Genomic DNA, 143,414 nt, shown 5'->3' on the forward strand with positions numbered 1-143,414 from the left:
GATCCACCACAGGCCCCTGCAGGGATCTTCAAAAAAAATGCAGAATTTGCCGTTAACGTTTAAAAATTGGGAGAGTTCATACAAAAACCCAACTTCAAGCTTCTTTGAAAAACTGGAGTATTTGGACACACGGGCCCCTCATTCCAATGAGGCATCGATTGGCAGCCTTCTTTACTTTATGTCTCGTTTAGGATGTTTCGGATAAACAAATAACTTGATTTACAAAAATTTTTCTTTTAATGGGTATCGATTCTTGAGAGAGAGTGTGTGTGAGTAGGGGAAGGGCAGAGTGAGAGAGGGACACAGAATCTGAAGCAGGATCCAGGCTCTGAACTGTCAGCATAGAGCCCCATGCAGGACTCGAACCCACAAACGGTGAGATCATGACCCGAGCTGAAGTGGGACGCTTGACCGACTGAGCCACCCAGGCCACCCTGGATAAGCAAATAACTGAAAAAAAATTTTTTTATCATGAGAAATTTCAAACACAGTAAGAAGTAGTGATGAGAATAATGTAGGGGCTCCTCCTGTATTATCACCCAGCCTCGACAGTTAAGAACAGTCTGCTTTGCCTGTTTCTTCAGGCTTCATCCCCAACAGCTTCTTTTTCGTGAGGGACGGCCTGGAATATTTTAAGTCAAACTCAAGACATCACATGATTTCCCCCACAAATACAATAAAACGATTTCCTAAGAGACAGACTTTTGAAAATCATAATCGCAATGCTATTATCATACTCAACAAAATTCATGCTAATTCCTTAATATCATCTTACCGAAACTGTGTTTGATAAGACGCACGCGTTACATTCGGTTGTTGTGTCTCTTAAATTTCTTCTCATCTGTAACAGTTCCTTCCCCCTCTCCTTTCCCCACCCCCTTCATTTGTTGAGGAAAGTGCGTCCTTTGTCCGCCAGAACGTCGTGTATTCTGGGTTTCACTGCTTGTTTCTTCCGGCTGTATAGACATGCCTGCCTACCCCGCTTCGAAACTGATGTGAGGTCACATTCAGATTCATCCGCTTTTTTTTTTTTTTTTTTTTTTTGCAAGTATTACTCAATGCAGCTGTTTCCTTCGTATCGCTTTATATTAAGAGACTCACAGCGTCGGTCCACATTTTTCGGAATGATGAGCAGGTTCAGGTGGTGTCAACAGATCTCACCACAATCAAGTTCACCCTCAGATCACCAATGACCATTGCCTAAATCATGCATTCTCGGGGCGCCTGGGTGGCGCAGTCGGTTAAGCGTCCGACTTCAGCCAGGTCACGATCTCGCGGTCCGGGAGTTCGAGCCCCGCGTCGGGCTCTGGGCTGATGGCTCGGAGCCTGGAGCCTGTTTCCGATTCTGTGTCTCCCTCTCTCTCTGCCCCTCCCCCGTTCATGCTCTGTCTCTCTGTCCCAAAAATAAAAACAAACGCTGAAAAAAAAATTTTTTTTAATCATGCATTCTCAAAGGGGTTGATAAAGCCACCAAAGAGGCCAACATTAGTTTGAGAGGAGTTTAGAGAGGAAAAAGTCGTATTCTTTTAATGCATAAAGCAAAGGTATATATATATATCTATATATATACACACTGTATATATATACACACTATATATATATAGTATATATATATACTATATATATATAGTATATATATACACATATATACATATACATATATACATATATACATATATATACACTATATATATATATATATATATATATACATAGTATAAACGGGTATGCAGTATATCTGTGGCGTTAAAATTCCATGGTGTGGAAGGGGGCACCTGGGTGGCTCAGTCAGTTAAGCAACCGACTCTTGATTTCAACTCAGGTCATGATCTCCCGGTTCGTGAGATCAAGCCCTCCGTCAGGCTCTGGGCGGACAGCACAGAACCTGCTTGGGATTCTCTGTCTCCTTATCTCTCTCTGCCCCTCACCCCCTCTCAACCTCTCTCTCAAAATAAATAAATAGACATTTAAAAAAAATCCATGGAGGTTGTGATTAGGAAGAAAAAAGTGCCTAAAATGTCCCTAGGGGGATGATGATGAAAAGAAGTTTGGGAAACACTGGCATGGATGTATTCTTTCATTAGGGAAGGCAAACTGGTCATTTCCCAATGCTATCATTTTTTTTGCCTGTGAGTCTTCTATAAAGAAGAACTTCTTATCAACAATTTGGCTTTTCTGCAATCCAATCTGTACAGGAAATGCAAGATAAATGCTTGTCCTTTGTTTATCAATTTTCAGCATAATGAGTTGGTGCCTAGCAACTTGCAAAGGAACCAAGGAGGTTTTTTTGTATCATTTTGAACTTACACATTTCATATGCTTTGCATGATTTTTCCATTCATTTTAGTGAGTTTTTTTCTCGATGCTCAAATTAATCTTGCTTTGACCAATGGAGTCCCTTCAAATAGGCTTCTGTGTCCCTTGCTGTGTTCCCAATAGTCTGTATTTCTTTTTTTTTGAATGTTTATTTATTTTTGAGAGAGAGAGAGAAAGAGAGAGAGAGAGAGAGAGAGAGAGAGAGAGAGAGAGAGAGAGAATCTGAAGCAGGCTCCAGGCTCTGGGCTGTCAGCACAGAGTCCCATGCGGGGCTTGAACCCATGAACTACAAGCTCGTGACCCAAGCTGAAGTCGGACACTTAACCGACTGAGCCACCCAAGCGCCCCAAAATAGTCTGTCAGTTATGACAAGATGTCCCAGGTTTATTTTGGACATTTCTTCCCCGGATCTTCAAATCCCTGTTTCTCTGAAGAGCACTGATTCCTTCTAGAAGGGTAGGGGAATGGTGTGCAGACAGCACAGCGTGAGTGCTAAGGGTGCTTCTAGTTATATTGGGCGGAAATAGGAAATAAATACTTTTAGAAAGAGAAAAAAAAAATAAGTTCATATAGCTGTTTCCAATTCAAATGAAAAATTACCTTTCGTACTGAACAGTTCTGATATACGTATCTTCATTTTTGAAATTATGCTAATTATCTTGGTTTCTGATGGAATTAATATAATTATTTATTTGCTTTATTCTCCATATTCTACATATCCTGCATTCTATATATACATATATAAGATATAAATATGTATGTTTATATATATAAATTATATACACATATAGGCTTAACAGAACACTTTTACTAAACATAACTAAACCTAACCCTTTTACATTTTTTTACTAAATAGTTGACTACCAATTGCAGTTTAAAATATCTTCTTATGTTTTTTCCTTACTTTTAATTTTTTGTAATGTTTTATTTTATTTTTGAGAGAGAGAGCGAGAGAGCAGGCAAGTGAGCGAGCAGGGGAGAGGCAGAGAGAGAGGGAGAGAATCTGAAGGAGGCTCCAGCCTCTGAGCTGTCAGCACAGAACCCGACGTGGGGCTCGAACCCACAGACGGCGAGATCACGACCTAAGCTGAAGTTGGACACTTAACCAACTGAGGCACCCACGCGCCCCTAGTTACTTTTAAAAAGTAACTTGAAATAATTCTTCTGTGAACAGTTCTGCCACTCTCTTCCTATGCAGCGAGGTTTTGTTTTTTCCTTTTTGCTTTGCTTTTTAAAAATTATCTAAAACACTACATCGTTACAAAATAAAACTGTAAAACGTGGTATATTCTGAGAGACCTACCATCAGTCCCTGTCTATTTCTTTTGGTAGGATATCCCCCCTTACCCGCAGGGAACAGGTTTCAAGACCCTGGTGGATGTCTAAAATCACAGAACTGAACACCGTATACTGTTTTTTCCTATACATACGTACCTCTGATAAAGTTTAATTTATAAATTAGGCACAGTGAGAGATCAACAACAGTAACTACTAATAGAATGAAGACTTATGACAACGTCCTGTAGTAAAAGTTATGTGAATGTGGGCTCTCTCTCTCTCAACATACCTCATTACCCTGTGCTCACCCTTCCTGTGAGAATATATTATAAAATGCCTATGTGATAAAGTGAGGCGAATGACCCAGGTGTTGTGACGGAGCGTTAATTTACTATTGATCATCTGACCATAAATCAGAAGAAAGATCATCAGCACCTCTGGATCGTGGCCGACCACAAGTAACCTAAAACCACAGAAGGCAAAACTGTAGGAAGTTGTTGGGGGGGGGGGTGCTATTGTACATACGAAGTTTTGTATTTTCATTCTAATGGTTACCTTTAGATTAAGAGCTTTGTGTGATATCCATAGCCCTTTCTTTTTTTAAAAAAAATTTTTTTAATGTTTATTTATTTTTGAGACAGAGAGAGACAGAGCATGAACAGGGGAGGGGCAGAGAGAGAGAGGGAGACACAGAATCGGGAACAGGTTCCAGGCTCTGAGCCATCAGCCCAGAGCCGACGCGGGGCTCGAACTCACGGACCGCGAGATCGTGACCTGAGCTGAAGTCGGACGCTTAACCGACCGAGCCACCCAGGCGCCCTCCGTAGCCCTTTCTTTATCAGTGTGTCTGTATTGGTTTCCTACCAGGACAAATACTGAAATTAATGAGGACCTTTTTTCATCCTTCAGCATCTATTTTAAAGGAACAGCGTATATATTTTAAAGTAACATCGGTTTACTTCCAATGAATACCAATGAGGCCATCAATGAGATTATTCTACTTTTCATACACTCCCTTCTCTCCCCATGTTTTGAAAATTGTATCATATCTAGTTGTCAGAACATGTGACAATTAGATACTAGCCTGTCACTCCTGGCCCCAACACTTAGTGTTTCTTTTATTGTTAAACACGCCCAGTGCTCCCCACCAGCCCTTGTGCTCAATCTTCTTCCTTTGTTTTCTGATTGTCTGAAGTTTATTCTTTAGTAGATTTCTCGGGAAAGGATTATGGGAATAATATTCTCTGCGTTCTTCGAAGTTCATGGCATTTTGTGCTATGCCTTTTTTACTTGGTCTACTTGACTGGATATGAAACCCTTGACTCTCATTTTCTTTCTTTGAACTTCTTAAATATGTCACTCTTTAGAATTCTGATGTTTCTGATGGCAAACTCGATATTAAACTGATTTTCCTTCCCGCTCAAAGAATTTGTGCGTTTTGTCCAGATATCCGGCGTAATGCTTCTTCTCCAGTCCAAAAATTTTACTGAAATATATCTTGGTGTTGGCCATTTGGGATTGTTTTTCTTGGGTTGGATAATTCAAGCGATTGCTTTTTCCAGAAAAGTTTCTCAGATTATAGTTTTGGCTATTTACTTTCTTGTGGTTGCAAGTTCCCCCTTTGGGAACTATCACATGCACGTTGGGCATTTCACTCTTTTGTAACTATCACCCTCTGCCAGATCTTTTCTTAGGGGCCTCTTCATTTCTGTTCTACATCTTTTTTTTTTTTCAGTTTATTTATTTATTTTTGAGAGAGAGAGAGAGAGAGAGAGAGAGAAAGAGAGAGGGAGAGAGAGAATCACAAACAGGTTCCATGTGGTCAGTGCAGAGCCTGATGTGGGGCTCGAACTCACCAACCATGAGATCATGACCTGAGCTGAAATCAAGAGTCAGATGCTTAACCCACTGAGCCACCCAAGTGCCCCTCTGCTCCATTTTTTCCCCCTTCCCACCCCACCCCGCCCCTGTCATTCTCTCACTATGATTTTTTTTTTTAATTTTTTTTTTCAACGTTTATTTATTTTTGGGACAGAAAGAGACAGAGCATGAACGGGAGAGGGGCAGAGAGAGAGGGAGACCCAGAATCGGAAACAGGCTCCAGGCTCTGAGCCATCAGCCCAGAGCCTGACGCGGGGCTCGAACTCACGGACCGCGAGATCGTGACCTGGCTGAAGTCGGACGCTTAACCGACTGCGCCACCCAGGCGCCCCTCACTGTGATTTTCTATGGCATCTCTCTATTTTATCTCTAATTCGTTCCTGACCTTTTCTAATTCTGTTTTAGGTTTTTCTTTCTTGATTGCCATCCATAATCTTTTTATCCTTTTCTTCTCCTAGGTCAGTTTGGAATATTAGGTGATAGTTTTCCTCTGCTCGGAGCTATATGTTTCTAATGGGTTTTTATTTTTCATAGATGTATTACTCTGATAAGTATCCTGTTTTTGGAACACTCTTTCATCACAATCTTCTTTCTGTTTATTTATATTTAAGTGAGATGGGTCTCCCCATACTTTTTGGAGGAAGTTCCTGCTGCTAAGAGATAATTTTCAGAAACAGATAAAATCGCACGTCTCATCCAGATGTAAATATGAACACATGTTAAAAATTGCATTCTGTTAATCCACAGGGGAACCGGGCAGATGTTGTGACTAGTTCAAAGACAGGGCCAGAAATGTACCAATGTAGGTGGAGCAAAAGCGTGTCCAAATGAGTTGTAAATGAAGGCAAACTGTGTGTGTGCACAGAAGGGGTGACACGGGACAGAACCTACCTGTGTGTCAGTTACACACTATTTACGGGGCTGTAAAAGAGCCCCCACGAATCAGAATCTAATAAGGCGTAGGGTGAGCTGTAGACGATGCAGTTTTCCAGGGAAGAACTAGACGTCGTCGTCCCTGTGCAGAAGGTGGGGGTGGGTGGGCCAGCTCCCCCGCGACTCCCACCCAGCACAGAGGACTTGCCCACGCTGTGCTAAGAGACCTGACCCACCTGTAGCCGGGCTTGCACCCACACTAGGCCACGTCTGCAAAGGGGACCCCAGGCCCCGCGCTGAGTCTCCACTCAAGAAAACACAGGGTGGCCGAACTACAAAACGTACGTTGTCCCAACCCACGCTGCCAAACCGGTGAGTAATTCTCTACTTACCTTCCTCCTGTAATTTCCCATTTCCTCCTGGCCCCTTTTAACTCCCCCTCCGTTCTCCCTTTAAGAACCTCAGTCGCCTTTGTTCTGAGTCAGAGTTGGGCTCAGTTTATACCCGAGCCTACGTGCCCCGCGCCCTGGTCTGAATAAAATCTGTCCTGGCACCTCCGACCCGTGTCCAGGGCTGTTCCAGGGCTCTGGTCTGTTGTTCCCACAACAGTCTCTCAGTGCAGCCAGCTGGCTGTACTCACAGAGCTGTCTCTTCAGGCCCCCTCCCCCAGAAGCCTCTACACCTTTTTCCACCTTTGCCCACAGACTTCCTGTGCACGAGGTCCTTCTGCGTACTGTTCTCAGCGTTTTTCCCCTTCTGAGGGCGTTTCCCCTGCGTTTTGGAGAGCCCCGAGGGCCCAGGCTGTCCCAGCCCCCAGACCCCCTCCAGCCCCTTGTACTTACCTGCAAGCCGCAGCCTGTATGGGCCCCTGCCGGTCCTGCATTCACGTTTACTCCCCAGTCCTCCGGACCACCTTCGCCAGGTGACTAACTTTCAGCAGTCTGTGCAGGCCCAGCTCTCCGGACTTCTGGAAGCCCTCGCCTTCCCCTCCGCCTGCTCTCACACAGCTGCAACCCAGACGTCTCTGCCCCCATCAGCGGCTTTGCTCCAGCCTCCCGCATTCTGGGATACTTGGTCACCAGGCTGTGTTAAATATGTCATCTGTGGATTCTTTTCTTTTGCTCCCCTACTTTTTCTGTGCATGGTTTTAAGAGGAGTTGGGGATGCTAAGAAATGACACTGTCACTGTCTCCACGGGCTTTGGCTGCACCTTTTAGACGGGACATGTACCGTCCACAGAGCCAGGCAGGGTCCCCACCAGGCGGCTTCCCTTCCTTACTCATGACATATCACCTCTGGCCCCAGAAGTCTATTTCCACACAGCCTGTATTTGTTCTGGCTTTATTTCTAATACTCCGCTTCTGTCTCAGTGCGTTGTCTCAGAACCTTTCCACTTAAAGTTTTCTTTATTTTTTTAATATTTTCGATTTTTTTCTTTATAATACCTAAGGAATCTTTCCTCTCTCTGTGTCTTTCTTTCTTTCTTTCTTTCTTTTTCTTTCTTTCTTTCTCTCCTTCTTTCTTTTCTTTCCTTCTTCCTTTCTTTCTTTCTTTGCTTCTTTCTTTCTTTCTTCCTTTTTCTTTCTTTTTCCTTTCTTTCTCATATCTCATTTTGTCTTTTTCTATACTATTTGCTTTGCTTTGTATTAAAAAAGGTGAGATTCAATCTCTCCCTCAGGCACTTTCCAGGTACCTTCTTGAATTCGCTAAACCTTGGTTTCCTCATCTGTGAAGTGGAAATGATATAAACACATCAAAGACTTTGAGAAGACTAAGCCTATGGTAGGTCCTCATCAGTGCCCAGCAGCCTCTCTGACTGGACTGAGCACTGACAGTCAAGGACATTTCCAAGTGACCTATCGCATTTATCAAACAACTTTATGGTTTTTTTTTATTTTTTTTTAATTTTTTTAACGTTTTATTTATTTTTAAGACAGAGAGAGACAGAGCATGAACGGGGGAGGGGCAGAGAGAGAGGGAGACACAGAATCGGAAGCAGGCTCCAGGCTCTGAGCCATCAGCCCAGAGCCTGACGCGGGGCTCGAACTCACGGACCGCGAGATCGTGACCTGAGCTGAAGTCGGACGTCCAACCGACTGAGCCACCCAGGCGCCCCTTTTTTTTAATTTTTTAATGTCTTTTTATTTATTTTTGAGACAGAGAGAGACAGACAATGAGCGGGGAAGGGGAAGAGAGAGAAGGAGACACAAAATCTGAAGCAGGACCTAGCCTCCGCACGGTCAGCAACAGAGCCCGATGCGGGGCTCGAACTCACAAACCACGAGATCATGACCTGAGCTGATGTCAGCTGCTTAACCGACTGAGCCACCCAGGCGCCCCTTGTTTTGTTTTTAAAAACAGATGTGTATTCAGAGTGTTTTAAAATTCCTCTTTGAAGAAAGATCCCCTGTTGGGAAGAAAAAGAAGAAGAAAGGAAAAGGAATCCAGGAATCCAGATGGTTTTTCTTCTGCCTCCCCGGCCCCGTCAGTCACTGCTTTTTCCCTGGGTCAGGGCTCCTCAGAGGAAAAGAAAAGGAAGAAGGCTTTCTGCCCACGATTCACATTAACCCCTCTTATGACCATATTTTTTCCTTCTGAACTGATATCTCCCTGTGCCACATTTTTTAGTCTTCTAAAAAACTGCCAGAAATGCTTACACAGGAGAACAAAAGGACTGGGGACTCTGAAAGGTAAAGACTCCACACGTTTGAATTCAATCACCTCTTTTATTATGCAAATACGCCCCCCTTTGATTCTGCCTCCCGTGTGTGGTTCAGTGGAGACTCCCAGGATAAATGGGGCACAGATGCAGAAATGAAGGTTCCACATTTCGCAAGCCCCCTTTCCTTAGAAATCGCCTCCCCACAGCCCCAACTGTTTCCTTAAAATGTGGTCCATAATCCCTGGGGAGTGGGGTGGGGGGTATAAATTTTGAACCATTGTCCCTGGCTAAGAACAAAACCCAAACCCCCATTCGCTGGTGGCCTAGAGCTGCTGCCTCCGCCGTCCAGGTGCAGATCCGGGTGGTGTTTCCTGCCTGGGACAGGACATCATGGCTTTTACACTTCTGCTGAGCGCGTCCTGTTTGCCAGGCAGGGCGCCAAGTACTTTCCGTCTGCCCCGTTGTCTCCGTTCACCCCCCACAGCTGCCTGAGGTGAGAGCTCGCTCCGATGATCTCCTGTCGCGGATGAAGAACCCAGGACTGACTCAGGTGGAGTCACTCTGGGATGGAAGCCCAGAAGCAGGTTCAAAGATCTGGCACTGCGACACAAGGTGCACAGGGACCGGGTGCCCAAGCCTGGGGTTCTGTGTCGTTCTGGACACGGAGTTTGTAGAAACACAGCCAAACGAGAAAACTGGCACCATGTGCTCAGAAGGAACGAACGAATGAATGAATAAGTGAGCGAATGAATGGACACCGATCTAAGAACACTGCGGGACGGAACTGCAGAAAGAACAGGGACCGTGGAGCCCGGCCTTTGGGTTTCAGTCCCAGCCGTGCCGGTCGGTGGTTTGCAGGGTGGTTTTGTGCAATTATCTACCTGTCTGGGTCTCATTTTGCTCATCCGTCAAATGGTGCCAGAAACAGCTTTATCTCAAGGCCGTGGGGAGGATAAAAAATTTTAAATCCACAGGGAAGCTCCTTGTTAACAGCATCCTATAGAGGGAGACCTACAATTTATTGTCAAAACCAGATGTTACGTGTTGATTTGTTATGATTCCAGATCCACTTGTTCATGGCTTAAGTGGAGTTGTTTTGTTCAGGGGGTGAATTTGTTTACCCTGGGGAAGCGGCGTCAGGATAATGTCATCAAAACGGTTGTGCCACTGAGCGTTTATCCGTAGGAACATTCGGGGTTGACATTAGGGCTAACGGACAGTGAAACCTTAAGTACCGGGAATCTGTGAGGACGTACCGAGAGCCATCAAGTCTGGGCAAAGCTACTCTTCGCTGATCTAAATAGCTCTTCGAAGACCTTGGGACATCAGTTCCTGCCGTGGCAAGGCCACTCTTTGCCGGTGGTGGTGAAAACCATACAGTGGCCCCCGTGAAGGCGATCATCTTGCCTGCCAACACTGGGGTCTTTGTTCCACTAATGCCTTGTGCCCCAGCAACAGCCGGCTTTCAATTCACGCTGGCAGCTGGACGTCAGCTGTTGGTTGGCTAAGCCAGCTCTTCCAAGAACTACGTCTTAGAAAGCTATACCTCGACCACACCTGGGCTTTCTTTCTTTCATCTCCCCTTTGCCTGGGAAAATGGTGTAATTAACCTATCAGGGGAGTATGGTATTTCTCCATTGGTTTATTAAGAGACATCATCCTGCATGCTATTGATTGTGAAATATTATCACACATTATAATTCCCACAGTGAACCCGTGTTAAGTAAATTATTGGCAAAGACGCTCTCAGTCTCTGAGCGTGATTTGGACAAAATACCAGGGAGACTGGGACCGGGAGGGGGTGTTATGCAAAATGACACCTCGTCAACGCAAATGAGGGGTCACTCTCCTTCCCAGTGTGCGAACTGTGACTTCGGCTTCCCCAAGAACAGAAGAGCAATGCTTCAGGAGAAGGAGCCTGGACGTGTTTCATCAGGTCACTAACCTAGCCTTCTTGGCACCTGACTTTGAGTACCCGGCTCTGTCTCATCCACTCACCGGTCTCAGGGGGCACTTCATAAAATCATACTGTTTTAGGTATGTGGTTTTGTGGTTTTTTTTTTTTTTTTTTTTTTTTTTGCATGCTGTTTCAGTTTAATTGAGCAGAGATCGAGATGATGGACGCCAGGAGTCTTATTGTGTGTTGGAGTCCCATTTCTGCCTCTTACAGGCTGTGTGGTCTTGGGTACGATACGTAACCTCTCTATGCCTCAGTTTTGTTCCCTGCAAAATGGGGATGTTAATCCCCACGCTTATGAGTTGTGTGAGGATTGGGTGCTGAGCACAGCCCCCTAGCACCCAGAAGCCCTTGATAACTGGCAGTTCCCCTCCTTCCCTTTGCGTGAACCGGGGGGCCGGTGTGAGTACTGGAAATTGACAGTGAAATTGGATTGCGTGGCTGTGTGAGAATATATGACCAGGACAGAAGCAACGGGCACTCCGCTCCACGTGCCCATGGCCCCCCCAGCGGGAGCCCACGCAGAACAATACCTTGCCCTGGCCTTTCTGCCTTCACTTTCCCCAGTCTCCACTGTACCTCCTGGCCTCACCTATAAATAAACCACCACCCCAAGACCTGTTCTTTAAAGAACCCAAAGCGAGAAGGTAGCTGGTACCTGTTATAGTCTGCATGCTTATGGGCCCTCCAAATTCATACGTTGAAATCCTAACTCCCAAGGTGATGGTACTAGGAGGCGGGGCCTTTGGGAAGTGATTCTGTCCTAAGAGTGCAGCCCTCATGATCGGGATAATGTCCCTCATGAAGGAGACTTCAGAGAGAGAGTCCCTTGCCCCTTCCACTGTGTGTGGATACGATGTGAGGATGGCTACGAAGGACAAAGCACGCTCTCTCTAGACGCCAAAGCTACCGGCACCTTGATCTTGGGGTCCAGAACAATGAGAAATAAATTTCTATTGTTTATAAGCCACCCCGTCGATAGTATTGTTATAACGCCTCCAACAGACTGAGACGATAGCTGACATGCACGAAGTGCTGGCTGTGTGCCCAGCGCTGTGCTGAGCACTTTGCAAGCACCCTTTTGTGCAATCCTTGTAAAAATGTTACGAGATAAGTATTATTATTACGCCCCTTTTACAGATGAGAAAACTGAGGCGCAAAGAGGTGAGTGATTTCCCCAGGTTCTTACAGTGACTTAGTAATTTTCCAAGACAACGTACCTGGGCCAGAAGCCAGGTTTGCACTGGTTGATTTAGAGGGGTGGAAAAAATGTTTCCCTCTTCCCTTCTAGGTTCTTTGGCTGATCTAATAATTAAATTGACATAAGACAGATTAACGGGAGAAAAACAAATTTAATGTGTACATACAGGAGCCCCATAAAAATGTGAGACCCAGAGGCAATCAGGCAACGGAGGCTTATATACCTTGTGTGTGTGTGTGTGTGTGTGTGTGTGTGTGTGTGTGACAGGGCGGGAGGATTTGCTGGCAGCAGAGGAAGGACAAGGAGGTCGACAGAAGTGTACAAGGTACCAAGGGCAGCAGAGAGGGCATTCCTGTGGCTCAGGCCTCCCCACCCATCTGGGGGTGCTTCTGCCACAGCTGGTTGTCCAAGGTGGCACCCGGGCCAAAAGACATGCCGCGGTGGCGACACGCAGAGCGGGAGCTGCCCGGCCCCAGACTGCGCACGCGGTGGTGGTTTAGAGCTCACTGCTCTGGGCGCAGGCGTAGGATCAGAGCTCGCGTGTGCGAGCACCAGCGCACTGTCAGGTTGCTGCTGTTGGTAAAATGCTTCCCGTACAACTCACAGACGCCCCCAGGCCCGCGGCTCTTGCCCCCTGGCTCTGGCATCTTCTTGGGGGACATCTGGCTCTTTGCAGGTTCATTTCTCTGTTCCACGGTGGTAGCTCCCCAGTTGGTCCCCCTGGGGCCTACCTGAGCCCCACCATCAGGAGGAGCCCCAGGTTCCTGGACCCCCGCTGTGATCGCGGCTCCAGTGCCTGTCCACCCCCCCCACCCCCCTCCACCACCTGCGGCATGGGAGCGTGCTGGCTTCAGAGGGGCAGTGGCAGAGGCCTGTTCCAAGGTGGCCCTGCAGGGCTCTGAGGCTGCAGCTGCCCGTGGGTCTTGGGCAGTTGAGCTTGGTGCTTCTTGGTACAAATATGGGGACACGGGTCACAGGCGTAGGGCCACTCGTAAGGCCTGTATACAAGCACACGTGCACTTGGAGATTAATGAGGGAGCCGAAGGTCTTTGCATAGACGGGGCAGGTGGGGTTCTGCTCACTCGGGGGCCTGTGGCCTCAGCTTCTGACTTCACCTTTGCCGAGACAGCGGCGGCCACCTCTGCCAGGCCCGGCAGCCGGGCCTCGGGGGCCTCAGGTCCTGTCTGGTGGAAGGACAATCCTTGGTCCCACAGGGCACGTGCAGCAGCTTCCAGGCCCCTGTGAACGGTCTCTGGCAGCTGATGCAGCTCAAGGCTTTGGGGTTCTTGCATTCTAAGTCCTGGCAGGGGTCGGACGTCTACGAAGCTGCCAGTCAGGCTTCTTGTGTTCCGTGAAAGCAGTGATGGTCTCCAAAGGAAAGGCCAACAGGTGGCGGCCGAGGTCAACAGATCTAGGTGTTTGTCAGTCCAGGGCTGGTGGTGGCGAGGGCGGTGGATCAGTGGCATCGACAGCACCCGCTCACTCTGCGCGCTGAGGTCGCCTGTGCGTTGGGGGCACCCAATGGAGTGGCAGGGTTCGCTCCGGGACCGCCCTGGTGCAGGCACTTCCTTTCCGGGAGAAGGCTCCAGCCCTGGCGCCAGTAGGGGAGGCGCATCTGGCCTGGGCTTCACTGGATGACAAGGCCCGGCCTTTGCATCTCAACATCTGTGCTGGAGGCTGGCGGCTGGGGCCCGGTCTTCTTGGCAGGGCGTGCAACTGGCCTTGTGGCGGGAGGGACATAGGGAGAGGGCCAGGCTGGCTGGCCGCTGGAGGTGGCCTGGGCCAGGTGCCCTCAGACCGAGGGGTTCAGGTGAGTTAGCAGCTTGGGGCTTCCAAGGGGAGAAGAGCAGATAAGCACAGATGTACGGTAATCAAACGTTTGCCCTGCCATGCAGATAAGTCTTTCAGATAAAAAGGTTTCTTTGGCAATAACTCTCCTTCTGACACAGGACCTTTATCTAAATTCTTTCAGGCGCATTAGGGAGAGGTAAAAGTTTCCCTGAGTCGGGTGGGTCTTGATTGCCTTCAGCTCAAAATAATCCCCGCGTCAAAGTGGCACATTTCAGGGCGGCCTGCTCTGCTCCCTTTCGATTCTGTTCCGCTATGTCTGTTTCATTCGTTTGATGTGAGCAATCCCTGCAGGGAGTTTGAAGGATTCCTCCTCGCGGGCGGTAGCGGGCGGATATCTAGGAGGATATCTAGGCGACACAGATGTATGGGTCAGGCGTTACGGATGGAATGAGGATTCTGACCAGTGGAAGAGTTTAGCGGAGGCTTAGCGGGAGGCTGTCAATGTGCTCTGATGGCACTGCTCGAGGGGTACAGGAGTTGCTTCCCCACCAGAGGCGTTCTCGGTCCTCTTGACTCATGGTGAGGGGCTGGTCCTCCCTGGGGCAGGGAACTCTGTGCTTCTGTGGTGAGGCGGGCGCCGTGCGGGGAACCCCCCCATGTCATTCACTGGGGCGCATTTCTGGTGCGAGGGGTCAACAGACCTCGCCCTTCCTCGAACCTGCAGCATCCACCCAGCTCGGGTCTTTTGGCTTGTGCGTCCCTGCCAAAGCTGGGGAAACTGAGCCTCGCTCATGCTCCACGCGCACGGGGTGCCTTCCTTCTGACTCAAGTCAGACTCAAGTCTCCGTGGGGGCCATTCCGACACAGGCACGCTGAGGAGAAGCCTTTAATTTTAGCTCTTGCTGATGAATGTCTGACCCGAGTCCCAGGAAACTTCATTCCAAAATTAGATTCCAAGAACTGAAGTGTGTTGTTTTCAGTTTGGAGGAAATGAAAGTCTAGAAAACCTGAGGCTGGGAGGCCATAGAAATGAGGCTGCCCAGTCGCGGCCCAGGGACCTGCCCTCCGGAGGCGCAGACTCAAACACCCGGCCTGGCCTCGTACTGGCCGAAGGCCTCTGGGCCAGCCGTATAATCTCTCTGCTCCTCACCCAGAGAATGGGGATGATATCAGCCTCTGCTTCATACATTGCCGTGGGGACTAAACAGCAACGCGCACAGATCACTTAGCACGGTGCCTGGGGCATAATAAATGCTCAATAATCATAGCAGAGCAGAGGGCTCAGGGGGTATAAGGCCCATGAAAGATGAGGGCAAGGGGACGACTCAGGGAGACCCTCAGACGGTGGTACAGCTCTGACATTTGGCCAGGGCAGCATGCAGTTGTAGAGCAAAGATTGTTCTTAGAAGACTCGCACTGGACAGAAATGGCCGGGCCCGAGTGCCCCTGCCACGCCCAGCCACCGGCGGGTACTTCCCAGGAAGAGCGTGGCCTCAGCTAGAGCTGGTCCTGAGCGCTGTCTCCCAGCAAGAGGCTGGCGGCCAGACGCACGTCTTGGAACTAAGAAACTGTCAGACCTCTCTCCAGCTTTTGGAAACCATCCCCCCTTCCACAGGGACTGGCTTCTCCTCAGGACCCACCTTCCTTCCCCACCGCAGTGGCTTTCCTCAAGTCCTATCCTGTTTAGCACTGAGGCTCAGAGAGCCTGGGGACTAGGGGACACCCAGGGGTGGTCTTGGGGCTCCAGCTCCCCTAGTGCAGGCCCAGGCGCGGGTGTCATCCACATCTGCTCCCTTTTCTTTTTTTAATTTTTTTTTAATGTTTATTTATTTTTGAGACAGAGAGAGACAGAGCATGAACAGGGGAGGGTCAGAGAGAGAGGGAGACACAGAATCCGAAGCAGGCTCCAGGCTCCGAGATGTCAGCACAGAGCCCGATGCGGGGCTCAAACTCACGGACCGTGAGATCATGACCTGAGCCGAAGTCGGACTCTTACCCGACTGAGCCACCCAGGCACCCCCACATCTGCTCCCTTTGACATCTCCCACCTATGGGTGGACACACCCATCTATAATCTCGCTGGTCCGGCAGCTAAGTGGGGATCCAGCTTTGTCCCCTCTGCCACTGCTCCCATCGAGGGGCAGGGGCCAAGCCTCCTCCCCAGCTGACGCTACTCTTGGCCAGGTGACCTGCTTTGGTCAATGGGATACCAGTAAACACTGGGTAAACAGAGGCTTCGTAAGTGCTTGGGGGACTGGGACCTTTTCCTCTTGGAACACCGTCCTGAGGCCCATGCAAGGAAGCCGGTCTAGCCTATTGGAAGATGAGAGGCCGTAAGGAGGGGCACCAAGGTGTCCCAGCCAACAGCCAGCCTAAACTACCAGGCAGGGGCCATCTTAGACCTTCTGGCAACCAACGCAGCTGCATGAGGGAGGCCAGGTGAACCAGCCGAAGATCACCCAGCCAACCCACAGAATCAGGCAAAGTAACGAACCCTCACTGTTTTAAGACACTGCTTGGAATGTTTATTACGTAGCAATAGATAGCTGATACACAGGTACCCATATAAACACCGCCCGAGGAGAAAAGCGAGTTCTCTGAAACCTTACAAGTCCCCAGGAAGGAGACACGTGGTCCCTAGCCGCCTAATTTGTAGAGGTTGCCCCTCACACCTAGGGTCACGCGAGGGATCAGAGGGGGCAGAATTTGCTCCCAGACTGTGCCTTCCACATTTGGGAATGGGACACGGGCCCTGAGTCACATAGATGATGTCTGCTCTCTTAGACAGCAAAGACTCAGAGGAGCCCTGAAATTGACATACATCAGGGCTTGCTGGAGGGTCACGCCCATCTCTAGTTTCTGTGGCAGGGGAGCCGAGGGGGGAGACTTCTTTTGAATGCATGAGGGGCTTATGCTTTAGAAGTCAGCCAAGGTGTGTGTGAGGGTGTGCTTGACTTGTTAATTAATCAGTGCATTCAGCAGCCACTTATTGAGGTCCAACTATACGCCATCCACTCTGGAAACTTTCTCAGAAGGAAAGGACACCTACTTTGACCCCGATATAAACCAAAAAGCACAGACTAAAACGTTTCGGCTGAGACGTGTTCGAAAATTAAAGTTATTTTATTTTTCCTACTTATGAAAGTAATGGTTACTCGTTGCAAAACATTTAGAAAAAAAAAAGCATATAACAGGGGCTCCTGGGTGGCGCAGTCGGTTAAGCGTCCGACTTCAGCCAGGTCACGATCTCGCGGTCCGGGAGTTCGAGCCCCGCGTCGGGCTCTGGGCTGATGGCTCGGAGCCTGGAGCCTGTTTCCGATTCTGTGTCTCCCTCTCTCTCTGCCCCTCGCCCGTTCATGCTCTGTCTCTCTCTGTCCCAAAAATAAATAAAAACGTTGAAAAGAAAAAATAGAAAAAAGGCATATAACAGAAATAAATATCACTTGTGAGTCTCTGTCACAGGTAACATTTTGGTATTCTTGGTTTCACCTGGATTTTAAGAGGGGCCATTTTGGTTGGGCTCTGAAGGATGAGTAGGAGTTTTCTGGGCCTATCAAAGATGGAAAGGCCATTCCAGAGATAATGGCATGTCCATGTGGAAGTACGTGGACGTGGTTTGTGAAAGCTGATGGGAAAGGGACAGGAAGGCCAGAGGGAAAATGCCGACTTGGACAGGCTGGCAGGGCCTCAACGGTCAGATCCAGGAACCAGAACTTTGTCAAAGGGCTTCAGGAGAGGGTGAGCCTGTTCAGACAGAGTGAGCCTGGAAGGGGGAACCCCGGCAGCAGGTGCCCATCAAGGCTCTGGTCCAAGTGGAACAGACGATGGTCTGAAACAGGGTTGTAGTGACGGGGACCGCAGAAGATACGCAACCTCAAGGAGTAAGAAGCAAACCCAAAGACAGGTACCTTTTGATTGTTACTTCGCACAGAGACCATTACATCCTCTGTTGGGGAAGATGTGAAGAAAGGGGTCCTGTTGCTACAGTGGAAATTGGCATCACCTTTTTGGAGGACGGTCTGTTTACTGGCCATGTGATTTGGGGCAAGGGAGCCAACCTCTGTAGGCCTCAAGGTCACTGCATGAGAAATGAGGACAATAAGAGGATGTATCTTATAGACTTGATAAAAGACTTCAATGAAATAGTGAGCAAAATGTGCTTCTAATGCCTGGCACTTCAAAGTCAATGCTAAATGTAGTCAGCTTCTATCCTTATCGTCACCGCCATCACCATCAAAATTTGAAAAGGTCACAGCCTACGACCCAGCTAATCTCACTTCTAGGAATTTCTCTTAAAGAAACAACAGTGTCAGGGGAATAGAAAACTACATACAGGGATATTCACCACAGCATTTTTTTTTTTTTAAATAGAAAAACCACAGAAATAATGGCACTGTCGATTGATTGGGGAAGGGTAAGTAAATTCTAGGAATTATTATTTCGAACTTCTGTAAAACTCCTAACAAGAATGAGGAAGACCTACCTTTGTCACCTTGAAAAATGTCCACAGTGGGGGCACCTGGCTGGCTCAGTCAGAAGCCCAGGTGATTCTTTTTGGTCTTTGGGTTGTGAGTTTGAGCCCCATATTGGGTGTAGAGATTACTTAAAGAAAGAGAAAATTTTTTTAAAGTAAGAAAAATACCCACGGTATATTTTTAAGGGGAAAGAATGAGGTTGCATGTAATTTAATATGTATCCTAAGATTTCTTTGATTTTTATTTTTAAGTTTTGAGAGAAGAGAGAGCACGACCAGAGGAGGGGCAGAGGGAGAGAGGGAGGATCCCAAGCAGTCTCCACGCTCAGCGCAAAGCCCGACCCAGGGCTCAATCCCGTGACCCTGGGATCGTGACCTGAGCCAACCAGGCGCCCCCTAAAATTTCATTTTTATAGACAAAGCCAAACCACACCCATTACAGGTGAGCATGCATGTTTGCATCCGCACATACGCGGTCTGGATACACACAGACCACATGATTCTGCAGGTTTCCCTCGGAGATGCAGTGTTGGGAGCTGGGACTGGGAAACGCGAAGAGGGAAGCTATCACTTGATCCATTTCCGTGTTCTCTTAGTCTATTCTTCTAAGCATGTATTATTTTTGCAGTGCAACTTAAAGAGCTCTTTAGGCCGGAGAGGTTGAGGCTAGACGGAAGGCAGGGGGAGGGGGAGGAGAGCAACGCGGAGCCAGGGCGGTTGCTGGGATGGGAATGAACAGAGAAGCAGGTGCGTGCCCAGAACTGAGCACCTGCAGGGCTCCAGAAGCTTCATTCCTACTAGAGTCTCTACAGAGACATCCTGTCCACAACCCACACGTTGCCGTCTTGGGGCCATCTACTGTTTGCATGCAACGCTCTTCCGGGGTCCTTTGCGCAGGCTGCTCCGAACGGAGTCTTAGTGGTGGGGTTTGGGGTCAGAGGCTGGCTCCGTCCCCTCCTTCGGGTGGCAGCCAGGCTGAGGGGAGGGCGGGCCCGGGCAGGACACGAGGCGCAGCTGCTGTACTGGCTCAGTTCTGCCTCTGCCACGTATTAGCTGGAAGCTCTCGGGCCGGGGCCTGAAATGTCACACTTGCATCTGTGAAGCGGTTATTTCACAGCGTGTCGTGAGATTCAGTGAGGTGGTGAAAAGGCAAAATAATTGCGCGGTGAACGTTAGCCATCTCCGTAAATGGGGGCTCACTGGTGTTTGGGTGGATTTAAAGGATGACACACGTCCGTCCGCAGCGTTAGCTCAGCGGAGGACATTTATACACTGCGGTGCCTTAAAAGCCCCCCTGAGCACCCCCAAAGTCATTAAATTATTTGCAAGTAGTGGGGTGCCTGGGTGACTCAGTCAGTTAAGCATCTGACCTCGGCTCAGGTCACGATCTCACGATTTGTGAGTTAGAGTCCCGCATCGGGCTCTGCACTGACAGTGTGGAGCCTGCTTGGGATTCTCTCTCTCTCTCTCTCTCTCTCTCTCTCTGCCTCTCCTCAACTGTCTCTCTCTCAAAATAAGTAAACTTAAAAAAATATATATTTGAAAGTACCCTCGATCTCCAGAACAGTGGTTCTCAACCCTGGCATGACCTGGGGAGCCTAAAATGCCAGTCCCCAGGCCACCGCCAGATACTGATGCAATTGGTTTGGATAACACCTGAGGCATGGGAACTGGGGAATGTTCCTCAGGTGGTTTTGGAAACCGGGCGTGAGAAACCCTACTCAGATGGGGCGCCCTCTTAATACCCAGCTGACTTTTACGGATGCATCTCCCCATGGCTGCCTCTCTCTGTGCCCAAACCCTCTCTTTCCTACTCTCAACTCGCCGACTTCGAGCTGTGGTCCACGTTTCTCTGTCCTCTGCCTCTCCTTCCTCCCTCCACTTGACATTGTCAGGCTCTACCTGCAGCTTGGGATTCCTTCGTGTTTTTCCTCCACTGTCCAGATTTTGCCCTTGCAAAATGGGCACTCATTCTTCTGGCCAGAGGGAAACATCTGCTGTGTTCCTGTGCTTCCTGCATCTGTCCCCACCTGCACCCACCCCAGAAAGCGCCAGCTGATGGGACTCTGCCCGGGAATGGGGTCCCGGTACCACCCCACCCCTTGCATTCTGAGCCAACATTGTTATTCGATCCGTGCCAGGAGGTTGCATCCTTTAGCATTTCAATACGGTGGCTGGTTTAGTCTCTATTTTTAGCTTTTTATTATGTTTTTCTTTTTTTTTTTTTTAAAGAAAAACTGCTCTCTGTGTTACCATCTTTCCTGGAGATTGCACATGATTAAAATACATTTCATTATAAACGGGAATAAGAGGGCAGAACGTGTTCTTGATTGCAATCGCACACGATGAAATGATTTCCTGGCCACTGGAAGCGAGCTGGGATGACCCCCCTGGACTACTAATGTTTGCCAAGCTGACACCGTGACCATACTGGCAATGGCGTTTGTCTGGTTTTTCCATTCGAATGCTATTGCAGAAAAAATAAAAAGACCAGGGAAGGAAAGTCATGATTTGGGGTTCTCCGTTTACCTCTTTAAAAAAAATTTTTTTTAACATTTATTTATTTTTGAGAGAGAGAGAGAGAGACAGGAGTATGAGCGGGAGAGGGGCAGAGAGAGAGAGAGAGAGAGAGAGAGACACAGAATGGGAAGCAGGATCCAGGCTCTGAGCTGTCAGCACAGAGCCCAACATGGGGCTCTAACCCATGAACTCTGAGATCATGACCTGAGCCGAAGTCAGAGGCTTATCCAACTTAGCCACCCAGGCGCCCCAAGCGTTTACCTCTTTTAAGCTTCGCAAGACCAAAGAGTGGGTTTTACTGTCTCCATTTTACAGATGAGAAAACTAAGGCTCCGAGAGGGGAACTGGCTTTTCCCATATCGTGAAAATAGCAAGTGGCAGAGCTAGGATTTGACTACTGTTTCTCCCCTGCACAAAACCCTTCAGAATGAGCCCAGGCTTTCAGGATGAACATGATGCTCCTTCTCTGGGCACTGAAGGGATCTCACTACTCTACCCCACCTCCCCCATCCCCCACCCAGGAGCTGGCATCTTCCTGAGAGCGCTGGCCTTTGCACAGCGTATTTAGCCACCCTTTCTCCGCTCTCCAGGTCCTCCCATTGACTGTTCCCTCCAACCAGAAGCCCCCATTTTCTTCATCGCCCCTTTCTCTTCCCCATCAGTAATTCCTCCTCATCCTTCTGATGTCAGATGATGTACCATTCCCTAAAGTCCCGCCCCCCATTCCCAGCTCCCCTCCCGGAGCTCCATCCTCCTGGTGTCACTGGCCTGTGTCACAGCGCTGATGGCCCTGAGGGTACGCCCTGGGTCCGTCTACCATTGTTCTGTGTTCTGCCCCACCCCCACCCGCATCAGGTGCTTCCACGGATAGATCCTTCCCTGCCTGTCCTCCACCAAACCTGGCCATCTTTCCAGCTTGCCGCAGCTGGAGACATCGTCTTTCTCAAAGCGTCCTCTCCTCTCTTCCCGAGTTGGCCTCGGAAATTCAGAGATGCAAGTTCTCCTGCCACCACCGTCCCTTGCCTTGGGACACCTGCGGTCAGCTGCGGGGAGTGTGGGGGGCTCAGCCGCGCGATCTCGCAGGCAATGCTGCGCCCTAGTGGCGCCTCTTAGCGCTGCAGCTCCCTCCCACCGGAGCTCGGAGGAAACCAGGGGAGCCCGCTTGGGACTGGCAATGATCCTATGAGGCAGATAAAGCCAAGGCATTATTCAGCAGCCTGGACTTGACGTTCTTCTGCTTATAAAAGGAATACAGATGCATTCCGGAAAGTATGTGACACGGAAAACTATAAAGAAAACAAGGATTGCCTGTAAACCCAGAGACACCAACTGTTCACCATTTTGGTGTAGATGCTTCTAATACGTCTTTTATACAGATCCGTGCATTTATTATTAGAAAATTGGGGTTGTCCTACACAGAGGTTTTAAAAAATAGTATTTAATGTGTCCTGAATTCCGGAGCAGAAGTCTGAAAGAAGAGCATAAAGGAGAAAATTTAAAAATCACTTATAATCCCATCATCCAGAGATTGACTTTCTTCTCGACTTATTTATATTGGCGACAATGGACTGTTATTAATCCATTTATCTATGTATCTTGCAAGAATCCCAATCAGAAAAATTTTTTTTTAAAGTTCCCAAGGGAGGGGCACCTGGGTGGCTCAGGCAGTTCAACGTCGGACTTCGGCTCTGGTCATGATCTGAGTTCGAGCCTCACATCACATTGGGCTGGCTGCTGTCAGCGAGGAGCGGGTTTCAGATCTTCTGTCCCCTTCTCTCTGCCCCTCCCGTACTTGTGGTCTCTCAAAAATAAATGAAACCTTAAAAAAAACTTAAAAGTTCCCAAGGGAAAACGTATTGTTATATTTTAGATTACCCTACAGTAACTTTTTTTCCTGCCTAGTAATTTCTCTGGAAATACCCCTCAACCTCCCCCTTCCTCCAACCTCCGCCTGACCCTGCATCCATATGGCTCCCGTGGGAGTAGGCGGGCCTTCCAAGAACCTGAGTGTACTCATCTGTGGGATTAATTCTTAGAAGAGGAATTGCTTAAAACAGGGCATGTGCTTTTGTAAGTTTTCATAGATACCGCGGACTGTCTTGCAGGGAAATCATAGCAGGTTGCACACCCACCGGCGGTCATGGGAGTGCCTGTTTCTCAGCAGGATCCCCCACAGACTGTTGTCAAACTTTCAGCCGCTGGGATCTGCACTTGAAGCTTAGCCACAAAGTGCTGAGGGCGTGTGCCCCGCGCCAGGCACCCGGCTAGTGTTGTCTCTTTATGGACACTCCCCGAATTCTCACAAGTAGCCCGTGAGGGAAGCGGTGTTATTTTCTTGCTACAGAGGAGGACACTGAGGTTCAGACTGCTTAGCCTGCCTCAAATCACGGAACGGAGCTGAATTCGACCTCAGCCTTTCATCCTAACAACACTGCGGTGGTTCATTAACGTTGGATGCATCAGAATCGCCCGGGGGGAGGCTTGTTCAAAGCTGGCTGTGCCCCACCTTCAGACTTTCTGATTCAGTACTTACGGAAAGGGCCTGAGAACATGCATTTCTAGTTCCCAGTGTCGCCGCTGCTGGTCCAGGGAATGCATTTTAAGAACCGTCGCTCCTGATTCTTATTTTAATCTGGGACTTTATCTGGAAATGACCTCGCAGACCTACATGTTCCACAAACCTTGTGTGTGTGTGTGTGTGTGTGTGTGTCTGTCTGTCTGTCTGTCTATGGGAATGTGAATAATCTTTCATAGTTCTTTGAATGAACCAAGTTAGGTTTGTGGCCAGTCATCCCACTTCTCCAAGTCTGTTTTCCCACCTTTGAATGGAGATGAAACCTTTGGGCGAAATTATAAGGAGTGATATACGCAAAAAAAAAAAAAAAAAAAAAGCGTGCAACCACTTGGAATATCATAAAATGCTATTCCAAAGTCCGTTATAATTATTCCTATTAATGGAGAAGCTGTGAAATACAGTGGGAACTACTTGAGATTGACAGGCCTGGATTGAGATGGTGGCTGGGCCACTGTGTGACACTAGACAAGTTAGTGCACTTTGAGCCTCAAATTGTTTTTTTTAAAAGTTTATTTTGAGAGACAGAGCGCGCGCGCATGTGTGCATGAGCAGGAAAGGGGCAGAGAGAGAGGGAGAGAGAATCCCAAACAGGCTCTATTCTGTCAGCACGGAGCATGGGGCTCGATCCCACGACCCCGAGTTCATGACCTGAGCCCAAATCAAGAGTCGGACGCTTACCCGGCTGAGCCACTCAGGTACTCCTTCTCTTTAAAGAGATGGGGATATGATGGGCTCCTTGAGGATTAAATGTGCATCGTCCCAAGTGTCCTTTCTGCTCCAGAGGCTTTAGGGGCAGTGATGTCCTCAGTGACAACGGAATGCTCCTTTGTCAAAGGAATGCAGCTTGGTTGCTGGCAGCCATTTCCCCTCTCAATTTCCAGGGACGATGTTTGTTTCGGGCTCTAGCCCCAGAAAATCGTACTCCACTCCTGACACATCCTGGTGATGACACAAAATGGATTCTTTTCTGCAAGGAAATGGGACGCCGCGTTTTCAGATTCCTGGAAAGAGCCCAGTTTGCACCCAGTGATCACACGGATCCTTGCCTGGTACCGGTTGTTCTAGGTGCTGGAGATACGGCAGTGGACAAAACAGAAATCCCTGCTCTCATAAGCCTATTGATACTGGTTTCCTAAGTACGTCAACACTGAGCCTTGAACTTTCTGGGAATCTGGTGGGGGCCAAAATATGCCAACTCATGGAAAATTGTAGGTTGATCTGAAATTGACGCAAGGACACTCAGATCTCAGGGAACACCAAGAGGTTCGGCTACAGCCAGAACTTGTCGAGCTGTCCCTGGGGCTCCTGTTATCTTGCAGGTTCTGGTTTGGGAGGTCTGGAGTGGGACCTGAGAAGTTTCCTTCCTTCCTTCCTTCCTTCCTTCCTTCCTTCCTTCCTTCCTTCCCTCCCTCCCTCCCTCCTTCCTTCCTTCCTTTCTAGTGTTTGAGAAAGTGAGAGCGAGAGAGAGCGAGAGAGAGCGAGAGAGAGAGAGAGAGAAGGTGTGTGGGGGGGAGAGGAAGAGAGAAAGGGAGGCACAAAATCCAAAGCAGGGTCCAGGCTCCGAGCTGGTAGCACAGAGCCCGACGTGGGGATTGAACTCGTGAACCAAGGGGTCATGACCTGAGCAGAAGTCAGACGCTTAACCAACTGAGCCACCCAGGCGCCCCGAGAACTTGCATTTCTAACACACTTGGACATTCTGGCCTATGGACCACACTTTGAATATCTACATTTTAAGTGACATCTTATATTCATCACAACAAACATGACCTTATTTTTCTTCAGCTTTCAGTAAAATTCTGCATATGCAAAACAAAAACAAAAACCAAAACCTAATTTTGAGTATTCCAGTGGTTTACTTTCTCAGACAGGGCTGGAAGTCTGGGTGTCTGATCTTGGCGGCCACCGCAGTTTTCTAGTGACCAGGAGCAGCCCTGGGCATGCGCTTCACCATTGGAAGCCCCACTTTTCTCATCTGCGAGCACAGACTTTTCCTACCTTGGTCTCGTTTAGGCAAAACCTTGTTAGACATTTGACAGGATGGATCCAAGGGTCTCCGTTTGACCATTTTAACCTGGGAATTGTAGTTAGGCTGGGGGTTATCCCTGGGAAGGTGGCTGGGGTTCTAAAATCTTACCATTAATACCGAGGAACTGGTATTCTCCGTGTCTCTAGAACTCATAAATATACCACGGGCAGCCATTCATTGAATGTTTACGAGGTGCCGGGCGATACGCGAATTGCTGTACGGGGACGGTCTTGCTCATGTTTACAACTCTATGAAGTAGCTTCAATTATTTTCTCCACATAACCAAAGCGAACAAAGGAAACTGAAGGTCACGGAGAACGTCAGCTGCCCAAACACATCGACTGCCACAGTGGGTACGACCAAGATTCTACCCGCTGTGACTTCTGGACCCACGTTCTTGAGTATAATTTAATCTAAGTGATGGACGGAGGGACGGTAGCAGAACAGATGCAGAGACGTGAACGACAAGGTTACAATGCGCAATCTTTTATTAAGTCTGTTAATAAGGCGCTCCCCAATCTTGGGTTAACTTAGATTTTCTCCCTGAACGACAGAAAATGCTAGTTCCACATTAGCAGCTGACAAACAGTATGAAAGCAAATTCACCTCACCAACCATGTGCAGTGGGACACCCCCCCCCCCAACCCCCCCGTGCTCATAACAAACGTTCCTGGAATGACACCACGGGGCGGGGGGCAGAGGGTGGGTGCCCGGCGCATATGGTGTTCGAGAAGGTGGAAGACTGGTAGCCCCACACAGGAAAACATTTCCTGCCAAAGGCACCACAGAAAACTGTTTCCTCATTAGGAGTTCCTGATGGTAGCCAGATGTTAAGTCTGAACGAAAGTACCATCGACTGTAACACAAAAACCGCATCGCCCTTTACATACAAATAAGAGAGAGAATTTATTTTCAGTCTGAGTTTATTTAACATTTCATCCAGTTGAACGGAAATAATACATTGACTCCAACACTGGCAAAGACACCGCGCTAATACTGAAGTAATAAGATCTGCCAGTCAGTAATACGTACAATCATAATTATCACGTGACTAGAAATATGAACAACCATTTACCTTTATAAGCTCATTGCACTTCATGTGGACTTTTCTCCAGAAAAGATATTTCTAAGAGATCAGCGAAATTGCCAATCTTGGTTCATTTGTTCCTTTTTATAAACCACGATTAAATGATACAGTTAATATTTCTATATAAAAGCATCAGGGGTTGGAAGCCTCAGTAAGTGTTTAAAAAGACACATCTCCATGTTCATTATCCCTTCTACAACAGTGCTTTGGTCCTACCTTCCTGGTGCGTACAAAATTTTGGTTAGTTCATCAAGCGTCAAGCCAGTTGCTAGCTGATTTCTCAATGAAGGTTAGGATTCTGAAAGGGACCTAACAGTTAATGGGGGAGGGGACGGTGAGAATTCTGAGATTAGCTGGGGCAGGTGGGGTTGGCGTCAAGCGCTTAGTTAGGTTACAAACCACCCTTTCAGCACCTCATGGAGATCTGCCTTCAATTTCAGGCTCTTACCGCTACTTAAAGAGAAGCATCTACGGCAACAAAATACATCAGAATGTCATGGGGAACCAATTTGCCTCAAATGGTTTAAGACAGAAAATCTCAAAGAGAAAATTCTGGTGGCACAAAGGAAGGCTCGAGGTGCCCCCAAGCTTCCGATCCATAATCCTTTCAGAGAAAAAGAGAAACACGGACACAAGGCACACCATTTTTTCTTTATGAGGAAATACAGACTGGTCACATCGTCGGGAAAAATCTGTCGAAACTAGCTTCTACATTCCCCCTCCCCCCCACTTACAAGTCTCTGAATTACAAGTGAACTGAGTGGTCTTCACTCAACAGAACAACCACCTAGCATATGCCTGGAACATCTACAGACGTGAAACATAACCTGTTACGTTAAAAACAGGTGAAGCTACTACAGATGATGTAAACACTGGCCCATGGATTCGTTATTTTCAAACAGGGTAGAATGCAATAGACAATATTCAAGGAAAATTCATTTAGTCACTGATTCACATACACAACATTTCCGCATCTTTCTGAAAGCCAAGGAGATCTAGAAGAATGACCAGCACATGTAGCTAGCTGGAGCTGGGCTCTCACTCCTAAAGAGTCAAACAAACCAGATCCAACCCAGTCACACGGCACTGGTATTGAATATACTTCCAAAATCCGACATGTGGAACATTTCTGTGATTTGATTATTTGGTGTAAATAACCGAATCTAAGGTCAACAAGTGCGAGGTAAGAGGAACTTCGTAAGAATGTAAACCAGAATAAATTTAGAAGTCAACCAAAGAAATCCCCCAGCAATGTGAATGCACAGAATCGTGGCCGGCAGGAACAGCTCACTGCACTGGTCTATTACCGTGCCTTCTGGGAAGTACATGGGGGAGCTTTCAATCCTACAAATCCACAAGAGATGTCACTTAGTTGGGGTTGCCCACTGCCCAGACTGGAAGCAAACTTCCCTTAATGTTTATGAGTCCAGTTTTTTACAGCTTAGCCTCAGAGCTTTGTGTTTTCCCAAATCACTGCCGAGTGATTTGAAACAAGAACAGGATAAACATTCAGTATTTCAAACAGATTTCCTTTTCGCTCACTGATAATCAGTAAGTATTTATTGAGTATATACTGAACATCTACTCTATGCCTAACAGTGCTTTTTAAAACTCTGGGGGAGGGCTGGTATATTGTCTTTGAAAAACAATTACTATAAAAGCTACAGGAAGGGTATTTTTGTAAATTACACCGTGATTCAAATGTAAGGGAGCCAACGGGTGTCGGGCGCCAGGCCCACACCAGGTGCTGTGCTGTAGGTGGCAGCTTGACTCTAAAAGGCTAATGTGGATCTTGAAAAGGTTTCTGTCACTGGGAGAACCCGGGCTGAACAGGCTTCTCCTCACCAGGTCTGCAGCAGGCGGGACAAGCTGTAGAGTTTCTTCCCTTATTTTATAATCCCTTGTTAAAGTACACGCGCCGTAACTCAGGATAGGTCTCTCGGATCTTGGCTTGCAGCTCAGCCTCCAAGCTCGTCACAGACATGGAACTGGGATAACGGAGAAATGACAGGATTATTACATGGGCAGAGCAGGGAACTAGAATCTGCAGACGGCAGAGAAGGGACCTTTCCGTGCCACCCCTTACCCCCCCGCCCCGCCATGACTGGTATTGTAAAACAGGGTCCTGTTTGAAAAATGCTTCCTGGGCCCTGAAAGTGAGCGTCCAGTTCCTTTTAGACAATTAGTTGTTGCTAAAAATCCAAGAAATACACTTAAGAACCCAACAATTCTTAGTTTTTTTAATGTTTATTTATGTTTTGAGAGAGAGAGAGATGGAGAGAGTGAGTCCTGGAGGGGCAGAGAGAGAGAGAGAAAGAAAGAGAGAGTGAGAGAGAGAGAGAGGGAGAGAGAGAGAGAGAATCCCAAGAAGACTCCATGCCTTCAGCGTAGAGCCCAATGTGGGGCTAGATCCCATGAACCATGAGATCATGACCTGAGCCAAAATCAAGAGTCAGATGCCTAACTGACTGAGCCACACAGGAGCCCTAAGAACCCAACAATCATTAAAGCTTACAAACTTCTTCGCTGGGAAAAATAAGCAACACCACTTCCAGACCCTGCTGGTATTGGGAAACGTGGTAATGCCACTGCCCGAAGAGAACAATCTAATGTTCACCATTAATTAAAAAGACACGTATTTAGTGGATTTTTTTTTAATGTTTATTTATTTTTGAGAGACAAAGAGAGAGCATGAGCAGGGGAAAAGCAGAGAGAGAGGGAGACACAGAATCTGAAGCAGACTCCAGGCTCTGAGCTGTCAGCACAGAGCGAGATGCAGGGCTCGAACTCATGAACTGTGAGGTCATGACCTGAGCTGAAGTTGGACGCTTCATTGACTGAGCCACCCAGGCACTCTGATTTAGTGGAATTTGTAACACTAACAATTCATTGGCACTAATATGCTTTTGTCCATTGTATAGTAATACATGCTTATTGTAAAACTTTTAGAAAACACTAAAATGGGGGTGACTGGGTGGCTCAGTCAGTTGAACATTCGACTTCAGCTCAGGACATGATCTCAGTTCATGAGTTCGAGCCCTGAATCAGGCTCGCTGCTGTTAGTATGGAGCCTGCTTTGGATCCTCTGTGCCCCTTCTCTCTCTGCCCCTTCCCTGCTCATGTTCTTTCTCTCAAAAATAAATAAACATTACAAAAAAAGAAAATACTAAAAATTGCAAGAGACAAACATCACTCACAGTCACACACCACTGAGAGATAACCTGTTAGTCTTTGATGAATTTTTAAAAAGTACTTGAATGTATTATATGCGTATGTATATTAAAGCTTTTTTTGTTATAAATGCATATTTATTATACAAAAGTACAAAGAAAAATTGTCCAGAATACTTACTACAGAAAACCCGGTAATATTTTGATACGTAATTAATCTTTTACTTTTAAATGTTTATTTCTTTATTTTGAGAGAGAGAAAGAGAAAGCATGCGCTGGTGAGGTACAGAGAGAGGGAGAGAGAGTCCCAAACAGGTTCCGAGCTGTCAGAGCAGAGCCTGACCTGGGACTCGATCTCACGAACTGAGCTGAAATCAAGAGTCAACGCTTAACCAACTGAGCCACCCAGTCGCAAAAATAAATAAGCATTTATAAATAAATAAATAAATAAATAAATAAATAAATAAATACTGGAGTAATATGTTTCTTGGCAGCTGAGTAAACTCCACCTGTAAAACCACCTGGTTCTTGTGTTTACTTTGTAGGAAGAAGTTTAAATAATCCTTCTGCTTCCTTAATGGTGATATGCCAATTCAAACTTTCTAATGTTTTAGCATTGTTAACATTTTCTAGGAACCTGTCCGTGTGCCTGTTTCCAAATCTACTGGTGTAATGATGTCGGTAATATTCATTTACCTTTTTAGACTCTGCAAGGTCTCTAGTTATACCTCTTTTTCGTTCACAACACGATTTGTTCCCATTGGCGTCACAAGATGACCATCCATTACTATTTCCAAAGAACCAACTTCTGACCTTTTGTTTCTGGGCCTACCTCCTTCCTTTCTCTTTCCCCGGAGTTTATTCTTTTTGTTCCTTTTTGAACTTCAGTTGGACATTTAGTGCATTGATTTTCAGGCATTCTTCCTTTCTAACATAAACACTTAAAGCCAATCATTTCTCTCAGAGCAACGTTTTTGCTGCTTCCCACAAATTTTGATAAGGAGGTTTTTATTACTTCTTATTTGTACAGTAGAATGGGTAACTGTAACATATTTATACAACGGACTATTATATAGCAGTCAGGTAAATGAACTTAGCTACATGCAATAATGCGGAAGAATCTTAGCTGTAGGACATTGAATAAAAAAGAACGAATACCAGAAGACTCTACATAGTAATGACACCCTTGTCTAAAAAGTTCCCAAAGAGGCAAAACTAAACGTTAGTAATACATATATGTGTGTGTATATATACATTATATATATAAAATAAAAAATTTTAAGGGGCACCTGGGTGGCTCAGTCAGTTGAGCAGCCGATTTCGGCTCAGGTCATGATCTCACGGTTCATGGGTCCACAGGCCCCGCGTCAGGTTCTGTGCTGACAGCTCAGAGCCTGGAGCCCACTTTGGATTCTGTGTCTCCCTCTCTCTCTGTCCCTCCCCTGCTTGTGCTCGGTCTCTCTCTAGGAGAAACATTAAAAAAAATTATTTTTTAAATAAATAAAAAATAAAAAATTTTAAATGCAATTGTATGATAACTATGAAGTTCTGCATAATGGTTAAATCTGCAGAGGAGGCAGGGAAGAACCTACAAAAAGATGTAACTGACCGGTGATCTTTTTATTCATGAGTGGGCAGTGGGTGCACGGATGTTCACCGTATCATTAAAGTAAACAAAATAAAATAGGGTCATGCTTGGACCAATAAGAACAGTGTGTAAAGAACCAAGGAATAGGAGTAATCCTATTCTATGGAACTTATGAGTAAGAAACAGAAAGAAAAATAAGCAAATGTAGAAGCAAAAAAACCCCAGAGTGATAAGCTTCATTTTTCGATAGGGGAACACAAGAGTGCCCTTGGTCTCCCAAATGTGGAAACCACGTACTCTCCAAGGACAGGTGACCTCATGGCACCAGTTGTTACAGAAAAACTTTGAAGGTCCATACCTAGAATTTAAATCAATCATAACAACAAATGTTAGAACAAATACAGTGTTTTTTCTCATAACACTTAAACAAAACCAAGGCCTATGTAAGGAGCTCCTTTATGGATTTTCAAATCCTTTAATCTCACAATTAGAAAAGCTGTATCTATTAAGGGTTTACTTTGTATCAGGTGCTCTCCTCGGCATCTGACATACACTATTTCTGAGTCACCGAGTACAAGGTCAACTGTTGGACACTGGTATATACCGGAGAAATAAACTTTTCTTGCGTTAAGCCCTGAGATTCTGGGGTTTGCACAAGTAAATAGGTATGATTAGCCCTCTTAGGAGATGGAAGAAAAATGCATCTGCCCTGGGCTTAGAAGAGGTTCTAAAGGTCCGGCCCTCTCCCAGGGGAGGGCAGGGCTCTAGGCATCCAAGTGGTACAAGGCTCCCTCTCCTGGAGATTTAGTGCCCTATTCAGTACCAGTAGGAGCCAAACACAGAAGTGAAAGAGCAGGTGAAAAGTGGAGTTCTCTCTCAGGTGGAGGGGACCTGATACAGTTAGTTCCAGAACACTTCATCAGGCTTTGAAAGCCTAGGGCATTAAAGACCGTACGTTTGAAGCCTGTCGGCCCGTGAAGGTGCCACGAAGGCAGCCGCAGCCTGGTAATCCTCAGACAAAAGCCAAACAAGACGCTGCTCTCTGTGCTTTCATGTCAGACCAGGAGGAGGCTGAAGACCTAGATTTATCCGATGCCGATTTAATGCCCGTCAGTCCCGTTCTTACATCAAAAGCAGGATTGAAGGGTGGCCTGGGATGAAGGCACACGATAAGGCGTTTGAGGCGAAAAGCCAAGTAGGAAGAAGGGAAGCCAGTATACCAATCACTGAGACTAAGTGTGTGTGGCTGCTGTCCCTGGGGCGGATCTCAAATTCTAGTGCGTCTGCGTTACAGCTGCCATTTGCCAACGGACTGGGCGACCAGGAGCCGTATCTAAAGTTTTCTAAAAGCACACTTGTACCAGGAGTTAACGTGATTCTTACAAAAGAATAAAGCATTTTCAAATGTGATGGTAGAGCTGGATCAAGAGAGTTTTGAAATTAAGCAGGTGTGTGTTTGATTTCTGCCTCTGTCTTGTCCTTTGAGGGACGTGGCTTCATTCATCTTTGTGAATCTCAACGTCCATACAAATGAAATGGAACAGCAGCACCTGCGTCTTCAAATGGTTTTTAGGATTAAAGCTGGTGATCACTCCGAAGAATAGCAAATACATACCTTTTCTGAGGAAACAGAGCACAACACAGCGGCGTAGCAAACACCAAACTTAGGAAAACGGAAAAGAAAAAGACAAGTCAGAGCCTTTCCAATGGCAACTTTCAGATCCTTTGTCTGTCTCACTTTTATAACGATCCTTCAAATATTACATTTCCTCCCAAAAAATACGTCCTGCTGGGGCGCCTGGGTGGCGCAGTCGGTTGAGCGTCCGACTTCAGCCAGGTCACGATCTCGCGGTCCGTGAGTTCGAGCCCCGCGTCAGGCTCTGGGCTGATGGCTCGGAGCCTGGAGCCTGTTTCCGATTCTGTGTCTCCCTCTCTCTCTGCCCCTCCCCCGTTCATGCTCTGTCTCTCTCTGTCCCAAAAATAAATAAACGTTGAAAAAAAAAAATACGTCCTGTTTATGTAATTTTATCACCAGGGACTGTCAAAATAAGTTTAAAAAAAATCAGAGAAATATCCAGAACTTAAAAAAGAATCACACAGAGTCCCAAATGTTGTAGGTTTCCCTTTGCTTCTATCCAGTTGTTGGGACCATAAGTGCCCTAAGTTCCGGGATCTGTTCTGGGTCTCACTTTCAAAACCTGTGTCTCACATTATCTACCCATTGCTTTGCCTTTCTTATGCTGTGTATTTACCTACAGAAAGGAAATTAAGTATGTAAAAGTGATTCCACTCACCAAAAGCCAACTAATCCAACTTGAATAGGTGCACTCATCCACGGGAACCTCTGTGTGGAGAAATAAATTACTTTGAATGTTTTTTATACAGGTTCTTCGAGACAATTTCTCCTGATTAGCGGGAAGGAAACTCTCCACACTACAAGACCCAGATTAGTGAAATGTGGGGGGAACACTGCAGCAGGCACGTTAGTTCTGACTTCCTGCAGCCTCCTTGATCTGTCAGTAAATGCCCATGCAGAGATCAAGTGGCTTCTCATGTTTTTCTCTTGCACATATAATCTGAGAGATGCTTGGCTCTAAACAGGTGGAGAAATCATTACCATTTAATTGTAATTCACCTCTTGGCTGGGGAGGCTATACAGCCTGGTGTCAAGGCTGGAAGACAAACTAACCTGTACTCAAATCTCTGCCCTGCCAGTTCGCTCCTGACAGTGGGGGAAAGACAGACAGAGCCCAAGCGCTCCAAGCTTTTGGTTTTCTCGTCTGCAAAACGAGGATCACAGCGGGTTTCCCAACAGTGAATGAGAGAAGATATGTCAGGTCTCGGTCATAAGGCACCTAGAACGGTGCCTGGAACGTAGCAGAAACCCAACATTTCCCTCCTCCCCTGCATCTTCCCTTTCTTGTTTTTAGTTGCTGTCAATATGGTTGAAACTATTGCTGGCACAGAAAACTTGTGCCTTTCACTTTTTTTTTTTTTAAATGGAAACGAAGCAGTTGGTTGGTCTTTCAGAGAATAAGCAGTTAGCTTTTTAGTTTTCCAAAAGGAGTGGTACCAAAAAACACAATATAAAGAACGGTGGGGTATATGGTTATAGAAACAAGGCCACTGAAACGTCTGCAACCAAGTTGTGAACCGGTCGTTATGAAATCAGCCAACTTAGTGAAGAGTCAACACAAGCTGTTAAAAAAATCAGGACCCCCAAGATGCTTGCATGAGAGGCATACCCTCGTCCCCGAGAAGACTCCTCTGGAGAACAGGTACATCACGCAGGGTAGTGCGGGGGGGAGAGAGGCATGTACTAGAGAGGAAGGGAGAAATGTCATCAAGAGAGGACACACCCACCCCTCCAAGGACAGTAAGAAAAGGACACACGGTATCTTGGGCAACTGGCTTGGAGCGATGATGGATATTCCTCAGGAGATGTAAACCCTCGCCCTGGCACTGCCCAGACTTGTGACGTCCGCGCTGGCTGACAGGAAGGCAAGCTCAGCAAGGAGATTTTGTGAAGGATGAACTTGAGCCCCTGAGAGCGGCCTTCTTATTTCAAGTGGACTCTTGTCTGAAGCGAAGGGGGCTAACCTATTAAACCAGGGAGCAGCTGCAAGTAATCTCCAAGGACGTGTGCAAGTGAGAGGCCGACTGTGCCTCATGCCAATGGTTTCCATGGAAAGGCTCTCGGTAGTGACAAGGATCCTGGAGAACTCTGACTTCATCCAACCTGGATGTCATCCTCTCTCCTGACTCCTCTCCAGCACCCCGTCCGCTCAACTCATCCCCACTTTTTAAACAGCACTTAGCCTGAGACTCAGGGAGCTGTGGATGTTTGGTCCTCCCTCATATGCTCCCACACCTCAAACTGTGCCAACAGAGGCTATCTTAAATAATAGTTTCAATGAATTAGAGACACTACCCATCAATTTAAAAGGTATATATTCATGAGGCCAATGTGCAAAAAGTTAGTATGACTCTAAAATCTTCCCTCCGCCAGGATCGTGATCTTTTCCCCAACAGCTTTACTGACTTATGGTAAAACGCACATATTTGATGTGTAAAGTTTTGATACATGTATTTGGCTGAGAAGCCATCACGACGATCAAGATAATGAACATATCCTTCCATCCCTAATGCTTTCCTTGTGCCTTGTGCCCTTGGCGATTTCTCTTTCTGAAACCCCGCACCCCATTCCCTGGCAACCTCTGATCTCTCGTCACTATGTATCAGTTTATATTTTCCAGCATTTTATGTACAGAATATATTCTTTTGTGTAATCATTTTGAGGTTCATTCAGGTTGCTGCACGTTATCAATAGTTCATTACGTTTGCTTGCTGAGTTAGGTATTCTATTGCATGGATACAGCACAACTTGATAATCTATTCTCTTGCTGATGACCATCTGGGTTGTTTCTGGTTTTTGGAGATTGCAAATGAAAATAAAGCTGCTGTGAACATCCGTCTTTTATAGACACATGCTTTCATTTCTCCGAGGTAAACACCTAGGAGTGACATGGCTGGGTCAGGTGGTAAACATCTGTTTCGCTTTTTAAGAAACTACCAAACTATTTTCCAAAGTGGTTGTACTGGTTTTCATTCCCACTAGCAGGATATGAGAGTTCCAGTTTCTCCACATTGCCACCGACATTGGCTATGGTCAGTCTTTTTGACTTTAGCCACTCCTGGAGGTGTTTAGCGGTAGCTCATGTAGTTTTGACGTGAATTTCCCCAGTAACTAAAGACACTGAGCATGTATGTGTACATAAACACATACATACATGTATATATATGTATATATGTATATATTTGGGGAAATGTCTGTTCAAACCTTTTGCTCATTTTTTTAAATTGGGTTGTTTTCTTGAACGCATGTTGAAGGCTCTTCATATCTTCTGTATAGAAGTCCTTTACCAGATACAGGCTTGCCTAGATTTTCTCCCGGTCTGTTTGCCTTTTCAAAACTATAAAGTTTGCAAAAAACAGAACTTTATCATTTTCATGAAGTCCAGTGTATCCATTTTTCTTTTATGGACTGTGCCTTTGCTGCTGTGTCTAAGAAATCTTGGCCAAACTCTCAGTCTCAAGGATGGCCTCTTCTATATTTTGCCAGAAATTTTACAGTTGTAGATTTTTACGTTTAGAGTCTATGAACCATGGGGAGTTAATTTTTATATATGGTACAGTCAATTCCCTATACATAGCCCACAACCTGGCCATCTGGAAGTTTCCTAATAAGCCATGCTGTGTGTCCTCTCTGAGCTTCTGTGGACCATGTATCCTTGGCCACCATTCAAGTCTCTGCCCACCTCCTGCATTTGGGGGAGACATTTCTAATCCCTCTGTGCTGCATTCTGTAATCACCAAGTGTTGGAACCACTGCCTTGTGCCTCTTCCTGTCACTGTGCTTTCTGGCTGTTGACAGCAGGGCTCTGTCTCTATGACTCAATTACCCAGCACACTGCTTGGATTGTAACAGGGCATTCAGCAAAGGGCTGCTGAGTAAATACATGAGTGAATGAACAAATAAATGCTACACTCACACTTAATTAACAGAAAATCCTGAAAATACACTGAGTAGACAGAGCTGTCCACCTTTGTTAAAAGGAATAAGGAAGAAGCAGAACTAAGGGATGAGGAACTATTATCTGATCTAAACCATAGTAACTTTATTTATTCCTAATGAAAGTGCCAGCAAGGTAAAGAGGCCACAGGAGTTATTCTTCAAGAATACCATTCTTCAAAGTGCCAGATTTTAGGCAGTGAACTTTCTGATTTACTGCAAAGGTTTCTGTGAGTCACCTGCCCACAGCCGATGCTTTTTTCTAGCTAGCACTCCACTTGGAAAAAGATAAGGCGTAGGGGGGAGGGATGAGTCATACCGAATGCTCCCCAGGCTCACCATTAAAAAAGCCAAGAATGTCCAATTCGTGTCATGTTGGCAGAGGAGTTTGGTCATGTCCAAGGTAAAAGCCCAGGCAAGTGCATCCTTACAGAGGGGCACATGCGGCCGCTAGAGCTGTGGGAACAAACAGGGGGCCAGGCGAGGCAGACATCACCCACATGGACGATACGAGCTGCTGAAAAATGATCTCTGGAACCTCTGTGAAAGGAGCATGGTAAAGCTTGCCTTTCAAGATGCACACGAAAGCGCTCAGAAGACGGAAACGTATGGCTATTAACACAAGCCACCTCTGCCTATGGTTTAGTAGCAGCTACACTATCCCTTCAGTCCCGTGGGAACTCTCTACTGCGCAAAATGCAGTCCTTCAGCCTAACAGCAACCCTGCACTCTTTCGGGGAGTGGAATGTGTGTATGAATAGCTCAACATTTAGCCACTGCTTTTTCAAAGCAACGTCCTCCCCTGGGGTCTGAAGGGGTGCAGCCACAACCAGACCCCCGGTAGCTAGTGAGACCCTGGGACTGATCCATGAGCTACTCTGACCGCCTCTCCCAACCTCACCCTGGGGATCTGCAACCGGTGGCCTCTGCCAGCTCCAGGTGAGGGGCGGAGGGGCGGAGGGGCGGAGGGGCAGGCTGGGGAGAGGGGCAGGCAGAGGGCTTCTCCATGAAGGACGTGTGAGGTGGCACACCTCCAAATTACTATTAAGTACATGATATCGAGCGAAGCTAAAAACCGCAAACTGAGGTGGGGGAGGAAAACAAAATACGTATTCATTTATTAACGTGAAAAAGCCTAAAAGAGAGTGGCAATGGGGGGTTAACTGCCTGGATCATTTGCTGCTTCTTTCATGTAGAAAATGCTGTTAGGCCGTAACAAGAAAATGATGCAATATGCACGACTACGTCCCCTGTCCAGTGTTTGTCACTCAGAGTAACTACGGCAACTTTTCCAACGATGCCGAGACCCCAGGAGTGCCAAGGCACGACTGAACTGGGAGAATGATGTACCAGCCTCACTTCCATGCGTTTTCTCCAGTGAGCTAGCTTTTCAGCATTAACACAGCTTCCAAGGCAGACTTTCCTTGAGAATTTCTGGGATCCCTAGCCACGATCGGGATACGCGTCAGCAGCCGCAGTGCGCCACGTGCCCCCAGGCTGCAGCGAGACTCTGCAGAATCGAGTCCCACCCGCGGTGGACGCAGCGAGACTCGGAGCCCCTGCTCCAGAGCCAGGCTGCCGAGATTCTTCTGCTGGGTGGCCTTTGAGAGACAGAGAGAAGAGGACGGGAGGGCTTCGGCAGTGGGGATGCCGTCACTGAAGGTGGCCTCCCAACAGCTTTCACAGTCACCTGCAGATTCGTGACAATCATAACCTGGTGACACGATCGGCAGAATGAGCCACACTGGTGACCCGTCTCTTACGAAAGCGTCACTTTTATCGTCAGACGAACTACGTAAGATGACAGCTTCCAAGTCTTGTAACCAACCTAGAAATCTGGTCTTGCTTTAAAAACCTGATTGTTTCTTCAGTTCAGCAGGAGTGGGGGGTTAGATTTATTTTGATCCTCCACTGCTCCTGAAGTTGGCACGCCAAGACCTTAGGAGCTATCAACCAGGCAGAGCCAAAAAGGCTGCCTGGGCCGACGTATGCCCTTGCAGAAACAGTGGGATCCTAATGCCTTCCCAGAGCAAGAGCCGGCAGAGAAGAACACAGGGCATCAATTCAACGTCTGCAAAGTTAGGCATGTACTGGATGGGCCACTCACCACTAGCACCCTGAAGAGTGATGTTGAAAAACCCCGTTTAAATGAACGTGATAGGTGTTTTCCTTCAAAGCCGAAATCACTTCCCATAAGTAAAGCGGGGATCGACAGAAAAAGGAGCACTGCATTAGTTTTTGAAAAGCACTGAGATGTCAAAGCTGATGAATTCCAGATGTGTATATAATCTGGTAGTTTTAGGATACAGTCACTGTTCAAGTACATAAACTAACCCGTTAGCAGCTTTTAAGAGTCCATCTTCTCTAAGCTTTGCACCAGAAGGAGAGATGGGCAAATTTTTTTCATTAATTCTTAAAATAACAGCTTAGTGAAGTAGGTAAAATGTCACGTGAATCCACAATGACATTTTGGTCTATACCGATAGCTTTACTGCTTAAATACATACATACACATATATAGACAGATATAGATAGATGTCTATATCTATATATATTAGAACTGTTTTGTATCTGGGGACAGTTCAATGGCTACAGGGCCACCATGACACGCTATTGTACAATTCATACTGACGTGCAAGACTGCTGTGGGAGGGTGCTCAGGGAATACAACTCTTTCATGTGCCCACAGCTCCCAAGAAAGAATACGAGAGAAGGTGCTGGAGAGAGGGTCCCCTTTCCCTAACATGGGGTTGGTGCAGGGACAGGCCACAGCCTGGGTACGTGGGTCAAATGAGGCACTCGACGTTACTGTCTCCTCACGGCATACTTTCTGGTTTCCTTCTCTAAGAACATAATTGTATCGCAAGTGTTTATGAAGTGTTCACTTAGTGGTGACTGTAGCTTTCCTCCTGGGGCCCGTTAGAATTCTCCTAATCGTGAGATTAGGATTAGGAAACCACTCAGGAAGTGTTTGGCCTGTGAACTAGGTCCTTTTCCAAAGCTTTATCGTGTCTCTTCGATGTTACATTTCTGTTTCTAAGACCCAAAACGATTCACCCCAAGACAGCTGCGGTCTTCCCCACAAGACACTTGTTCCTTCAGCAAGGAGCCTGCCTCCTTTCTCCTGGTAGATGTAACAAAGCCACTTTCCAAACCGCATGAGCCACGAGTCACCCGATTCTACCATATCCCAATTGTTAAAGCACCGGAAAATGAAGACGATGCGTGAACACTATTGCTTTAAACCGCGGATGCTACAAACAGCAGTGTAGGAGCATCGAGAGTCCTCGGTCACAGTTTCATCCTGTGATGTTTTCAGACCTTGAAGGGAGGTGGCTGAGAGACTAATGAATTACTAGATATGATCACCAAAGAAAAATACACGGGGCACTATATTCAGGGTTCAACAAAGCTACTACTCCAAATGACGTTTCCATTTCCGGTAGTCGGCATAGTGACCTATCAACACATCACCCCAAATTCACACCATGTCTTCATTATCACCTAGCTAGGCATCCCAGTGATGACGAGGATGAGTGTCTCACTCATCCCGAGGGTGTGACCTCTCGAGAAGTGAGCAGCCACCTTCCATGTATGAAAGCTTTTTCAAATATCTGAGATCACAAGTAAAATGTTCCTCGAAACATCTTTTTAGTTACGTAAGTGCCCAAGTGCCAACGGCCTTCAAACTCTTTACTCGCTGTGTAGGAAATATTCTGCACAGTTTGAAATCCGAAAGGGTTGAGGCAGAGATAGAAGTGGGGCTTACCTTTAGGAAGGCTTTCTTCTCCAAAGTGTTCATGATAAATGGAGGGATGGCTGCAAGTAAAGACAGATCCACCTAAGTCTTAATATTTATTTTCAGCTTACGTTTTTTTCAACAATTTCACAAAACACTTATGTCACTTTTAGGCTATTTTCACTGGCACAGTGCAATTATTTGCAGTAATTCTTTAAAATACTTTAGTATTTAAAAAAGATTTTAAAAATAATGTGATGGTCTTTACCAGCCAGAAAATTTTATAATCTTGAAGGGAACTTTAGATTTTACTTTAAGTATGCAATAGTACACATATCAGGAACTTTTTTCTCCTGTGTTAATAAAACACATGCAACCTCCCCCAGGCATCCATCCCACGTGGGGGGAGAAAAAAGAGAAAAAAGAAAAAAAGATTCCTGCCTTGAGTGACCCTAGAAAAGTTACCTAACTTCTCTGAGCCTCCGCTTTCTGTTTTCCTCATTGATAAAGTGGAGAAAATTCTATCAAACTGGCTGTGACGGTCAGACACAATGATGCACATAAAACTTCGGGGAGTGGTAGTTCATTTATTATTTACTCACAATTTCCGTCAGACTAAACTGTCACGTCAACCACTTCAATATGGCAATTACCTCTATAGATTTCACTGGGAAAGAAAGATTGTGTTTCTCCTCTGGGGACCAAATAATGTTTAAAATAACCAAGCCTCTAGAAATAGATCTGTTGGGCTGGCTGAACTCCAAAGGGGAGCCTTGTATTTCAAAATGAGAAAGAATAAAACTAAAATCAAACACAGATACGGGACAGAAGCAGGAGTTGCAAGCTTGATTTTGGCAAATCTGGAAATCCGGGCTCAGCGGGCGCGTTGGGGAGGGCGCCGCGGCCCCTCGTAGGTTGGGGACAGTGTGTTGGTGCCAGACTCGGGGGGACTCTTGGCCTGTTTCAGGACTGCGGTTTCCACAGTGCACCCACCTCCAGAGCATACACTGCTGTCTCGTGAGGGTGCCACGAGGGTGCCTCTGTTGAATGAATTAATGGTGGCGAAATCGGATAATCCCAATTGGCTGGGATGCCACTACCATGTTCCTCAGAGTTTTCCTTCAGGCCCTTTTCTTCTTCAACTTTTGCTGCCTACTCCTACTTATCCCCTGATGAGATTCACAATGACAAAATGAACTTAAAGACAACAAAATATACTAGTGGGACAACCTGACAGCAGTTGATTAAGTAAGTAGGCTTCCCCTGAGAGCCTGGTTAATAGCCAAGTGCTTTCTGCATTCAGTTTACATGATGAAATTAATCATACGAGTTTCCATTTGCTGCTGTAAACAGCACTAGACCTTCCAGACCATCTGGTTTCTGAGTAAGTCTGAGAATCTTCTCTCGGCCTTTGGTCTGAGGGTAGCTCTAGAAAGCCCTAGGAGTGGCCCAGAGTTTCTCAGAGGAGCTAAACACAATGCAGATTGTGGCTGGCGCTTGTGTTGACTCCAAGCCCTGCGAACAAAACTGAGTAGAAGCTTGGTGCACATCTTAAGAGCTGCTCTAACCATCCCGACTTGGTGTGTGTTCTAAAGGGTCTCCAACTGATACAAATCAACCTCCAGCAGAAATTATTCTGATTCAAGAACTTTTCGAAGTTTCTTTTTAAGAGTGAAGAAAATCAAATTCTTTGCCTTCAGGTTCTCATAACCCATACTGTCACCGCCCAGGTCCACACCTGTCCCCAACACTGGTCTGCTGTGGTGGGCCAGCTTCCCGGCCAGTCTCCCCCACCATCCCACCACCACCGCTGGCTCCCTCTGGCCTCCACACGGCACCCACAGCACCCCCACAGCGCCAGGCGTCGTGCAGCAAAAGCCTAAGAAAGATGACCCCACGCCCCTGCCCAAACTGCCCCGTGGCCCCTCAGACTACAGTCAGGCCTCGCTGACTGAGAGCTACTAACCCATGCCCGGGGCTGCCATGAGGATCCTGGAGACGACCACCTGTGTGATGGCCTGTTTTGCAGCATTGGCCGACTCGCCCAAGCGGTTCCCATTCTCGTCTGTGACGGGAATGCCGACTTTGAGTTCCCTGCCGAGCAAAACACACGCAAAGAGGTTCACAGACGCCCTCTCGTGAAAAGGCTGGAAACAGCACTGTGCTGTGGAAGATCAAGTCCCCACTTAAGCCAACTAGCCACTCAGGTGTCATTTTTGGCACTAAGGGGCCTGTTTTCAAATACCACGGACAAGTTGTATGACGGGCACAAAAGTAAAATAACACTAGCGAACTCCATTACAGAAAGTATCTCGTTTTTAGTAACAATAGGACTCAAAGGGCAAGTATGCTAACTTAAAGATAAAGCTAATTCCTATGCTCACGTGCAAACCTGAGCAACTCTCCAAATGAGAGACACATATATGATATGTGCCATCACTAACCTAACTGCCTAGACTGACGTAGGACTCGTTAGTACGTGGCACTACTGGGTATTTAACTCTAGTTACTAACACTAAAAGTACAGCTCCTATTTGTTACCCTTCCTCGTTATCCATTCCAAACTGCTTTTCCTTGTCCTTTCTTCTCTCCTAATTTTTTGCCAGTGCTATAAAATACTTTCAAAAATAGACATGAATATTATTTTAAAGCCAAGAAGATGGTTCTGGGCTGTGGTGGGGGAGAACCTATTTTAGAGAATACATTTTCAGTGCAGAGACCTTCTCTGCCTAGCCCTAGCACAAACATTATGTTAGCTTGAGATCCTCGTTTTAAACGTTTTACTACACAGAAGCAGAAAGAATATTCTATCCCTCCACATGTCCACAGCCTACTTTAGTAACTAGCAGGTCATGGCTAAGCTTGCTTCATTAATGGACCCATCTCCGCGCCCGTGACGGATTATGCTGAAGCAAACCCCACGTCTCCCGTAGTCTCCCGTAATTCCGTCTGCAAAGATTAACATGAACTTGTAATAAAAGTTCCGACAAAACTAATTATTCCAAGCGGTCAAGCACCAGTCCTTTCGACGACTGCACGTGGATCTTACCTTTGCCTCATTAACGGGATATTAATGCAATTAGCAGCAGCTACCGCAGCAAAGGGAACAAAACGTCCTATGAGTGGTGAGACGTGCTGCAGAAAAGAGAATTCCAAAAGCATTACCTTACTCTGCCCGGATGACTAAATGCAAACACTTATTTCTCCCTGAAAACCACTAAAAACCCAGAGCCTTCTTTGCACGGTCGCTCAGGCCAGGAGTACTTTCAAAACTCGTGGCCTGGTGGTGTCCATCTATTTCCCGCATGGGCGCACTTCTGGGACACGTGACAGCTTAGCCTGGCTGACGGACTGAGGGGCTTTGGAGTCGCAGAGTCTGGAGTCCACGTACTGGCATCCCTACCTCTCCGGAGGTGTGGGCGCAGGCACGTTCTTCTGCACACAGCCTCTAGCGGGCAGTTAGGGTCAGGGGACATTGGGCACAGTGCCAGGGACAGACCAGGGGCTTGGCAGATGGTGTGGGTGACGGCACTTCCCAAGCTCATTGGAAGACACAACTGGACCTGAACTATTCTAGGAAATAACTGAGAGGCTTGGAGCCAGGCAGGTGAGAAGAAATTCAGAAGCTCTGCTACAGATATGAGAATCTGGGTACCTTGGTCAATGCATTGAGTCCCAGAGCTGTTGCTACGGCTCCAGTTGTGGCGGAAACATAAGCTGTTCCCAATTCACTGAAAAGAAAGAGAAAGAACAGTGCGTAAGAAAGGAGGGCCATCAGGAAACTTGGGCTCGCCGTTTTCTAAAGAAATGAGGGAAGATGTGAAAGAGTGTGACTAAGAGCGGAGAGCCCCCAAAACACACCCGCTATCGGTCTACACATAGAAACGCTGAAGGGGAGCAGGCGGACCCCGGAGAAGGGGCACCCCTAGCACACAAGCCGACTGCCACGTACGACGAGCGGCCACAGGGAGCCGGTTCCAGGGTGGGACGCAGGGGCTGTGCGTGCACGACGCCACAGTGCGGGGTGGAGGGAGGAGCAGCCGGGTCTGCGTGTTGGCAGCACGGCTGCTCAAGCGAAAGATACTTCCCCAGTATAAACATAGACACCGAAAGCAAACCTGCGCCGCTGTCGTTCTTAAAACGATAGAACCTGTCGTATGGAACTACTGAAAGTCCCGTCCTCGACAGGCAACCAAGCACAGCGCTTTTCTCTCACTTTAAAAGAAATTTTAGTTCAAAGGGTTGGAAGAAACGAAGGTGTGATAAACACTGCTGGTGGCGGATTTCCACAGCCTTTGTTCCATTTGGGGAAAGAAGACCGTGTGGACCGTCAGAAGCCATTTGAAGTGATGCGACGAAAAAGAAAACACTTTGAAGTGTTGTACAAGTTGAGCTAAAAGCTGTGGTTAGCTAATCACTTCAGGACATTGAAACAGTTGTTTACAGGACTGGCTCTGTAGATGATTTATTTTAAAGACAAATCCTGGGGCACCTGAATGGCTCAGTCGGTTAAGCATCTGACTTCAGCTCGGGTCATGATCTCCTGGTTCATGAGTTCGAGCCCCGCGTCGGGCTCTGTGCTGACAGCTCGGAGCCTGGAGCCTGCTTCGGATTCTGTGTCTCCCTCGCTCTCTGCCCCTCCCCCCGCTCATGCTCTGTCTCTCTCTAAAATAAATAATAAAAACATCAGTAAAACCCCAGAAAGACAAATCCTGTATGAGAGTCCCCCTGATTTCCGCAGAGATCGCACTACTGAGCCTGCTACTTTGGACACTGCTATCTGGTCACAGGCTCAGGATAGGTGGGGGCTGTCTAAACTTGCCACAGGCGTTCTGCAGGGGGAGCTCGAGGGTGTGGGAGACAAACCCACCTACCAGCACCACTAACAGCACCAGCCCTGAGAAGGGAGGAGAAGAAACACTACTGAAAACTATGCCCCGTGATATTCCGAACAGTATCAACAATTCGTATGGCACTGAATCAAGGGCACGCTGGAGAAGTCAGGGAACAGTTAACTCTTACAGTCTTACTTTACAGTGAGGGGAGCGTCTCCACTTCTGTTGGTGTAATTGACCACGGCATTGAAGGACTGGTTAATCCACTGCCAGAACAGCACCGCCGGCGTGGTCCTAAAATAGAGCGATCCATCACATACCGGCCATCGCCTGTGACCTAGCCGCTGTGCAGAACAGAAAATGTGAACACCAGTAACCAGAGGGGAGATGGACTGCGGAAGGAGGACGCTAGGGCAGAGACCGTGCATTCTGGGTCGAGGGCTTCGGACCTGTACGGCGGGGCAGATGCTCGCCCTCTGGTTCTCAGCTCCCTCGTTCTTTAGATACGAGTAACACCAAGCTCAAAGGGTTACAGTGAGGAGCAAGTTATCTTCCTTACATTTTATCTTAAATCTGTAAAGAGCCTGGCATACATACAGTAGGCACTCAACAAATGTCAGGTTCCTTCTCTTGGGGAAAAAAGAAGCCATTTGTAGGCAAAGTAGCCCTGATGCCTCCTGACCAACCACATGCACAAGCCTAAGTGTCCACGTCTACAGCTGCACCTACACTGTTTGTCATATGAACGGATTCAAAAGAGAATCTGCTTAGAGCGTTTTTTAATTTTCTTCCCTCCATCTCATTTTCTTTTGGGTCTAAGATTTAGGGAAACATTCAGTCTCCTTTTGAACAACGAAGAGAATACTATTTATTTAGCACAGGGAAAAGTTAAACAACCCCCTAGAGTTACAACATCTATATGAAGTGGAACTCAACGTGAAATGATATTTCTTTCAATAAAACTATTCACATCCAAAACTGTACTTGAAGCTTCTGTGATGTAAAATGAACTGCTGTCACATTTCCAGAACTTACCTATAAAACGTCATCATACAACCTGTGATGGTCATGTTCATTGGAACCTGAGCTGACATTCTGCCTATCAAAATCATCTTTTCACCAGTGTCGGGATGAAAAGCTGAATCATAGATGTATTTTGCTCTCCATAACTCATTTTCTGTGAGACCAGGAGGAACAATTCCTTGCCTAGGGAAACAAGAAATAACAAGGGAAATTTCATCTTAATTATCTCACCAGTGCTCTAGAGATGTGTAGCTAGAAAGTTCTTGAGTTTCCGCTTACCTGAAACAACCGTGCCTGCAAGTTACTAAGTGAAATTTTAGTAACACAAAAGACAGTAAACACAATGTACATTTCACACCCGTATATCTCAAATCGTCTGTAATTTTGAAAAACAAAAATTTACCTTATATCTTGAAGTACTCAACTCTGAAATATCCTTTGTTTTAAATGACGTATTTAAAAATGTATCTTGAGGGGCGCCTGGGTGGCTCAGTCGGTTAAGCGTCCGACTCTTGATCTTGGCTCAGGTCATGATCTCACAGTTTGCGAGTTCAAACCCCATGTCGGGCCCTGCACTGACAGTACAGAGCCTGCTTGGGATTCTGTCTCTCCCTTCCCTGTTCTCCCCCCTCTCTGTCTCTCTCTCTCAAAATAAATAAGTAAAATTTTTAATAAAATTAAATAAATAAAAATGTATCTTTAACTTTGCAAACTCTAAAATATTTTTAACCAACTAGACAAAAGCCGTGGCAATCAAGAACATTAATATTTATTTATTTATTTATTTATTTATTTTTAAATTTTTTTTATTTATTTTTGAGACAGAGCATGAGCAGAGGAGGGGAAGAGAGAGAGGGAGACACAGAACCCGAAGCAGGCTCCAGGCTCTGAGCTGTCGGCACACAGCCCGATGCAGGGCCCAAACCCACAAACCGCGAGATCGTGACCTGAGACAAAGTCGGACTCTTAACCGACTGAGCCACCCAGGCGCCCCATTAATTTATTTTTAAACCTACAGTTTGAAACCCTAGGTTAGAAAGGCTTATGGTCTTGTTATCAAAGAAACGCATGTTCGTTGCTAAACATTTAGAAAACGCAGAAATTCATTACTGCAAAAAAAACCACTCAAGCCTGTAACTACTCATTCCCACCGACACTGTTGTGGTAAACGTGCTGCCAGTGTCTTGCAGGACCTGAATAGGCTACTTAGGACCTTTACAAAACACCAGACCCACTGCTTTATGACCACCTTTTTAAAACAAGAAGTATTTTGTAAACATTTCTCTGGATCTTTCTTCTTCTATATCATCTATACTGGGTTGAATTCATATCCACCCAGAACCTCAGAATGTGACCCTATTCAGAATCAGGGTCTCTGCAGATGTAACAATTAAAATGAGGTCATGCTGAATTAGGGTGGGCCCTAAATCCAATGACTGGGGCCCTCAGAAGAGCCATGTGCAGACAAAGATGGCGGTCCCATGGTGGCAGAGGCAGAGATTGGAATAATGTAGCTGCAAGTCAAGGAACATCAAGGAAGGCCTCAGGCCACCAGAAGCTGCATGAGGGGAAGAAAGATTCTCCCCTAGATCCTTCTCAGAGAGACGGAGATGGCTCTCCCCACACCTTGACTTCAGACTTCTAGCTTCCAGAACTGCAACAGAATAAATACATTTCTGTTGTTTCAAGCCACTCAGCTTGTGGTAGTTGGTTACAGCCGCCTGCCTTAGGAAACTAACACATCATCCTTTCAAATGCTACAGCATTCCACTGAATCTCAGATAGCAGATTATCCCAATCCCTTATTGTTGGACATTTTAATTGCTGCTAATCTTTTCATTTGTAAAGGATGAGGAAGTTAATCTTCTTATAAATAAATCTTTTCTGCATCCAAGATTATTTAGAAACGAGTACATTTGCTGTGGCAAAAGTTATATGAAACATTGAGACTCTAAATATGCCTTTCATCCTTTTCTTTACTTGACTGTTTTTTTTATTATCAGTGGCAGCAGCAACCTCACTGTTTAAGCAACTCACATGTACACTTAACACACTGTGGTTGATCTGGTTAGTTGTGTTACCGGCTGCCCAGAACATGTTTATCTTTATGTGGTCAGGTAGGAACAAATACCTAGAAAGGCCTGACCCACTGCAAGGTTGTACAAACATTCACCTCTACGTCCTATACTTTCAACATTGTTTTGTTGTTGTTGTTGTCAATGAAGTTTTTAGTTTATTTGGAATTTATCTTCAGTTATGAAAATGTGAAATTTGCTTAATTTTGCTTTCCCCCTGGCTGGTCTACCGTGCTAACACCAAGATTTACATGTTACAGTCATCATCTGCTGACATCCTGTGAATGCCAGGCTTGGTTTTGGGGCTTTCTGTGCAGTTCCCACTATCTACACCTTGTGGGGCCGATCCCCACCCTTTTACAGACAGTCCATTTTATGCCTGGTAAGAACAGAGGTCTCTCCTACCATGACTCCTCATTTTCCCTTTCAAAAGTCCCTGAATTATACTCATTATTCTTCCAGACAATGCTTAGAATTATTCTGTCAGTTTTGGGGGCGCCTGGGTGGCTGAGTGGGTTGAGTGTCTGACTTTGGCTCAGGTCATGATCTCGCCCTTTGTGAGTTCGAGCCCCGTGTCGGGCTCTGTGCTGACAGCTCAGAGCCCGGAGCCTACTTCAGATTCTGTCTCTCTCTCTCTCTGCCCCTCCCCGACTTGTGCACACACGCATGTGCGATCTCTCTTTCTCTCTCTCAAAAAAATTAGTAACTACTAAAAAAAATTAAAAAGAACTATTTTGTCATTTTTCAATATTGATTTACTTATTTTAGAGAGAAAGAGTGGGGGGAAGGGGCTGAGAGAGAGGGTGAGAGAAAAACCCAAGCAGGGTCCAGCACAGAGCCTGATGTGGGACTTCATCTCATGAACTGTGAAATCATGACCTGAGCCGAAACCAAGAGTTGGGATGCTCAGCCGAATGAGCCACCCAGGTGCCCCTATTTTGCCAATTTTATATGTGAACACAATTGTATTTGGATTGAAACTCTGTTCAGACTGACTGCATGTTTCTCCAGTTACTCAAAGGCTTCTCTTAATGACCCTCTGTGGTCGTCTAACTTCTTAACGCCTCCGGGTAAGTATATGCCCAGATGTTTCATATACAGGTATATACGTGTTTTGGTCTTAGGAATGATATTAAAAAATATTGTCTTATTATTGCTGGTATACGGCAAACTATTGACTCTTTGGGTGTAGCCCACTCATATTCTCTTATTTGTTCCACTAGCTTTTTAGTTGATTGGTAAGAATATCGGAAGGAAGGAAGGAAGGAAGGAAGGAAGGAAGGAAGGAAGGAAGGAAGAGGGAGAGAGAGAGGGAGGGAGGAAGGGAGAGTGGGAAGGAGGAAGGGAGGAAGGGAAAAAAGAAATTGTCTCATGTTTTTAGATCTCTACATCTTTTTTTATTATTTTTTTTAATGTTTATTTATTTTGGAGAGAGAGAAAGACAGAGCATAAGTGGGGAGGGGCAGAGAGGGAGACACAGAATCTGAAGCAGGCTCCAGGCTCTGAGCTGTCAGCACAGAGCCTGATGCAGGGCTCAAACTCACGGACCCCGAGATCATGACCCGAAGCAAAGTTGGACACTCAACCGACTGAGTCACCCAGGCGCCCTTTATTTATTGAAGCAATCTCTGCATCCAACACAGGGCTTGAACTCAGGACCCTGAGATTAAGAATCACATGCTCCACTGACTGACCTGGCCAGGTGCCCCTCTTCCTCCTTTTTTTATGTTTACTTAGTTAGAGCTTCTAGAAAAATACTATACAATAGTGAAGATACAAGCATCCCTGACTTGCCCCTGACTTTAGAGAGAATGCCTTCTAGTGCAGGATTTTTAGGAGTGTTCTCCTGGATGTAAAAAGGGCCCACGTTCAAGTTTGAGAAAAAGGATTCAACAGCTTTCTTTAGTCCAAGACTTCATGGAATATTTAAAAAGTCAATGGGATAGGACATCCTCAAGAATGGCATGCAGGGGCATGCCTGGCTGGCTCCACAGGTAGAACGTGCAACACTTGATCTGGGGGTTGTAAGCTTGAGCCCCATGTTGGGTTTGGAGATTACTTAAAATCTTAAAAAACAAAAAAAATGGGATGTAAACTTACTCAAATTTGACTACGGAATGGGATGTAAACTTACTCAAATTTGACTACGGAAGCCACCTTGTCTCTCCCTCTCTGGGTGTCTCTCTCCTTCTCTTGGTCTCTGGTGTCGGGGGGAAATATTCCACAGGATTGCTTTTCTGCAGAACTGTCTGGGAAGTTCAGTTCTCCTGTTTCATCATTTAGTGCGATACTGGCTGCTACTGTGGAATCTGTGTTTCTTACCATATTAAAGACACACTGTACCTTATTCCCAGCTGAGAAATTACTTTCTGAGAAACACATGGATAATTTCACCTTCTTTTGGGCATCTATCAAGATGTGACTTTCCTGCTTTGGTGTGATAGATTATAGTGACAGATGCTCTAAAGTAAATCATCTTTTTTATTCCTGGAATAAACCCTACCTGTTCAGGTTTTAACGTAAGGCTGGATGTGATGTGCCAGGATTTTATTTCGGAGTTTTGCCTTATGAATTTGTAAGATGGGCCACTGCTTTCTTTCAGCACACTTCTGTCATTTACAGTACCAGGGTTGCACATGAATTGGGAAGAATCTCCTTTTTTTCAGGAAATTACATCAGCTTTATTAAGGTATAATTTAAACGCAATAAAAGTCACCCATTTTAAACGTACGATTTGATGAGTTTTGGAAAATGTACACAGTGGTGTGGCCACCTCCAGAATCATGGTATGGAATGTTTTCATCTCCCCAAAAGTTCCTTCCGTTCCTTTCTGCCACTTCCTGGCAACCCCCAGTCAGCTTCCACCTTTTCCTCTGTATCAGAACTGGCAAACTACAGCCCATGGCCTGCTTCTGAATGGTTTGTGTGCTAAGAGTGGTTTGTACGTTTTTAGACAGTTGTTAAAAAAAAAAAGGCAGCGTGCTTGGGAGGCCCAGTCAGTTAAGTATCTGACTCGTGGTTTCGTTTCAGGTCGTGATCTCGTGGTTTCGTGAGTTCGAGCCCCACATCAGGCTCTGTGCTGACAGCGCAGAACATGTTTGGGATTCTCTCTCTTTCCCTCTCTCTCTGTCCCTCCTCACTCAGGCTCTGTCCCTCCCTCTCAAAATAAATAAATAAATGTTAAAAAAAAAAGCAAAACAACACAGAAGAATATGCAAGAGAGAATATGCAGACTGTATGGCCCGCAAAGCTGGAAATATTTACCACCTGGCCCTCTGTGGGAAAGGTGGGCCACCCCACACCCTTCACCGCTGGAAGAGCACCCCGGTTCGCTCCCCACGTCTTTGTTTCTACTCTCTCACCGAGCCAGCTCCGTCATTAACGCCCTGCCACTGCCTCCCGGGAAGCTTCATCATGCTCTTACAAAGAACTGTTAGCTTCTTTGCAATGTGTTTGTGCCCTTTCAACCCCTGTCTTTTCCTCTCCACCTCTCCTCTTTTTATGGCGCTTGGTCCAGATTCATAGGACACCTGCTTTTCTGAATTCCTGACTGTGCTTCTGCTGTCCTCCCTGCCTTGTTCTTCAGTACTTTCGTATATGCTTCCAGGACTGCTGTCCGGCTATTCTCTCTTTACGCACAAGCACGTGCTAAGATCCGGCCAGCCTCAGAGCTGGTCACAGAGTTTACAGGCTGCCCTTGGTTCCTTCCCCAACCACCCACGTGACCAACCATCAAACTCCCGCCTTGTGTATGCGGCTCGTGGCCCGAGTGCCCACTGCTCCGATTCTCAGCTTCCGGTGGACTCCCCCCGAGAGCAGGAGTCTGTAAACTACTGTTTCTGGCTTGTCTGCCTTACTAGCTAAGAGTGGCTTTTAAGTTTTTAAAAGGATTGTTTAAGAAACAACAACAACGCAAACGCCAAACTAAGAAAAACAGGCGACAGAAACCCTTTGTGGCCCACAAAGCCCAAGATATTCTTATGTGGTCTTCGATGGAGACAGGTGTGACCACTGCCTTACTAGAGCATCTGTCTTCTCTGACCTCACGACCGACTCTTTGAGTTGATGAACTGCAGCCCAAACCTACAAACCTGCCACCGGCATCTTTCCATCTGAGCTCCTGCCTGTGGGGTTTATTCACTGAGGTTCCAGCTCAGAAGCAACCAACCTACCCTAATTCTTAACAACTTGTTTTCTACACGATGCTGTCTCCATCTGGAGACAGAAAGATACACAGGGGGCTACAGATGCTGGGGTGTACTTAAGAGGAGGAGGCAGAGCGCTGGGAGAGGGGACCTCACAGATTGGTACTTAGGAGCTGGAGGGATGGCTGTCTTATTTCCAGGTTACTGTGAACCCTGGATATCTGCATTCAGGCTCAGCATAAAACAGGATAAGCTGTGTGTTCCTATTTCCTCTACTTTTTGGTTAAAAAGAAAGTTGTAAAATCACTAAGTGAAGGTTTAGAGATAATAGGTCACGTGACGACCTATTACTATAGTCACCAAAAAGCATAGCCGTTAACGTTACCTGTAATCATGCACCACTCTTCTAGCATTCTCTAGTTGTTCGTTGCTTAACAGAATATTCCTGGGGTCTGTCACAGTGAAGAAATGATTGGCTCGTCCAACAAAGGTGCTTTGATCCCATCGAGGTTCCTTGATGTTAATGTTTGCTGGAAGTTCTCCAGACATCGTCCTGGACTCTGCAGAGGGTCAAAAAGACAAGTCTAGTCAAGGCTTACAATGTTCCAACACGTTTTACAAACTTAGAGTCACATCAGCCTTCAGGCAAAGATTTATGTACATTCCTATTTACAAAAATAACTTGGCTATAACTGGCAGAAGGATCATCTACATCCAAAGCTTACTTTGTCCATAAATCCCACCTGATCTTAGCCAAATTTCACTAATTTCCCACATATTTCTCTTTATAAACACATAGTATCTCATCACTCCTTAACTTTTGGAAGCCTAGAAATACTCTAGAAAAAAAGAAATATAAAAAGTCAAAATTAACATCAGCAGTAACAGGGTCTGAAGTTTGAAACCCCTTTTCTCAAACTACTACTGCACTCTGGTCTATTAAATTTGTTGTTTCTACCAGTAGAAGTGACTAATTATGCAAAAAAGGGTTAAGTAAATGCTAAACATCCTACAATTAGAACAAGATTCAGATTCAGGCAGGCTTGTTGAGCATATAAGAAGCCACCAATCAAAAAGACAAGTTATGTTCTTCAATCTAACATAGTGGAAAAAGCACAGTGACACAATCCCATGAATAAGACTAAAACTGTAGCATTTAGTGTAGTTTCTGGCTAAGGACCATTACTATTTTCCCCAAAGTAAATAATTTCTTTCTCTGAGTGATACGCACTTATTTTTAAAACTGCACTGTATTATTAAAATGCATGCTTATCGTAGTATTCTGAATAATGTAAGCTTATTGGAGAAAACACAGAAGAAACAAAACCTCTGCTAATTTAGCCACACTGAAATAAACATCTTTAATGTTTTGGTAATTCCTTGCAGGCATTTTTTTATACATATTATCATATAAATAAAAAAATAAAGTTGATATCATACTCTGTATTTTAATTTCCTCTTTTTTTTTTTTTTTGTTTTGTGCTTATTTCATGAGCATTTCCCACGGCACTAAATATTCATTTTGGGTACATAACAACACCTTTAATGTTTAAGTTATTTCCAGTTTTTCACCATGATAAATCATGTTGTATCCTTGTCTCTGATCTCTTCAAAGCTGGTGATCTCCTTAGGCTTGATCTCTGCATGACATTAGCAGATTGAAGGACTGGATCACTATGAAGGCTTCAAACCATTGCTTTTGTATTCCTGTCTCCCTCCCCTACATTTCTAATACCAGTTCGAATAGCAGCTTTCTTCTCCAGGTGCTTCACAAGCTCTTAGGTACGGTAAGATGCCAGGTGCAGACGCTAGGCACTCTGGTCACTGGGCTTTATCAAACTCTCAATACGTATCACAGCCCACCGGATCAAAAGCGAACGTGTTAGGACAACAGACGTGAGAAATCTAGTGCGTGTGACATAGCCGGTCAGGAAGAGTGAGAAGGTAAAAATCAGGTCGGCTGTTCATAAAGCCAGCTGGACTAGCAAACACAGATGAAGCCAACTGCAAAGTTAATGGGAAACCATACTTCTCCCAAGGTCACGATGCAGCTGTAAAGTGTCATAACACTGTCCCCTTCTTTGAGTGACCACTGCTTTCTTATCTCACCCAGACACCTTGTTTTCTATAATCACAAACTGTTAGAAACTTTGCTATTGGAAATCCAACAGAAAGAATGAAACATTCCACTCTTCACAAAGAAAAGGAGCCTGCCAGTATCCAAAATCTATAAAGACCTCACCAAACCGAAAAAGACCTCACCACACCTGAAAAACAAACAATCCAGTGAAGAAATGGGCAAAAGACATGAATAGACACTTCTTTAAAGACATCAAGATGGCCACCAGGCACATGAAAAGATGCTCAACGTCACTCCTCACCAGGGAAATACAAATCAAAACCACACTGAGATACCACCTCACACCAGAGTGGCTAAAATGAACAAATCAGGAGACTATACATGCTAGAGAAGATGTGGAGAAACGGGAACCCTCTTGCACTGTTGGTGGGAATGCAAACTGGTGCAGCAGCTCTGGACAACAGTGTGGAGGTTCCTCAAAAGATTAAAAAATAGCACTGCTAGGAATTTACCCAAGGGATACAGGAGTGCTGATGCATAGGGGCACTTGTACCCCAATGTTTACAGCAGCACTTTCAACAATAGCCAAATTATGCAAAGAGCCTAAATGTCCATCAACTGATGAATGGATACAGAAATTGTGGTTTATATACACAACGGAATACTACTTGGCAATGAAAAAGAATGAAATATGGCCTTTTGGAGCAACATGGATGAAACTGGAGAGTGTCACACTAAGTGAAATAAGTCATACAGAGAAAGACAGATACCATATGTTTTCACTCTTATGTGGATCCTGAGAAACTTAACAGAAGACCATGGGGGTGGGGAAGGGGAAAAAAAAAGTTAGAGAGGGAGGGAGGCAAACCATAAAAGACTCTTAAAAACTGAGAATAAACTGAGGGTTGATGGGGGGTGGGAGGGAGGGGAAAGTGGGTGATGGGCATTGAGGAGGGCACCTGTTGGGATGAGCACTGGGTGCTGTATGGAAACCGATTTGACAATAAACTTCATATTAAAAAAAAGGAAAGAAAAGAAAAGGAGCCTGGATTCCCAGCCTAGGTGTGGAGTTTATCACAGAGTTTCTGGACACGACATTCCACAAATTTTTAACGCTGTAATTTCCAAGGAAACAGGGCAGTGGGACCACTTCAGGGTCTAGACCTTAACACGCAGCCCTGGTTGAAGCCAATCAAAATACTGTTTCACTGAACTTCATCTAAAGTCCATTGTTCTCCAAGATGCTCTATAAGATTTATCTCCTCCTTTGTTGGTTCCTCTGGTGTGTGGTCTCCCTCAATGCAAGAAGCCAATGAACGGGACTTTGTTGACTACAGCTTTGTCCCTGCTGGGTTTTGGCTGACTGGGCTATGGTAAGAGAAAACGTCTTAAATTTCAACCTAGAACACATCAAAATCAAGGGCTATGTAGTACACATCAAAGAGTTGTGCCACTGTTATGAGAAATGTCTAAATTATGAATTCGAATACATCAAATGTGTTACTTACAAAACATACACAAAGCAAAACAAAAACTCCAATTCACACCCAGGAGAGCAGTAGCTTCCAGACTTGTCTGCTGAGACACCTTCATGCCCCGCAGGGAGTGGAGGGGATTCAGCAGGTGGGGCTACAGCGAAGGATGTTGACAAGGAGTGACCAGCATGAGGAAAAGCAGGACAGGGTGGTGTCCTAGAAAATAGGCCAAGTGAATCCCTTGGTAGTCCAGCTGGCCAAAATGAAGAACACCTTGGTAGGTGGTTACTCCCATTTGGGAACGTGAAGACGGGAGAATACAGCCCTCTGAGGAGCCAGTCTAGGGGGAGGGGAACACTGCAGAACTCTGCACGTTCTAAAAACTCTCAGCAATGGTGGCTGCAAGTAGGGAGAGATGGTACACACACGTTAAGTGTTCCTCCTTAGGGAACGGTTTGTCCCCGCAAAGGCAATTACTATCTCCTGTCTAGAGATTCTGACCCAGTAGGCCTAGCAGAAGGCCAGGCATGAGATTTTTTTTTTTTTTTTTTTACATTTATTTGTTTTTGAGAGACAGAGAGACACAGAGCCCAAGTTGGGGAGGGGCAGAGAGAGAAGGAGACACAGAATCCGAAGCAGGCTCCAGGCTCTGAGCTGTCAGCACAGAGCCCGATGCAGGGTTCGGACCCATGAACCGTGAGACCATGCTCTGAGCCGAAGTTGGACGCTTAACCGACTGAACTACCCAGGGGCCCCTGACCTGCCATTTTTAACTGCACCACACAGATGAGGAGACGGAGGCCCAGAGGCTGCAAATAACTTGCCCGGGTTGTGTGACTGGTGCTGGTGGCTGAAGACAAGCTGGACAGCCCAAAGCAGGACGGCACTCCTGGGCACTGGTCTGCCAGCTCTCTCTACTCTACTCTATCGCTCTCATTTAGCTATTTTTCCCCTCAAAGTACATCAATTAACGCCTGCACAGAACTGGTATCTTGGAGGCCCTCCTTTTTTGTTTAAATACTAGCATGTCTACGGACACTATGAAGTTCTGCACTACAAGGACCCTGTGGTGACCCTAGAACATGTGAGCAAGAAGCAAGCTGTGGAGGCCTTCTTTGCCTAAAGGAGGAGTCCTTCTTTAGGCAAAGGAAAAGGGGAGAGATGGAAGAAAGGAACCCCAACACGTCTGGAGTTTCTATTACATGCCAGGAACTGGGCTAGATGCTAGCCTAAGAGTGCCAGCTCCTGCTATGCGCCATGGCAGAAGAGTCTACCTCAGCTCTCCTGACAGCGTGCTCGACGAGGAGGAAAGCAAGATTCTGAGACGCTACTCACAACTAATCCTCACCTACCCGGCAAGGGAGCTAGGAGGCTGATCTTCAGACTCCCGGCCAAGCCCACCCAAACCCCAACCCTGAAAGCTTTTAGTGATGCGCCCTGTAAGGACCTGTGGTAGGCAGAATGATGCCCCTCCCCAACATGTGCACGTCTTAGCCGCACGCACGGTCACCTTCTGTGACCAAGGGACTCTGCTGCTGTGACTAAGGCAGGGCTCTTGAGACTGGGAACCACCGGGGCTTACTCAGGTGGGTCTGATACGATCACAAGAGCCCCCACGAAAGAAAGAGGAGGGCAGGTGAGGCAGAGCCGGAAGAACAGATGTGAGACGAGCAGAGACTGGGGTGACGTGAGGCGGTGAGCCAAGGCACATGGGCAGCTCCTGGAAGCTGCAAAAGTCAAAGAGCCTCCAGAAGTAACACAGACTCATTTTAGACCACCGGACTCCAGAACTATCAAATAATGTGCTGGTTTACAAATATTAATTTTGTCGTGGTCTGTTATAGTGGCGAAAGGAAACTAATACAGCACCGTTCTCCCTACTTAGAAAGGATTTCAAATAGCACTGTACATTGGCATAAGAAATACCAATTAGCCTTCATAACCTGTCTCTGCCCCCCCATGCATTTCAAAAACATGAAGCCTCATCAGGAATGTCATATTAACACGCTTACCAAGACAGCTGGTCTCAAACCAGGTAAATTTTTAATTAACTGTGATGCCCATGTTTCAATTAGACAAGCCTTTTTCACACATGAACCTTCAAGCACACTTCCACTTTCTCAACTTTAAACAAATCAACCAGTGTCTAGAATCAGGAGTTCCACTTTGGGGATTTTTGTTTTTTTTTTTTTTTTTTCCTTTTCAAAAATGTATTTCCTAGTCCACATTAAAAATCAGTAGCGCCATGGGGCACCTGGGTGGCTCAGTCGGTTAAGCGTCTGACTTCAGCTCAGGCCATGATCTCACAGTCCGTGAGTTCGAGCCCCATGTCAGCTCTGCACGGACAGCTCAGAGCCTGGAGTTTGCTTCAGATCCTGTGTCTCCCTCTCTCTCTGCCCCTCCCCTGCTCATGCTCTGTTTCTCTCTCAAAAATAAAATAAAAACATAAAAAATAGGGGGGGAGCCAGGAGTGGTCCCGCCACTGCCCTGGGATACTTGTCTCCCCTCCTGTCCACGCCCGGGCCTGGGTGCTCTGACTGCAGACCAGACAGCAGCACTTTGTGCACCGAGCCAGGGTGCTGGGGGCTGCAGGCTGAGGGGGCACCAAGGTGCTGCTGGGGACCCCTCTCATCATTACCCCAGGCACGCTGCATTTTGTACCTGGAGCTGGCTAAGGGAGGGGACTGAGACCCATCTGGGCCTCTGATCACGCAGCCATCTCCAGGGTGAATGAGCCAGCGTGGCCTCTGCCACCACGCGGGGGTCTCTGAGGCATGCCCCCTTTCTGCCTGCTTGCTGGGCCATGACTGGGCCTGACCGCTTGGTCAAACCACCACGTCTTGGGTGCCCACTGACTGGCAGATGGCACTGGCCCCCACATACTGGGTACTGACCAGCTGTTTGCGCTGGAGGGTTGGGGGTGCCCCCATTGGGCACCTCTGTAGGGAGGAAGCCGAGTCCCCAGGGGTGGGAGGAGAAGGAATGAGCTTGGTTTCCTCACAGTCTGGTTCACCCATAAAATGAGCAGTCATCTGAAGGTCTGGGGTTCCTGGGCTAGCTCCCTCACCCTGACTGGCTTGAAACTGGTCCAAGATCAGACACCTTTTTAGAGAGATGTCCTCACACACAGCTGAGCACATGGTTCTGACAGTTTTTCATGAACAACGGATGCTGACAGTTTTATGACAGATACTCATCAACTAGGAATTTCTGCAGAGAACACCGGAGGAAGTCATCACGATGTACAACCTTGTGATACTGGTGGCGGAGGAATGATCAAGAAGCCAAGATGGTTCAGAAGAAAGTTTCAGAGAACAAGATGTACATCTCTGGACTGCCAAAGCAGCACGGATAAGGAAAAATGCAATACCTTAAAGGGATGCCTGCACGGGACGCCAAAGAATGTGTTCAAGAATGCGTGAGTTTACCGGCTTTATCACACCTGAAGCGAATGAAAGAGTCATCTCGAGACTCAGAAGACAGCAGTGGGGAGGATGTCCCCTTCGCACGTCTACCTGAGGCCTTCACAGTTACGCGGAACTGCTGAAATACCTTCAGAAATGATGCCACGGAGAGAGAGACAGGACTGTGGAACATCACAGCCACGGAGGCAGTAAGTGAAGACCTCCCTCAGCAGGAACTTACGAGCCAGTTCCCGGCCACTGTGACAACTGCACATGCCCAACAGCAAAATGTTACGGTTTACACAACACCATCTTGGCACACTTCTGACGTTCAACAGACTCAGCTTGCACGATCTGAAATGATGGAATAGGGGTTGCTGAGGAGGGAAGGAGGCTGTGAAGAGTCCAGAACAGAGATATTACGGGGAAACGGCTGGTGAAGGTGACCTCTTTATATGTTTAAGTAGCCGTAAGGAGCTTCCTGAAGCCTGACCAAATGAGGTATGAACTCTTACTCAACAATCTTTTCCATGAGGGGTGCCTGGCTGGCTCAGTCAGTTGAGCGTCTGACTCTTGACTTCAGCTCAGGTCATGATCCCAGGGGGTTGTGGGATTGAGCCCCGCGTCGGGCTCTGCACTAAGCATAGAGCCTGCTTAAGATTCATTCTCTCTCTCTCTCTCTCTCTCTCTCTCTCTCTCTCTCTCTCCTTCTGCTCCTCTCCTCAGCTCATGTGCTCTCTCTCTCTCTTAAAAAATACATACATACAGGGGCACCTGGGTGGCTTAGTCAGTTAAGCATCCGACTCTTGGTTTCGGCTCAGGTCATGATCTCACGGTTTGTGAGTTTGAGCCCCACACCTGACTCTGTGCAGGCGGTGTGGAGCCTGCTTGGGATCTTCCCTCTCTCCCTCTCTCTCTGACTCTCCCCCGCTTGTGCTCTCTTTGTCTCTCTCAAAATAAATAAGTTAATTAAATAAGCAATTGAATAATAATTAAAAAAATATACAGACAGACATACTTTATAAGTTTTCTGTGGATGACTGACATCACTTTGCAATTAAAAGAAAGCCAAAGCTTTATCACTTAGAGACAAAATCACTTGGAATGAACTCAGGATGTGGCTATCTGGCACCATTAATAATTAGAGAATTAGACTGCATTTAAATGACATTTCCAAAGAGATTATTTTACAAATTATATATGTTGATTCATTAATTAACCCCTGAGAGGGGACAGAAATAATCTCTTAGGAGGAAACTGTCAGAATTCAAACCCTCGGCTAAGGGTTTGCATAAATATAGTATCAGGGAGCTTCATCAAAATAAATTTCTCCAAGCCTTTTTATTCATTAATTCACAAACAAAATTACTTGATATATTCAGTATCCACTGAAGGCCTCCCTTGTACCCAACACCAGCTTGGTCTTGCGTTTGGAAAGACCCAATATATACTGTGAACAGTAGTTGAAAAACAAACATTTTAATGATCACAACCTAAATTTCCCCCCAAAAACCTGCAGACATCCTTCGTACACAGAGCTTATTATGCATGGACATCGCCCAACTCTGCCGATAAAGTCTTTAACTGAGTTATCAGATCACAAATCTTGCTGAGTGACTCTGGTATCCAAATCTGTACATAATTCTCAAGAATATCCGTTATATGGAGTAAGCCTGCTCTGAAGTACACAATGACTAAGTCACAGACTCCATAAGCTTTTAAAGCCAGAGTGGCATGACAAAGTTCCTCTACTCATAACACAGGACTACATTATCTATCATAGGCCTACTGGCAATGTTAATGAACTCCATCTCCTTCCAAGTCATTATTCAAATTACATCACAATCTTCATGAACAATTCTGGGAGGGCATTTCTGTTAGATGTCACACAGTCAGTGCACAGCTATACAAAGGCGAAAACCACCCCCCGGTTCCTAGAACCAGGACCACCTTCTACTACATATAAGCCTTCACGGCTGCTAAAGTCTGCACCAATTAGGCAATGGTGATCCGTTTGGTTTCCATCCGTCTGGTTGTACTTAACCAACTGTCTTATAACTTGGGATCCCTGAATGGAAGGTATAGTGGTTAGGAGACTGTGTTTGTGGAGGCAGCAGATCTGAGTTCAAATCCCAGTTCCACCAATGACTCTGCGACCTTGTATGCATTAGCCCACTGTTCCAAGTTTCTGGATCTTTATGCATGAAACTGGGATATTACCTAATAACCACCACTAATATTTAACAACCATCTGTTCTAAGAGCTTTCCTTAGATTACCAACTCTTCTAACCCTCACAACAGTTCAGTTTCCTGAGCTAACTTGCTCAAGTGCGTAGGGGCGTTGGAACGTTAACCTAAGTCCTCTGGCTCCTCCAGAACCCTGCTCCTGGGAGAAGCGGTCGTAACCAGGATAGCATTTCCCCGGAGATTCCGATTCAGTAGAGCTGTGGATGGGGCCTCGGAAATAGATTTGTAAGAAGGACACCAGGGGAATCCTATGATTAGGTGAGTTTGGTAAACACCATGGGAAGAAGATAAAAAATAATAAATAAATAATGACCAAATGCCCTCCCAGTTAAGGGAAGATGCTTACCCTTTTGGAGGGCCAGTGTAGACGTTTAGATGACTCCCTGGCCGTTAATACTGGTTGCTGGGTCTGTTCTTTCTGGCTGGTTCCTGATGAGAGTAGCTTCCTGCCCTATGGCCTGGTCCTGCGAGCACTTACCCTGACAGTGCATGGAATCAGAACGGGACTGGACCAAATGCACTGTGGACTAGAGTCCTGATTCTGTCACTTCCTTTGTAGGCATGTCACTGGGTGACTCACTTCACATCTCTGAGCCTCAATATTATCATCTATAGAATGGAGGTAAGAGGTGGCTCATAGAGCAAGCTGAGGTACACAAGAGAGCTTTAAACCTTTATTAATTGTAAAATGCTAAATAAAGGTAGGAAACATTTCTAACAAGCCAGTTTCCTGTGAGTGGATGTCCTCACTGGCTGAAGTCCTGCCCATAAATACAGTCACTGGCAATGGTGGCGGTGATGGGGTTGGGGGAGAAACGGACTGGAGCTTGGCTGCCTGAAGATGATGATCGAAAATGTCTATCAAAAATAACTTCCCTCCAAGATAAACTTTGTTTCAAACTTTTAGCTACATGCCAAGAAAATACTTAAATACTGGAAAAAAATTTTTTGCCAAAACTTTGCAGGAAACAAGTTAGCAGAGAATATGCTTTTTATCAGGGACTTAGTAACAAAGACCTTTAACCCTGGCTAAAGATTAACGATGAAAATTAAATTATTAAACTGTACCCTTGCTGTTGATTAAAACAACTGCAGTTTGAAAGAGGTAAGAAAGCCCAGTTGCTCTGGTTTAGTTAGGGCCAGGCAGGTGTGAAACACCCCGTCAAAGTCACTGTCTGGGCGATGTGACTGAGTGCCCACTATGCCAGATGCTAGGCTTTCCGGGATTATTCGATGCCAAAGCCTCATTTCTGTTCTCCAAGAAAACGTCCCCAGTTTTGTAGAGTTGCTCAGAAAAATCAAGTTCCACACCCAAGATGGCACAACCTGGAATCAATGCTTCTGTCTGACTTTCCACCACGTTTCTGACCCCGGGGGGCCCACAGGTGATGTGCCTGCCAGGGGCAATCACCCTAACTCAAGAAGCCTAAACAGCACATTTACTAATTTGTTTGGGCTGGTCGTCCAGGCACAGGGTTCCTTTCTCGAGGGTGTGGCCACACAGGAGATCAAATTACAGACCAGAAAGTTGAATCCTGTGCAAAGAACTAGATTCCTTCAAAGCGCATTTCCACTCATCAATGGCTTTCTGTTGCACACTCTCCTCTATTCCAGGGGGCTTTTCTAGAACCGAGGGAAGACATGGAGAATTAACGCCTTCTGCCTATCTCCCTGTCAGCACCCTCCCTGCCCCCTACTTCCCACCCCACAATGCAGATCCCACTCTTGGATTAACTTTAAAACATCCCAGTGACAATACAATCATCAGTCATATTCCAGCAGTCAAGATCAACTTTGGGTATGGGTTTCTTAATCAATTTCTTAGGATGGGGTGAAGTTCTCATCCATTTTCTTTCTTTTTTTTAATGCTATTGGTTTCTACTTGAGATGGTGGCATCAGCCTATACAAATGTTAACATACTATTTTAGACATATTCAGTTGAATATTTTACCACCCGCTTTAAAGAATCAAATCATGGGGGCGCCTGGGTGGCTCAGTCGGTTAAGCGTCCGACTTCAGCTCAGGTCGTGATCTTGCGGTCCGCGGGTTCGAGCCCCGCGTCGGGCTCTGTGCTGACAGCTCGGAGCCTGGAGCCCGTTTCTGATTCTGTGTCTCCCTCTCTCTCTGCCCCTTTCCCCGTTCGCGCTCTCTCTCTGCCTTTCAAAAATGAATAAATGTTAAAAAAATTAAAAAAAAAAGAATCAAATCATGTTATAGATACTGTACCTGAAAATATGTGACAAAGTAACAGTTAACTAAAATGTCAATAACTTTGAACTTTGTATAATTACATACAGGTTTGATACTTACTTTAATTTTTCACTTTCCAGGTAAGTCAGCCTTTTTTTTTTTTTTTATTTGATTACTGCTACCGATGTCTTACCTTTAACCTCATACAAAAGGTCGGTTCCACCCATGATTATACTCCAACTAAATACATCTGACCACTGCCTGCATAGGAGGATGGACGTAGATGCCACCCGTATTTTTATTCTAAGGCACTGGAGGGCAAAGAAGTTGGACGATGGACCGATTCGTAAGGTCACTGCTGCTCTGGTCGTCCTCTAAGATTTCTGCCCAGGAAGCGAAGAGGGGGAGGGATGTGTCCTCCCTGTTGGCATCTTCCTACATCCATCTGCATGAGATTTCATGAGACTTCTACAGAGCATTAAGAGCACTCTAAATATACGACCACCTCTTAAGTCCAGCCAGACTTTGCTTTGCTATGCAGGTTCCTCTCTGACAACTACACCAGATACTGTCCCTTTTCTGAAGGCCCACAGGGCTTAAAAGCCTGCACCCTCAATCTAACCCTTGAGGGCATACTCAGAGCAATTATACGTAGGGCTAAGACAGGATCTGATAGATCTTCCCTTCCAAACAAACACTGTCATTTTTGCAAGCTGGACACCTGCAGTCCTAGGGAGAAAGGACCTGCTAGAGGCCCCAGAACTTCTTGGTAGAGCCTCCACGCATCTTTTCAAAGAGATCCCCCCCCCCCCCCCCCCCCCGCCAATCCTGTATACCTTGTATGTCAAGTCTGACTCCAGCACCGTTAAGAGTCGCAGAGCCTCCTTATTTACCTGCATACCCACCTCCCACCTATTGCAATGCCTGGAAGCAGCTCAGCGAACCGGGGATAGACCAAGGAAGAGAAAAGCAAGAGGCACCCGAGTCAAAATCTAGAAGGCGAGGGAGAAGAGAGATTATGAGTTTGAGAGAAGTACAAACAAAATGCAGTGGGGGTTCAGAAGGCAGCTGTCCATGAGGTGGTTAAGTGCTTAGGCTCCGAAGTCACTCGGAGGTAGGCACTGTCATTCAGGCACCCAACGCATATTCATTGAGGGTCTACCTGGTACAGGAGATTGCTGGATGTAGGTAGGGACAGATAGGTGAGCACGACAAACAGGCCCTGATCACAAGATGAGAGAAGAAAACGAGCAAGTAAACACAGTTAATTCCAACTGGTGACAAATGCTATTGAAGAAAACCCACAGGGGTAACCTAACAAAGAATGGATGCGTGAGGGGCCAATTTTAGACAACACAGTCATGGGCAGGTAACACTTTAGCTGAGACGTGGCCTTGCTCTACAGATGGCCAACTGTGCGACCTTGCGCTGGTTACTTAACCTCTCTGAGTACCAGCTTCCTCATCTGGATCATGGACAACACCACCAAGCACCTCACGGGGCTGAAAGAATGTAAAAGTAAATGGACCGAAAGAAATCACTGCACAAGCTTAGCAGATACCGTGGTTGTCATTCCGGGGAGGTTGGAGACCCGTGACACGTGGGAAAGATCAAGAGGGCATGGAGATGCAAGGTGGGGCCGGGACCACTCGCTCCCCTCTTTCCTGCAAGATCGCGAGTTCTAGGGCAGGGGCCGGGTGGTCTCTAACCCGATCAAGGAGCCCTGCTCTGCGCCGGGAGGAGAAACCAAGAGCTAAGAGTGTGGGGACATGAGGGTAGGGTCGGTAACACCTGGTCACCAGGCAATCACTCGCGCCCGTAGCGCGGTGGCCTGTCCCCGCGGCAGCCATTTTGGGTGTCCTCACCGCGGGGAGTCTGGTCACGCGGCCGAGCACAGCGTGGCAGGGCGCGTGCGGGCGTGGATGGGTGAGCCCCTTCCCGTCCGGGGCAAGACCGCACTCCACCGCCGGGGCTCAGGGGGCCTCGGGGACAGGTCGGGCTGCTGCAGGTGGGGGGCGGCCAGACAGCGGGAGGGCAGGGGTCCCCAAGGTGCCGGGACCCCTGGCCCGGGAGTCCCCGGCACGGCGCGGGGGTTCCCGACCTCCGGCCCGGAGGGGGAGGGGGGTCTCCGCGCAACCCGCCTGCCGGCCCGCGCCGCTCCGCCCCTGCCCGCGCCCCTCCGCCGGGCTCCCCGCGCGCTTCCCACCCACCCCGGCTCGGCCCGACGCCCGCAACTCACCGCTCCCCGCCACCCGCCGCCCGCGCCGCCGGCACTCCCCGCTCAGCGCTGCCCGCGCCGCCACCGGAAGCGATTCTCCCGCCAGGGCGGCCCCGCGCGCCGCCGCCGCCCCGCGCGCGCCCTCGGAGCGCGTCCCCGTGCGGAGCCAGGCGGCCGCGTGGAGCCCCGGACCCGCCCCCGACTCGCCGCGCCGTCCGCCTGGCCTCGCGCTGCGTCTGGCGCGCTCCCTCGTGCCCGCGCTCTCGCTTCTGGCCCCTCCCCGCTCTCGCGCCCCGCGGTGAAGTCCCAACTTCGGCCCCTCCAGGCGGTCGGGGGCCCTCTCTGCTCAGGCAGGTGCCAGCGCTTCCCATTTGGGCTTGCCCAGGGGAAATTGGGCAAATCATTTCTTCAAGGCCAGCGTCTGGTATAGAGTTCGCAGCCGCTCATTCAGTCGCTCATCCATTCATTTAAACCCGTGTCCCCCCGAGTGTGGAGTTAGCCACAACTGGTGCCACAAGGCCATTTTAGGTGGTACAGGTGCCACGGTCTGACTTACGTCTTTGAAAAGACTCGCTCTGGCTACGGTATGGAGAATAGTCTGCAGGACATGGAGACAGAAAGAGGTCAGTAGGGTGGCTACCCTGGTTAGCCAGGGAAATAGATGGCGGCTTGGACCAGGTTGATACAAGTGAGGCGGTGAGAGAATTATTGGGTTCTGGGTATATCTTGGGGATAGATGAAATGCAGTATATGGTGAATTACATCATGTTCATGGAGAGGAAGACTCCGTTTTTTTTTATTTTTTTTTTCAACGTTTATTTATTTTTGGGACAGAGAGAGACACAGCATGAACGGGGGAGGGGCAGAGAGAGAGGGAGACACAGAATCGGAAACAGGCTCCAGGCTCTGAGCCATCAGCCCAGAGCCCGACGCGGGGCTCGAACTCACGGACCGCGAGATCATGACCTGGCTGAAGTCGGACGCTTAACCGACTGCGCCACCCAGGCGCCCCGGAAGACTCCATTTTTAAAGTCCTAAATTCTTCCCCCAAATAACCTATAAATGTAATGCAATCCCAAACAAAATCCTGACAAATCCAGTGGGTATAAGAGTGTGTATGCACAGGTAGATAAAAGGACTATAAAATGTATAGGGAAAAACAAAGAACCAGAAATAGCCAAAACAATTTTGAAGAAACAGAGGAGGGGGGAGTGATTCATGCTATAAATACAGAGAGGTAGTATGTTTGTGCAACAAATAGCTTAGTGCAGCCAAACAGCAATACCCTACGTGGACCCTGCACGTACAGAAATGTGCTCTGAGCTGGCATCCCAAGTGAGGGGCGTAGGTTAAATATTCACTAAATAATACTGGGGCAATTGAATCTTTACTTCTACCATACACAACACTCAGCTCCAGGTGGATTAAAGACCCAAGTATGAGAAACAAAGCTCTCAAGTTTCTAGCAGACAATAGAGGAGGGTATGTTTATGACCCTGGGAGAAGGAGTCATTCTTAAGGAAACACAAAAAGTACAAAATAGAAAGGCAAGATTGAAAAGTTAAACCTTATGAAAACTCAAAAATTCATGCTCACCAATGATACCATAAAAAGTGAAAAGTTCACAGACTGGGAGGAAATATTTTCAATGCATGGATATGGTAAAGAATACCTACCCAGAAAATATTTTTTAAAAATTTACAAACTAATAAGAAGAAACCACCCAATGGAAAGACATACAAAAATCATGGCTATGCAGCTCACAGAGAAGAAAAAAGAAATCGTCCCGATGCATAAGTAAAGATTTTCAAGCTGGTCAGTAATTTATTTGGACACTCAGCACGGGTTTCACAAAATTTTTGGTAGCACTCCTTACCCACAGAATTCCTTCGAATGTTGAAGCAGTTTATTATGTTCCTTACCAAACCCTGCACAAGTGTTTGGCTCAAAAAGATGGAAAAAAAGAAAAAAGAAAGAAAGAAAAGAAATGGTTCCTTCACAGGGCTTATTGGCAAGGAGATAGAGATGTAAACAAGTAATTACAAGAAATGATTACAATTCAATATAAGAATTGCAACAGTATAATGCGGGCTGTATAGCTAAGTGCTGAGAGCTTGGAGGAGGGACTGACTAGCTTGCCTGCAGAATGGGGTTGCAAGAGAGGTAGAGCAGATACAGAGCGTATCAGTTATCTGTTGCCACAGTGATGTTCCAGCACAGCCACGAAACCTCAGGAGTATACAACAATGAACATTTATTTTTGTGCCTGAGCCTATGTTGACTGGAAGTTGTGCTGATAGGAGCTGGGCTCAGCAAAGCTTACTCATGTCTGGTCAGCTGTGGGCTGTCAGTGGCTTTGTGGATCCTCGCAGGGCTCTTTTACATGTCTGGGGACTCAGCTGGGACAATTGGACCGACAAGGGGGTGGAGGGACAGAGATAGATATAGAAGAAGGAAACTCAGTGCTTCTTGAGGCCAAGGCTTAGGAGTGACACATCTCCAGGATGCCTGGGTGGCTCCATAGGTTAAGAGTCTGACTCTTGATTTTGGCTCAGGTGATATCACAGTTCATGAGTTCGAGCCTCGTATTAGGTTCTTCACTGACAGCCCACAACCTTGGGATTCTCTCTCTCTCTCTCTCTCTCTCTCTCTCTCTCTCTCTCTCTCTCTCTCAAATAAATAAATAAACATTAAAAAAAGAGACTGACACGCCTTCACTTCCAATTCATTCCCCTTCTTGTTTCATTTGATCCTAGTCAGATCATCAATCTTTTATCTTCTCATACCTACCACGTTCTGGGTACGAGACCCAAGCTGGACCAAACAGAATCCTGCCCTGTGTTTATATGTAGACTCGTTCCCCTCCCTCGCCCCTATTAGAGCTACAGAGCAGGGAGAACATGGATAAGGGGCTATTGGTCAGGGCGGACTTTCTGCCAATCTACAGAAGGGAAACTAAGCTGAAAGATGCAAGGGAGACAGAGTTCAGATGACATCATTTCAGGCCTTGGAAAGCTACTCACATACACTCTTCTTTTTCTTTTCTTTTTTAAATCACAAAATTCTTTCAAGTTAGATTTCCATTCCTGATTGATTTGGGGGAAGGGGACTCCCGGAGATGGTTGCACTCAGCTCAGATTTGAAAAAGTAGGAAAAGGAGGCAGAGGAAGGAAGTAGAAAGGAGTTGAGGATGCAGAAACAAAAAGTGTCCATTGTATCAAATAAACGGCCTTTGGAAACAGCTTCCATGGAAACTAAGATCGTAGTTTTCAGTTTTGTTGATAAGGAAGCTGAGTGCTTGGGAATTCTTGCGAGGCTTGCATCAACAAAGGTTGCAAAACCCTTGCATTTTAATGCGGACTTTGAACTGTTCAAGGCATGGCAAAAATAAAACAATGCTTAAGTCAGCAAAGAAGGGGGTACATTTCTGAGCATAGTAGAAGTTCAGTGAGCTGGAGAAAGATCTTGCTGAGTATCTCACAAGATGACGTTTTCCTCACGGTAGAACAGGGAATTTTTAGTGAGAATCTTTTTTTTTTTTCCTTTTATGTTAACATGCTAGTGAAAACTTTAAGCTCCAGATTATATCGGCAAAGTTATTTATGATGATTAAATACATAATCGTATGAATGTGAAAAGAATGGAAAAGTTCTTGTACACACTCCATGCTATTCCCCAACGCTCTCCCTGACAGACTTTTTTTAGTAAGTTTCCTTCCAGTATTTCCTTTTCTTTTCTGACCCACCAAACTTCGGTTCATCCCTGCTTCGGCTTCTGCTTTCTGTCCATATAAGAGAAGCATGTGGCCCAGTGCTTAAGAACACAGGCTCTGGACGCAGACCAACCTGACTTCTGGTTCCATCTCTGCCCTGATTGGTTACGAGACCCAAAACCAGTGGGGACCTTAGCTTCTCTGTCTCTAAAAACTTCGCGGTGCTGCTCTGAAAATGACCCGAGCTGATCCTCTCCTGAGAAGGAAGGACCTGGAGGCTGTGTCTCCAGCAACTCAGCAGAGCCTTATCGAAGGGAGGAAGGGCAATAATAGTAGTTGTGTGCCCACTGTGAGCTGGGCACAGAGCAGTCCTTTTCACAATGCTCTTCTCTAGTCGGCACAGAAACCCTGAGGGGTGAACTACTTGTAGCGGTCAGGGTTCACGAGTCAGAACCAAAAGGATACATCTCACTTTCTTTCTGCCCCCCCTTCCTTCCTCCTTGCCTCCCTCCCTCCCTCCCTCTTCTTTCTTTCTTTCTTTCTTTCTTTCTTTCTTTCTTTCTTTCTTTCTCTCTTCCTTCCTTCCTTCTTTCTTTCTTTCCTTCCTTCTTTCTCTCTCTTTATTTTTCTCTTTCTTTCTCTTCCTTCTCTCTCTTTTTCTTTCTTTCTTTCTTTCTTTCTTTCTTTCTTTCTTTCTTTCCTTCTTTCTCTTTTTTCGTTTCTTCCTTCCTTTCTTTCCTTCCTCCCTTCTTTCTCTCTCTCTTTTTCTTTCTCTTTCCTTCTTTCTTTCTCTTTCTTTTTCTTTTTCTTTTTCTTTTCTTTTCTTTTCTTTTCTTTCTTTCTTCCCTTCCTTCCTTCTTTGTCTCTCTTTTTCTTTTCTTTCTTTCTTTCTTTCTTTCTTTCTTTCCTTCTTTCCTTCTTTCTTTCTTTCTCTGTCTCTTTTTCTTTCTTTTCTTTCTTTCTTTCTTTCTTTCTTTCTTTCTTTCTCTCTTCCTTCCTTCTCCTTTTTCTTTCTTTCCTTCCTTCTTTCTCTCTCTTTATTTTTCTCTTTCTTTCTCTTCCTTCTCTCTCTTTCTTTTTCTTCCTTCCTTTCTTTCCTTCCTTCCTTCTTTCTCTCTCTCTTTTTCTTTCTCTTTCCTTCCTTCTTTCTTTCTCTTTCTTTTTCTTTTTCTTTTTCTTTTCTTTTCTTTTCTTTCTTTCTTCCCTTCCTTCCTTCTTTGTCTCTCTTTTTCTTTTCTTTCTTTCTTTCTTTCTTTCATTCTTTCCTTCTTTCTTTCTTTCTCTGTCTCTTTTTCTTTCTTTTCTTTCTTTCTTTCTTTCATTCTTTCATTCTTTCATTCTTTCTTTCTGATGAGAGTTTCTGATAAGGAATTAGCTCACACAGCTGGGGGGAGCAGGCAAGTCTGACTTCTGTAGGGCAGGACAGCCCCAGACAGGAGTTGATGCTGCAGTCTTGAGAGACGGAACTTCTCTAGGGAAATCCGTCTTTGCTCTCAAGGCCTTCAACAATTGGATGAGGCATACCCTCATTGTGAGGGTCATCTTCTTTATGTAAAGTCACCTGCTTGTAGGTGTTAATCACATCTACAAAGCACCTTTGCAGCAGTATCTCGAATTGTGTTTTATGGAATAACTGGGTCTATAGCCTAGCCTAGTTGGCATTTTAAACCTCATACTTCTCTTCACCTGATTTTACAACTCCACTTCCACTCGTGCCTCTAATAATCCATTCTCTGGTCTTTTGAAAAAGTGAATCAGATCATGTCATCTCTTGTTTTAAAATCCTCAGCATCTCTCAATTTTACTAATCATAAAATATGAACTCTCCACCATGATCTGTGGGCCCTCATGCTCTGTCTTGTCCTATTTGTCCAGTGAGACCATATGCCATCCTTCCCCTTGTCCGTGTTAATATTGCCAAACTTGCTGAACCCTGAACAGGCCAACTTATTCCTACCTCAGGACATTTGCATATGCTGTTCTCACTGCCTAGAATGCTTTCAGGTTAAATGTTTCCTCCTCAGAGAAGCCTTCCTTGGCCACCGGAGTAGCCTCTCCTACACACACTGGAGCTCATTGTTCTTTTCCTTCCTTTCCTGTATGGTCACTATCCAAAATGACCTTGTTTATTTGTTGACTTGTTTCTTCTCTGTGTCATCTACCATCAGAGCGAGTGTTTTATCTGCCTTATTCTCCACTGAATCACTCCAGAAATTTCCCTCATGCCCTTTCTTGGTCAGTACATTCCTACTCCAAATGTAACACTATCCTGATTTCTCTTACCTACTTTCCATGATTTCCATCACTTGTTTCTTTTTTTTTTTTAATTTTTTTTTAACATTTATTTATTTTTGAGACAGAGAGATAGAGCATGAACGGGGGAGGGTCAGAGAGAGGGAGACACAGAATCCGAAGCAGGCTCCAGGCTCTGAGCTGTCAGCACAGAGCCCGCCACGGGGCTCGAACTCACAGAGCACGAGATCATGACCTGAGCCGAAGTCGGCCGCTTAACTGACTGAGCCACCCAGGCACCGCCCCATCACTTGTTTCTAACTGGTTTTGTCTGTTCTGAAACTTCATCCAAATGGAATTATACAGCAAATGCTTGTGTGTGTGTGTGTGTGTGTATGTGTGTGTGTGGCTTCTTTCACTCAATATGTTTTTGGGATTTATCCGTGTTGTTGGATTTAGTTGTAGCTAGTTTTTGCTCATTGTGTAGAATTCTGTTTTATAAGAATTTACCACAGTTTTGGGGGAATGGACATTTACAGTGTTTCCAGTTTAGGGTCATGAAGAAAGTTGCTATGAACATTCATATGATTAACTTCTTATGGATATAAGAACAGATTTTTTTTTTTTTTTTGCATCTAGTTCTCAATGTGCTTTGACCCATAAGCTCTGCCTCCGGGGTGATATTTCCAAGATATGAAGCTCATGTTACACTGCAGCTGAAAGCCTGTTCTTGCCCTCCAGTTAAGTTCAACCTCCTTGGTATGGCATTCAAGGCTTTTTGACACTGACCTCAACCTCCAATCAGTTTCACCTCCTGCCTTACACCTGCTACAGGCACATCTTCCAGCTCACTGTTTCCAGAATGCCCCAAGCTGTTTTCCTCCTCCTGCCTTTGCATACACTTTGGCCGGAATAACTGTCTCCCAGAGAGTCTTGACACGTGAACAAACTGTTACACGTCCTTCAAAGCCCAGCTCGAAAGACACCTCCTCCAGGAAGCTGCCCTTCATCTGCCAGGCACTTTATTGTACTTGCCATTGGGTGCTTTAGTGTTCATCTCTGGCATTCATCATGCTTTGGTTTTAATATTGTGAAATCACTTATTTCATCACATATATTTCTGTAATCGCGGTCTGTTTCCTCTTCTTGTCTGTGAGCTGCTGGAAGGCAGACAAGGAGCTCAGAGTTGTGAAGTGACATACCTAAGGCCACGCAGCTGCTGGGACGCTAGGTCAGGTGCTCTTAACACTACAGCACACGGTGGAGTGCGGGCCAATCACCGCGCATGAGGCTGAGACCAGGGGTTGGAGCTCAAAGGCCCTCGAGGGTCAGCTGGGTCGTGAAGGCAGCAGCGAGTATGGAGCTGAGCCCAGGGAACGTGGCAGAGTCTGCCCAATCCGGCAAATTATTGCCATGGAAATACGGGCTTTGGGGGGGGGGCTCCCTGTCTGAGAAGCCAAAAATCTGTAAAAGCTGTAGAATTTCCTAATTGTTGAATGTTGACAACTAAGTTCTTATTTTATTTATTTTTAATTTTTTAACAATTTTGTTTAAATCCAAGTTAACATTGGGGCGCCTGGGTGGCGCAGTCGGTTGAGCGTCCGACTTCAGCCAGGTCACGATCTCGCGGTCTGTGAGTTCGAGCCCCGCGTCGGGCTCTGGGCTGATGGCTCAGAGCCTGGAGCCTGTTTCCGATTCTGTGTCTCCCTCTCACTCTGCCCCTCCCCCGTTCATGCTCTGTCTCTCTCTGTCCCAAAAATAAATAAACGTTGAAAAAAAATTAAAAAAAAAATCCAAGTTAACATAGAATGTAATAATGATTTCAGGAGTGGAATTTAGTGATTCATCACTTACATGTAACACCCACTGCTCATCGTGGGTGCCCTCCTTAATGCCTGTCATTAAGCCTTTAGCCCTTTGGCCCTTCCCCCCTCCACCTCCCCTCCTGCAACCCTCCGTTTGTTCTCTGTATTTAAGAGTCTCTTATGGTTTGTCTCCCTCTTTGTTTTTATCTTATTTTTCCTTCCCTTCCCCTATGGTCACCTGTTTTGTTGCTTAAACTCCACATATGAGTGGAATCATATGATACTTACCTTTTTCTGCCTAATTTATTTCCCTTAGCGTAATACACTCTAGTTCCATCCGTGTTGTTGCAAATGGCAAGATTTCATTCTTTTTCATCACCGAGTAGTATTCCGTTTTATAGGCACACCACATCTTCTTTATCCATTCATCAGCTGAGGAGCATTTGGGCTCTTTCCATAATTTGGCTATTGTTGATAGCACGGCTATAAACATTGGGGTGAATGTGCCCCTTTGAACCACATTTTTGTAACTTGGATAAATGCCTAGTAGTTCAATTGCCAGGTCATAGGGTAGTTCTATTTTTAATTTTTTTAAGGAACCTCCATGCTGTTTTCCGGAGTGGCTGTGCCATTTTGCATTCCCCCCGGAAGTGCAAAAGCGTTCCCCTTTCTCTGCATCCTCACCAACATCTGTTGTTGCCTGGGTTGTTCATTTTAGCCATTCTGACAGGTGTGAGGTGGTATTTCATTGTGGTGTCGATTTGTATTTCCCTGATGACGAGTGATGTTGAGCATCTTTTCATGTGTCTGTTAGCCATCTGGATGACGACTAAGTTGTTATTTTAGATACGAGGTAAGACAATCAGCAGACATCTGTGGGCTGGATTAAGGCCTCTGTTCACTAATTTGCTCCTTGCACACAGAGCCTTATGGTGCTAAGCCTGCCATCTGATTTTTCTTACCATTAGGATGCTAATCTTCTTTAGAAGGCTGAAAACAAAAATGATCAATGACTGCTTGTGGCCCAAGCACAGATTCCCCTGTAAACCAAGCGAAATCTCCTGGTTCTCCCTGACATCCCATTCGTTTATTGGTCTGCTTGCCACATTCTCTGATGCTGCGTTGGGTCGGGGCGCAGGAAGGTGCTCTGGGCACCAGGACGAGTTAGACAGTCTTGCCGGTAAGAGGCTTCGGGTCCAGTGAGCCAGTGAGCACAACGCAGGCAGGGCCAGGTGGTCTAAGCAGCCGACCTAGAGCCCAGAGGCAGGAACAACTGGTCTGTTCTGGGCACACGTCAGGGAAGGGCTCCCGCAGAGGTGATAGGCGAACCAGGGCTTAAGCGACAAGGAAGAGAAAGTGAAGGGGCTTGAAAGGCTGTTCTCTGCAGAGGGAATAGTATGTGCAACAGTGTAGAGGCCCAACCCGTTGGGTGCAGATGAGAAAGCTGCAGCTCATGTGGGCAGTGCTGTGCATGGGGTAGGCCTGGGGTGGCAGATCTCAACAAGCAGGGGTGGGTGGAGAAGGGGCAGGCCTAGCCCTCTCCCCGCCCCCCAATGGGGGTTGTGTAGCTAGGTGATATGCGGGAATTCTGCCTGGGAGACGGGTTGAGGTCAAAGTTGGAGGGAGTGGGGTCCCTGAGTGGCTCAGTCGGTTGGGCATCCGACTCTTGGTTTTGGCGCAGGTCATGATCTTATGGTTCATGGGTTCGAGTCCCGCATTGGGCTCTGCACTGACAGCACAGAACCTGCTTGGGATTCTTTGTCTCCCTTTCTATCTCTGCCCCTCCCCTACTTGTGGGCTCTCTCTCTCTCTCTCTCTCTCTAAGTAAATAAATAAAACATGAAAAGAAGAAGAAACAAAGCTGGAGGGAGTATCCTCATGGGGTTGCTTTACTGAAGAAGTTAGGAGAGAGTGGGGTCAGGGCCAGAAGTCAGGGACCAGGAGGCGTCAGCAAAGCAGAGAGGCCTGAGTAGCGAAGTGGACAAGTGGGGAACCAAGGGCATTTCTCCAGGCAGAGTACAGGCAGCATGAGATTTCACGTTGTTTTGCCCAAGTCCTATGAGGGACCTTTTAAAACAATGACTTTCAACCCCGGCTCCAGCTTAAAATCACCTGGGAGCTTTGGAAAATTCTCATTTTTTTCCCCTATTCCTCGGACAAATTACATCAGGATCTTAAAAGGTGGGACCTGAAATCTAGATTTTTAAAAAAAAAAATGTTAATGTTTATTTTTGAGAGAGAGAGAGAGAGCACAAGCAGGGGAGGGGCAGAGAGAGAGGGAGACACAGAATCCGAAGCGGGCTCCAGGCTCTGAGCTGTCGGCACAGAGCCTGATGTGGGGCTTGAGCTCATGAACCCGAAGATCTGGGCCGAAGTCAGATGCTTAACTGACTGCGCCACCCAGGCGCCTCTGAAATCTGGATGTTAAAGCTTCAAAGTGCAGCCAGGGATGGAAACTGTTGCTCTTAACAGGATGAACCAAACACCAAAGAACCACCAAAATCATCCTTCAATTGATTCAAAGCGGCCCTCCATTCTGGAGACACAGGGGGTCTGCCTCAGGATGTAAAGTGGTAACTGTAAAGACTTGACCTGCTGTCCCCCCCCCTCCCACCCCCCCCATTAGTAAGGCTGGATTGTGGTCAGCAGGCGAACAAGCCTTAGACTCCTGCTCCTCAAATGCGCAGACAATAATCCTAAAAGCATTCCTGTTTGGGGGTGAAAGCCCAGCGTGTGTCACATACAGAGCATCTGAAAAACACATCATGAATTGGCTCTTTGTGTAAAAATAAAGCAACACTAAGTATCTCTTGGAAGCCAATTATGTCTTTAAATAGGTCCTGGAGGCTAAACATAATGTTGATTATTCTGAGAAAGCTGACTCACTCCATTATGAGTTTTAAGGGACTGCTTCATTAGTCAAATTAATCTTAACATAATAGGGCAGAAGTGAGGAAGAAATAAGGCTTCACATTTCTTTTTGCTCCGGTGAAGTACGTGCTGTTCCATTTCTTTAACTCTTCAATGAAGAATCCATATCCTGCTTACTCTTCAGATCAGATCCGATCCATTCATTTGTCCGACATCTACTTACTGAGCACCTGTTCTGTGCCGGAGCTAGACAGGCACCCGTGAGACTGAGCCCCTCCCTTTGTGCAGTTTACTTTCCCACTGGGGATAGGGGCACTGAGCCAATACATATGGGATTTCAGGAAGTGAATAGTGGAATGAAGAAAGCTGGTTAAGAGGACAAAACAAGGTGAGGGGCACCTGGGTGGCTCAGTCGGTTAAGTGACCGACTCTTTGATTTTGGCTCAGGTCATGATCTCACGGTTCACGGGTTCGAGCCCTACGTTGGGCTCTGCACTGATGGCATGGAGCCTGCTCCGGATTCTCTCTCTTCTCTCTCCCTCTCTGCCCCTCCCCACTCATGCTCCCCCCCCCAAAATAAATAAACATTAAAAACAAGAGATCAAAGCAAGGTGAGGATGGGGTTGGAAATTCAGAGGGGATGTTCAAGGAAGGCTTCTCTTTGGAGGTGATGTTGGAGCAGAGACCTGAGTGAAGGGAGAGAAGGAGCCATGCAGAGGTCAGGGGAGGAGCATTCCAGACAGGTGAGGGCAAGTGAAATAGCCTTAAGACTGAACTGAATGCAGAGGCTGCAAAAATACCTTTGAGTCGATATGTGAATTTCTGAGAAGAATATTGATGAGGCAGACTCAGGGCTCCAGCTGGCACATACAGTGCCTCTGTAGGAATTATAAAAAGTCACCCTCTTTGGCAAATGAGTTGCAAAAAGCCACTCCTACCTGTGATTGAAGGAACCCCAGGTCAGCTGGCTTATATGCAGAGCCCCTGCTGGATTCTAGCTCCTCCTCATTCTCTTGAGTGGGGAGGCATATTTGTGCAGTGCACAGACTATACGACTGCACATAGCAGCCCTCACTGGGATTCATTTAAAACTGACTAACCTAAGTCGCAGGAAAGTGGCAAGACGGAATACTTTTTTTCTGGTTATTTTTTCTGGGTTTTAAAACCCTCCCCAAGAAGCCTGAAACAGTTGCAGTAGAATAGTAGTTTGAGAGTTTAGCTGGTTAGCTGATTAACTGATCTCTATCCCCAACACTCTTTGCTGTCTCCCTCACTTCTCTCCGAATGACCAGGCTGTTCTGCGTTAATTTCCTCAGTGGAAAGTTGCCACAGGGCAGAAAGGAAGTTTTTCGACTCTGATCTTCAGTAAACCTGAGCTCTTAGGGTAATGCAAAGAGGTTGAGTTGGAGACACTCTGTTTGGATTAAATATACGCTTATATTTATTCACTTTATCCCCATTCTCTGCTTTTCATTTTCCTTCCCTTGGTAGGCAACAGTTCTAACATGTTACTATGTATCCCGGTAGAAAGTGTAATGTTGTTTTGGCCGCATGGTTTTTAAATGATACAAATGGTGAAATCGTGCTCTGCCGGACACCTCCTTTGGTGTCTTGCTTTGTAACTCAACACCAAGTTTGGGGGATCTGTTTACATCGTTTTGTCTGCGCCTCGTTTGTTCCTTCTACCTACGGATAAATTCTGTGGTGGAGAGCCACTCGCTATATTTTACTTATCCAGCACCCATTACAAATACCCAGGGTGCCCTCCACATCTCGGTGCCGTAAACAAATCTGTGATGAATATCTTCTCATGTATCCAGTGATAGTCTTGCTTGATAAAGACTCTGGGAACGCGCTCAGGGGGAAGGTTTCTGTGCATACAGACATGCTCAATGTGGATGAGCACTGCCAGAGGACCCTTCCCAGCGGCGGCAATATCGAAACACGCCGGCGGTGTGCAAAAGGGCTCCTGGTTCTCCACCTCTCACCAAGAACTGACGTCATTCTTCTCTCTGATCTTTGCCCCTCCTGTGAGAACAAAGCACCGTGTCGTTGTTTTAATTTGTATTTCTTTAGCTGTTGATGAATTTGAAGATCTTCTTATCCGTTTATTAACACTTGCTTGGGCATATTCTCTGCCTATTTTTTTCAAACAATTTCAAAAGCTTCCTGCTTTTGTTACTGTGCAGATATTCAGTGTCTGTTACAAACACGGCAAGTGCCTTCTCCCAGTCCGTCATCTTTCTCTTAACTCTGTGGACAGTGTGGTTTTCCGAGCAAAAATGTTTAATGTCAATGTAATTAAATCCATCAACGTGTTACCTTATGTTTTGAGCTTTTGAGGTCTTGATTTAGAAGGTGTCCCCAGATATCCTCCACTATCTAATTCTTAAGTTGTGTAGTTTTATGCTTCACATGTAGGTCTTTAATCCATCTAGGATCTACTTTTGTATATAGTGTGAGGTAGGGATTCAACTTTATTTTTCTATACATCCTTTGTATCATATAGGTTGTGTGTGTGTGTGTGTGTGTGTGTGTGTGTGTGTGTGAACACTTGAATCTGTTCACTTCATCCCACTGCTCGGAATCCTTCAGTGGCTTCCTGTCACACATGGAATAAAATCCAACCTTCTCACTTGGCTCTTGAGGTCCTTATGCTCAGGCCCAGATGTCTCCCTAGCTTCATCTCTCACCACTCTTGTCCACTCCAGATGCTCAGGCATTGTTTCCTCAAATGTGCCAAGTTCTTTCTCACCTCAAGGTATGTGCACGGGCTATTTTGTCCTTTCTGGAAAGCTCTCCTGTCCCGCTCTTTACCTAGCAGAATCCTTCATTCAGGTCTCAGGTCCTCTGTTACTTCCTCAAAGGAGTCTTCACGGACCCACACTCTGTTAAGAAGGTGTGTGAGTTAGGATAGGTTGTGTTATGCTGCACTAACAGATCGCCCCCAGATCTCAGTGACTTATAGCCACAGCATGTCCATCAAGGGTCAGTTTGATCCACAATGGCTTCACTCTGGGACAGACCGATGGACAGCCTCTACCTGGGACATTGCTGGACTTAGGGAAAAGAGAACAGAGATGATGAACCATGAGCTGGATTAAAGGAATCCGTCTGACAAAAATGCATGTCGCTTCTAGCCACATTCTAATGCTCAAAGTAAGTCATATGGACACATGCACAACAGGGTGTGGATGCTTAATGTTCCTATATGAAGGGTACCATGACTTCTATGGACAAGCCTGAAGTCAGTGAGCTGGAGAAGTAGAATCTTCTCCCAGGAAAGGGTAGGAATTATTTTGAACGATAATATAATCTACCAAAAAGGTTGTTCCCAGCCTATATTCTTATTTCCTCCTTTTTTTTTTTTAAAGTTTGTTTATTTTGAGAGAAAGAACGTGAGCAGGCGAGGGGCAGACGGAGAGGGAGAGCGAGAATCCAAAGCAGGCTCCACGATATCAGTGCAGAGCCTGACACAGGGCTTGAACTCAGGAACCGTGAGATCATGACTTGAGCCGAAATCGAGTCAGACGCTTAACCGACTGAGCCCCCCCCCCACCCCGCCAGTGGCCTCTTATTTCTTCTTTTTTCTTTCTTTCATGGCAAGTTATAGTTGTCAGTTTTAAATATATCTACACTTATTTAAAAACTGTGAGGGGGTTCATGGAAGGTTTTCGATAAATCATTATGGAATGAAAGAACACATAAATATGAAAAAACACAGAAAGAGCCCACTCTTTTCAATCAGGTGGAGTTAGGTGGGAAGCCCAGACCTGTCTCTTATTAGTATGTGATCTGAGGCAAATTGACAAATATTACTGAGCTTTCAGTTTTTTATTTAAAATAAAGACAGTAAAACTTCCACCCGGGCTGGCCCATAGATGGCGCTAAAGACATCAGTTTCTTTCCTACATTGTTGCTTTAGTAGCTGTCATTCTTCTGGTGTGTGTTTCATTTTAGCCCACCTGAGCATGAACACGACCCACCGTTATTGTACTGCAGCAAATACAAAAGAACCTTTTTATACTGCTTTGACTCAGAAACATCATTGATTTGGCATTGGCTGTGCTTTGCAATAATTTGACCCAAGTGGATCTTAGTGATCTATGGCTTTGCCAATGTGTCTCATATTCTCTAGTTACCCTGCTAACTCTGGCTTTAAAAAAGCAATGACATCTGGGGCGCCTGGGTGGCTCAGTCGGTGGAGCGTCAGACTTCGGCTCAGGTCGTGATCTTGCAGTTCAAGAGTTCGAGCCCCACATCGGGCTCTGTGCCAACAGCTCAGAGCCTGGAGCCTGCTTCGGATTCTGTGTCTTCCTCTCTCTGCCCCTTCCCCATTCATGCTCTGTCTCTCTCTGTCTCTCAAAAATGAATAGACGTTAAAAATTTAAAAAAGAAAGAAAGAAAAAAAAAAGAAATGACATCTGGTAAAGAAAAATGCAGTTTAAAAACCTTCCAGGAATGATAGATGCCAATTTGAACAGTGTTCCCTATGATGGCCAGTGATTACGAAAGGCCTTGTGTGAATGAAGGTGTATTACACTGGCAAGACCCTGAGCTCAGGCATCACCAAAGAGACTTTTATAGATACTTGAGGCCCCTTGCATGGTTATTAAACAGAAAACTGAGTTAGATTCTTGTAAATATTTCCTTCCTCCAACCTTATCTAAATGTGTTTCCCCAAAGGCTGTATTGTTTAGGATTTCTTCCCCTGAGTAGAGCTGTGGGCAGCTATTTTTTTGTTCCTTTACCTTTAATTAGGACGGATTCCTCTGCAAGCCTGAAGATAAAATTCCTCTTGCTAGGATTAAATCCAACAGGGTGATGCCTAAAGAAATATAAGACCTAATAAAATAATACATTAGGGGGCGCCTGGGTGGCTCAGGCGGTTGAGCGTCCGACTTCGGCTCAGGTCACGATCTCGCGGTCCATGAGTTCGAGCCCCGCGTCGGGCTCTGGGCTGATGGCTCGGAGCCTGGAGCCTGCTTCCGATTCTGTGTCTCCCTCTCTCTGGCCCTCCCCCGCTCACGCTTTGTCTCACTCTCTCTCTCAGAAATAAAATAAACATTAAAAAAAAATAATACATTAGGAAGTAATAGATTTTTTAAGGGGCAAAGGGTGAATAATAGTTGCTGTGATATCTGGTAGCCTCAGGTAACAACATGGAGGGAACAATGAAAGGTTCTGCTTATCCCTGCCAATCCCAGTTCACAAGGTGGCTCTGACGATTAAAGCTATATATAACCCATGACTTAAAAACTGGTGTCCTAGGCATATGATTGGGAGGCTGGCTGTGGGAACCAAGTGAGAGATGTTGAGACCTGAATTAGAAGAGTATTTGCAGAAGTAGAGAAAAGGGGGCAGATGTCTCTGAATCCCAGAAGAACAGGCAGAGGTGTATGACTTTGAACATCCAAAGTCATATATGAGATGAGAAAAGACAACAGGTTACGCATAGGTTTCTGTTGTGGTACCTGGGAGGGCAGAGGTGTCTCCGACCAAGAAAGGAGTCACAAGAAGAGCAGCAAATCTCGAAGGAAGATGACGAATTTAACAAAGGACACGGCTGTACGACCTGGCGGAGATGTTGAGTAGACGGTTTGCAACACAAGAGTTTCCGAGAGGTGGGCGGCCAAACACTGGGGCTACACGACGTATGGGCAGTACGGAAAGGAAACCTGTTCCCGAGGCCCCCAGGAGTCTGGATGCAAGGTTGTTGGCCATTCTCCCAGTCCTTTCAAAGTTCCCTATCTCTTCCAAACTGGAGCCACTGAGACATATGGGGGCTTCTGCGTCACGAACACAAGACCTTTTGGGTATGCTTGAGACTCCCCCTCCCCATAAGCCTCTGAATGAAAACATATTGGCCTTAAAAATGCTTTTGGGTTTCCAAAGAAGGGGTGGGTGCTTTTTACATGTCTTCCGATCGTCCGACTTCATCTTTCATGTCTTCTCTTCTCTCCCCGACCATCACTTTCTCCAAGTCTTTGCACATATCGTTCCCTCGGCCAAACATACCTTTCCCTCCTTCTTCATCCCGATGATTCCTGCCTTTATTTTGCCATGAGATGGAGTGTTGTCTTCTCTGGGAAGTCTCCCTTGGGCCCAATCCAGCCTCCAAAAGCTGGGATGGGAGCTTCTACTCTTTGGAGAAGCAGTCAATCAGTTAAAAATCCCAGTGTCCAAAAGTGGGGATTTAGTGAACGTTGGCTCCAAGGGTTCCAGGTGGAGGTGGCTGGGGCAAGTCAAAGGATCACTGGAAGCAGGTGGGTACGCTAGATTGTTCACGGAATCTACTGAATGTGATTGTTGGAGGGAATGACAGCTTTATTTTTTTTTTTTTTTAACGTTTATTTATTTTTGAGACAGAGAGAGACAGAGCATAAACGGGGGAGGGTCAGAGAGAGGGAGACACAGAATCCGAAACAGGCTCCAGGCTCTGAGCCATCAGCACAGAGCCCGACGTGGGGCTCGAACTCACAGCCTTCACGGACCTTGAGATCATGACCTGAGCTGAAGTCGGCCGCTTAACCAACTGAGCCACCCAGGCGCCCCGGGGAATGACAGCTTTAAATGAAGTAAGTCAGTGGGAAGACCCACCACTATAGAGAATATACAGGCTCTTCTGTTAATTAGGAAGATTCAGGCACTTCCTGTATCCACTATTTCTCCTTGTGGGCCAGGCAAGTAACACTGGTGTCTCTCATTGATTTGAATCCAAATAAAACACAGAATGCGAGTTTTGTTGGTTTTTTGCTCTTTTGTTTCTCGCATCAGATAGAGCTCCCTGTTGTAAGTCACAGAAATGCACTATGGCTGACCTCAATGAAAACAAATTCCCTGGAAAGTCAGCACTGGACAGAGGGCAAGGTGGCAGAACAAACTTGGGAGTGGATGGGGAACAAAGGGTTCTCCGGGGGCAAGAGTTACACAAAGTCTCACAGCAGACGGTCAGGGTGATCCCGATGGGATGGGTGACTGCCAAATGCTTGCAGCCTCTCTGTTGTCCTGCTTGCGAGTCAAGTCTCAGGGAGGAAGCATCCTCAGGTCATTGCCCACCCTTTCTGCTACAGAGGGTCAAGCGACCTTATCACACCAGCAGAACGTGATCAGTAGAGAACAGGAAACTCCCTGCTACAAATCTCGATGCTTCTACCGGAAGAAGGGGGACCGGTTGCTGAGCTGCCAAAACCCAACAAATGACATTTGGCCAACAGCATGTACTAAGACAGAATGGAAGGTGAGGTGACATTTCCTGATCTCCGCCTGCCTACCTACCTGGCATTTTTTGGCCGGGATCCCATTTAATCTCAACAACCTTGTACGGCAAATAGTAGTGTTTGCATTTTCGGGGCGGGGTGAGCAAAGGAGGTCAGAAAGGTGAAGGCACTTAGACTAAGTTCCCACAGCTAGATTCGAATGGAGCCAAGATTCAGGGCCAGGCCTGTCTGACTCCTTGTCCCTTCTCCTGCAGTCCACGCTGTTTTCTTGCAGAGTTGGGACACCTGAAGCTGGGGGGTAACACTGACTGTGATTACGTCCTGAGGAGGGGACATAATGTAACCAATGGCAGAGGTAGGCTGGGAGACGGGCCTCAGCTCACAAAGTCTGTTCTGAAGGATTCTCTGGGCCTTTCCGATCATACATTGTCTCACGGACCCAACAGACAAATCATCAGCTTTTGTTCTCCACAGAGCATCGATTTACTGCCTTAAGAGCCTGCTGAGGCATTTTCTCTGCAAAGCGTCTCCCCTGGGCTTCGTGTTTTCTGTAAATGGCCTGAAGAAGTATCTTTAAGGTGACTTAAATAGATTCTATATTTACATAGTATAAACAATTTTCTCAAATTAGGCTGTCTTTCATCTTAACTTAGTTTATGATTTTGCCAGCAAGAGCATTAATTTTTTTTTTTCAACGAAACTGAGACTCCTAGCAAGGCTATATTGTGTTGTGTGAAATGTATCTATCATTTATCACAGAAGTATAAACTCTGAGGATAAGAATGTTTGTTTTGCTTGCTTCTGTATTCCCAGCACCTAGAGAAGTGCTTAGCCAATAATAGACACTCAATAAACATTTATGGAATGTGTGACGGCATTTGTAAACATTCCGTCTTTTCTCAGAGAGTTGGCTCTGTCCACAGCCCCAGAAGACCATGCTTGGCCAAACTGATTCCTTGTATCCCTCAAGACTGAGGGATTTAGGCAAGGGGAAGGGAAAATTCTGTAGCTACAATAACAAGTGAGCCAGGGCTAGATTTGGTGCTTGTGGCAGCCCAGAGCAGTGGGTCAGTAGCAGTCTTAGGGTGCAAAAAAACACAGGAAAAAAAAAATCAGTATTGTTTAACAAGTCTCCACTGCCAATCCCAGTTTCCCTTGCCGATTCCTTTGCTTTTTTAGATTTGAAATCTAAAATGTCAACACTTCTATTCTTTTGGGATGAGCACTGGGTGTTGTATGGAAACCAATGGGACAATAAATTTCATATATTAAAAAAAAATAAAAATGAATGCACTTTTGCTAAAAATAAAAAAAAAATAAGATAAAATGTCAACACCTCTATTTCCAAACAAGATGGCATAACCGGGCCTGGATCGATCCCGCCCACTGAAGCAGCCAATAAAATGGGCAGAATCTACAAAACGAAACAATGGTTTTCAAGACAGCAGACAGCAGGCGACAAAGGACAGGGACCCCAGAGAGACCAGAAGCAAATAAGGTCAGCCCGACAACCACCCTTGCTTACTGACTCGGGATTTCCGGGCCATGGCGCGGGGCGGGGGTGGGGGGACACAGGTGGAGTCTGGTGGACTCCTTGAGTTGAAGAGACAGAATTGCAAGTCCAGGAACACCAAGGCATCTAGAGGATCTAGAGGTCGTAGAACAGAGTACTGGAGAGGAGAGACCTGCAGAGAAAGAGACAGAGAGAGAGAGAGAACTCCAGATTCCTTCAGAGTCCTTTTGAGCATTCGGCAGAGAACCCATCAGTGCATGACATGAAGAAATGGGAGTGTGATGATTATAAGGGACAGTATCTGGAACTCATACAGGGCCAGGAACAGTACTTGTTCCCACCAACCAGACTGGAAAATCTCAAAATTCGCAAGGCGTTTGGTAGAGTTCACAAAAGAATCTGGCCTCAGTCATGGCAAAGAATTAGCCCTGGACTAAATTCTGCTCTGGTTCTATCTAAAAAGTCTTAAAAGCAATACCTGAAAGGATCAAACTGTTCTTAAGTATAAATGGGTTCTGGAGCAAAGCTCAAGGATATTTGTAGGAGTATTAAAAGACCTAGCTAGCACCCAGACCAGATAACATTCACAATATGTAGCATCCAATCAAAAATTGCCAAGCGTCAAAAGAATCAGAAAATTACAACCCATAATGAGGGGAGAAAGCAATCAATTGAACTGACAAGTTGGAATTAGCAAACAGGGACGCGAAAATAATTAGAGCTGTATTTCATAGAGTCAGAAAGTTAAGTGGGGGCATGCGAAATGTAAAAAAGACACAAAAGGAACTAATAGAAATGAAAACTACAAAATGTGAATGAAAAATACTCTAGATGAGATTAACAGTTTAGACGTCAAAGGAAAAAAATATAGCGAACTTAAAGATACGGCAATAGAAACTATCCAAAATGAAACACTAAGGGAAATGAGTAAATAAAAGAGATTAGCATCAGTGAGTTGTACGTCAACCTCATATATATGTCCAATATATACGTAATTGAAGAACCCGAAAAAGAGAGAAAAAAAAAAGGGAGGGGGGAAGACAGAAAAAAAATATTTGAAGAACTAATAGCCCCCAAATTTCCAAATGACACGAGAACTATAAGGGGAACAAAAACATCTCTCAAAAACGAAGGGGAAATGAAGACTTTTCAGAGATACAAAGGCTGAAAACGGCACTCACCAGCAGACCTGCACGTCCACAACGTTTGGAGGTCATCGTGCAAGTGGGAAAGATGATACCAGAGGAAAGGAGGAGTCTACGCGAAAGAATATGAAGAACATCAGAAATGCTACACAGGTATTTTCTCCCTACTACTTAAATCCCTTAATGACATAATTGGCTGGTTAAAGAAAAATGATGGTGTATTGCGGGGTTTCTATCATGTGTAGAAGTAAAATGTATGCTAATGGGGGCTCCTGGGTGGCTCAGTCGGTTGAGCGTCCCACTTCAGCTCGGGTCATGATCTCATAGTCCGTGAGTTCGAGCCCCGCGTCGGGCTCTGTGCTGACAGCTCAGAGCCTGGAGGCTGTTTCGGATTCTGTGTCTCCCTCTCTCTGCCCCTTCCCTGCTCATGCTCTGTCTCTGTCTCTCAAAAAAGAATAAACATCAAAAAAAAATTTCTAATGTATGCCAATGGCATAAAGACTGCCGGGGAGACATGGAAGAATATTACTTTAGGAGTCTTAACTGTACATGAAATGACATTGTTATCACTTGAAGACAGGCTTTAGACAGGATACATGATGTAAGATATAGCTATGTACCCTCTATGGATACAAAATATGTATCATATATATTCATATACACCAGTGCCTTATATAGATACATAATATGTATCATGTAAATTGCATCATAAAACTCTTACCATATATATGATGTCAACTCTAAAGCAACGGTGAAAATAACAAAGAATGGGAGAGCATAAGGCAATGCAGGAGATAAAATAGAATCTTAAAAACTATTCAGTTAAGCTTAAAACAATTTTTTTAATGTTTATTTATTTTTGAGACAGAGAGAGACAGAGCATGAATGGGGGAGGGTCAGAGAGAGAGGGAGACCCAGAATCCGAAGCAGGCTCCAGGCTCCGAGCTGTCAGCGCAGAGCCCAACCTGGGGCTCAAACTCACGAACTGTGAGATCATGACCCTAGCTGAAGCCCAGAGTCGGATGCTTAAGTGACTGAACCACCCAGGTTCCCCTCTAACATAATTCTTTTCTTTTTTTTTTTTTTAAGTTAGTTTAGTGTTTATTTATTTTAGAGAGAGAAGGACAGAATGCAAGCAGGGGAGGGGCAGAGAGAGAGGGAGACAGAATCCGAAGCAGGTTCCAAGCTGTCAGCACAGAGCCCCACGCGGGGCTCGAACTCATGGACCGTGAGATCATGACCTGAGCCGAAGTCGGACGCTTAACCGACTGAGCCACCCAGGTGCCCCAGTTAAGCTTTAAGAAGGCAGAAAAAGAAGAGGAAAAAGGGGACCATGAACATAATGCAGCAACAGCACAAAATAGCGTGCTGAACTGCATCTCAACCATTACACAAAGTAGTATGTGTTGATTTAAAAATTTTTAATAATGTCGATTTTTGAATTCCGCAATAACTACAGGAGAAGAAAATTTGACATGGGATTAGAAGTTTCAGAGATGCTGTATTTCTGGTCGAAAACAAGCATTCTAGTTACTTAGTCAAGGGCAGCCAAGCTTTATTATACTTTTTTCATTGACATTATAAACAATCATTTTTGGTACAAAACCAGCTTTAGTAATCCTAAAGCCTCCCAAATATATCATTTGTTATACCTGACAGTTCAGTTGTTTCATTTATTCTTTTATGAGCTTAAGACACCCCCGTGATAACGTGCCCTTTGTATTGATTTACTTTTACAAACTCTAAATAAAAATTTGTTTAAAAGCATCATTTTAACTTCCTCCTTCCTGCAGTGCGTAAATCGCAGCAGAGCTTAAAAGACATGCCAATTTGGGAAATAAAGGTGCTTTTGTGTTTGGGTTTACATTCTCAGCATGATCTAGTTGCTAATACCTGCTTGCATTTATATTCCTGTTCTTGATGTTTGTGGGGGAGATTTTTATAGAACAAAACGGAAGCCTTTGTTTCACCTTGGCTTCAAGAGAGAAAAAATGGAAGAAAGTCCAAATCTCTAGCCAAACTGTAAGTTGCTCTGAAATTCACCCTCTGCAAAGTGCAAGAAAAAACCATGAGATTTAAGCTACATCTTACTCCTTCCTGTTCCCTCGGCAATCGTATTCAAAAATCAGTGAACTAAGTCTGCTAGAAGGAGAGCTCAGGTATTTTGTCTTGGAATCCTAAGAAATGGTTCAACCCTCTTGTTTTCCTGATGACAAGAAGTAAAATCACCCCCTTGGGTATTCCTTCCTTCTGTAGCTGAGTTCCTGAGTTTTTTTTTGTGTGTATTGTGGGTAAGGAGGCGATTTGATGGTCTGACACTGAAAACGGCAGACATTGACTTGTAGACGAGAAATACCTCTCAACCACCCCAGCAGTATTGTAGGTTGATTTGATCACCTAGACCTGTTGGGTGAATGCACTGAGAGAAAATGACAAAGGTCAGCGTGGGCTAGTTTGGAAAGAACTTAAGGGATTTTTCAAGCAAAGAAAGAGAGATTTTTGTTTTTCTTTTTCTGGAGCAGCTGCCTAGCTGGGGAGAAGCGAGGGCAGGAAGGAGTATGTTATGAATGTCATTTGTTTCGAACAAGCTTTTGGGTGGTAGGTAGATTTCATATCAAATATTCCATATCAAATACCATGGAACTGGTATTTCATTAAATGTGATGCCACCTGAAACCTGTCACCACCGGGCTTTATTTAGATGAGACCCCCCCCCCCCCCCGGTGTTTCCTTGTGGTTATTGTCCTTATTTTAATTTTAAAAAGCAGTGGGCCTTGCTGGGGCTATAGGCTCGGGAGGACTTGGGCATCGGAGGCACTTCTCAAGGGCTGTCACTAGACAGAAATTTCCCCCCTCAGATTGGCCTTATCCTGACCTGTCACCTCTATCTTGGTAGTATGTTCTTTTTGGGGGGTCTTCCCATACGGAAAATGCCAGGGATGCTCTCCCTCCCCTAGTCCAATCCCATCTACCCCTTATCATAAGAAAAAGACCCCATTCTTTCCAATGTTCCAGGGCTCATGCTGAATTTCTCCTACTCATGTATTTCCAGGTAGAAAGTATTGGAAACATTTCAGGATGGGGTGGTTGGAATGCGAGAGTTAAATGTTGAAGCTCACATGACCATCTTGAATCAGAAGCCTATCCTGTAATTTGGACTTAGTAGTAAAAGGAAAAGGAAGAGGAAATGAAGTCAACAAGGGACTTGGGGGAATGACTGCTTTAAGGAAAACGATCTGGAAGAATTATGCTAAGCATGGCTTAAGTCTCTACAAGAATGTGGTTTTGGGGGTGTGTATGTGGCTAAATTGTCTGCGACCTGGGCTCGCGGCTCATGGTGTCCCAGTGTGCGTGTGCGACAGCGAGGCTGAGGGTGGGAGCACAGAGGTGGGGGCGGAAACACCCCCAAGGTCTGTATCAGAAATACAGTCCTTTCACTTAAAGCCAAGGTGCAGGTTGTACTGATTACTTGAATGGAATTATTAGGTTCTGGATTTTTGCAGAGAAAATTGCAGCTTCCGATGTGGTGCTGGGTTCTCACAGTGGAGCTAAGGCTGTTGGTTTTCTAATGAGCCCTCAGGGATTTCTGCCCTGGAGGACTGAGCAGCAACGAGGCTCAGGACCAAGCCCTCTGTAAATATCATCTCATTTAATACTTAGAACCATCCTGCTCTGTCATCACCGTTTTAAAGAGGAAGAGTCCAAGCTTGGGGAAAAAAGAGAGCACACACAGCCAGCAGTGGCAGGGTAAGGGCAGGAGGCCAGACAGTCTGGCATGCAAACCCCCTGCACAGGAAGGCATGACGACAGCGCCATTTATGTACGATTAGCTCGAAGTCTGACCGTGAGGCATAGTCCAGGGCAGCTGGGAAGAAGCTGGGGAGATCCTTCTCCGCTAGGCCCTCTTGCCTCCATCCTGTGCCCTATTTTAGACCTGTGGGTAATTACTTATTTAGCTTGTTGGCTCCGGCACTCGACCCGGAGCTCCCCGGTATACCGGCTGTGACGCATAAGTGAAAAGAACACGCAGGCGGGAGTCAGGCAGCCAGCACCTTCCCTAGCCCTGTGACTTTGAACACCTTTCTGAACCCCATTTTCCATTTGCGCAAAGTGGAGGTGAGCGGGCCTATGAGGAGGGATTGTTTTAAGGTGTGAACAACAGAAGGCGGGCGCCCGGGACACAGAGGCTGCTCAGCCAATGCCAGTTCTCTCTGGTCTCCTTGAGAATAAGGCTTGCATCTTGCTAACCCTGTCTATCGCCCCTGCTCTTGGCACCTAATGAGTGCTCAGGAGAATATATCCATTCAGTGAATGCAGCTCCAGCAAAAGGAATTTTTCACCCTTATGAATTTTTAGGGGTGTCTCAAGCCCAATGAACCCTGAGTGAGGGATATTGCGCATCCCCTTTTCCAGATTCCGGCAGTGCTGGTCGAGGAAGTGCGCATCCCGCGCGAATCCGGGAGGGAGCCGGGCGGGTGAGGTCTGTACCTGCGAGGGCGCAGCCGGGCCTTGGGTTGCCGCCGCCGCCGCCGGCAGAGGGCGCCCCGGGCCCGCTGAGCTCGTGGCGCTGGGGCTGGGGCGCTCGCCCGGCGCGGGGCGCAGGCTGCAGTCCGGCGTTGACCGCAGCCCGCGACGCGCCCGCCGCCCGGGCGGAGCTTGAAGTGAGCGCCCTCGGGGCGCAGCGGCGCGCGCCTTGGAGGCGCGCCGCTGCGCGGAACCCTCTCGGAACGGTGAGTGCAGGCGCCGGCGGGGCACCCCTCACCCTAGTTGGGGGACACTTGGAGACGCAGGTCGGACGGACGCGGGCTGTTGCAGGGCTTGGTATGCGTGGGAGAGCGGGCAGGGTCCCTCCTTGCGTCGGTCTTTGGGAAGGGCTTGGGGTCGTGCCCGGTGGGTGTCCGGCCGAGCTGCGCTTTTTGGAGACTCGGGCTTACTTGGGGTTCTAACACAGGGATCTCTCTCGCGGGCCCTGTCGCATGCTGTTCGGGGGTCCGAGGGTCCGGGGGTTGGCGGGTAACCCAGGGCGTGCGAGCGCTCACCTGGGCGTTCCCCACCCCGTTTCGCCCGCGACATCACCCAGGGAACCACGTGCAGGCTGTCGCCCGCAACTCTGCCTGTCAAGCGAAGCCCGCCCCCAGGGCAGGGGAGGGGACGCGGGGGCGGGGTGGGCTGTGCCCCGCGGGAACCCGGCTGGCCCGTGCGCCCTCCGGTGCCAGCTCGGCTCTCTTCGCCTGGTGTTCCCACGGGCTCCCGGGAGGTAGCGGACAGTGCGGTGGAGAGGCGCAGAGCCCTGCCCCGAGGGGCCGGAGGCCACCCAAGGGGCGCCCGGGCGCTCGGCCCCGGGGGAAAGGCAGCGAGGAAGAGAAGCTGCCCAAGTGACTAGTCTTGGAGGTGCCCTCTCTCGAGGAGGAGCTGAACGCCCGGGAGCCCTTTTCCCGGGTGTCATTGGCTTGAACAATCTCTGGCCGCTGGAGAGGTAGGGCAGCGCCGGCTCTGGGGGACCTGGCCCGGGATCATTTTCCGAACCTGCCCCGCGATTTTTGCGCATCAGGAGCCAGACCCCGGCTGCGCGCGCCGGGCAGGACTCCGGCGCGCCTCCTGGGCGTTGTGGTGCTGCGGCGCCTAGCGAAGCCCGCTTTCGGAGCTCCGGGGGCTTTTGAGAGACACAACCTCGAGGCAAGGTAGGTGGCTCGCCCGGCGTTGAACTGGGGTTGATGTGGGTAAGGCTGCGATCTGCTCAAGGCTTGGCGAACGACCTTTGCCTTCTTTTTTGCTTTCTAGGGCGTATGGAGGGCTGCTGTGGAGCCAGGGACTTGGAGGAGTGAGGCGTGTATTTTCAGCTACACCTCAGAGAGGGGAGAATTCTGTCACCACCAGAGAGACAACCGCCCCCAAATGTGACCACGATTGACTAGATCCGCAGAGGCCTGGGAATCTCCGGATTGATAGCCTAGAATATGCTAAAAAGCCAGTGCTTTCCACTGGGAACTGAAGGGTCAGCTGGTGAATGCAACAGTGACCTGGAGCAAGGGAGTCAGAAGACAGTTCTAGAGAGCAGGGAGGACCTTCCAAGGGGCCGACTCGGGTGGCCAAGGGTAGGCTCCTAACCCGCGATTGTTGCAGCCCTCTGATGGGATGCTGGTGAGGTCCTGCGGCCCCGGGAGCCGGTGGGGCTGTGCGAGGGGCCGCCCAGTGGGTGAGAACTGCAGGTTTGACTGACCTCTCATCCCTGCTTAGGAACTGGAGGGTGTCAGAGCCCCCCGCGTGCACCCCCTCAGCAAGATGAGGACTCTGAACACCTCTACCATGGACGGGGCTGGGCTGGTGGTGGAGAGAGACTTCTCCTTCCGCATCCTTACAGCCTGTTTCCTGTCTCTGCTCATCCTGTCCACGCTCCTGGGGAACACGCTGGTCTGTGCGGCTGTCATCAGATTCCGACACCTGCGGTCCAAGGTGACCAACTTCTTTGTCATCTCCTTGGCCGTATCGGATCTCTTGGTGGCTGTTTTGGTCATGCCCTGGAAAGCAGTGGCGGAGATCGCTGGCTTCTGGCCCTTTGGGTCCTTCTGTAACATCTGGGTGGCCTTTGACATCATGTGCTCCACTGCGTCCATCCTCAACCTCTGTGTGATCAGCGTGGACAGGTATTGGGCCATCTCCAGCCCCTTCCGGTATGAGAGGAAGATGACCCCCAAAGCAGCCTTCATTCTGATCGGCGTGGCATGGACCTTGTCGGTACTCATCTCCTTCATCCCAGTGCAACTCAGCTGGCACAAGGCCAAACCCACAAGCCCCTCCGATGGGAATGCCACTTCCCTAGGTGAGACCACGGACAACTGTGATTCCAGCTTAAGCAGGACATACGCCATTTCGTCCTCCCTGATAAGCTTCTATATCCCCGTGGCCATCATGATTGTCACCTACACCAGGATCTATAGGATCGCCCAGAAACAAATACGGCGCATCTCGGCCCTGGAGAGGGCAGCCGTCCATGCCAAGAATTGCCAGACCACTACAGGTAATGGAAACCCCGCGGAGTGTTCTCAACCGGAAAGCTCCTTTAAGATGTCCTTCAAAAGAGAGACTAAAGTTCTGAAGACCCTGTCGGTGATCATGGGGGTGTTTGTGTGCTGCTGGCTGCCTTTCTTCATCTTGAACTGCATGGTGCCCTTCTGTGGGTCTGGGGAGACCAAGCCCTTCTGCATCGATTCCATCACCTTCGACGTGTTTGTGTGGTTTGGGTGGGCTAATTCCTCCTTGAACCCCATCATTTATGCCTTTAATGCTGATTTTCGCAAGGCATTTTCAACTCTCTTAGGATGCTACAGACTTTGCCCTACCACGAATAATGCCATAGAGACGGTTAGCATCAATAACAACGGGGCCGTGGTGTTTTCCAGCCATCACGAGCCTCGAGGCTCCATTTCCAAGGACTGCAATCTGGTTTATCTGATCCCACATGCGGTGGGCTCCTCCCAGGACCTGAAGAAGGAGGAGGCGTGTGGAACGGCCAGACCCTTGGAGAAGCTGTCCCCGGCCCTGTCTGTCATATTGGACTATGACACTGATGTCTCTCTAGAGAAGATTCAGCCCATCACACAAAATGGACAGCATCCGACCTGAGCTCTGAGATGAACCCTGCCAGACAGGCTCACCCCAAAAGCCGGAGGAGACTTTCGGTGGCTTGTTGTTAGGAAACTAAGGTGCGGTGAGGCCCTGAGACGTCAGGCAAGCCCCCCTCTGCTGCTTTCCCTCAACACACAACTAACTACGTTTTAAAATACATTCCAGTGTGTTTTCTGTGTTGTTCGTAGTGAATCAAAGAGGGACATATGTGAAGTGAACGTTCACGGGGACATGTCTTTGGCTCCAAAGTTATTTTTAGAAACTGGCTCTTATCTTAGGACTTAAAATATAGGGCAAAGAATCAACAGTGAACGGCATCGATTTAGAAAATTAATCCTTTCCAGGACGGAAGGAAATGAGAAGGGTTGAGTTTGCTGTGTACAAACAGGTGCTAACAGATGTCCAAGCAAAGTTTTCCGATTGTAAAGGTAGGTGCATGCCTTCATAAATTATTTCTGAAACATAATTAAGCCTTACAGTAGGAATGGGATTTTTTTTTTTCCAGACTTGAGAGATGCTTTGTTGATACTGGTTTTATTTATTTATTGTATTATGTGGGTATTTTTAATTTATTACAATAAATCTATATTTATCATATGTCATAGGATAAACTTATGAGTTATCTGAGACCTTGTTCGTCCATCTAAGTAGTACCTTATTGGCCAGTGAAATAAACACACAAACTCTCTGAGATGCTAAATGCCCGTGTATCACTTCCAGCAAAGACTGATAGGAAATGAAGCTGTGATAATTCCTTAAAGTTCATGGGCGTAAATAAATAAGAGGGGAGAATTGACAAATGCCGTGGATGTTTTTCTGGAAAGATTCTGAAAAACTTAGAAAGGCATAGCTACTACTGTGTTCAAATGTTTTTTAATGACAGAGACTTTCCCAGGAGAAAGATTTGCAGTTCTGTAAATATCTTTAATAAAAGCCAGCTTAAGAAGAACCCGACTTGAAACTCATGAGCTTAGGTGGTAATAAAAAGTATGTGCCACTTTGTATTTATGTAAAATAATTGGCCCTCTGTGTCTTTTCTCATTTCCATGTCAGATAGCTTTTCCGAACCAAACAAATTGCTGTCCTGGTTAAACGTGTGTAGTGAAGACAGTAGGTTTCCTTAACTCTCGCGTGACAACAGTCGCACCAATGGACAAAGGTCAAATCCTGCATTTCTGTCTTACCAGGTCAAAGCGCACCACTCAGTGGGGTGACTTTTTGTAGTGCTTTAATCTGAAATTAGAATTGATTTTTTTTTTTTCCTAGTCTAGATGTTAATAGTGTACTAACTAACGAATAGTGCCTCATTATCATCCTCGAGTTAGACACTTCTCTGGGTGGAAAAAACAGGAGACCCCTTCTGGGTGGGTGTGTTAAGTGCCCCGAAGCCATCAGTATCTCTTGACAAATGCTAGCTCCTTCTCTGTGCTTCAGAATCAAGTTCCTATCTCATCATCTCAACTGTATAAAGTATCAGTATAGAGTCTCTCTTGCCAGATACTCATTCACGTGGGGCGTTTCAAGAGGATTTCTTTGAAATGTTTACAAAGTATTGTTGACAAGCAATTTACTTAACATTTAGATGACATGGGTCACAAGAAATAAATTGACTGAAAAGTATCTCCTGCATCAGGTCCGTGTTATTTATGCATTGTGAATGTTTCTTCCTTTTATTGCCTGTATGCTTTCTTACATATAATAAAATTATTTTGTGAACTCAAATCAACCCTGAATGGGCTGTGTCGTCTTTGTTAAAAGTATTTTAAAAACTAGGCTCCTTCAGACCTACAAGTAAGAAAACATGAGCATTTTGGAGGATAACCTTACTTTTGTTTTTCTTTTTAATGGAAATTTCTCCTTGTTACGTAGGTCACATGTTGCCTCTGAATATTTAAACAGGAAATGTTTTTGATTTCGACTATATACTCTCGGGGTGTTTTTTTTTTTCTGTCATAAAACATTTTTTAAAAAGAAACTCTCCTCATGTGAGGGATTACTCTACTTTTCGTTTCACAGGTTTGAAAGCTTTCTAAAATCTCTGCTTTTTTCTTTCGAAGAGCCCAGAGATGTTAAGTAACATAAAAATCACAGAAAAAACTGTGGCTCACTGTGGGTTACGGGGACCCTCAGCTTATGTGGCAACCACTGTATTTATGGGTAGTGCTTGTTTTAAGAGTCAAACATAACAAGAATTTCTTTCTGGAGGAAATACACAGGTCGTGATGTTGGGCTTATCAAAATACCTTACGGGGCATATCCCTCAATCCTGCTTAACCTGCTTAGTTTTTTTTCATCCGGAAGAAGGAGAATGCCTGAACAGCAGGGGAATGTAGAAATTAAGGGTTAAGTTTATAATTTGGAACATCACACAACAGATGGTCTCTTTTTAAATTCCATATTTGCCTTCCCCAGGCTTTGGCATATAATGAACATATCTAGAATAAACACCATGAAGCATGATGCCTCTCCTCTCTGCCTCCTGGCTTTCTGGATATCTTTATTCTTTGCAGTTTGATTCTGTTCCTTAATGAATAGTCTGGCAGCACCAACTGTGACACTCAGGGTTGTCGTCGTCCAACCACCGGAACATGGCACAAAAGCCATCGCTGTTTATTTCCTCGGCAGAGCGAAAAAGACATGACATGTCTAGAAACGGTATTAAAGAACTGTAAAATTCAGTACACCGTGGATGAGACGGTACTTTGGGTTCCTGGCACGCAGGATTGATAGAAGTATCTTATGATGTATTGGTTCCCCTGGCAGAATCTTTCAGAGAATTTCAGAGAAGTGAAATCACCTGATGATTTTCATTTCATTTTTAGCTAACGTGATAAGGCTTAGCAATGCTAACTGTACGTGAAATACTTTAGCAAGATAGAGACAGTTGAGGAAAGGCGTGCTTTTTCCCTTTCTTTCTAAAAGAAGATGCCTTTCCTGGTCACATAGAGGCAGGACTTTTGCTGGTGATGGAACAACAGGGAGTCTTATGGAAGGGGGACCGAGCACAGGGCTCCAGTGGGTAGATGTGGGGCGTGTGTGGCAAAGTCACTGGTTTCTCTTGGGACCTACGCAGGCACAGTCTCCAAGGCTTCCTTGTCCTGATTTATTACCCAGGAGGAGCAAAACCTGTGCACCAGCTTCTTCAGCGGAGGGATCAACCCCCGGAAGCAAATCGATATGTAATCCAACTTCAGGGACTTTCTGAATTCTCCACTCTCGGCGGAGGGGCTCCGACGTGACTCCCGCCCCAGCTTGTTCCCGTAGCATTTCACCTCGATCATTCCACCCCCTGGGAGCCAGTTCACGGACAGGGGCCTGGAACGCAGACAACACAGGCTTTGTTTCCGACAGACAAGGGTTCACCTTGCAGCTACCACTTACAAGCTGTGTGAGAGTAAATAACTGTCTGTACCTCTCTGAGCCTGTCCACCCATTTGTGACGTGGAAATAAATACGCAGGCTCTCGTGAGGGTTTAAATGAAGCTAGTAAGGTCCATAAGGGTCCAGAGCAGTGAAATGTTGGGCTCCCTGGGTCTTTACGGGATCTCTAATTTGGAGGAGTTGATGATGATCTTTATTGCATTGGTAATAATGGACCTGCTTTCCATTTGTCTTCTTGCATGTTTGCTCGAAGCAAATGGAAATGTACTTGTGGTTTGGGATTTTCCCAGACACCATTCTAGTTTGCTGTGGTTCTGTGGTACTCCAGAAGCAGGCGGCTGTTAATATCCGCGTGGTTAAGACAACTGCCTTAATTTATCATGAGATACTGACTTAAGAAACCTTGATCCATGATGTTTCAGTCTATGAGACCGACCTACCTTGCAAAATTTGTTCCAGAAGTAATGAGCTGATGGCTGGTTGCCTGTGGGCTGTTAAAACTAGGACCTAGTCCTCTGCAAGCTCTGGTTACTGTGGTCATTTGAAGGAACGAACCCAGGGGATCACGAGATCGTAGCATTATATAGATTAGATGCACCTCTGTGGATTTCTTTGAGATTTCCTGGATGGAAACCTGATATCATTTATTTTGACAGAGGATTGAGGGATGGCGAGTATTATAGCACAGAGAACCCCTCTGAGATTTTGTTACCAGGCCAATCTAGCCATCTTGCCTTCTGTCATGTTAAGTAACTTCCATGTGAGGTATAGAATTAAAAAAAAAAAAAAAAAAGCAGCATTTGGACTTTAGACTGTTACATCATTCAAGATTTGGGAGTTGTAATTTAAATAGTATTAGAAGCTCAAGAATAATCTCTGGTTTAAAAGGGTTTAACTTTTTAATCACTATGCGACCATGTACAAAACCACTTAAATTCTTTTTTCGTGCTCATGGAATAGATATCCTACTAGCTCTCACAATTGGTAAACGTTTTTAGCCACCAACGAGGAATTTCCCTGAATTCTGTCCGCAGAAGTGACCCCACCTAGCAGAAACGCTAGCAAAGTGGCGGGTGGTAGTGGGACCTAGGAGGACTGAATTGAGGGGCAGAGGTTTTTTTTTATTTCATTTAAAAAAAAATTTTAGGGGCGCCTGGGTGGCTCAGTCCATTAAGCGACCCACTCTTGATTTCAGCTCAGATCATGATCTCACGGTTCATGAGTTCGAGCCCCACATCTGGCTCTGCACTGACAGCTTGGAGCCTGCCTGGGATTCTCTCTCTCTCTCTCTCTCTCTCTCTCTCTCTCTCTCTCCCTCCCTCCCTGCCCCTCCCATGTGCACCCTCTCTCTCTCAAAATAAATAAATAAACTTAAAAAAATTTTTTAAAGGTAAATAGTTTCGATAAACTACAGCCCTTGAAAATAAGTGTTTTCATCTCTATGATAACAGGGTTAGAAGAGATGATTTCTGAGATATGATTTTGGCTTGACAATACTAGATGTGAGATCCATCATAGACAAAACAGGGGTCTGGTGGGTTTCCCATGATGCATTTCCCAAACCTCCATTCTCTTGGCCATTAGAGTGATATTTATAAAACGTAAATAAGACTGTGTTATGCCCTTGCTTAATATTTTTCAAAGACTCCCAATTACTTGCAGGCCAAAACAGTCAAGGTCGTGCAAAGCCCATCGTGGTCATGCCCCTGGTGGCCTCTGAACCCTCATCTATTGCCATTACCCCACTAACACTGTTCCTACAGACATTCCAGACTTTGTATACAGTCTGTGTAGTGTGCAAAGTCCTTTCTTGTCTTTTATGCCTTTGCACAGGCTGTTCCTTCTGCCCAGAACACCCTTCCCTGCTGCTTTTGTCTGCCTGATCCTACCAATCTTTTAAGACACAGTGGGACACACTTGCAGAAGGCCTTCTTTGCCACCTTCTTCTTGCCTCTACTTCTCTTATTTCTTTCCAAGGGCTTACCTTGCTGTAATGAAATAATCTCCTTGCTTCCCTATCTTTCTCCCTAGATGATGAGCATTTTGAGAGCAAAAGCTGTTTGATTTTCTTTCCCTTTCTCTAAATATTTCTAAGCACCCAGCTCACTGTCTGGCTTACAGGATTTGCCCAGTAAGCCCTTGTTGAATCAAAGAATGAACACGTCAAAACAGGATATTGGAGCCACACGTTTAGTGAAGTTTATTTCGGTGGGGGGGTTGGTACAGATGTGTAGGTCTGCCAGTCTCTGTCTGATGTCTTTGGTCTCTCATCTCCATGTGGTCTTTGAGGCTTGCAATTCCCTGATGTCTGACATGACACATGCACACACACACACACACACACACACACACACACAGACACACACACACACAGAGTGTTTGTATGTAATTGATGCTACTTGCTATCAGTAACATCTTTTGAGCGCTATCTGTGATTCAGGTCACGTGCCAGATGCTAGAAATGAACCCGATGCCGTCCCAATCTTTGAGGAGTTAGAAGTAGAGACAGATAAGCAAATAAGCCATCACCAAAGAATGTTTTTTTTTTTTAATTTTTTTTAACGTTTTTTATTTATTTTTGAGACAGAGAGAGACAGAGCACGAACGGGGGAGGGGCAGAGAGAGAGGGAGACACAGAATCGGAAGCAGGCTCCAGGCTCTGAGCCATCAGCCCAGAGCCCGATGCGGGGCTTGAACTCACGGACCGCGAGATCGTGACCTGGCTGAAGTCGGACGCTTAACCGACTGCGCCACCCAGGCGCCCCCAAAGAATGTTTTAAAAGTAAAATGTATGCAGAAAGAAAACGGCTTTTCCAGGCGGTGCCCATAGCTTCATTCTATTGAGTGCCGGTAACCGTCTGCCCACATCATGCCAAGCACTGTCCATTCATCGTCTCATTCTGTCCTCACAGCCCTCCCGTGAGGTGGGCACCAGTATCACCGTCCCCACTTTACAGGGCAAAATAACAAGTATTCAGAGAGGGCATGTAACGTGTCGAAGGTCACACAGCTAGTAAACTTTTTTTTTAATGTTTAGTTTTGAGACAGAGACAGAGCATGAGCGGGGGAGGGGCAGAGAGGGAGACACAGAATCCCAAGCAGCTCCAGGCTCTGAGCTGTCCGCACAGAGCCCGACGCGGGGCTCCAACTCGCAGACGGCGAGATCATGACCTGAGCCGAAGTTGGAAGCTCAACCGACTGAGCCGCCCAGGCGCCCCACACAGCCAGTAAATGAGGGGGCAGGATTGAATCTGGGCCCCACAGGCTGTCAAATTCATTGCTTGGGGGTGGTCTCCACCCTCTGTAGGAGCCCCCCCTCCAGTGCATCTGGAGGGTTAACCAGGTGGTCTGGTGATAATTGTCGGGAATGCATACAATGCATTCACATCCTCCCTGCAGCCCTATGTACCTGTTTACGGCTCTCAAATAGACTCTGATGGCACCCCTTTGCTCTTCCCACAATGGGGACACCCTTTCTCCTGTCGTCTTCATCCGTTGGAGCCTCATCTCAGGTGTCAGCCTGACTGGGAATCCTTCTCTGGCCTTCCATCCCCAGGCTGGTGTCCTGCAACGGGGCACGCATTCTGTCGTGTGCCGTCGTGTCTCCTGTTTCTCAGGGCAGCTCCGGGAGGCACAGACTGTGTCCTTTTCAACCCTCTGTTCTCAGTGCCCAGCACAGCCTGGCACACAGGAGGCATCTGAGTTAATATACTTTTTCAGTGAACGAGCAACTTTATGAAAAGGCTTAGGTAACTGCTTATCCACACACCTTAATTTTTACTTAAGGGTTGAGCCTGCTGAAGTTATAAGGGCTGATCTCTCCTGAGTTAGGTTTCTCCGTCAAGGACACAAGCGCAGAAAAATAATTAGAACGGTCTTTAAACGGCAAGCTCGGACTCTCTCTCGCATCGATGTGCACGGATAGTGGGTGACCAGCCCTTTCACACGGGAGAGGAAATGTCAACCAAATGTCACCAGTGTGTTCTGAGATTATCTAGCCGCATGCATGCTGTTTTGAGACTCAGTTTTTAGGTCAGATGTATTTAGCATCATAAACATGTTGCCTGTAATTTAGATAATGTCCAGTCCCATTTATAAGATGCTGCTTTAACACACATTGCTGTTGGCTGTTAAACTGGGGGGGGGGGGCAGGAGAGAGCGCCACGTTAATTCTGCCAAAAACAGCTGTGGGTTTTTCCTAGCTTGATGGTGGGGTCACCATAAAATAGCGCTGCGGTTACAGGGGAAGATTAAAGAGGATCTGCTCTGAGAGGGGACCAGGGGCAATAAGGTGACAGTTTGTCTAAAAAGCTTGGCCGTAATACTTTCAAGGCCAAAGCAAATTTTAATGGCATTTTAAGTAAGACTCCATTGCACCCATATTGAAATTAAAGCCTCCTCGTTGGCTCATGCAATTCAGAATGTCGCGCCGGGACGAGGCTCCATCAGCCGGGTAGCAGAACCTCTGGGCTGGGCTGGCCAACAGGAAGTTTCCCGCTCTGCTCACAGGAGTGTGAACTGATCTGGCTGATGGGAAGGGGAAGCTGGTAATAGCAACCAAACTCACAACATGCACACGGTCTGATCTAACAGTTCCACTTCTGGGAGCCTGGCTTACATCCATCCTCACCTACGTGCTCAGGGATGCCCGTGTGAAGGGCGCACCCCTGCTTGTAAGAGCCTGCCAAAGACAACCTAAGGGTCCCGTGAGAGGCGAACGCATAACGAAGATGTAGGATGTCCGTGGGGCGTGGTAATTAAATTTTTTTTTTTTCAACGTTTATTTATCTTTGGGACAGAGAGAGACAGAGCATGAACGGGGGAGGGGCAGAGAGAGAGGGAGACACAGAATCGGAAACAGGCTCCAGGCTCTGAGCGATCAGCCCAGAGCCTGACGCGGGGCTCGAACTTACGGACCGCGAGATCGTGACCTGGCTGAAGTCGGATGCTTAACCGACTGCGCCACCCAGGCGCCCCGGGGCGTGGTAATTAAAAAGAAAGTGGATCCATATGCACTGTGACAGAAGGGTTTTCACGAAGGGGAGAAGCGAGTTACGAAATTACACGGATGATACGATCCCTCGTATTTAAAACAATACAGGGATTCTATGTCTCTTATGTAACGTCATAGAAAAAGATGTGGGAAAATGCCCACCCTGGTAAAAAAAAACCAGTAGTATCTCTAGGCAGAAGAGTGAGCTTTGGGGACAGCTTTCAATGTTTTCACTTTGTATATTTCTTGGCTTTTGTAAGAAGCGTGTGTTTAGGTGTATTAGGCCCGCAGCTAAACGATGTTTGAAAGACACAGGCTGAACTGATGTGAGGCGTGTTGAGTTCTAGTTGTGGCTGCGGGGGGCAGAAGGGGAGGCTTGGGGGCGTCCTGGAAAGAATGACCGGTCATTGACCACCTTATGTGCTCACGTGTGAACATTTCTGGATTGATCGGCAGGGCCTGATCTGGCTGAGGCTGGGTGAGGCTCTGGACTGATTCGTGGATGCTCAGGGCCCCGGGCAGGGTGGGAGCTCCTGACCTGCCAGCTCCAAAGCCCCTTCCCTCCCCTCAATCCCCAGACACGACCCTCCTCCACTACACGGGGCTCTTTTCCACACAAATCTCCTTTTTTACTGAGCTTCCCCGGAGCTCAAATTTGGAATAATTTTGTTGATCAAACGCATCGCATTTAGAACATGATAGGATGTGTGGACTTTCGATTGGAAAGACAGAAAGCATTTTCTCTGTTCGGCTTTTGGGAAATGATGAAACCCCGGCTTGGGGGTCACGAGTGAGAGCCCATCTGAAGTCCTGGGAGCTGACAAAAAGCAACCCTTTCCGGAGCCTGGGCTGTTTTAAACCTTTGCAGACCCTACGCTACTCTGACACGCGTTGTCCTGTCATACATCACATCAAACGTATAAAGTAGCTCTTGTGTCCTCTTAAATATAATTTTTTTAATGTGGTTTTGAAATTATTCACAATTTCCATCTTGGAGTTATTTTGTCATATTTTGAACCAATGCGCCCCCCCCCCCCCCCCCCACCGCCCCAGTCTCAAACATTTCTGGACCCCTGGCAGGGCAAGAGAGGCCACTGCAGCTGAAGTCTCTTGCTCTACAGCTGAGTTATGGGCGCACAAGCGTTTTAGGGCCTCTTCTAAAACGCGGTCTACAAGGTTAATACAAACCACTTCAGATTATTTTGAAACTGAAAAACATCCCATCGTTTGTTCTCAGGCTTAACCTTTTGGGAGACTGTCAAATTCTATTTTTCTCATCGTTGACATAGACATTAAATGTTTTAGTGATATTTTTACGTTAAATGCTCCCACAGGCTCATTGTAGATGTTTCCAGAGAATAGATAGGAAGGCTTCAGGTGGTAAATTCGAAGTTTGAGGATAAAAACGTTTAGGGCAGGTTTGAAGGAAAAGACAGCCTTCCTTAGTGGATCTTGTATTCTTTTTTTTTTAATTTTTTTTTTCAACGTTTTTTATTTTTTATTTTTGGGACAGAGAGAGACAGAGCATGAACGGGGGAGGGGCAGAGAGAGAGGGAGACACAGAATCGGAAACAGGCTCCAGGCTCCGAGCCATCAGCTCAGAGCCTGACGCGGGGCTCGAACTCACGGACCGCGAGATCATGACCTGGCTGAAGTCGGACACTTAACCGACTGCGCCACCCAGGCGCCCCTGGATCTTGTATTCTAAGAGGAGGAAGAAATTGAAGTGTGAGAACTCAGAGTCAATAACCTAGAAGAGAAAAAAACAGCAAGTCAGGTGCGCCGGGGAGGCCGAGGCTAGATATTGATCGGGGACAGTGGCTAATGTTCCAATGTGGACAGTGGCCGTTAAATAAGTTATTTCAGGCACAAGGTTTGTATGGGAGAGGGTCTTTGGGGACCTGGTACGAGGATCAGTTCATGTTAATGGCTGATTTCCTTGGGGAGACCGAGGTTACTTGTCACATGACCTCTGCTCTGACTTCCTCTGGCTTCACAGTAAGGAGCAGTGAGGGGTAGGTGGTCAGCTTTATTTCTCTTGTTTTTCTGCCCGGGAATTTTCCAAATTCCAGAGAAGGGGGTAGGGGGAGGAAGGAGGGAAGGGAGGGAGGAGGAGGAGAAGGAGGAGGAGGAGGAGGAGGAGGAGGAGGAGGGGAGAGCTGGCAGAGCACCAAGTTTGAGATTTGTCAAGAAATAAGTACTGACATCTCACTTTTTAAAAACTCAAAACTGGGGACGCCTGGGTGGCTCATTCTATTAAGCGTCCGACTTTGGCTCAGGTCATGGTCTCACGGCCTCATGAGTTGGAGCCCCACATCAGGCTCTCTGCTGCCAGCATGGAGCTGGCCTCAGATCCTCTGTCCCCCCAACCCTCTCTCTCCCCTCTCCTGCTCACGCTCTCTCGCTCTCTCTCAAAAATAAACATTAAAAAAAAAGAGAGAAATCCTGAAAAAACGTTATTTTAAAATAGTTTTCGATTTATAGAGAAATTGCAGATAGCACAGAGAGTTCCCAGGTACCCCACCCCTGGTTTCCTATTGTTAATGCCTCACATTAGTATGGTTACAATGAATGAGCTCATACTGATGTATTCTCACTTACTAAAGTCCGTGACTTACTCCGATTTGTTTAGTTTTTACCTAATGTCCATCTTCTCTTCCACAATCCCAGCTAGGATACCATGTTACATGTGGTCACTGTGTCTTCTTAGGCCCCTCTCGGATGTGACAGCCTCTCACACTTCCCCTGTGTTTGATGGCCTGGCAGTTCTGAGGGGCATTGGCTAGGTATCGTATAGACTGTCCCTTGGTCGGAAACAGCCTGTTTTTCTCTCTTCCTTTCCAAAGGCACTTAGGTCAGCCCTTCTCGTTCTCCACCCCCTTCCATGAGGTTATTTCATACATTTACACTCCAGTTACATTCTTATGTTATAGTCTGCATTTCATCCTGGAATCCTCCGACCTCATGTTTGATTTTTTTTTTTTTTTTTTTTTTTTTAATTTCCATACACTGGGAGCACCTGGCTGGCTTAGTGGGAGGAGCATGGAACCCTTGATCTCAGGATCATCAGTTCGAGACCCATATTGGGGGAGGAAATTACTAAAAAAATAAGTAAAAAAACTTAAACATTTTTCTATACATTAAGATGTGTTCTTTGTGCTGTTCGAAGGGATTTGAAAATGGCATCATGGCTTGTATCTGGCATCATAGTACCATACACAATCGTTGTTTTATTTTTCCTTTTTTTTTTTACATGTTTTAATATATAATTTATTATCAAATTGGTTTCCATACAACACCCAGTGCTCATCCTAACAGGTGTCACAATAGTTTTAATGCCCTTATGGTTATCTCCTCTATGCTTTACTTATCCAAGCCTCCCCCTGCCAAGCTATTGGTAACCACTAATCTGTTTCTCTCTAGGTTCACCTTTTCTAGAATATCATATAAATGGAATCATACAGTATCTGGCCGTTTCAGACGGGCTTCTTTCATTTGCTGAAAGATCCTTGGTTGCGTCTAGTTTGGGGAAATTATGAAAAAAAGGTGCTATAAATTTTTGCATAGAAGTTCATGTGTAGATGTAAGTTTTCAGATCAGTTGGATAAATACCCCGGGATGCAATTGCTCATAAAATTCATAGAATGAGCTAGGAAATATTTTCTCTCCTTCTGTTTTCTGGAAGAACATGTAGGGAATTGGCATTACTTCTCCTTTAAATATTTAATGGAATTTAGTAGCGAAACCATCTGGGCCTAGTGCTTTCTTTTTTGGAAGGTTACTAACTATTGATGTGATTTCTTTAACAGATAAAGGGATTGTCAGGCTGTGTGAGTTTGCGTCTTTCCAGAAATCGGTCCATTTCATCTCAGTTATCAAACTTGAGGCATAGAATTGTTCATTTATTATGCTTTTAATGTCTGTGGAATCAGTCGTGATGAACTTTCATTTCTCAGATTGCGATTTGTGTCTTCTCTCCTTTTTTCTTGGTTTATCCATTTTTTGTCAATTTTATTGGCCCTTTCAAGAATTGCCTTTTGGGTTTCTTGATTTTCTTTAAAGCTTTTCTGTTTTCAATGTCATTGACATTGATTTCTGCTCTCTATTTGTTATTGTTTCTTTCCTTTTGTTTACTTTAGGCTCATATTACTTATGGTTCTCTAGTTTCTTAAGGTGGAAGCTTAGGATATTGATTTGAGACTTTTCGTTTTTTTTTTTTTTTCCTTCTTCTTCTGGTATATGCATTTAATGTTATAAATTTCCCCGGGAGAACTGTGTTTGCTGCATCCCACACATTTTGGTAATTGTATTTTCTTTTTAATTTTTTTTAACGTTTATTTATTTTTGAGACAGAGAGAAACAGAGCACAAATGGGGGAGGGGCAAAGAGAGAGGGAGAATCTGAAACAGGGTCCAGGCTCTGAGCTGTCAGCACAGGGCGCGACGCAGGGCTCGAACTCACGGACGGCGAGATCAGGACCTGAGCCGAAGTCAGCCGCTTAACCGACTGAGCCACCCAGGCGCCCCTCGATAATTGTATTTTCATTTTCATCTAGTTCGAAATACTTTTAACTATGCTTGAGCCTTTATTGACCCATGCATTCTTTAGAAATGTGCTGTTTAATTTACAGATATCTGGGAGCTATCTTTCTGTTCTTGCTTTCTAGTGTAATTGTATTGTGGTCCGAGAGCATACTTTGTTATGTTTCTATTCTTGAAAAATTTTTAAAGAGGTGTTCTGGTCTATGGGCTAGGAAATAGTCTATCTTCGTGAATGTTCCATGTGAGTTTGAGAAGAATGTGTACTCTGCTCTTGTCTGATGAAGGATTCTGTATGTTCTACACATAAAAATAGGCTAAGTGGCATAAACAGACTCAGAACCAGGTCTGTCTGTCCAAGTGCAGTAAGTTTGTGTTATGTTGCACCTATAAGTCAAGTTTTGCCCTGGAGATTTTTCAGGTTATTATTATTTTTTTTTTAGTTTATTATTTGTTTTGAGAGAGAGAGAGAGAGAGAGAGTGCATGGATGGGGCAGAGAGAGAGAGAGAAAGAGAAAGAGAAAGAGAGACAGAGAGCCTGACACGGGGCTCGAACTCACAAACCATGAGATCATGACCTGAGCTGAAATCAAGAGCCGGACGCCTAACCAGCTGAGTCCCCCAAGATGCCCCTTTTTTTCAGGCTATTTGCAAATTTGTCAAAAACCTTAGGACTGATGGCATTGCAGAGGAGCCAACTGAGGCACATGAAATTAAAATCGCTTGCTTGAGATCTTTCTGCTCGTAGGTGCCGCGTCCCAGGACTGACAGCCCCACTGCTGTGCTTTCTACCAAACGCCGTCGCCCCAGTTGCTCTGGTTCTGGGATGATTGATTAATTGGAGTTTTATGGAGGAAGAACTCGTCCTCTTTTTCAATCTAGCTGATTTAATCAGTGTAGGTGGCAGCAAGACTTACACAGGTGAAAAGAAAAAGTCATCTTTAACATGAACAAAAGGAATGTGGGAGGAACCAGGCAAGAATGGATTAGTAACAGGGTATGGGGCTAAAGAATGTGACATTTCAAGTCAAGGGCAATTAGAAAAGAAGTTTTAGTTCCAAAGAAAATTAAGTAGTCTGAGGAAGAGGGAAGAGAACTGAAGTTTATTGGTGTCTATGTGTCGGGCACTGCTCTGGGCACCTTTGCGTCCATCTCCTCCCGTAACGATCAGAACAAGCCTATGAAAGGTACCCACAGCCTGTAGAGTCTCCCTCCCACTGCATAATAATGCTTTCCAGGGAAGAAGGGGAGGATCTCGGAAAACAAGGTGGTGGAAAATTTGGAAAAGAATACAGGATGGTGACTGGGCATCTCAGATTGGGGGACATGTGCCATTATCAGTCTTTCGGAAGACAGGGATCAAAAGAACGGCCATCCCAACAACCAATTATCATGGGGCAGGATGTAGATGGGCTGGGTCTGGGGGGAGGGAGGGACTTCTTCTAGACCAGACAGGGGCGTGAGCAGAGGCCAAGCCGGGGTTCTGGTGGTGGGATGAGCCCCTTGGCCTTGTGAAGAACCAACCATTGGGCCCAATGATCTGACTCACCTGCTTCTTTGTGTAAACTCCCCTGAGAATTTAGAGGAGGACTAGTGCTACGCAGAGCACGTGGCGTGATACTTGGATTTTTCTAACACAGACTTCTTGGATCATGGATAATGCATGGAAGTGTGCACACATGTGGTATATGTAGAGAGAAATGTGTCCCCAAGAAGCTTTGCTCAGGACAGTAGAGGATTGTTGCTACCATCTAGCTGACTCATAACACTTGGGAAGAGGGGATTCTTTATGCCCCATTCTTGCTTCCCTCCTTCTTGTGCATCTAGAGAAAGCAGTAGAGGCCGTGGGGATGCCTGTCCCAGGTAGAGATGACCCTGACGTCAGGAAGCCTGTGTCAGATTTACAGTAGTGTGGCCCCGTCAGCTACAAAAGCTAGACAGCCACAGTTAGGCCAACTGTTAAGCCAAGCAGGGATTTTTGTTTTCTGACCTTTTGATGATGGCTACCAGACCTGTCTCCTGAGGCTGAACTGACTTCCTGCTGGGTCATCCTGGGAGGGAGGAAAGATACTCCTTGAGAAGTAGGATGAGAGGTTGGCCCAGTTTCACCTGAATATTGGGAAAAATAGGTATGTCTCAAGCTAGTGAAGTGGGATGTGTCAGCTGTAGATAGAACTAGTCAATTTGCCTTGGATGAGGATTGATAAATGTCTCATGAGTAATCCTTCGCTGTTGGGGTGTAGTAGATGTAGAAGGTAAATGTATTCTGGATACTGAAAATAAAAGGTGTACGTTTTGTGTTAAAACCTGTCAGAATCCTTTTATGCCCCTCTAGCACCTAGTACAGTATTCAGTCTGCATTTCAACCTGGTATTATTATAAAGATTTTGGCAGTTTCACCAGGAGGAGGCAAAGAGAATAATCTCCGTATATGTTTGTTGATGGGTGGGTGACTGGGTTGATGGATGGATATATGGATGGGGGGGTGGTGAGTGGATGGGTGGGTGGGTGGATAGATAGATCTATGGATGGGGGGGTGAGTGGTTGGATGAGTGGGTGGATAGATGGATATATGGATGGGGTGAGCAGATGGATGGGTGGGTGAGTGGATGGGTGGGTGGGTGGATAGATAGATCTATGGATGTGGGGTGAGTGGATGGGTGGGTGGATATATGGATGGGGGTTTAGTGGATGGGTGGGTGGGTGGTTAGATGGATCTGTGGATGGGGGGTGAGTGGTTGGATGAGTGGGTGGATAGATGGATATATGGATGGGGTGAGCAGATGGATGGGTGGGTGAGTGGATGGGTGGGTGGATATACGGATGGGGGTTGAGTGGATGGGCGGGTGGGTGGTTAGATGGATCTGTGAATGGGGGGTGAGTGGTTGGATGAGTGGGTGGATAGATGGATATATGGATGGGGTGAGCAGATGGATGGGTGGGTGAGTGGATGGGTGGGTGGGTGGATAGATAGATCTATGGATGTGGGGTGAGTGGATGGGTGGGTGGATATATGGATGGGGGTTTAGTGGATGGGTGGGTGGGTGGTTAGATGGATCTGTGGATGGGGGGTGAGTGGTTGGATGAGTGGGTGGATAGATGGATATATGGATGGGGGTGAGCGGATGGTTGGGTGGGTGAGTGGATGGGTGGGTGGGTGGATAGATAGATCTATGGATGTGGGGTGAGTGGATGGGTGGGTGGATATATGGATGGGGGTTGAGTGGATGGGCGGGTGGGTGGTTAGATGGATCTGTGGATGGGGGTGAGTGGTTGGATGAGTGGGTGGATAGATGGATATATGGATGGGGTGAGCAGATGGATGGGTGGGTGAGTGGATGGGTGGGTGGATATACGGATGGGGGTTGAGTGGATGGGCGGGTGGGTGGTTAGATGGATCTGTGAATGGGGGGTGAGTGGTTGGATGAGTGGGTGGATAGATGGATATATGGATGGGGGTGAGCGGATGGTTGGGTGGGTGAGTGGATGGGTGGGTGGGTGGATAGATAGATCTATGGATGTGGGGTGAGTGGATGGGTGGGTGGATATATGGATGGGGGTTGAGTGGATGGGCGGGTGGGTGAGTGGCTAGATTGATTCAGGGAACCATGTTACTAGAATGCTGAGACTCAGAGGCAATAGCAGAATTGAACAAGACCAAACTCTTGTGTGTCTGGTTGTCAGCAGCCTTTCACTACTGTCCTATGGTGATGGCACTTCTGAATTTCTACTTGTGGGACACGATTCAGCTAGAGCATGAATCTTGCAGGCAAATGTGGGTACAGAGCCCAGCGGCTAAAAAATGAATTAAGCTGGGCTGAATTCAACTTTTCTTTTTTTTTTTTTAATTTTTTTTTTCAACGTTTATTTATTTTTGGGACAGAGAGAGACAGAGCATGAACGGGGGAGGGGCAGAGAGAGAGGGAGACACAGAATCGGAAACAGGCCATCAGCCCAGAGCCTGACGCGGGGCTCGAACTTCCGGACCGCGAGATCGTGACCTGTTTGAAGTCGGACGCTTAACCGACTGCGCCACCCAGGGGCCCCTGAATTCAACTTTTCCAGAGGCTTCCCCAGCCATAGTCGCTTTGTTGCTCTGAGCCTCAGTTTCCCCATCCCCCAGAAGAGGACAAGAACCCCTCAACCACAGGATGGATGTGAGGCTTTGATAAGGCAGTAGTAATAATTACTCTGGGTACTTACAGAGAGGCTCTCACTGTGTGCCGGGAACTGTTTCAAGTGCTCGACATGTCCTGCCTGGCAATGATCCGACGAGGTAGGTACTGTGCACCCTCATTTTACAGAGGAGACACTGAGGCATAGAGAGGCTAAGAGACTTGGCCAAGGCCTCCAGCCAGTAAGGCAGATGTGGGCTTCAAACCCAGACAGGCGGGTTCCTGAGCGTGCACATTTAGCCCTTTTGCTATGCATCCTCTCAAACGTGTGCAGTGCTGAGCACAGCCCCTGGCATGTGGTGAGTCTGAAGGAAGGGGTAATCCCTTTCTTCTTGGTTCATTAGTTGCTCTGAAATGGCAGTGGTGGCCTGTCCCCCATGGCCAGCACTGACAGGAGACTCGAGCGGCAGCTGGTGAATCTGTCTTGGCCAGCCAGGCAAAGCCCCTCAACCGTGACTTTTCTTTTTTCTGCTTTTAGCTTGATCCTTAAAAAGTGAAAGGCGTAGATTTCAAGATCATTATGAATACAATCAATATGCCTCACCTCAGTCCAGGCCTTGTTAAGGAGCAAGGAACACATCCGCTTCCAAAAGCATTTTAAGACAGTTCTGGATGGGGCGCATGGGTGGCTCGGTCGGTTAAGCGTCCGACTTCAGCTCAGATCATGATCTCACAGCCTGTGAGTTCGAGCCCCGTGTCGGGCTCTGTGCTGACAGCTCGGATCCTGGAGCCTGCTTCGGATTCTGTGTCTCCCTCTCTCTCTGCCCCTCCCCTGTTCATGCTCTGCCTCTCTCTGTCTCAAAAATAAATAAACGTTAAAAAAAAAATTAAAGACAGTTCTGTGAACTCTTCTGCAGTTTGGGTGCACAGACACTTTCGAACAAAGTCATAAGGAAATTTCTTTTTCAAGCGTGTCAAGGGTTACGTTCAGTAGTAGTAGTCAGTAATAGTATATCTTGTGTGTGTGTGGGAGAGATACATGGGGCAGTGGTCAACTTTAGATTCGCTGCTACTGTAAGTGCAGTGGATATATTATAATGAGATTAGTCATTCAGAACCGGAAATCAAAGATGCATATCAATCCAGGCGGGACTGAAGCTCCTAGGAAGCAAGGGGGCAGGGTATCCGAATGGTTAGGACCATTGTCTTAGAAGTCTGGATACAAACCTTGCTTCCCTTCCTCGCTGTGTGACCCTAGGCTAGTCACTGTCCCTCTCCAAACCCTACCCTCTCCTCCTGGAACATGGCAATGGTTTCGTGGGGAGTTGCTGTGATGATCAAACAGGATACTGTTATGTTACTATGAATCAGAAATGCTGGAGAAACAGAAGGAATAGCAGTCATTTCTGGAAGGCACCGGTGTCCGGAGTCAGGTTAGATCCAGTTTGAGTTCCTGCTCCGGCACTCTCTTGCCGAGCCTTGGTTTTCTCATCCTCAAAACCCAGATGGTGATCCTCACAGAACAGCGTATTTTTTTTTTTTTTAAAGATTCAATGAGATTAATAAAATGCATAAAACGTTTGGCACAGTACACGGTGCACAGGAAATGCTCGGTAAGTGTTAGCAGTTATAAATGGATTATGACCGCTGCCTCAGAAAGGATGCAGTGCAAGGAAAGAAATAAAAAAGAGATTCAAACTTTGATCGCTCCCCTGAGTGTTCTATTTATTTCCTCCTGTGTGTGTGTGTGTGTGTGTGTGTGTGTGTGTACGCACGCACGCACGCGCCTTAGCATGGCTAATGACACCGAAGACATGGTGAGAACCGGATGTGTCCCAGAATCATTTGCAACAACTGAAAACACCAGGAAGCGAGTCCCCTCTTCTGGAGGCCACGCCCACTCTCGGCCACCTCCGTTTCAGCCTGCCTGCTAGATGGACCCTGACTCTGCTGTAATCTGTCACTCTACCAGTGTAAGTCGTGCTGCCGTCCCCTGCAGTTCCCACTGGCTGCGTGTCCTTGTAGACTGGCTCTGCAGGGGAATGTCAGAGAGCTCCTGGACGCACCTCTTTCTTCCACTCAAGGGACACTCACTAGAATGCGCATCTCACCCAGAGTAGGCATATCGTCCTCACGTGCGTCTGCCTGCCTGACTCCCGGCTCCTAATGGTCTGTAGCTGCCACCCCACGATCACACCCACTGTTTACACACCCCTGTCTGATCATGGCCACTCCCCAGCCCAGCCCCTTTCACAGGATCCCCGTCACTCTCCAGGGAGAGTCCTGGCGGCGGCACAGTTAACAGACTTTTTCTGAGTTGTCCTCAACTTGCCTCTTCAGCCCTAGTCCTGCAGGCCCTGTCAGCTGTAATTATCTGTGCAGGCATTTATGTATCCCACTCCCTAAAAAAGACCAATTTAGACTTAGAAGAAATAAACAATTTTCCAGGGAAGTGTGATTTTTCAAATCTTATCTTAGAAGAGATTAAAGTCTAAATAAACTGAATATAAAGTTTTGAAAGAGCTATCATCCCTTCCATGGGGGTGGGGGTGGGGGGGAAGCTATGAAGTTTCTAGAGGAATTTTTACCAAACTATTTAAGAACAGATACTCTTTAGGGGGAGGATCTGGTAGACACCACATTCATCAATGATCGAAGTTAGCATGACTTGTTAACAGACGATTCATGTGTCTCCAGATACCATGCACTAAAAAGGACATAACCGCCCCTCCGTGGCATTTCTCACACAAAATGCGCAACTTGAATCTAGTCACGAGGAAGCATCGGACAAACTCCGGTGGAGGATATTACGCAAAAGAAATAGCCTGCACGCGTCAAAATGTCAGGCTTGTCGAGGACAAAGACTGAGGAATTGCTCCAGATTAAAGGGGACTCAAGAGAGGTGACAGCTAAGTGCATGTGTGATGCTGGGCTGGCACTAACTAGAAAACAGTATTTCTATGAAAGACACTTGAGAAAACTGATAACACTTGAATAAGGCCTGTGGATTAGATGTTAGCACTGTATTAGTGTTAATTTCCTGGTTTTGACGATTGTATCGTGATCGTTGTAAGAATGTACCTTTGTGTTTAGAAAACACACACCGAAGTATCCAGGGCTAGAGGGATATATCTATACTTTAGTCTCAAAAGATTCAGAAAAAAAATGATATATGCATTTCGGGAATCTGGGCTTATGGTAAAGTCATATTCTTTTTTGTTTTTGTTTTTTTACAATTTTTCTATAAATCCGTAATTCTTTAAAGCAGAAGGCTACATAAATAATGGATCGTTCTGATTTTATTTGAGCTAACTAACCTAGAGCAAAGAAAAAGGAAAAGAATCACGTTTTCCATTTTTTAATGCAATAACATTAGTAAAGATGATAAAAATTGAGACAAAAAGAAAACCACAATGGCACTTATGAATAATAATACAAAATTCTGAAGTATTAGAAGCCATACTGCAACATCTAGTTAAAAGTGAAAGACTTAAAAAAAAAAAAGACCTCTCAGAAATGAAAGAAAACATAAACAATATGATAGGACCAAGTAGAGTTTATTTCAGGAATTCAAGGGTGAGTTCATATCAGAAAATGATTAAAATTAATGACTTAAAGAGAAAAATCAGGGAGTGCCTGGGTGGCTCAGGTGGTTAAGCAGGTCATGACTTCGGCTCAGGTCGGTGATCTCACAGTTTGTGAGTTCAAGCCCCGAGATGGGCTCTCTGCTGTCAGCACCAGAGCCTGCTTCGGACCCTTGTCCCCACTTCTCTCTGCCCCTCCCCTGCTCACACGCTCTCTCTCTTTCTCTCAAAGATAAATACACATTAAAAAAAAAAAAAAAACCCTTTCAAGAGAAAAATCACGTGATCACCTCTCTGCTGAAAGGCCTTTGCCGAAATCCAATGCTTAATAATAAAATAGGAATTCACCAATTCTTCCTTAACGTGATAAAAATATATTTATCTCAGTTCCCAAGCCAGTATTATGCTGAATGGGGTAATGCTTCCAGCATGCCGACGTAAGTGAAAGGGAAGGCTACCCTTCACCGCATGTTGATTACACCCTTGATGCTCTCCATGCAAGACTTAATTTGTCTCCATTTTAGTGAATTAATTTCTGTTCTTTATTATTTCCTTTCTTCTATTTCATTTGGGTTTAACTTGCTCTTCTTTTTCTAACTTCCTGTGACGGATTCTTAGAGGAGGGTCTCCCAGACTTTCTTCTGTTTAAATATAGGCATTTAAAGCTACGTATTTGCTTCTGAGCACTGTTTGAGCTGTGGCTCACGACCAAGTAATATTTTCCTTAGCATTTAGCTCAAGGTGGTTTCTTATTTCAATATGCTGTAAAGCAAAATCAAATGCCCAAGATATATTTGTGTAAGTTTTGATTTCGTGTTTTAAGCAAACAATTTCCACTGCCAATTGCTTTGAATAAGGTAGGAAACTTGAACACCTCTCTGTCAGTAAGAGAATAAACAAAGCGCAAACTAGGGCCACTTGTAAAGTGTTGTTGGAACACAGCCCCACCGTCTGTTTACCGATTGTCCCTGGCTACTTCTGTGCGATGTTGACTAGGATGAGTAGTTGTGACAGAAGCCAGGTGGCCTGCAAAGTCTAAAATACTTACTATCTGGCTCTCTATACAGTTCACGAACTCCTGCTGTAGATCAGGAGCTACTTAGGGCAAAGGTCAGGTCTCCTGGAGCCCTGTCCCCAGGCTAATGGCTAATAATCTAATGACTAATGACTAGTAATGGCTAAAGCCTAGTAATCAGTGAGTGTTGGGGGATGAGGGGTGGGCCTGCATGGTGGGAAAAACAGCAAGTCGTTGACTTGCCCACAAAAGTGCAGGCCGCAGCTCAAGTTCAAATCCAGCCACGCTCCCCTCTTGCTCCTTTCTGCCACGCAGTATTTTGATAAGACGTGACCTTTTCTCATGTGGCTCAGCTGATTTAAAAATGAATTATCTAAGTACTGCTACCCTCTGGGAATCCTGAGTGGTGCTGGGGAGAAAAAAAAAAAAAGTCCCCGGCTTAGTGTCGATTTTCAGAAAGTGGAAGCATTTGCTTCATAATGAAAAATTCCGATGCTGTAGACGCATCTGGGGACCTTCCAATGCTGGCTTTTGTTGCGATCTTGTTATGAAGCACTCATTACTGGGCTTTTTTAGACCTATAAACTTTACGGCACCGTGAATCACAAAGTAGCAGCTAATAGGAGTTGAGCACTTGCTGTATTGTGGGTATTATCTAGCGGCTGATATGCATTAGAAGAATATCACGAGGTAGTTCTGGTTCACCCTCATTTTATGATTTGGAAAACTGAGGCTCCCAGGGGGAAGGGACTTGGTCAAGGTCACGTGGCTGCCCAGTGGGGGAGCAGGGCTTGACAAGCTTTGTTAGGCTGCAAATCCAATGTTCTCTCTATTTAATCAGGAGATGAGTAGTGATAATAATAATGGAGTCGGCGTGTTTTTCGGAAGCCAGATTCCACAGACCAGGCTCCTTTTGAATGAACAAAGAGCGTAAGGAGGTTTCCCCAAACTAGGAAATGAGATTCCCAGGTTTTAATGACGTTCAAGGGAAATGGGGTTGCTTTCAGGGCAGAACTCATGCACGAGAGTCCCCCTTGAAGCTCTGGTCTTCGCGCCATCTGTCCAGTCCACATGTCACCTGGCTGTCTTGCTTGCCTCCCTCTCTGTTCTGTCTCCTTGCCCAGCACAGCCTGATCATTACCCTGACTCTTCCAAGCTCCCTCCCAGTTATCTTTCCACTCCCTCCCTCCCTTCTATTCCCAGGGCTACTGCCCTAGCTCAGGAACTAACCCCGCTCTCCACCCCCACCACCCGAAGCACTTTGAAAGTTCTATCCCGTAGAAAGCCATCAATTCCTTGGGGCGCCTGGGTGGTTCAGTCGGTTAAGCGTCCGACTTCAGCTCAGGTCACGATCTCGCGGTCCGTGGGTTCGAGCCCCGCGTCGGGCTCTGGGCTGACGGCTCGGAGCCTGGAGTCTGCTTCCGATTTTGTGTCTCCCTCTCTCTCTGACCTTCCCCCGTTCATGCTCTGTCTCTCTCTGTCTCAAAAATAAACGTTAAAAAAATAATAATAATAAAAAAAGAAAGCCATCAATTCCACTCTCTGTCATCGCTTTTCTTTGATCACATACTGCTCTGCCTTCCAGAAACCATTCCCTCTTCTGTTGACAGCAGCTGAATGTCCTTTTGGAGAGCCGCACCCCTCCCACTCTTTCCCATGGTGTTCAGGGGGCTCTGACGCAGGCCCAAACTCTGGGGGTGAGCCATGGCCCAGGGCTGTTTGGACATCCCTGCCCCCCACGCCTACCTACAGGGATGGGTTCAGAGATGGGCGCAGGACTCAAGACATACTAATGGGACTCGGTTCTGAGACTTCCGCTGCCGCTGCTGGAACACTGTTGTTTTGTTCACTGAACTCGCTAGCAGGATCAATGATGTAAATCTTAATCTGAATAAAGTCAGCCCGGAAGAAGACGGAACTGAGAAGCAGGAAGAGCCCCCGGCTCCAGCTATTCTCAAAGATACTATGCTCCCTGGACTCCCAATTACCAGAGCCAATAAATTCCCTGAACTCCGTTTGAATGGGGTTTCCATCCATTTATCAGTTGTGACTAATAAGTAAATTGGATGACACAATTTTCTCTCTCTCTATTTCAGTTTCTGCAGCGAGAACAAAAATGATGATTCTTTGCCCACTGAATTGAGACGCTGAAACTCGAAGCTTAAAACCAAAACAATTTTGCAGAATTACTTCGTCGAAATTCACGCACTACGTACTATACAAGTGTATAAAACGCCTATTCTTTTACATGTTGACCCAGTCATATACATATTTCTATATTCATGGAGTTACATATTTGTGTATATGGTCAAGTGTTGAGGTATTAATGTCGCCGGTTTCCTTGTTCTTTTGCTCCTGCCTCCCTTTCCTCCACTGGGTGCCAGCTATGCGCCAAGCATGTGTGAGGCTTAGCCAGATGAGTCAGTGTGATTCTGTCCACAAGGAGCCCTTCATCTGGTGTGGAAATACAGACCAGAAATCCACAGGTTGCAGGGGGTGCTGTGATAGAGCAGGGTGGAGGGCAGGTGTCTGAACTACACCGGGGTGATGGTGGAGAAAGGGAAGGCCAGGCTGTTCAGAGGAGAAGTGTTTGTTTGTTTGTTTGTTTGTTTGTTTAAAGGATGAGGAAGTGAAATCCAGTTACTGGGAACAGCATGTGCTAAAGCAAGACATGACTGAATAAAGACCAAGTCCCTGAAGGTAGCTGGAGTCACCCTCGGGGTCATAGCAGTTACCATGGGACCCCTGCCAGCAATATCCCCAAGCCCACTTCCGGAGCTGCAAAGACACTGGAGGATTTGCTCTGACAGTTCTCTGTTACCAAAATGATGCTCTGATTGCAACATCAAATTCTGAAAGTGTCGACCTCCAAAGGTGCCCGTTCACCGAAACACGGTCTAGGAATCTATGCCTGACACGTAGATGCTTCACAAATATTTGTTGGGTGAGGAAAGCCGAGGATAACATCCAGAAGATTGTTCTAAAATTAAACTTCATTAAAATTCATACCTCGCAGCTAATAACTCCTTTATAGTCACCCTACCTTCCTTTCTTACCTGAAATGTACAGCTGAGAGATTTTAAAGGAGTCACGGATAGTTATTCAGGTCTTAAACTCCTCTGCGGAGTATCTCATCATTGTGACAGATGAACAATGTTACATAAAATAAGAAGGAAGGGGAAGAAACCTTCTACGGACTTATTAAACATGAGCATGTGTCAATCTAGGGATGTTATCTTTTTTAAAGTGATTTTTTTAAATTTTTTTTAACGTTTTTATTTATTTTTGAGACAGAGAGAGACAGAGCATGAACAGGGGAGGGGCAGAGAGAGAGGGAGACACAGAATCGGAAACAGGCTCCAGGCTCCGAGCCATCAGCCCAGAGCCCGACGCGGGGCTCGAACTCACGGACCGCGAGATCGTGACCTGAGCGGAAGTCGGACGCTTAACCTACTGAGCCACCCAGGCGCCCCTTTAAAGTGATTTCTACCTGCAATGTGGGGCTCTAACGCACAACCCTGAGTTGGAGAGTTGCCTGCTTCACTGACTGAGCCAGCCAGAGACCCCTGTTATTTTAATTTCCCAGAGGTGAGGAGTGTTCTCGATTTGCAGACAGAGAGCTAGAAGGAGCTCAGGGACTCAGCTGCGAAGGGGCAGGGCTCACTTAATCTCTGATTTTACTCCAGAGCCCCTTTCTCTAAACCTTGGGAAGGAAAATTTCACTCAAATTCTCCAAATAGGGGCACTTACAAATAGGCTCAGTGTTTGGCTCGGATCACCTTTATTCGTGGTTTGTTCTGGTTTTATTCACTTCCTCAAGTTGATGTGTACCTTGGGGTACAAACTTGAGCTTTCTCAGATACCTTCCACTGTTTCTTTCTTTCTCTCTTGGTTGACACCTCCCCTGTGCTGGGCCACCTCTCTACTTGTGAATTTGGGTGTGATATCACGTCACAGGGTGTGGAACCTAGGGACGTGGCTTTCTAAGTAGCCACCCAGGGGCCCGATGATGCGTTGGGAAGTGCGTGAAAAAGCCTTCTTCATCTGGTTGGTTCTAGGCTTCAGCAGAAGACGTTAGAACCTTGCAGTAACTGATCATAGTAGCATAAGACCATGAGGCGTCGGAAGGTTGCAGAAGGCTGCAGACAGCAGACATTGGTCTGCGGTGACTCTAGCATGTGGAGTGAATTTACAGAACCCAAAAAGTTACTGGGAACAAACAGTCAGCAAGGCCAACGACAATACCTTGGGCCAGGGAAGGCCAGCAGTTTGGGCAATTTAAAAAATTTTAGGTTGGAGGATCCCGTTAAGTCACTCAGCCTTACCTGATGCTTGAGGGTGACAGGGACAGTGTCAGTTCCAAGGCGTTTGTAAGGTTTTTGTTAAGGCTTATATGATTTGTCCTGTGCAGCAGGTGCCTTGATCACCGGAGACTCTGGAATGTATGCCCCAAGTGGGAAACATATTCTCTAACACTTTAAAAAAATTTTTTTTAATGTTTATTTATTTTTGAGACAGAGAGAGACAGAGCATGAACGGGGGAGGGTCAGAGAGAGGGAGACACAGAATCGGAAGCAGGCTCCAGGCTCTGAGCCATCAGCCCAGAGCCCGACGCGGGGCTCGAACTCACGGACCGCGAGATCATGACCTGAGCCGAAGCCAGATGCTTAACCTACTGAGCCACCCAGGTGCCCCTCTCTAACACTTTTTTTGCCACCATCACGGCAGGGGAAAACTTCAACCCATCCGGAAAACATATGTGCAGTCACAGGAACATATTGACAATCCATACTAGGTGGCAACCGAATGAAGTCAAGCTACAGGTGTTCAAAGATCCACAGGGAGGTCCTGACGCCTCTGGAGACAAAAATAGGTTTTCCAGGATCGTGGACCTGACAGGTCAGACATTGCTGATAGACCTTTTTTGAAATTTTACAGCTGGCTCCCTACCCATGTCTACTCACAACCCGAGTCATCTGAAATGCACTGTGGCTGGTGAAGGAACGCAAAAACTGGTAATTTCTCAGTTTCAGGAGCACGCTGTTGTCCCGTTGCCAGGATTTCAGGATGACAAAGGTCGGGCAATGAGGGGACGTTTTTGCAGAAGCAGAACGAACTCCATCCACATGTGCCACAGTCTTTATGGACTTCCTTGATGTTGCCTTTGTATAAAAGTCAGCTGAGGGGCGCCTGGGTGGCGCAGTCGGTTAAGCGTCCGACTTCAGCCAGGTCACGATCTCACGGTCCGTGGGTTCGAGCCCCGCGTCAGGCTCTGGGCTGATGGCTCGGAGCCTGGAGCCTGTTTCCGATTCTGTGTCTCCCTCTTTCTCTGCCCCTCCCCTGTTCATGCTCTGTCTCTCTCTGTCCCAAAAATAAATAAACGTTGAAAAAAAAAATTTAAAAGTCAGCTGAGACACTTTCTGGATTCTTGGGGTCAGTCTGTTTAGGGTGTGCCTCGATTTTGATGACAGCAGTTTCAGAAGCCAAGCGACTAATAATTACAAGTGATGACTTTGTACCAGGACATATCAGATTTTCAGGACTTTCACATAATTTTTAGAACACTTCTACGTCTATACAAACACAACAGAAAGAGATCACAGAATCGTTGTCTTCTAAGCAGATCCCTTAAAAGGTACAGAAACTTTCACAATCTGTTATCAGAAGGAGACCAAAAGTCCAAAAAAGAAAACAAATAGGAACGCCTGGGTGGCTCAGTTGGCTAAGCGCCAACTTTGGCTCAGGTCATGATCTCGCAGTTCGTGAGTTCGAGCCCCGCGTCGGGCTCTATGCTGACAGCTCAGAGCCTGGAGCAGCTTTGGATTCTGTGTCTCCCTCTCTCTCTGCTCCTTACCCACTCGTGCTCTGTCTGTCTCTGTCTCTCAAAAATAAATAAACATTAAAAAAAAAAATTAGGGGCGCCTGGGTGGCGCAGTCGGTTGAGTGTCCGACTTCAGCCAGGTCACGATCTCGCGGTCCGTGAGTTCGAGCCCCGCGTCGGGCTCTGGGCTGATGGCTCAGAACCTGGAGCCTGTTTCCGAGTCTGTGTCTCCCTCTCTCTCTGCCCCTTCCCCGTTCATGCTCTGTCTCTCTCTGTCCCAAAAATAAATAAACGTTGAAAAAAAAAATTTAAAAAAAAATTAAAAAAAAAAAAACCAAATAACTTTGTCCTTTTAACAGAGAGAAAACTAAATTCTAATTCTGCACTAGCTTACTTTTGATATTAAAATGTATTCATTCCACCCTTACTCCTGACCAGGCATAAAATTATTTTCCAAAGATTTCTTTTTTCACAAACTCACTACAACTTTCTTTTTCCTCCAAAAAATTGCATCTCCATTCCTCATACCTTCTTTTCCTGGAAGCACACATCCTACTTGTCTTGCATATGGAAGCATTTTCTTCATCATTTTTAGTAGCTCTAACCACATACATTAATTACAATTCTTAACCCTGGGAAATTTTTTTTTTTTAATTTTTTTTTTCAACGTTTATTTATTTTTGGGACAGAGAGAGACAGAGCATGAACGGGGGAGGGGCAGAGAGAGAGGGAGACACAGAATCGGGAACAGGCTCCAGGCTCTGAGCCATCAGCCCAGAGCCCGACGCGGGGCTCGAACTCACGGACCGCGAGATCGTGACCTGGCTGAAGTCGGACGCTCAACCGACTGCACCACCCAGGCGCCCCTAATAGTATAGTCTTTTAAGAAAGCACACACATACACGAAATGTTTATCAACAGACCCAAATTTATCTTTGGTCTCTCTGTAGTAAGGAAGCCAAAATTAGATAAACCTATGTTCAGTAATTAATGATTCATTATTGTATCTTATTTGGAAATGATCTGGATAGTTAATGAATTTAACAACTCTTGACTTCACCTAAATCAGTAAAACTTTAAGGTTTTAGATTACCAAAAAAAATGGGAAACTATTTAAAATTTTACCTAAAACTTTTAAAAATTTTATTTACATCTATTCAATTTACTTGTTCTTAACAATTAGGCTGAGATTACCCATAAAAACTTCACGAGACATCAAACAAAGCCAGTCATTGTTCCAAGCTATTTTTAAAAACATTTTGTAACAGGGACGTCTGAGTGGCTCAGTCGGTTCAGCATCCAACTCTTGATTTCAGTTCAGGCCTTGATCCCAGGGTTATGGGATCGAGCCCCAAGTCTGGCTGATCATGGAGCCTACTTGAGATTCTCTCTCTCTCCCCATCTGCCCCTCTCCCCCTACTTGTGCTCTATCTCTCTAAAATAAAATTAAAAAAAAAATTAAAGACATTTTGTAACAGAGATAACACTGACTGGATGGACTTCAAGTAGACCCAGGTGGAAAAAGTTTTAATTTTCATGCTGAAACTCTAAAGACATGTCTGTTTTAATTAAACCAGCAACCTTAAGTTAGCTTTGGTAGTATGTTCCCAGATCAGGTGAACTTCAAAAACATTTGTGTTAATTTCTGTCTTTCTGAGAGTTTTACGATCCTTACAAGCACATGCCTTCAAGCCAACTAAAACAGCTCTTTTACAAATCAATTTTCATCATACCGTCCAGAGGCAGAAAAAAATATCTCACATTTACAACATGTATGGTGCAAAGACATCAAAGACAGATGCAGAGACTTTATAGTTGCGAATATTTGTGGAGAAGATACTCTTAAGGAGGCCTTGCTAGGGTTTGGGCACAGGAGCCCTGTTAGCAGTTTGTGTTTTTAAAAGGCCAATTTCCCCCGCCCCCACTTTTTTTTTTCTTTTTTTTAGCTTCAGTCTTAGGAGGTTGTTGGGCCCTGTTTAGGTTTCAAAGACAGGATAAGATTTATAACCTCAAGGGACAAAGAAAGATGCAAGTTTCTCCAAGAGGGACTTTGGTTTTCTGAAGCTGAGAATTTACAAGACTTTTGAGATAAACAAGGATAGTTTGGGGATTGGTAAAGGAATAGGGGAACTTTGAATTGCCTCTGGAGCTGCCTTTTGTTTATGGTCCAGTAAAGGCCATTCAGCTAGAGGGTAGTTTAGAATGAGTATTCAAACAAAAGAAACAGTAAGAATTAGGTAGTCTTGTAACCTTTCCTATTAGGGACTGATGTGGGGAACAAAGGCAGGAGGACACGTAGGTAAAATTAAATTTCCTTAAAATCTGCAGCCCGTTGGCAAATACTTGAGGCAGGCGGAGTATGACATTTTTCCAGGAACTCCCAACTGTCTTAATGTTAATGCTTTGCTGCAGGGAAAAACAACCTTAGCTCGACAGCAGCCAAGCCTCCAGGATCCTGTGACTCTTCTAGCATCTGAAAGTCCTTTTGGAAACCTCCCTTGCCTTTACCTCCATCACCAACCCCCCAATATATAATCAGTCACTCTGACCTTGGGTCCTGTCCCTGTGCTTTAATATCACCACCTTTTGAATTGAAGATGTCTCAAGAGTTCTTTCTTGGCCATTGGCACTGAACCGAAAAAAAAAAAAAAAAACCAAACAGCAATTTTTTTTTTTTAATTTTAGAAAGAGAGAGAATGAGCGTGGGCGGGAAGAGAGGCAGAGGAAGAGAGAGAGAGAATCCCAAGCAAGCTCCGTGCTGTCCTGTCCGTGCAGAGCCCCATGTGGGGCTGGAAGCCACGAACTGTGACATCATGACCTGAGCTGAAATCAAGAGTTGGACGCTTAACCAACTGAGCCACCCAGGCGCCCCTGGAATGAAACTTTCAATGAAGTTATTTTGGGAATTTTGAAACCTTTGCTTTTAAGTGCGTTTCTTAAATGATCTGATCTAATTGGAACGTTCCTCCTACTGGCCATTGTAATCCTAGGCTGTGATGTCTCTGAGATCTGGTAGCGGTTTGCTGGGACCCTAGCCACAGCCGGAGTTCAACTCACATTTCTGTCCAGCCACACCTAGTCCCAAATAGGATGCAACTCTCACATTTCTGTCTGGCCTTATTTTGCAGCCCTCAACTTGATGGTTACCAAGCCAAGTTCCTACGGTCACAAAACAAGCTTCTAGATTTTTAGGGTTTCTGGGACTCTAGTTCTGACATATAAAATAAGCAGGTGTGCTGGAAGACGGAATGCTTAACTCTCAGATTTTAAGGATCCCATTCCATTATTATTTATTTATTCATTCGTTATTTTTCTTTTAGCTAAGCCTTTACCTCCTGGGCACATGGACGGAAACTAGCAGGGCCGAGGAAGCGGACTGTGGACACTAGGACAGCCAGAGAAGTAGGGACGGGGGAGAACTGAAGCCGCGAGCCCCGGAGAGTGGGGATAGTGGATTGATTTCCAGCAAGTGGAGAAGTGCACCTGCCCCCAGGCGTTCCCAACACGGAGTGCTAGGACCCAACCAAGGGCTGGCTTTTGGAAGCCCCTGCAGGCTGGCCAACAGGGGGCGCTGGGCGCCACCAGTAATTGTCAATGTGGGCTAAACCTGTAGATGCCATTAAGGGACACTGGGGACTGGAAATGGGGGAAGGACTAAACCAGGAAACCCCAGTAAATGGGCACTGTGGCTGGAACTGGGGAGGGGTTTCGATGTGGAATTGAGGAGGGAGCATGAGGCAAGCGGACATCCCACAAACACCCTCCCCCTTCCCTCCCCCAAGGTAGGATGTGTGTGACACTCCTCAGGTGCTCCCGGCTGCCCAAGAACAAAGCAAAGGGGAGAACAAATGGTTAACTGATGGAGATCACAGTCATGAGGGCCCGAGTCTCCATCAGTTTACAAATATCTTAATAAATTACAAGAAAAAGGCATTCATTTCAATAGCCTCATCTCCAGAAACCTATAGACTCGGTTTCCTGGAGCCCCAACATCACCTTCCCCTCCATAGTGATGTGGGAAACAAAGGCAAGAAAGAAATGGCAGGGAAAGGTAAATTTCCTTATAACCTGCAGCCCATTGACAAATACTTGAGGCAAATACAGAGTATGACATTTCTCCAGGAACCCCCTACAGTTGTCATATTAATGCTTCACTAAAGGGAAGACAGCCTTAGCTTGACAATAGCAATGCCCCTGGCATCTCGTGAGTCCCCTTTGGTATATCAAAGTCCTCCTGGAAGCCTCCCTCAACTCCATAGTATACAACCAGTCATTGTTCACGACCCCCGTGTAGCTCTTTCTGCCCATGGGTCCTGTCCCCCTGCTTTAATAAAATCACCTTTTTTTGCACCAGAGACATGTCAGGAATTCTTTCTTGGGCCGTCAGCCCCGGACTCCCGATCCCTACAAAACCCCATCAGAACTGTGGCCTGAACCAAGGGCTGTGGGCCAAGGGCTGGTGCTCTGTCAGAGCCTCCTGTCAGCCCCGACAGACCTGTTCACGCCGGCCTGGAAGGCCAACTCGATCCAGAACTTGCATGTAAAATGAGAACTCCAACCAAGAGGGACTCGCCAACTGCCCCGGAAACACAAAGACGGTGAGCTTGGAAGGATTGGTCGGGCGCCACACCTGTGTCTCTTACTGTCCCCAAATGCCAGCAGAACTGCACTTTGGATCCCAATGCCATCACCGATAGGTTTTCAAACAAAATTCGACCAAGTAAATTTGAAGATCTAACAGCTGGCTCTTCCTCTGTGGCCCTTTCATGTACTTTCCAGAAGCCCCTGCTGGTCCACTCCCTGTAGGTCCTTTTGATGCAGTTTGAAGTGTTGGGGTTCAGAGCCGAGGGCCAAGAAAGAAGTCTCGAGAAGTCTTTGGTGCAAAAAGGTGGCTTCTTTAAAGCACGAGGACAGGACCCATGGGCAGAAAGAGTTGCACTGGGGTTGTGAACAGTGACTGATTATATTGGAGTCTGGGAAGGGGTTGGGGATAGAGTAAGTCTCTAAGGTATTTTGGAAACAAGGTTTCCAGGACCTTGAGGGGTTAGCTGCTGTTAGGAACAGGTCATTTATTACTATTTAGTTATTTTTATTTATTTATTTTATTTTTTTAAATTTTTTTTTATTTTTGGGACAGAGAGAGACAGAGCATGAATGGGGGAGGGGCAGAGAGAGAGGGAGACACAGAATCGGAAACAGGCTCCAGGCTCTGAGCCATCAGCCCAGAGCCTGACGCGGGGCTCGAACTCCCGGACCGCGAGATCGTGACCTGGCTGAAGTCGGACGCTTAACCGACTGCGCCACCCAGGCGCCCCTATTACTATTTAGTTAAAACTCAGTCATGAGACCCTTCGGATGCATATCAGCAGGTCATAAGCTTGGAGTACGATTGTCAACATGTATCTTGGGGAGGCAGAGATAAAGGAAGTTTCCAAAGGACTTTTTACATGTTAACGTAGACTTACGGGATCCCGGGGGGTCAGGATAATGTGTAAGCTAAGGTTGCCTTTTGCCCTCAGCAAAGTGTCACTGTAGAGGCCGCTGAGCTCCCAGAGGAAGGTCACTCTGCCTGTCTCAAGGACTTGTCAGTGGGCTGTAAGTCATAAGGAAATGAATCTTTTTTCTTCTGCCTTTGTTTCCCACATCATGTTGACCCTTCTTTATTTGGAAGGATGGCTTTCAACATTTATTTATTTTTTTGGGACAGAGAGAGACAGAGCATGAACGGGGGAGGGGCAGAGAGCGAGGGAGACACAGAATCGGAAACAGGCTCCAGGCTCTGAGCCATCAGCCCAGAGCCTGACGCGGGGCTCGAACTCCCGGACCGCGAGATCGTGACCTGGCTGAAGTCGGATGCTTAACCGACTGCGCCACCCAGGCACCTCTGGAGGGATGGCTTTCAAGTCCTTCCCCACTCTCTAGGAATTCAGTCCTGCTGCTGGGGAGACTTGGTCCCTCCTAGCTGCCTCATGTGACAGGAACTAAGACAAATCAACTGCCTGCGCTCTGTCCCCTCTATGGCCTCATTTGGTTCAGAGGAAGCCACCCAGCCGTCCCTGGCCCTGACCACCCTGCAGTGAGGTCACCAGCCCATTCCTCCCTCCCTCCCTCAATTTCCCAGGCAGGAGTCAGACCCCAGACCCCTGAAGTCCCTAACGCCTCAGTCACGTCTGAGTAGCCGTGTGGAAGGAACCCCCTTACCAAGTGAGGGAGGAAATGAGACCTCCAGGCCAGCTCTCTCCACAAGGAGCCTCCTCCCAAAATTCTCCAGCCTCCACTTTTCGACACTTGCATAGCATCCAAGTAGGTAAGGGGTCCAGGACACGTTCTCAAGAATTTCCCTTGACGTCTGCCATCGTTCCCTGTTTGGGAAGGTCATGCCTGTTGTATATTGGCGCCTGGTTGAAAAGCCAGCGGTAACGCCTTGTCACGTACGTACATAAAATTGTGCTAGAGAGCAGGGGTAATGTATTAGGCTGATTGAATCTTGTCTCTGTCCCTTCCCATGAGGCTTTCAGCTGCTACAAACTCTGGGCTTCGATTTGCTTCTTTGAAAGTTGGGAGTCATATTATTTTTTTTTTTAATTTTTTTTTTAACGTTTATTTATTTTTGAGACAGAGAGAGAGACAGAGCATGAAGGGGGGAGGGGCAGAGAGAGGGAGACACAGAATCGGAAGCAGGCTCTGGGCTCCGAGCTGTCAGCCCAGAGCCCGACGCGGGGCTCGAACCCACGGACCGCGAGATCGTGACCTGAGCTGAAGTCGGACGCTCAACCGACTGAGCCCCCCAGGCGCCCCGGGAGTCATATTATTGACCTCACAGTATTGTTGTAAGGACTAAGATGAGGCAGAGTTCCAGCTGGCAACCCGGCACATCCTAGGCACTCAAGAATTGGAGCTGCAATTATCTACTGGATAACAGCCACCGGAAGATGTGTGCCCCATGATACAGGCAGTGACAACCAACGTGTCAAGAAGGACCAAAGCGTTCGCACCTCGCTTCCTTTTCCCATTAAAAAAAAAAAGTCATAGGGGCGCCTGGGTGGCTCAGTCGGTTAAGCGTCCGACTTCAGCTCAGGTCACGATCTGGCAGTCCGTGAGTTCAAGCCCCGCGTCGGGCTCTGGGCTGATGGCTCGGAGCCTGGAGCCTGCTTCCGATTCTGTGTCTCCCTCTCTCTCTGCCCCTCCCCCGTTCATGCTCCGTCTCTCTCTGTCCCCAAAATAAATAAACGTTAAAAAAAAAAAATTAAAAAAAAAAAGTCACAAACACAGGGGGGCCTGGGTGGCTCTGTCGGTGAAGCATCCAACTCTTGGTTTCCGCTCAGGTAGTGATCTCGCAGTTTGTGAGCGAGAGCCTCGTGTTGGACTCTGCCCGGACGGCATGGAGCCTGTTGGGATTCTCTCTCCCTCTCTCCCTGCCCTTTTCCTGCTCTGTCTCTCTTAAAATAAACATTTTAAAGTAAGTGAATAAATAAATAAATAAATAAGGGGCACCTGGGTGGCTTAGTCAATTAAGGGTCCAACTCCCGTTTTCGGCTCAGGGCATGATCTCGTGGCTTCAGGGGTTCGAGTCCTGCATCATGCCCTGTGTTAGCAGCGAGGAGCCTGCTTGGGATTCTCTCTCTCTCTCCTCTCTCTCTCTCTGTCCCTCCCCCCCACACACTGTCTCTGTCTCTCACAAAATAAATAAACCTAAAAAAAAAGACAAACTTTAAAAAATAAATAAAAATAAAAACCCCACAAACACAAAAATCAGCTTTCTTCTTTTGTAAAGAAGACCAGTATAATTCGTAAAACATTTTAAATATGAAAAACGAACCAAAAAAACATAATCCCTAATAATGTTATTGTAAGCGCTCGTATGTATACTTTTACATAGCTGTAATCATACTGTGTATAAATTTCACACCATGGCTTTTTTCACAGCTATCACATTATAGACATCTCTCCGTTACTGTGTACCCTACTGACCATAATTTTTTTTTTAATTTTTTTTTAACGTTTATTTATTTTTGAGACAGAGAGAGACAGAGCATGAACAGGGGAGGGGCAGAGAGAGAGGGAGACACAGAATCTGAAACAGGCTCCAGGCTCTGAGCCGTCAGCCCAGAGCCCGACGCGGGGCTCGAACTCACGGACTGCGAGATCATGACCTGAGCCGAAGTCAGACGCTTAACCGACTGAGCCACCCAGGTGCCCCGCCTACTGACCATAATTTTTTAATGACAGCATAATATTTCTTTGGATAAACTATGCTTTGCTATGCTGTGTTCTAATTCTTTGACACTTAGATGGTTTCTGTGTGTTTTTCTACCTTTATAAATCAAGTCCATTAGGGGTCTTTAACAGCAAGTAACAGAAGCCAAGTCTGGAATGCTTAGACAGGAAAGGGATTTACTCGACGGGTATAGACGGGCTTGCAGAATTCACAAGGGGAGTGAAGATCCCGGTGACTTAAAAGTCCAGGAATTGAAGAAGTTCCGAGGTTCTGTGTGGGGAGAACTACTTGACCGTCTGGATGCAGCTCTCCTGTTAGGCTACATGTCAGCTGTGGTTTCCTTGCGTTACTGCCCTGCAGAGAGAGAATGTGATTCATCGAACCTGGGTCATGTGCCCAGACCTGACCGATCAACCAAATTACTGCTACGGGAATACTCTATCTTTGCACATACAGCTTTTTCTAGATTTTTAAAAAGGTCTGTTTATTTTGAGAGAGAGAGAGAGAGGGAGTGTGAGCTGGGGAGAGGCAGCGAGAGAGGGTAAGAGATCCAAGCAGGCTCTGTTCTGTCAGAGCCCAATGCAGGGCTTGACCTTACCAACTGAGATCATGACCTGAGCCGAAATCAAGAGCTGGACGCTCAACCGACTGAGCCACCCAGGCGCCCCTTTTTCTAGATTTTTGAATCTTTTTTTTTTTTTTTATGTGAAATGTCTCAGAGCGGAATGACGGGACAAGAGGGTAGAACTTTGGAGGTGGCTCTTGATGTACGTTGTCACACATATGGGAGTATAGGAGGAACCTTTAGAAGCAATCCGAGTGGTAGTTCGTTGAAATGGGGATTCAGGGATTATACGACGCATTACACAAAGCATTTTATTCGATCGCTGTCCGTGGCTGTATCTATTACACTGCTAACCCTTGATATAGAGCCCTGGCCCTTGTGTGTGTCCTCAGATTGGTCTTTTGTGTCGTCTTCCCTGCATGAGCATCGCTCACGATGCATGTCCAAAATTTTCGGTTTAGGATTCTGTAAAAGGGAGCAAGAACTCAGAGATCTTTGGGAAACGATCGGAACGCCTCATCCTTTCGGATTTTTGAGATTCCTACCCACTCTGATTCTTTTCAGTCTTGGCTCGCCCACACCTAATTCAACATCCATACTTTTGTGTGTGCGATTTGCTTTTTTTTTTCCCCCGAACCTTTCCGAAGACTTCAATTTAGTTTTCATTGAAACAGCAGGTCCCTTACTTATCCCACTCATACTTAATTGGTTTTTATTATGTTTATTTTAATTAAGTAATTAGAAACACAGTTCAAGTGGTCCCAACAGGCTTGAGAACAAATACTACTTACTCCTGGTAAATAGACAGCTCACCTGGTGGGAGCATTAGCACACAGATGCTGGAGAGTACCCTGCGGTGGTGAGTGATGACATCCCAGGGGGCATCAGTCCATGCTTTATGAGGTGACTGACCTGGCTGAGTGGAGCTGTTTAGGAGAAATTCTATCGTGCCAGTTTAAATGAACCCTCTCCATAGCTTACATAAAAACACAATATCAACACCATGGATCTGACATTGGTACAATGCGTGTGTTTCGTTCTATGTCATTTGTGGATTTGTGTGACAATGACTGCAATACAGACCCAGAGCCAGTGCGACGCCACAGGTGTCCTTCTGGTGCTTCCATTTTGTAGCCACACCTACTTCCTTCCCCTTCACTCCCCCAACTCCTGACGACAGCCCTGCTCAGTCTACATGAATACAATTTTCTCATCCGGGGAACGCTGTTTAAACGGAATCACACAGTCTTTTCCCTTTTGAGATGGACTCAGCGTAATCCCTTGAGATCCATCCAAGTCATTGTATTTTTCAATAATTTGCTTCTTCTCTTTCTTTCTTTCATTCTTTCGTTCTTTCGTTCTTTCGTTCTTTCGTTCTTTCTTCCTTTCGGGAAAAACAGATCCCATGAGAGCAGGGCAGAGGGAGAGAGAAAGATCTCAATCAGGCTACACGCTTCGCGTGGAACCCAACAGAGGGCTCAATCCCACAGTCCCGGGATCATGACCTGAGCTGAAATCAAGAGTCAGCCGCTTAACCGACTGAACCACCCAGGCACCCCGATAACTCACTTCTTTTTATTATTGAGTAGTATTTCCAGGTGGGGATGGACCAGTTTGTGTAACCAGTCATCAACATAAGGGCATTTTTGTTTTTTGCGGTTTTGAGCGATTACAAATAAAGCTGTTCTAACAATTGTGTGCAGGCTTTCAGGTGGACATATGTCTTCATTTTTCTGGGATAAATGTCTAAGATTCCTCGCAATTCCTTGGGTTGCTTGGTGTGTGCCAAACTACTTTCTTCAGGGGCTGTGCATTTTATATTCTTTTTTTTTTTAACGTTTATTTATTTATTTTTTGGGGGACAGAGAGAGACAGAGCATGAACGGGGGAGGGGCAGAGAGAGAGGGAGACACAGAATCGGAAACAGGCTCCAGGCTCTGAGCCATCAGCCCAGAGCCCGACGCGGGGCTCGAACTCCCGGACCGTGAGATCGTGACCTGGCTGAAGTCGGACGCTCAACCGACTGCACCACCCAGGCGCCCCACATTCTTACCAGTACTAAGCAAGAGATCTAGTTTCTTCACATTCTAGCCAGCAGATATTGTCAATATCTTTAAGTTTAGCTATTCTAATAGGCATATGGTGACAGTTCATTATCTTAACTTGCGTTTCCCTGATGGCCAGTGATATAGACCATCTTTTCATGTGTTTATCTGTGTCAGGGGTTTGAGGGATTTGGGGCGGATCAAGGAAAAAGGTACGGTCGTGAGAGGTAGTAATGCACAACCAACTTCATTGGGTGGTGCTTGGACAGAGTGGTGAGGGAAGTGCCTCAGAGTGGGAGTCTGTCCAGAGGCCATGGCTTGAGAGGTTGTTACTCAGAAGGGGAAGAGGGCAGGAAAGAGGAGGATCAGAGAAGAGGATTATGTGTCCAGACGGTGTTGGTCAGCAGCATGGAATGGCCTTTCTGAATCACAAAACTCCGAAGGGCCAAAGTAGCTTGGAGGTTTTACAACCGCAGGCTCCAGCTGTGGTCAACAGGTATGGCGTGAGGTTTTTCGGGGAATGCCAAGCAAGCAGGCTCTAAATGGCCAAAAATCTGCTTGTTTGGGCCATGATTAAAGCAACCAGACTGACACAAATTTGAGTCCGGTGCCAGCAGGCTTCGGTGCTAATGGATCTCGTCCCGCACTGAAGAAATAGGCAACACAGAGGCCATCTTGGCCTTATTTATGTAACAATTCGCCATCTGTCTATTCTCTTCTAGGTAATACCTCTCTGTGTCTTGGCCCGTTTTTTAACTCGATTGGCTTTTTTTTAATCTTGAATTTGGGGAGTTCTTTGTACGTTCTAGATAGGAGTTCATTGTCGCATAAATGGTTTGCAAACATTTCTTCCAGTTTGCAATCGATGGTCTCGTGGCCTTACAGTGTTTTTCACAAAGCAAAAGCTTTTCATTTCGATGAAGTTCTGATTTATTGATTTTTTCAAAAAAAGATTTTATTATTTTTAGGCAATCTGTACACCCAGTGTGGGGCTCCAACTTACGACCCCAAGATCAAGAGTCACACGCTCCTCTGACTGAGCCAGCCAGGCATCCCACATTGACTTTTTTTTCTTTTGAGGATCACATTTTGGATGTTGTATCTAAGAACTCTTCACCAAGTCTCAGGTCTCAAAGATTTTCTCCCATGTCTTTGTTTTTCTAAAAGTGTTAGAGTTCGATGTTTAACGTTTCAATCGACGGCCGATTTTGGATTGATTTTTGTATAAGGGGTGAGACTTGGGTTGCGATTTATTTATTTTTGTTACGGATATTTTTTTGAAAATTTGACAATTTGAAACTCTGGCACCATTTTTTGGAAAAGACTATGCTTTCTACATTCAATTGCTTCTCAAGGACCCTTCTCGAAATCCGTTGTCTGTACTTGCGTGGGGCTATTTCTGGGCTCTGTATTCTATTCCACTGAAGCCTCCCTTTCACTTCATCCTGTTAATATTTTCTAACTTCACTTGTGATTTCCTCTTCGACCCATGGATCATTCACACGTATGCTGCTTGATTTGTAAATATGTAGGGTGGTCTCAGATATCTTTTTTTTTGTTATTGACTTATCACTTAATCCCATGTGGTTAGAGAATATTTCCATGTGGCTGCAGTCCCTTTAAAAATGTTAAGACTTGTTACGACCCAGGATTTCATCTAACAGTGTTTTCCATCTGCATTTGACCAGAATGTGCATTCTGAAGTTGTTGGGTGTTGTCTGGGGTCTCTCCTGAATGCCCTCAGTTTTTTGTGACTTCTCTCCACTCTGGCTGGTGGGAACTCAAATGTCGCCCAGCTATGTGTGGGCAATGGAAATTGTTCAGCTTATAGCTCTGCTCTTTGCACAGCCTTGTAGAGTCTCGCCCTGTGCACACATACATTAGTATTCATCCAATGACAGGAAGGGGAACCCTACACAGATTGCCGAGGATGCTTCTCTGTTTAGTTCTGGTACTCTTCCAGAATTCTTTCCAGTATTCTTCCTTACAAATTCCAGTCACCTCTGTCTTCTAGGGTTTAGCAAGATTTTAGTCTCCGCTTGGGCTTCTCCTCCCTATTCTGATTGCCAGAAACTAACTCCAGACAGAAAGTCAACGCATTTGTAAGACTCGTCTCATTTGCTGCCCTACTCTTAGTTAATTTTTCACAGCACTTTTCTTCTTATTGTCCAATGTCTGAAAGGAGTTTCTTGTATTTTGTCCAGTTTTTTTTTAGGTGTTTATGGTGCAGATATTGAACATTTCTTTGACACGTGAGCTTTGGACCAAGATTTTATTTTATTATTCATTCATCATGATTACTTTTTTTAAGTAGGCTCCATACCCAATATGGGACTTGAACTCATGACCCTGAGATTAAAGGTCGCGTATTCTATAGACTGAGCGAGCCGGGCGCCTCTGGACAAACATTTTAATGAAATGAGCAAGCAAGCCATGGAGATAAGGTGTAGAAAAGAGCATGCTAGGCAGAAGGAACTATGGGTCAAAGTCTCTGATGGCTGAACCATGTGTGGCTTGGGTACCATGATCCCTACTTCAGAGTGAAGAGATTAAATATCGTAGAGGTTAGCTCTTTACCTAAGACCTTATAGGGTAGGGGCAGATTCAACCCACACTTGAAAAGAGCATCTGAACTCCTTCCCCTGGGTCTCACCACCTGCCTAGAAGGCTGTTGCTTCAGTGAAGAGGAGATTTATGAGCTATGACTAACCAGGGCAACACGTTATCTCGGGAGATGTTACGAATCGAAAATACAAATTGCTCAACGCGAGCTTAGACAAATGCAAGTCTGGAAGATTTGTAATGGCTTGGGGGCACCAAGGGGATTTCCAGTGAATGTTTGTTAGTTCTGGTAACGGCTTTCCACAGGCCGTTTTCCTTCACGGAGCTTCCAGCGTGTTCTCCTCCGTCGGGGAAGTGCGCTCTCTTGTCTGACGCAGCCAAGTGACTTCTCTCACTCAGTACATTTGGGAGCCGTCAAGGAGGCGTGTGTGCTAACAATAGTTCCCATTACCCGAATGCCTAGTATACTCCAGATGCTTTACATACGTTATCTGAAGTCCACACAACCCTATGCAGTAAGTATTCTCATGCTATTTTGTTGAGCAAGGACGGAGAGCTTTGAGAAATAACGTACCAAGTCCTCTTTGTTTTCACTACACATTGCTCTAGTGTGGGCTAAACTTTGGGGGGAAGGGATCTAATGTGGCTGTTTTTTTTTGTTTATTTTTTTTTAACGTTTTTATTTATTTTTGGGACAGAGAGAGACAGAGCATGAACGGGGTAGGGGCAGAGAGAGAGGGAGACACAGGATCGGAAACAGGCTCCAGGCTCCGAGCCATCAGCCCAGAGCCTGACGCGGGGCTGGAACTCACAGACCGCGAGATCGTGACCTGGCTGAAGTCGGATGCTTAACCGACTGCGCCACCCAGGCGCCCCGAGTGGCTGTTTTTTTTAGTCACTTGGTTAGATAGGAGTCCTTCTCTTTTCTTTTTTTTTTTTTTTTTGTGGTTTCCATGAGAATGCTAAAGAAGAGAAAAATAGATGGCCAGGTCAAGGGACGTTGCAGAGAGGTGTGGAAAACCCTGCAAAAAGTACGCCAAATGCTATCGTGGAAAACAATCATGGAAAAATTGGAGCTGAGCCCTAGATGTTGCCATTAGGGGCCAGGCGGGGCCTTTACCCAAGACCCAGCTCCATACCAGGGAACGAACATGTTTCTGTAGCCTAGAGCAGAAAACCAAAGCAGTATGGATTTCTGCTTCTTCATTCCAAAGAAGACCAAAAAAAAAAAAAAAAAAAAAAAAGACTTTATGTCTATCCCTTACTATTTCTATGGGTGTCAAGCACCATTTGTTCAGGAACTCGAGGATAATCCAACTTTTTTGCTTTTGACTTGTGTGGGTTGAGTCTGAAGGTGGCACTTATCTCATAATACATTTCTATCCCTGACTCTCTTTGTTCTAAGAATTTCCTAGACAAATGAAATCACTTTAACAAAAACAGGTTCGGTTAATTCCTGATCATTTAACATGACTAGGTAGGCAGTATTACATCCCTGACTCCTACTCAGACAAGTGTCACTTGCATCTGGCCCCAGAAGTGCCCCACAGGTTTATGTCATTGCAGCTGGGGTCAAGACTTTTGTGTCTCTAACTTTGATCGTGGGAAAAATGTAATCCTCTAGGTTGCTGAGGATTTAAAATAAGTTCTTGGCTTTCTGGATCATGAGGCCTCCCTTATTCCTCTCTCTTTGTAGAAATTCCTCACGTTGGGGCTTGGTGCCTATCAATGCTCAGGGAAATTAGACGTTTCTGTGGTTACCTTGAGGACTCGACCAAGTTCATACACGTCGCCTGCTCAGTTGTTCAACACGGCCGGTCTGAAACAGACCTCCCGACTTCCACTGCCAAGGAGTTGCTCCCCAACTCTTCCCTAACCCCACTCATTCGAGCTCAAGCTCAATCCTAAAAGTCATCCCTGACCTTGACTTTTCTCTTTCCCTCTCCTCCACATCCGGTCCATCAACAAATTCTGCTGGCCTACATTCCCAGTATCGATCCTAAATCTTACCACTTGGCTTTGCGACACCGTCCTCTCTCAAACAGACCAGTTCTCTCTGAACAGTTGTGTTAGCGCTTGGGCTGCCATCACAAAGTACCACAGACTGGGTGGCTTAAACTATGGAAATTTATTCTCTCATAATTCTGGAGGCTACAAGTCTGAGATCAAGGTGTCGGCAGGGTTCTCCTGAGGCCTCCCTCCTCAGCGTGTAGATGGCCGTCTTCTCCCGGTGTCCCTACGTGGTCTTCCTCTGTGTGTGTCTGTGTCCTAACCTCCTCTTCTTGTCAGGACATCGGTCGTGCTGGATGAGGGCCCACCCTAACGACCCTTATTTTGACTGAATTACGTCTGTGAAGACCCTATTTCCAAATGCATTCTGAGGTACGGCGGGTTAGGGTTTCAGCCCACGAATGGTGCGAAGATCCAATTCAGCCCTTGGCACTGGGCTTCCTGCTTTCATTCTTGTCTCCCAAAGTCTGGTTTCCATATTTAAGCAGAGTGATCTTTAGATACGGTGACGCAGATCTTGTCACACCTCCCTGCTTAAAACTTTCCGACGCTTTCTTATTGCACCTATGTGTGCATTCCAGATTTCTATCTGGGCCCAGGAGGCCACCCCTACACCCCTCCAACCTCGTTTGTTACGACTTCTGTTTGCTCGGCCCCTTCACCCTTCTTTCTACTCCCCAGGTGCGTCACAGTCATTCCCACCTCAGGGACTTTGCACGTGCCGTTCTTGTTGAAGTGAAACACTTCTTCCAGGTCTTCCCCAAGGCTGGTTTCTTTTTATAGCTCCGATTCACCCCCAGAGTTACTTTTGCCTTCCTCAGTGCTCCCCTCTCCTGCCTGCCCGGCCAACCCTCAGCTCCAGCACCTTCCCTGTTTATCCTTTAAACAGACCTTCATCCTGTTTGATTTCCTTCTTAGCACGATCGCGAGCTCAATTTTTCCAGGTTTTAGACGTGATATTTGTATTGTCTATCTCCTCCACGACAATGTGAACTCTAATATAAGTTCAGAGTCCAGGAAATAGTATTTGTTTAATTGCTGAAGGAAAACTTCTTCCGTGTGAACCTAGCACACACTTCCGTGCGGTTTTTTACTTGCCAATAAACTGACATCCTTTTACCTACGCTGTTCGCAACTGACATACTCCTTCGTTTGTCCAATAAACATTGATCAGATGCAGGCTCGTCGAGTAGGAAGGACCTGATCTTTGCCATCAGCAGCTGGGAAATTAAATCCTGTCTCTACTACTTACTTGCTGTGCGATCATTTTGCAAAACGTTTAAGCGTTCTGAAACTTTGTGAATCTGTAACATAGGGCTTAAAAATATACTTGTGCTTCCTTTAAGATGCATCTAAAACTAAGGTCGACTGACAGATGTACACAGGGACGGACGGATGGAGAGAGGTGTGATAATGCAAGTCTCATTAAGATTTAGTTGTAGAATCCAGGTGGTGGGCAAATGCGTGTTTACTGTAAGATTTTTTCGATTTCTCTGCATGCTTAAAACTTTTAATAATAAAACGTTGGAGGTGAGGAAGAAAACGGGGGAAAAAAAACACCCTTGCACGTTTGTTCTCAGAACGAAATGATATGCCATTTGTCACATACGTCCACAAAGGGGGCGCTGCAGGGTTCGGTGAATGCAAACTGCTCTTGTCACTGTTACGTAAAAACATGCTAAGTATTGTAGGAGGATCCAAGAGGAATAAGACTCCACTTCCTCTCCCAGTGGGCGAAGCAGATGCAAACTCGCCTAACACCATGAGGAATTGCTCTAATAAAGCCTCTGCTCAGGCAGGAGGTGCTGGATCGCAGAGGATGTTGGGTGGAGCCTTCCGGAAGCATTGTGCCTTCAGGAGAGGCGGATTGAGGGGCGCCTTGACGGATGGGGGGGCTGCTGTTCAAAGTGGGGGAAAAGAAGCTTTTGTTTAGTGGTCAGACAATGTGACATCCCTCTCTAGCCTGCAATGATTAGGGCTGTCCTTTCCACAAACAGTTCCTTGGGTTTTTAAGGAACTTAAAACTCCTTAAAAAGTTAAGGAACTTCACCCTTTGGGTTTCAGATATACTATTTCATTTCCTCTTACAGCTCAACTTGAAGCCCTATCTGGGGACACAATGAACTTCGGCAATCTTGCACTCAGAGTGGAAACTCAGGTGTTAGAGAATCTACCTTTGTTCCTAAGTTCCTTCTTGGAACAAAACCTGTGTTTTGTTAGGATTACATTGGTGCCTTAGCATACATACAGTCTCCTAAGAAGATATGATGGGTCAGACCTTCCAGAACCAGGATGGCACTCAGTGGGACTGATTTTCTATGCCTTTTGCCCTCTATAAACAGGAAGATCGGATTTGATCAAACCAACAGAAGTTTCTGTTTATTGTGGAGGAGTGTCTTTCTCCCAAAACACTTAGCACTTGCAAATAAATTAAATATATTCATTCTTGCAACTGGTGTTATTTCTTCCTAGGAAACTCAGGCTAAAGAAACCTCTAAATGCAGCTTCAAATTCAAGGCAGCCAAACTGTCAGCCCATAACACAGAGAAGGCAGGAATCGAAATCTTTCCAAGTCACGCAGCTGTAGCCACGTTCCAGTCGTTCCTTCCCTTCCTCCCTCAACAAACTTGCACGAGTTCCAGTTGTGTGCCAGGCCTTGTGCCCGCAATCGGGGATGTGAAGATGATTTAGACACACTTCGGTTCCCCCCAGGAGCTCACAGGCCAGCGGGAGGCGATGAGGGAGCGTGGGGCAAGCTGAGGGCAAAATACAGGCTGCCCTCCTCCCCCCCTCTGCTCCCGGGTGGAATCTGTGTGATGATCCTCGGACACTCCTCGCTCCCCAAGAACAAAGGAAAGGGGTTTAAGTGCTTGCCACGGTGCTGTGGGAAGCTAAGGCAAATGAAAAATTAAATTCCCTTTCTGCCTACAGCCCGTTGACAAGTCCTTGAAACGGGCAGCGTGACCTCCCCTAGGAGCTCAGCTGCCTCCACGATGACACTTGGCTAGGGGCAAAACAGAACCTGAACTTAACATTATCCCAGCCTCGAGGATCCTGTAAATCTACGTCCTTTCTCTCAACTGCCCCAGGATATATGCTGGCAGTCATACTCCATGCTTATAGCACTCCCCCCACCCCCATATGCATCTGAAGGGTCTCGTGACTCAAGTTTTATTAAATGGTAATAAGGGGCATTTCTCTAGCAACAACTAGCCCCTCAAGGTCCTGGAAACCTTGCTTCCAAAATGCCTTCGAGACGTTACTGTATCCCTGATGCCGTCCCAGCCCGCGGGTATATGATGAGTTACCCGTCACGACCCCAGTGCAGCAATTCCTGCCCACGGGTCCCGTCCCCGTGCTTTAATAAAATCGTCTTTTTGCACCAAAGACGTCTTCAAGAATTCTTTCTTGGCGTGGGCTCCGGACCACCCCACCATCACCCCGAAACTTCATCAGGAGGCACTGACATTTGCTACTGTGATCGGGGCCAACTGAGGGAGAGACGCTGGGGTCTGGGCGCCCGGCAGGAAGAGGGACAGAATGAAACAGTCTTGGACACATAGATAAGCTACAAACTCCCTTCACATGAGTCAAAACCAGAACGCCTTTGCTTTGTTCTTTTCCTTAGAAAATTGCGAACACGGAAGGCTTTGCGCTTACTTTTAAGCAAATAACGTCAAAATGCCAAACACAGCTGTAAATCCTGAAGGACTTGAAAAGAGATTTCACTGAGGTTGTGTTGATAAAAGATGGGAAGGGAGAACTGATGAATTTGGAGCAATTATCTCGGGCCAGCACTTACAGAAAGCATTTCATTTAATCCTCAAACAGCTCTGGGGCACCTCACTGGGGACGACAATGACGCTCGAGGAGCTTGGGTGATTTTCTCAAGCCACAGGGAAGAGAGGTGGGAGGTGAACCCTCATTTTAGATTCCTCAACGCCCGTGCTCATTCTGAAGACTTGCGTCCCATTTCAAATGGGACCTGTTTTGTTCAAGGAGAGATGCTGGGGGCTTCTGCAGAGAAGGGCACGGACATCTCTCCAGGGGACAGATCTATGCCGTCTGTGGCAGCCGGGGTGGTCTGGGGAGGCAGCTGGGGAGGACTAAAACGTTTGGCCTTGACCATAAACCGTGATAGCCCCTGGAGCCCGAGGGGAGGAGGTAAAGGGGCAGTCAAATGGCTACGCCTTTGGGTGGATGCGTCTCCAAGCTGAACTGGGATTTGAAGCGCCATGCACCTGTTAATTTCTCTTTGGTACTTTTCTGAAGAGCCCCAAGTAAGTAGACGATGAAGGAACCACCAGTTAGTTGGAAACGCCATCTTAGTCACCTTTTGGGGTGAATAGACACGAAGGTAGGGGAGTGCTGATATGGAATGGTATTATGAAAAAGGATCCAAGAGGGTTCAAATCCTGCTCTGCCAATCAGCCTCCTCCCCCTGAGAGCGTATTTATATACCTAGTACGAGAGCACAATTGGAATTAAAGGACCACCGCGTTAATATCTGGGCAAGTATCTCAGTAGCTTTCTGGGACAAGATTTTCCAAACCACCTCCCCTCGGCAGATCTGGATGAGGGATCAGAATGCCCTGTGGGTCTGCAGGGGAAGAGGGAGAGCCCCGGGCCCTATGGAGGTCTGTTTCTCCACCCAGCCCCACTGATGGGAAGAGGGAGGGGGGAGGGTGGTTGACTTGCCCTAAAGAACTAGCCGGGTCTAGAGTGAAAGACACAGGGTGGAGTGAAAACCTTCAAGGTACACTCACCCTACCCAGACCTCATCTCACACTCTGACCGGCAGTTGGCTGATCTTCCTTCCTGTGGGGAGCTATGGAGGAGGTCGAGAGACCTGCCTGGCCCGGGAGGAGGGTTAGAGGCTGGTAAAGACCAGCCTTCCACTATGTAACTATCTCTTTTCTGGGTAGTGCACCCCAATCCACAGGACATGAAGGGGGCCACTGGCAGTTACGTTGGTTCCATATGGACCTGTCTTTCTGGTCATACGGACTGGGATGCACCAGCCAGGGTTCTTGTCCTACGAATACGGAATTTGCTTTGATGGGGAGTTGGTCTTACTGCACAGCTAGGCTTATAATATGTGAACTTGAGACTCTAGATGGTGTCTTCTAAATAAACCCAAGGACCAAGTTGCAGAGAGAGTAAGTTTTTCCAGGAGAAACAAACAAATGAAGCAAATGCACAGAGAGAAGCAGGGAGCATCCTGATAGCTTACTTTGGCTCCATTCTAGATCTTTCCTAGGCTCCTGCCGCATCTCTGCCCTGGGTTTTTATGAGCTACATCTGCTTCCTGTGAATATATTTCTTTTTACTTAAGCTGAGGACTTCTGTTCCTTCTAACCACAAGAATTATGTCTAACACAGTTAGTAAATAAGCTTAAAAAAGACAAATTATTTCATGCCATGCAACTGTTCAGTGTTCCTTCTCTAACACTATTTTTATTTTCTTGAAAAACCTTGTAGCCTGGGCCCTAAAATATAACAGGACTGCATTCATCAGCAATCCCATTCCGGGTTATTTATCCTAGAGACATGAAAATCAGGTTGACACAAAAACCTATACGCAGATGTGCATAGAAGCCGTCTTCGTGATTTCCAAACAGTGGAAACAAAACCTGGCTTTCAACAAGTGAACGGGTAAGCAAAACGTGGCCCATCCCTGCAACGGAATACTATTCAGCAAGAAAAACGAACAGGCTGTGAAACACGCACCACTTTGGGTGCATCTCAAAGGCACTGTGCTGCAGGAACGAATCCATCCTTGAAACGGGGGCACGATTTCATCCAGCATTTAGGTGGCATCATCAAAAGGGCAAAACCACAGGGACAGAGAACAGATCGGGGGTTGCCAGGATGTAGCGTGAAAGAGACTATGCCGGATAGTAGGCAGGAGTTTGCCCCGCTGACGGACGGGACCGTTCTCTAGCCTGATGGCGGTGGCGGTTATGCGAATGAACGCGTGTGTGAAAATTCACAGAAATGGGCACGGATGGAAAAAGGTCAGTGTTGCTGTCTGAT

At 46.4% G+C, this 143,414-nt stretch overlaps 2 protein-coding genes, 1 long non-coding RNA gene and 1 pseudogene across 10 annotated transcripts; 1 reads left to right on the top strand and 3 right to left on the bottom strand.

Moving 5' to 3' along the window:
* Nucleotides 1–12,671: 12,671 nt before the first annotated feature.
* Nucleotides 12,672–13,634, bottom strand: LOC109503436 (annotated as a pseudogene).
* Nucleotides 13,635–17,286: 3,652 nt separating this feature from the next.
* Nucleotides 17,287–24,931, bottom strand: LOC123379504. Its single transcript, XR_006583976.1, has 3 exons — nt 24,207–24,931; nt 18,443–18,561; nt 17,287–18,037 (listed from the first exon to the last, which is right to left on the bottom strand). It is a non-coding gene; the product is annotated as an uncharacterized LOC123379504 (long non-coding RNA).
* A 1,096-nt stretch (nt 24,932–26,027) lies between these two features.
* On the bottom strand, nt 26,028–66,548 carry SFXN1 (sideroflexin 1). 6 transcript variants are annotated; one of them, XM_045035229.1, is made up of 12 exons: nt 62,345–63,669; nt 59,992–60,104; nt 53,177–53,351; nt 46,584–46,754; nt 45,744–45,842; nt 44,369–44,444; nt 43,763–43,848; nt 42,680–42,807; nt 40,744–40,793; nt 33,697–33,746; nt 33,018–33,065; nt 26,028–28,632 (listed from the first exon to the last, which is right to left on the bottom strand). In XM_045035229.1, the coding sequence occupies exons 2-12, from the start codon at nt 60,023–60,025 to the stop codon at nt 28,536–28,538; spliced, it is 1,014 nt and encodes a 337-aa protein (XP_044891164.1). In that variant the 5' UTR covers nt 60,026–60,104; nt 62,345–63,669; the 3' UTR covers nt 26,028–28,535. The 6 variants fall into 6 exon arrangements, with proteins under 6 accessions (XP_044891164.1, XP_023115220.1, XP_011283670.3 ...); XM_023259452.2 differs by lacking the exons at nt 59,992–60,104; nt 62,345–63,669 and adding an exon at nt 66,429–66,548; XM_011285368.4 differs by lacking the exons at nt 59,992–60,104; nt 62,345–63,669 and adding an exon at nt 65,095–66,323.
* Nucleotides 66,549–91,513: 24,965 nt separating this feature from the next.
* On the top strand, nt 91,514–96,257 carry DRD1 (dopamine receptor D1). Of its 3 annotated transcripts, none has more exons than XM_023259460.2 (2): nt 91,514–91,635; nt 92,687–96,257. In XM_023259460.2, the coding sequence occupies exon 2, from the start codon at nt 93,188–93,190 to the stop codon at nt 94,526–94,528; it is 1,341 nt and encodes a 446-aa protein (XP_023115228.1). In that variant the 5' UTR covers nt 91,514–91,635; nt 92,687–93,187; the 3' UTR covers nt 94,529–96,257. The 3 variants fall into 3 exon arrangements, with proteins under 3 accessions (XP_023115228.1, XP_019694226.1, XP_003981288.1); XM_019838667.3 differs by having other exon boundaries at nt 91,619–91,726; XM_003981239.6 differs by lacking the exon at nt 91,514–91,635 and adding an exon at nt 92,099–92,586.
* Nucleotides 96,258–143,414: the final 47,157 nt, after the last annotated feature.

Source organism: Felis catus, chromosome A1 (assembly GCF_018350175.1).
Source record: "Felis catus isolate Fca126 chromosome A1, F.catus_Fca126_mat1.0, whole genome shotgun sequence".
Classification (NCBI taxonomy): Eukaryota; Metazoa; Chordata; class Mammalia; order Carnivora; family Felidae; genus Felis; species Felis catus.

Coding starts and splice junctions, on each gene's coding strand:
- SFXN1 (XM_045035229.1), bottom strand. CDS start 60,025: ATGTGCAGTTGTCACAGTGGCCGGGAACTGGCTC. Junction 46,755..53,176: donor AGAGTGGTGCATGATTACAG/GTAACGTTAACG, acceptor TTGTTTCCCTAG/GCAAGGAATTGTTCCTCCTG. Junction 33,747..40,743: donor AGAAGAAAGCCTTCCTAAAG/GTAAGCCCCACT, acceptor TTCTCCACACAG/AGGTTCCCGTGGATGAGTGC.
- DRD1 (XM_023259460.2), top strand. CDS start 93,188: ATGAGGACTCTGAACACCTCTACCATGGACGGGGCTGGGCTGGTGGTG.